General features: G+C 40.8%; 8 protein-coding genes across 13 annotated transcripts; 3 read left to right on the forward strand and 5 right to left on the reverse strand.

The window, feature by feature from the left end:
- The first annotated feature begins 20,740 nt into the window (after positions 1-20,740).
- LOC117402080 (DNA (cytosine-5)-methyltransferase 1) lies at positions 20,741-40,165 on the forward strand. Its single transcript, XM_059007205.1, has 34 exons — positions 20,741-20,922; positions 21,929-21,971; positions 22,769-22,876; positions 23,107-23,350; positions 23,886-23,958; positions 24,814-24,901; positions 25,219-25,259; positions 25,339-25,393; positions 25,593-25,676; positions 26,053-26,162; positions 26,256-26,374; positions 26,763-26,855; positions 26,948-27,099; positions 27,790-27,977; positions 28,473-28,650; positions 28,828-28,925; positions 29,955-30,111; positions 30,859-30,974; positions 31,253-31,454; positions 31,644-31,777; positions 32,226-32,402; positions 32,730-32,954; positions 33,474-33,666; positions 33,974-34,064; positions 34,706-34,831; positions 35,216-35,498; positions 36,042-36,183; positions 36,564-36,730; positions 37,591-37,768; positions 38,246-38,441; positions 38,904-39,067; positions 39,349-39,465; positions 39,604-39,694; positions 39,794-40,165. Exons 1-34 carry the CDS (start codon positions 20,876-20,878, stop codon positions 39,826-39,828), a joined length of 4,515 nt encoding a protein of 1,504 aa, XP_058863188.1. The 5' UTR covers positions 20,741-20,875; the 3' UTR covers positions 39,829-40,165.
- Positions 40,166-42,529: 2,364 nt separating this feature from the next.
- On the reverse strand, positions 42,530-47,162 carry LOC117970877 (eukaryotic translation initiation factor 3 subunit G). 2 transcript variants are annotated; one of them, XM_034918667.2, is made up of 10 exons: positions 47,024-47,162; positions 46,891-46,937; positions 46,458-46,546; positions 46,272-46,331; positions 46,008-46,112; positions 45,080-45,266; positions 44,469-44,576; positions 43,789-43,922; positions 42,748-42,854; positions 42,530-42,623 (listed from the first exon to the last, which is right to left on the reverse strand). In XM_034918667.2, the coding sequence occupies exons 1-10, from the start codon at positions 47,044-47,046 to the stop codon at positions 42,608-42,610; spliced, it is 876 nt and encodes a 291-aa protein (XP_034774558.1). In that variant the 5' UTR covers positions 47,047-47,162; the 3' UTR covers positions 42,530-42,607. The 2 variants fall into 2 exon arrangements, with proteins under 2 accessions (XP_034774558.1, XP_034774557.1); XM_034918666.2 differs by having other exon boundaries at positions 43,789-43,925.
- A 2,017-nt stretch (positions 47,163-49,179) lies between these two features.
- LOC117970874 (P2Y purinoceptor 11-like) lies at positions 49,180-53,018 on the reverse strand. The gene has a single exon (XM_034918661.2). The coding sequence runs from the start codon at positions 51,645-51,647 to the stop codon at positions 50,688-50,690; it is 960 nt and encodes a 319-aa protein (XP_034774552.2). The 5' UTR covers positions 51,648-53,018; the 3' UTR covers positions 49,180-50,687.
- Positions 53,019-54,669: 1,651 nt separating this feature from the next.
- LOC117970871 (P2Y purinoceptor 11-like) lies at positions 54,670-57,472 on the reverse strand. The gene has a single exon (XM_034918657.2). The coding sequence runs from the start codon at positions 56,658-56,660 to the stop codon at positions 55,734-55,736; it is 927 nt and encodes a 308-aa protein (XP_034774548.1). The 5' UTR covers positions 56,661-57,472; the 3' UTR covers positions 54,670-55,733.
- A 6,258-nt stretch (positions 57,473-63,730) lies between these two features.
- LOC117966868 (P2Y purinoceptor 11-like) lies at positions 63,731-66,474 on the reverse strand. The gene has a single exon (XM_059007268.1). The coding sequence runs from the start codon at positions 65,816-65,818 to the stop codon at positions 64,865-64,867; it is 954 nt and encodes a 317-aa protein (XP_058863251.1). The 5' UTR covers positions 65,819-66,474; the 3' UTR covers positions 63,731-64,864.
- A 6,531-nt stretch (positions 66,475-73,005) lies between these two features.
- LOC117966867 (suppressor of SWI4 1 homolog) lies at positions 73,006-88,014 on the reverse strand. The gene is made up of 13 exons (XM_034913674.2): positions 87,750-88,014; positions 86,490-86,660; positions 85,993-86,094; positions 85,542-85,592; positions 84,615-84,785; positions 83,650-83,726; positions 82,405-82,512; positions 81,928-82,051; positions 80,796-80,874; positions 80,222-80,351; positions 79,610-79,779; positions 78,537-78,846; positions 73,006-74,014 (listed from the first exon to the last, which is right to left on the reverse strand). The coding sequence occupies exons 1-13, from the start codon at positions 87,762-87,764 to the stop codon at positions 73,021-73,023; spliced, it is 2,502 nt and encodes an 833-aa protein (XP_034769565.2). The 5' UTR covers positions 87,765-88,014; the 3' UTR covers positions 73,006-73,020.
- Positions 88,015-91,789: 3,775 nt separating this feature from the next.
- Positions 91,790-100,496, forward strand: LOC117401994 (angiopoietin-related protein 2). The gene is made up of 6 exons (XM_034002780.3): positions 91,790-92,379; positions 93,508-94,196; positions 94,748-94,973; positions 97,930-98,123; positions 98,810-99,080; positions 99,895-100,496. Exons 2-6 carry the CDS (start codon positions 93,540-93,542, stop codon positions 100,095-100,097), a joined length of 1,551 nt encoding a protein of 516 aa, XP_033858671.2. The 5' UTR covers positions 91,790-92,379; positions 93,508-93,539; the 3' UTR covers positions 100,098-100,496.
- Positions 100,497-101,299: 803 nt separating this feature from the next.
- Positions 101,300-118,041, forward strand: icam5 (intercellular adhesion molecule 5). Of its 5 annotated transcripts, none has more exons than XM_059007218.1 (12): positions 101,300-101,430; positions 103,326-103,562; positions 105,736-106,036; positions 106,232-106,290; positions 106,564-106,836; positions 107,209-107,523; positions 108,307-108,579; positions 110,607-110,921; positions 111,965-112,237; positions 112,413-112,685; positions 113,740-114,006; positions 114,795-118,041. In XM_059007218.1, the coding sequence occupies exons 1-12, from the start codon at positions 101,370-101,372 to the stop codon at positions 114,983-114,985; spliced, it is 2,838 nt and encodes a 945-aa protein (XP_058863201.1). In that variant the 5' UTR covers positions 101,300-101,369; the 3' UTR covers positions 114,986-118,041. The 5 variants fall into 5 exon arrangements, with proteins under 5 accessions (XP_058863201.1, XP_058863202.1, XP_058863203.1 ...); XM_059007219.1 differs by having other exon boundaries at positions 108,310-108,579; XM_059007220.1 differs by lacking the exon at positions 106,232-106,290 and having other exon boundaries at positions 105,736-106,038.
- The last annotated feature ends 568 nt before the right edge of the window (positions 118,042-118,609 follow it).

Below are 118,609 nucleotides of genomic sequence, written 5' to 3' on the forward strand. Positions count from 1 at the left end.
TATACCAGTTTTGTATAGCACGTGTACCATCGGTACAGTTCAAAGCCACCGTGTTTTCTATATGGTACAAGAAAAAAAGAAAAAAGCAATGCTGGTGCTTTTTTCATGTTTCCCTTTTTTTTTATTAAAACAATCAACGGTACTAAAATATAAAATCGGCATTTGTCATTTCCTATGTTAAAATGATCTGAACAGCACATGCTTTGGAAACAGACAGAAGGGTGCAATGTATTTTTGCACTGCTGTTCTATTCTGTATTACATTGCTTTTCTGTTTCCGTATATCTTTTTACTTCGCTCCTGTTCCAAATGTCTTTACGCTGTTATCCTTGTCCTGTGGTAACAAAACAGCCCAGCGCTTCCCAAAGGAACCTTGGGGGGGAGATCGACACAGAAAACAATAATGGATGAGAGAATAAAGGAATAGAAAGAGTGACTTAGAAAGACCGAACATGCATCTCACAAACCAAGCAAAGAATTTTCAAACCAAATTGCGAACGTTTTTCACTCTCTTAATTGCATTTCTATATATTTTTATACCAAGGTGTTTGCGCTGTTAAAATAGTCCAGTGCTCGATTCAAAACTTACATTCCTTTCACTAAAAACTACAGCTATTAGCATCAGCCTATAGAACGAACTAATTTTGCGTCACAAAGTCGAATGAAACCTGCTGAATAACGTTACGGTAACATATTGAATTACACACCGCTTTGTAGTTTTCCATATGCTTAACGAAAAAACTGACAAATTAAAAAATGTGACATTTCAAAACATGAAATACTACAGTACTGCTATCATGGCTAAATTATGTTTATATAGTTGTGTTTTTTTTTAAAGAATGTCTCACTCCTAACATACATTCTAGGTGCTGCAAAGCAGTTGACCATAGCTGTATAATTGATCTAAACAGTAGCAGATCTTGTATCTTTAAAAGTACATGAGATGGCAGGTTTGGTTCTAGTCTATTACATTTAAAGGGTGTCGGTATTCAGATCAATTGAACAGACCCTTCTTACTTCACTGGCTTCACCATGCATCAAAACAGCTCACAAGTGTCTCAGTTACTGACAAATAAAAGCACACATTTCTGCACGCAGTCTTGGATGCGTGGTACAGATAAAACAGTATGACGAGACTCAGCAATTGGACCAATGGTAGTGCATTGAGAGACAGCATTTCCTGTAGCATCTAGGGCAGCAGCAGCATAGGGGAAACAAATAATCATAATCATCATTTTAATTAAAAAAAAAAACAATTTCCACAAACTCAGTATTAACAGGTATCTTGCACCTGAAAGTAACTAGGGTATTTTTTCATATCAAATGTAATCTGTTACCACATTGCGTTACCTGTCTGAAAAAGGAACCATACAAGTTACAAGTTACTGGAAAAAAGTAATCAGATTACAATAATGAGTTACTTGTAATGCATTGCTCCCCAAAACAGAGTGCTGCTGTAGCCAAGTAATCTAATGCCGATGCATGATATCAGTGCTACGTTCTGAGTGTATTGAGGCATATAATACTACTGTTCACGCTGCAGTGTTGTTTTCGTGCACAAAATATTAAATGATGGACCCTCAGAATAAAAGAGCTGTATTTTTTTTTATTGTATTTTAGTTTGCAAGCAGGGTGAGTGAGTCATGTGCTCCCTTTTAAAAAAACAAAACGAAAAAATAAACACTATGTAAAAATAAAGAATGTAAGTGGTACGAAAAATTGTATTTAAAGTGTTTGTGCGTATTAACGTAATTGTTGTTTTTTTTTTTATTAAATAAATGAAATTCCATTTTGGGAAAAAAAAAATAATGCCTGGGTGATTTATTTATATTTTCTCAAATGTTTTAATTTCTTCCAACAGTTAAAGTTCGTGAATCTTAACAACTTCCTCAAAACTGAACTTTAACGTGTGAAGTGAAATGAAAGCACTCTGCAAATGAAGCTGGTGAAACAATTCTACCAGTCTTACATTGTTCCCTTTCAGGCGTTTCCATTCGCTAAATTGGTGGCGCGTGTGCTGATTGGAAAGAAAGCCAGTTCCACAAATTAGGCAACGTCACAGTCGAAATTGAACAAACCATCCTCACAAGTGGTGTTATTTGGAAGGTAATTATCTATAGTTTTAGAAAATGTGGCTTATTTATGGATTAAGTCAATGGTTTGACACACACACACGAAACTGAATGCAACCATGTGATAATTGACAGTGTCCAGGGGATGTGTTGTAATTATTTTATCGGTGATCTTGAACTGGGAAAGGTTTCTCCTGCTGCTGTGGTGATCTTGTCTTCAGGGATGTGGAAGCATAAGATTAAAAACAGGATAAGATTAAAAACCAGTGTCCCAGGAAAGCGTATTGAAATCCCAGGACACCTTCCTAAAAACGGGGACGATCCCAGGAAAACAGGGACAGGTGGCAACTCGAGACACACATGAATACTGCGCACATGTGGTCTCATCCTCATCAGTGTTGTGGGGCACCAGTACAAAGCAACAGCATTCTAATGGCATGCTTTGCGATTGGTTACAAAAAAAACGCCCTCTGTGTTAAAGTTTATACATTTAAATGCGTTTTAACGCCTGGGAAATTAAACAGAACTTATCATCTTTCGCTGATCCTTATTTATAGTGCCTACAACATGTCTTGCAATGTTGCAATGCCCACTGATCATGCTGAGATGCCAACCTACCCACACATATCCTTTCTCTGGTGATTACACAGCGCGTTCACAATTCTATTTTTTGATGTAAAAATGCTATCTACCAGATACGCAGAAGAAAAGAAGCAAGACCTGATAATACAGCAGATGCTTTGATAACACAACACAAAAAATTCCCATAGTAAAAGCATGGCCAAGTGTAATTAAGCAGAAGAATTGTAAAGCCCAGAGGTATGGTACAGTGGATCAGAAGCCGCAATAGTAAACGATGGTAAATGCATTGTATAACCATGGGAAAACTGCTAAATTAACATGCAAATTCACCTTGACAAACTTGTGTAAGGGCCATAGCCTCAAAGAAAGGTCACATCGTCGAGACGATTTTAAAAACAGCACAAGGTATCATTTTCCCTGGGGCACACAAAAGCACTGTAGAAACCAGCTTGGTTAAGCAGATTGAAAACCAAAATACAATGCTATCCACCGCAGTGACTTGGTACTTTGTTTGTAAACCCCCAACTGAAACTCTGAGGCCACAAAACGTTCACTGCAAACGCTGCAAAGTCACAACAAATTTCCAAGTGCTGAGCCTCTTCTGGTCTGCGAGCTACTCACTGTCACCCACACTTTCAGAGTGCTATTGCGACGTGATTAATCCAGTAATTACAGTATGAGTGAACGCATAACGCAAAACCAAAATGCTGGTAGAATTAAACAAGGGCGGAGTTGATGTTTCTGGTGGAAACAAGTTAAGGGAAGAAATCCACGGGCTGTTTTGTTTTCTTTGTCTGTCTGTCTGTCACCGTGAAGCGTCTGAAACTAGGTTTCACTTTGATATGAGTAACCAGGGTTTTTTGGAACAGAAACAGTTTTGGGAACTGATGTGTAACAAACACATGCTTTTGAAGAAAAAAAAAAGGACCGAAAGTGAACAATTTAGTGCTAACTTTGTAGTAAGGTTGAGATCGGTGTTAGATGATAATATGAGACTTGAATGAGCGTCACGAGTTGAGCACGGCTTTCCGTGCAAAAAAAGCAGACTCAGTTATTTATTTGTTCCCACAATTCTCCCCCTTCCAGTTTGTTAATCGTAATGGTTCAGCTGTTATCCGGAGGTGTGTCAAAGAGCATTTAACATGTTTAAAATGGTAAATGACCCGAGCTGTTTTCATTTAGATCAGGCCTCACAAACAGCAATACTTATAACAATAGTAAGGACTAGATTCTCAAAGCTACTCCAAAACATCGTTCGCACGAGATTTTCAGGCAGTAAAAACACACCCAACAAACACAGCTACCAAATCAGAAATCAAGCGTTTAATTTAGGGGCTTGCGTGCAGTCCAACATTGTTTCAGAATTATTTTACAATTGTAAAAAAAATAATAACGGTAATGGTGGTTTGGAGAATCTAGTGCTAGACTCTGGTCTTCAGAACTCTAGTGAACCACAATGACAAATTGATGACCTGGAACACGGAAACCAGCGTGAACTTCCTTTTTCCTTCCAGGCTGATGAGTTCGAAGAGCCTGGGAATTCACCTGTCTCTAGTTTCCATGGCAACGTGTCATAACAGCAATCAGCGGTGACCGCAGCGGCCTACAAAAAAGAAAGAAAAACAGTCCTGTGTTCTGTTATGACAATCTGGCAAAAAGGGGCCATTGTTCACAAATGTGGTCGTTTGGGAAACGCTGGTTCGTCCAGATGTGAGAGGAAGAGGAAAAGCACTAGCCGGAGGGTGGGAGGGAAGGGGGGGGGGCTACTGTAATTCTGCATTGTTTTTATTTAATCTTTATTTAGGGGAGTCCTGGTGGTGGTGCAATGTACCTAAAGACAGCAAAGCCATCTTGTCAATCTTTTAATATTATTTATTTTATTTAGATGGATCATAATCAGGAAAGTAACAGCACACCATTTGACGTGCAACACCCAACTTTATCCCTTGCTGCCCAGTGCCCAATATATTTGACACTGACAAAATAGGTATCAAGCAGGTATGAGAACATACCCAGGGCTGTGATTGTGCTGCAGGTGAGGATGCTTGACCGCTGCTCCCTTCTGATTGGCTGAAGAATATCACACAGCACTGCCCATTACACTCGTCCCCCTTTTAACCTTGGCGATCTATGAGATCCGGGTCACGGCACCAATGTAACAGGGCGGAGGCTGGGCGTGAACTGGCGAGCGCCTTAACCGCTGTGCAAAAGATCCGGGTTCATCTCTCGTGGTTTTAGAGCTTTTAACCTCCTCTCATCTCACCGACAGGGGACAGGACATAATCTGTAATTTGCTGCCACTGTTGCGAGAAACTCATTTTAACAGAATACTGCTCATTGCAATTTTGATCAATGGTGTGTTGGACCTGTTTAAAAGGGCATGGGAATTGGAATTGGAATTGGAATGGAAAAACAGGAATTGACCTCACCCCTGCCCAACACAGATCCATGACTCCTCTCTTTTGAGAGTTACTGTAGCTTGCCTCTGCCTCACCTCTGTTAGTAGAGGAAAAGACAAAGCAATATATCCTTGATCTTTAAAAAAAATATATCATCTGTTTGAACATATGTAATGAATCTATTTTTATCCCACCTGGCTTTCACACTTACAGACAGCAATCTTGCATCTTCACCTGCAGGACAGTTGCAGCTCATTCTAAAGCAGTAGTGAACAAGAAGATACGGAGCTCAGTAATGGAAGTCTGGCTACCACAGGAAAGAGACCGGAAGGCAACAGCTGTATGTCTGTGAAAATCACAGAGGGACAAGAATGTGTTTATTTAACCGGGAGTTTTACCCATTGAGACCGAGGCCTCATTTACAAGGGGGTCCTGGAAAACAAACAAAAGACACAAAGACAAAAGCAATTACAAAGTACAAACACAGTAAAACACACGTGTGGTTCAAACTTAATCAGCTGCACACAGAGATCAAAGAACAGAATAAACAAGACACGCATCTATAGTGCGGACTGAAGGAGAAGCATTGGCAGGAGGTTCTAAGCAACTCCCAAATGCGTTCTGCGAAACCAGAGAAAGAAAAATGATCAGATTCCATCTTCGTACTATGACAGAAACAATTCCACGTCTGCAGGAGTTTATCTGCAAAAGAGAATTCTCTCCTACGTGTTCCAACCCTTGAAGAAGGGTCCAGCATAAAATAATTTTGTGAGCCTGCTACAGGAGGTCACAATTTGATATCTTTTTTTTCAGTCCACAAAGTGTAAAACTGAAGGGGAATGCGGACCACTGCGTCTTTAAATAAAGTTGTTGTTCAGCTGCAGTAAACCAAGGTCTTTCTTGCTCTCCTCCCCTTCCTCTCAGGCAATAACCAAGCTGGGAATTGAACATAAATTCAGACATGTGTGCCTCTTGGCAACGTTTCAGCTCAAATGGTTCATAGCTGGGGGTTCTGTCCCATTTCTCTGCCTGAAAGCACTGTGGGACGCTCTGCCATGGGAAACTGATTTCATCTCTCCTCACAACATAACAGCACACGCTGGCTTGGGGACAGAGTTTAGACATTTGGGACCTCCCCCATATACAAGTACAGTACGGTAGAAATCAGAGATGCAATTGACAACCAATTTCCTAATATCGAACTTGTAACTTGTAACAATAATCAATACATTGAGAACGCTTTCTTTTTTTTAAAAAAGATAGGAAGTCACTATTTGGCGGACTACAAATAGCAATGCTGCAAGTTTGGTTATGTGTCCCAAAGGCACGTCCCTATTGCACGATACAAAGTAGGAAGGATCACAATTTGTTGATTTTGTGATGAATTTGTAAACCTGCTCATATTTAGGACTGGGTTCTGTTAGGGCTCTGGATTCTTGACCGGAGGGTCGTGGGTTAAATCCCAGGTGGGGGACACTGCTGCTGTACCCTTGAGCAAGGTTCTTTACCTAGATTGCTCCAGTAAAAACCCAACTGTATAAATGGGTAATTGTATGTAAAAAATAATGTGATATCTTGTAACAATTGTAAGTCGCCCTGGATAAGGGCGTCTGCTAAGAAATAAATAATAATAATAATAATAATAATAATAATAATAATAATAATAATAATAATATAACAGTAGCATTCCATGCTGCTGTGTTCAAACAGAAGAAAAAGAAAGGGAAGGTTATTATTCAAACAAAAGAAAAAATGGGGTACAAAATGGGGTACAAAACGTTCTGTTGGCGTATTTTTAAGAAGAGCGGGGTGTATATAGAGGATGACGGTGAAGTGTATTCCGAGCCCGACTCGTTAACGATCCCTGGGAATAATTCTCTCCAGCTTTTCACACCCCAATAAACGCGCTCTGGCAGGGGGGACACCAAGGCATGCTCAGCAGATGTGCCGACTCCACCACCCAAGATGGGACGAAGCCCTTTGAAGCTACAGAGCTGAGACTTCAAGCCTCGCCCTCTCTCCTCTGCCGAGACTGTAATCCAGTGCAAAGTTGGAGATGACATTAATGGACAGCACATGCTCCAAGATGTCTAATTCAAACCTTGCAAGGCACTGGTTAGAGAGGCTAGAAATGAGTATTGGTCTGGTCAGAAATGAGTGGTCTGATCACATCCAAATGCTAACTCATACAATCCACAAACTGAAATCTGACTGTAACTTTTTTTTTTCTACAACCATGCTACCAGTGAATTGATCTGGTCTTATTTCACTGCCATACCTATGGCTGGTAAGATATTCCTAGAAAAAAAAAAGTTGGTAAAAACAAAAACAATACGACAAACAATTAGGCATTCGTGAGAATATTTGAATGCAACAGAGAGGCAATTAAATGTATTTTTAAGCCTTTATTATTTCCCATTTAAGGCAAAAGCTGTAATGCCCATTTTCGGTATACAAGCTACCACCCAGTGAAGAATAAGAAGAGCTAGTGAATGCAAGACTTCTTTGTCGTGTCTGATTTCAGTCCGTCTTTGTTTGAGTGTGTTGCTATGTACCGACACAAATCCATCGTCACCAGCTCTTCTCACTGACTTAAAACAACTAAGAACATTCAGTTCTATAGTGAATTCCTATGAAGCAACAACCGATACTTACAACAGCTGATCCGTATTGTAGATCAACCAAAAACAGACAGATGCAGGAGACACTGCAGATAAGAAGGGGATCTACCTGACTAGTAAAACCAGATCAGGAAAACCAGGATTAGTCAAAACTAAGGCTGAGAAAGCATACCTCAGCCCTGAACTGAATCCAGCATTCAGTCCTGGCCAGTGCTGTAGTCCTAAATCTGAAGCGACCGGAAACGCCACTAAACTTAAACAATGATTATACGCAATGTATTTGTATACTGAACTTCTAGCAACACATATAACAGGTAATGCATTTATCTGATTGTTTTACCAAGTGTCTTTCTCCTCTATCGTTTTCCGAATGCTTAACTTTACTTGGCGTGTCTGTGTGTGTCAGCGGCTTCGTTTGCGTTTGGGTCCGCACAGTTGTAAAGGAGCTTTAAGATAAGGAGGTCTTCTTTCATTGCAGCAAGAGGAATCGGACAGCTGTGCGGGAGATGCGAGTCATGTGACTTGGCTTGTCTTTTCTGCGAGTTCCGGTTCAACTAAACCGCTGCTGCCTATAGAAAACAAGGTTCTGGCACAACTAGATCCTGGGACTATCAATCAATACAGCCAATTGTACATCTGTGTATTATTATTATTATTATTAGTATTATTTATTTATTAGCAGACGCCCTTATCCAGGGCGACTTACAATTGTTACAAGATATCACATTATTTTTTACATACAATTACCCATTTATACAGCTGGGTTTTTACTGGAGCAATCTAGGTAAAGTACCTTGCTCAGTGGTACAGCAGCAGTGTCCCCCACCTGGGGTTGAACCCACGACCCTCCGGTCAAGAGTCCAGCACCCTAACCACTACTCCACACTGCTGCCCCAGTGTAGGATGGAAGAGTCCACTAGAGGCTACACTTAGACATTCAAACTTATTGCAAACGTTTCCTGAAAAACAACTTGAACCCAGGTCTTCTGAGTTAGCCAATTGCGCCACCTAGCCCCAAAGAGAGAGGACGAGGATGATTGGATGGGCGTGGAGTATGAACTGCACCCTCACTTCCCAAGAGAAAGGGCAGGCCTTGCAGTCCAGTGCAGGCTTGAGGCAGGGAGCCTGAGCGAAGATTCACCTCGACACTGCGTGTGTGCTATCTCTTCTCCAGAATGCACATTATAAAAGCTAATCTCACTTCCTAGTGCTGTCAAACCAGTACAAATAAAAAAAGAAACAAGCTTGGAATGGTAGGTTGAAAGTTGTAACTCTCTAATAAAATTGCTTTTTAAAAAATGCATCACTTTGTTCTACTGTTGATGTTAGTCTTGCATTTCACATTTTGTTTCGATGAGGTGGCAGACAGACATTGTTTTCACTTGCACAATCTGTATAAGAAATCTTTTTCACAGCTCATTTGCTCCAGAACCACCTACTGTATTACCTTATACAGCTTTCCAATAGTGAAAACACAGCAAAATGTAATGATGCACAACATGGTGAAGCAGTAGGCAGTGTGGAGTAGTGGTGAGGGCTCTGGACTCTTGACCGGAGGGTCGTGGGTTCAATCCCAGGTGGGGGACACTGCTGCTGTACCCTTGAGCAAGGTACTTTACCTAGATTGCTCCAGTAAAAACCCAACTGTATAAATGGGTAACTGTATGTAAAAATAATGTGTACAAAAATATATAATGTAATTGTATGTAAAAATAACATAATATCTTGTAACAAAGTCACCCTGGATAACGGTTTCTGCTAAGAAATTAATAATTATAATAAAGCATAGGGAAGGGTTGTAAAGCATATTAAACAAAAAAAAACCACACATGGCAAACTATGGTAAATGCACAGTATAACTATGGGAAATTAGTGTGCAAATTTACAACCATAAACTATCCACAAGGATTACAAAAGAGTAGTGAAAATGTCAAGATTTTTTTTTACATTATTATTGATTTCACACTTAAACCAAATCTTCGGAAAGTACAAGATAAAAAAAGATAGGTATTTCTATTAAACAAAATCATTTCTAAAGAGATTTAATGATATGCAACGGTATCGGCAGAGGATGTGGTCAGATATCACAGTTGTGTTGGAGTGGAGGGGTTTTCCACTCTCTCCTGTACTTACAAGGCTACACTCAAAGCACTTTAAAATGCTTTTTTCTTAGTTGTGTCCCCCTGTCCTTTTTACAGTGTTAGCAATCCTCTTCTCAGGGACTGTAAGTCAATGTTAAAGCTGCTTTGCCCATGAGTTCAGGAGCTGATCTTCAGGTTTATCTTCCTGCCATAGACATATGTAATGCAGACTAGATTAGCCAGTGTCTTTATATTATGACAGCATCTGTAAACCTCACAGCTCTCAACTATACTGGACTATATGATATCCAATTGTATCAGTGCTTGCGTCAGCAGTGAACTGCTCCACGCCTTTTTCAACTACTGCTCCTAATTATAACTGTAGCTTGTATTTGATTTAACTCCAGGGCAACTTACAGTTGTTACAAGATATCACATTATTTTTTACATACAATTACCCATTTATACAGTTGGGTTTTTTTACTGGAGCAATCTAGGTAAAGTACCTTGCTCAAGGGTACAGCAGCAGTGTCCCCCCCACCTGGGAATGAACCCACAACCCTCCGGTCAAGAGTCCAGAGCCCTAACCACTACTCCACACTGCTGCCCCATGCTGCCCAGTTATAACTGCTCTGAGTCAAACTCGCCCTTGCTTATACCTTACTGTGTGCTTTATTTTGCTCGTACTTAAATTTGATCTTATTGTTCTTTCATAACTGCTCTGATCTGTATTATGATATTCTGTAAGGTGATATTTTATAATGCGAAACTTTGTACTGTGATATTTTGTACTGTGATATTTTGTAACAATTGTCAGTCGCCCTGGATAAAGGGTGCTTGCTAATAAATAATAATAATAATAATAATAATAATAATAATAATAATTAGGAGCCAAGCCACCAGATGGCGCTGGCTGTTAACGTGTACAAAGGCACTGTGGTTGATCTAGCCTATGTTAGATATATCTATGGCGGGGCACTAGATCTGAAGAGCAGCTCCTGAATGCAGATGCAAATTCAAGCCATTATTTGAATAACTGCAGTAAGTACCACTCTGACAGGTGAAACGCCCTCTCTTGTAAACTGTGTAGTTTGTTGTGATTTATTTTGTGTTAACCTATTCAGTACCGGTACTTGTTCTCAACCACCCTCATATTCTACAGCATAAAATGTGCCTAATTATCCCACCAGCTCCATCAACAGCAGTATTATCTTAAGAATATGTTAGTGTGTTAAATAGATTTCTTTATACATTTAATTATTATTATTTATTTCTTAGCAGACGACTTACAATTGTTACAAGATATCACATTTTATTTTACATACGCTTACGTATACTGCGGTTGATGTAGTTGGCGGGAGAATTACTAAGAAAATGTAATTTCAAGAACAAACTATGACTCATGTGCGTTTTGTCAAGTTTTTTTTTTTCTAAACTAGTTTGTCTTCACATTTTTTTTTCTAACCTCACTTTATAACCAACAATGTGGACATACCATGCACAATTTCCTGTAAGTACAACAACACAGCCATTTCCCAGGAATGCATTCTTTCTCGTAAAAGAGAGAGGGGGGAGAGGAACAAAAAAACAACAAGAATTCTTAAGAAGAAAACAGTATAGATTGGCAAGCCCAGAATGAAAGATGAAGTGAGAGCGATAAGGACCACCATCAACACATAGTTGAGGTTGTTTTCTTTCTTTCTTTCATTCTTTCTTTCTTTCTCCACATTTATGACTAATGACCCCTATCCGAAGCGTCTCTGTTTCCGATGCCCAGAGAGAGATGTTGAGATGGGCCCTCACGTCCACACAGACATGTTTACATTCCTGGTGCGGAGGGAGTCTGGGTTGGGGGGGTAGGCTGAACTACTGTAACCGAACTGTAACCGTTTATTGCCAACTAGACTTTGTTTAGGAGCAAAAGGTTAGCAATCTATCCAATAAAAACTAAACTAAAGCTAAACGCTAATCTACTTTCTCTTATATCCTTTTTAAAAAGCCTCCTTTTAGCACCACAGTATACTATGCCAGTACAGAGATGATATAGGAATCACAAAATAAAAGTCATACACCCAGGGTCCAAACAACATCTCCAGGGCTGGAAATAAGACTACCATTGCATAGCGGGTTGATACTATGAGTTTAATAAGACACACCTGAGCTTGTTACCTATACACTGCTGCTAATCAAGCTCGTTGTAAAACCTGGAGCGGGTGCAACTGCTGTGCAACAGGAGTCTTGTTTCCATCCCTGATCTCCGAGGACAGAATGCAAAACGAATGATTCAGGTGTTACAGCTGGAGGAGTATTTTTTTTTTTCGTTTAAGTCTGAAAACAACAAGGATCTCTCGCATCCCTGACCTGGCTGCTGTTTTAATAAATGTGTCACTGAATTTATTCTTTGTGAGCAGAAGGTAAGTGAACTGAGGAACCCAGCGAGCAGCAGGACTGGATACTGCAAGCTCTCCTCTAGACAGGAGCATACTGGCTGATAACTGACTCTGAGCAGCAGTGCCTGTCTGACAGGCAGGTGTCTCACAGGACCTGTCTGTTCCGCCCTTTATCCTTAGTTATCTATTTCATCGTCTCATTTTTCAGCAGGTCTGGATAATAACACCTACCGTACAAAACCATTGTAAGCTTTTATTTTAACGTTTTTTTTTAAACAACAGCAATATTAAAAAGTGAACAAGTCGAATCAACGTGAGGGGCCCAGCACTGCAGGAAAGTTAACGGCGCCCCCTGCAGGTACGAAGATGCGTTACGGAGAAATGCAGCATCCGCAACTAGTGCCGTGATGACTCGCCTCATTACCTGACTTAAAATACCTTTTCGAGTGGAAATTGTCATTTTAGACTTGGAAATAGACCACGTAGTCTTCATTATAGCGAAAGCTGCTGCCAAGACATTTAAACAAAACTGAAATTCAACGCCAACAAAAAGGTTTCGACTATTAAGTGCTTTTTCAGACGTTGAAGACTGTGCCAGCTGAAATGTTGGCTTTTTAGTGTCTTAGCATTTCTAAATTCAGCAGACGTGTTGAATCGTATGTTTAATAGTTGCGGTTGTCAAGACGCGCTTTTAAAAGCGGCTTTTTTTATTGCTGGTGCATTTTAAAGTTTGTACACCAAGGCAAAGACAAGCAAAACTCTTCCTGTAATGATCGATCGCATGATATGGGCTCTTATAATAACACAGACAACTGTCTACTGCCTTCATCCACGCACGATAGGACACAAAGCAAAGGGTGAATGCAACCGAACACAAAAGCGCGTTCAGAAGCTGTGAACAATGCCTCAGTGCCTGTCAGATCGATAAGGATCTCACGGCAAGCAAATGAGTAAGGGGGACCGGGGGACAAGTGTTGAAATGTGTTTATGGTTTGTTTAATAGGTGTGAATGGTAAGCTTGTTTGTGGGTTTTGAGAGAAACAAGATGTACGCCACTTTTTTTTCTGGTTTTGGCTTCGGACACGTGTGTGAGGGTCATTCAATGGGTAATTTTTTTGTACGTAATGAACCCTAAAATATTAAGTTGTGAAATGCTTTTTTTTTTTTTTTTTTTTTAAAAAAGAAACCGCTTTGTTATTTTTGTGTTTTGTTTTAATGTTCATCACACTTACTATATTTAGTGGAAAGCGGGGCACGGTGAGACGTGGGGGGCACAGTGACTGCCAGCGCTCGAATTTTACACCATAGCTGGCCTCCCTCTGGTGGTAGAAACAGTTACTACAGGCCTTCATTTCAACCATCTTTGCAACCCGAGCGTGACCTTCAAGAGGTAAAAGTTACTTTTTTCTCTTTGAAGCAAATTTATATTATATTGGTGTAAACAGGGAACTACCAGGGCAGCATTTGCTGTCAAGAACTAGTGACAATTACACAACAAAACAATGATTTGATGAGAGAAATCATTGAGCATAAGAACGGCAATTTCAGATTTCAATCTGTACCGAGCATCAAAGAAACGTATCACTTCTATTTGGATACAATTCACTAGATGTGATTGAAAAATGACAAAATCTGTTTTAAAGCAGGTGCAGTGACTTTTTATTTATGTTTTATAGAATTTATTCTTATTCAGAATTCTAAAAGGTATCGACAGTGTCGACCCAGGGGAGTTTTTCGACCTGAAAAAAGAAAAAAGGACCAGGGGTCACAAATGGAGATTAGATAAAGGGGCATTCAGAACAGAAAATAGGAGACACTTTTTTACACAGAGAATTGTGAGGGTCTGGAACCAACTCCCCAGTAATGTTGTTGAAGCTGACACCTTGGGATCCTTCAAGAAGCTGCTTGATGAGATTCTGGGATCAATAAGCTACTAACAACCAAACGAGCAAGATGGGCCAAATGGGGCCTCCTCTTGTTTGTAAACTTTCTTATGTTCTTTATTGTGCTGATACAATTGACATCACGAAGATGCTGCAAAATGATCTATCGATCTCGGGCAGGTGTTGTGACTCTTTGGTCTCCCAGTTAGTGGCCTGTCATTGACAGAGTGTGTCTGGTTATACTGTCTCGCCAGGTTTGAAATCGCTGGCTGTGAGCACCCAAGACGGCGAGCCACAGCACGCTGCCCTAGTCCAGCCTCCAACATGCCGATCGCACGAAGGCGCTGCTCTCTTGACAGACGTGGCATATTGTTTTTTTTTCTGTGATTTTCTTTATTGCTTGCATTTCAACAGCTGAAATCACTCCATATCCAACTGTCTCATTAATTAGGTGTCTCTGTCCACACAAGACGCCAGATGGGAAACGTCTCTTTTGAAGCTGATTTTGGAAACATTAACATTCCCTAAACACAGCATTAGAACAGCAGCACCTCCAGATAGCCCCCCTGCTCCTGTCTCGTCCACTCTGACACAGACAGGAATCAAAACCTCCCTTTGCCCGCCCACCGCTCTGCAAGAGGCATGTCTTGCGGAATTTAGCACCGGCAGATTAATATACAGAGCTGGAAATGCCCCTGTCTTTCTGCCCTAGTCTTAAATATTAATTCATGCCCTTATTGCTTTCTGCAAGTGCAACCGGCAAGCCAGACTTTGGTAATCACCCATGCGCAAACACAGATCTCCGAGGGGCATAAAAATGAGGAATCAAATAATATTGCTCCTGGTTAGTGATGTATCTCTGCATCACATAACCCTGCATCTCCAACGCTGTGGCAGGCGTGTCATGCTTGTGACAAACTCCATGCCCAAACTGCAGGCCCGAACTACAATATATCATTTTGTCATGTTTAGGGTTACAGTGCCACCTGGTGACTAAATAAAGCGGCGCACTTAAGGAAAATAGAGTGGAGTCCGCTTTTCCTCTATGTGCTACATGCTTTATTTCAGCTTAATGGGTCCAATTAATTAATTTAGCGTACAGTTTGAACAAAAACCAAGGACACAGCGGACACACAGCACCAGGATTGGAGACCTCTGGTTTAGGTCAAGGCTGGCCAAATTAACCCCTTCCACTCCTTTATTCCAACCCTGTTCCAAATCGTGTGCTTGAATCGATTAATCCTCCATCCAGACCCTGAAGCAGTTAATTATTTACCTGTTAAACCTGGATTGGACACCCCTGGTTTAGATGAATTGAATAGATTACATGAGGTACGTGCTGAAGGTGTATTTTAAAACGACCGATATTTTAAACGCCCAATCCTACTACAAGAGCGTTTTGTCTGGGGGAGAGAAGAGACAAATCCTATTGCATTTACATTGAAAAAGCTGCGAGACCAACTCGATTCATTTCCAGGTTTTAATTGTTACATCACAATAGAAAGGTGTATGCGCTGTACTTTATCAGCGTAGAGTCGTCGTGCAGGGCAGAGTATGCGGCCGAAATTTAATTACAGCGTTTCCCCGATATGTATCGTTTTATCTTTTCATAATGAATAGACGTTACAGAAAGACATTTCACGGTCTGGCGTTGCTGGGGTGCATGCTCGTCGTTTTCAGAATCGGGGTGACGTTTTTATCTTCAAGTAAGTGATTTTGAGTAATGATGTATCCGTTGTATTATTTAGTATTGACAACATTGTCGATTTGCGAAGTTAGCAATTTGCCATTTTACGTAAAGACAAAACGACCATATGGCTCCGTGTTCAGCTGGACAGTTCAGGCTTTTCAACTCGCAACCCAGTGCATTCTGGTACGTTTGACCTGTCTCAGGTACCATTCTTACCTTTAAGAAAAGCAGGACTACACTTACCAGAATGCATTGGGTTGCGAGTTGAAAAGCCTGAACTGTCCCGCTGAACACTTAGCCATATGGTCACCTTAATTAAGAGACTCGCACCCACGCACTTGTAACAGCCGTTTGGCGAATTATTCTTTTAATTATTTAAGAAACGACAGTAGTATCTAATTGAAGTAGACACCACTGTGTCAGGTGTTGCCGCTGGCTAATGTTATATTCATATTCTAAGCTGGCATGATGGACGTTAGTTCATTTAATGTTGTATTTTCAGACGTTGAAGAAAGAAGTCGCTCCGTAAAGCTACAAGATGCTGGGGTCCATCAGCGCGAGAATGCGTTACGGAACCTCCTTGGTAAAAAAAAAATAAAATAAAAAAAAAATAACGCATTAACTACCAAATTAATTCGTCTTTGAAAAAAAATAACAACACCAGCTGATCCATTATATTTAGACTTAACGTTTGCGATTAACAATATAGTTAAACCTATAACATAACAGTTATAGGTTACAACGTAGCCTTGTACTCAGATGAGGACAATGGCACTTAATGAGTTAATTCACAGATGTTACAACGCCCCCTCCCCCTTTTGTAATATAATAGATGTTTTCTTAATTTTTGTGTTTCAAGGTGCTGGTGAAAACAGCGAGCCCACCCAGCGTGCTAGCGTTGTAAGGAAGGCGGTTGATTCAACGGAGGACCCGTTTCCTGACCTCACCGAAAACCCTCCCCCGAGTCAGAGCGGAAAAGACGGCTTCTCTGAGGGTACAGTGCCCTCTCGGCACAGGCGCTCTCAATCAGCTAGAAGTCTATTTGCAGGAGAGCCCACGTCCCATAACACGGGACCCTAATGCGCTGATCGCGTCTGGCCGTCTGTCTGTCACAATCTACGCGATAACAACCTTGATGTTGCTTCAGTCTCAACCAGACACATAGCCTTCCACTCCTAGCTTTCTAGAGACGTCTTGGATTGCAGTTGGCTGGTATTATCTGGTCAGATCTCGATGTTATAATAATATCGTTAACCTGTGCAGCTCTCTTACACGTTCATACCTTTAAGCAGTCCAAAAGCATGGTATCAACACTGTACACTGTACGCGCCTAAAACCCTACGCTAGGTAATTGCTAAAAGCATTAGCCACCTTTCATGGATCGTATAGTCATCATGAGGGGAAAAACTGAAAATTACTGTGCAGATTTAACAGGGCCATGGCACTAGTCCTTTCCCTGTTTGCCCCTTTCCCCAGGTATTAATAAAGCGAAGCCCTGGCTGTTCGGCATCACCGCATTGCTGTGCATTTTGATGATGACTGGCGCCCATTACTGTGGCGAGTAAGTTACCTAGAATGAGCACCGTTTGTTTGGAAAGTAGTGTCTCTCGCATGCTTTGCTAAGTGTCCGGTGGGCTTGCCTCCAGAGTGTATTTCTCGCGGGCGCTTTGCTGTGTCAGGCATACAGAGTGCTCAAGAAAGCACACTCTCTTAACTTGATTCGGGGTCGCCACCGAATGAATACTTAAACATATTTTCAAAGTGTCCCCTCCAATCAGCTCCTATTGTTTTTGAAAGAGAATAATGTAATTACAGTGAAAAACCCAAACGCCTTGAGAGTGCTTAAGAGGACCTGACATATTTAACTTTAGTAGTTTGGTAATATATATATATATATATATATATATATATATATATATATATATATATATATATATATATACACACACACACACACACACACATATATATATAATGTGTGTGTGTATATATATATATATATATATATATATATATATATATATATATATATATATATATATATATATATATATATATATGTGTGTGTGTATATATATTAATACGTTTTTTTACCTCTTTAAAAAAATAGGAGTTGATTGAAGAAAACGTTTCGAAAATATGGCCCTTGTAACGTGTATAAGCCATTATACGTGTATAACGCATGTATGTTTTTTTCAAAGTTATGGCAAAGCAACTTCTCCAACTCCACAGAGGTCACACAAACTGGAAGTTGCCTCTTCTGTCTTCCCACTGTTGTCAAGTAGCCCGTCCCATAACAGTGATGAAAAACAGACTCCTATTGCACAGCAGTACGATCCATTCCATGTTTTACTGTGGGGATTTTTATATACTGTGCCTTGTCTCAAAGTAAAAACTGGAATGGATCAAACTGCTATGCATTGAGTCTTATTTCAATTTTTTAGTTAATCAAGGTTATACTGCTATGAGATTTTAAGATTGTATACAGTTTGTTAGATTGACTAGGATATAAAAATGACAATACCTCAAAAGTCTCTCTTTCAGATGCAGGCTGAAACTTATAAATGCATTAAACCATTTTTTGTTTTGTTTTTTTTTTTTACAGTAAGGTACTCAACAAAGCCACTGACATGAGGACACAGCTTGTTCACAAATCAGGCGACTTTTAAGAAAGTGTCTACTACAGAGCAAAAGGAAGCGATGTAATAAAAAGCTAAAGGAAACGACGCAGTGTGTTACTGTTCTGTACTGAAGTGTGCTTGTGTATTTACTGTGTTCCTGTGACTGGCTCATGATAGGATGTCTATCTAATCCGTGCACTGAACGCTGGCTTTCTCAGCGATTGCACAACTTGAATGCTATGCATGTATAATCTCCCGGCTCTGATCCAAGAGCTTCTAAACAGTCGCAGACGAAAGTATTTTCACTCTACACTTAATATAAGATAGTTCAAGAAAGCATGTTAAATACAAGCATTTAGCGATCATTAGCCACTGATTAATGTGACAAAGACCAGAACGCACAATTTCTGATGGTTCAACATGCAATCTTTATATATTATTATTTCTGAACAGACACCCTTAGCCAGGGCGACTTACAATTGTTACACGATATCACATTATTTTTACATTCAATTATATTATTATTATTATTTTTTTTACATACAAATACCCATTTATACAGTTGGGTTTTTACTGGAGCAATCTAGGTAAAGTACCTTGCTTAAAGGTACAGCAGCAGTGTCCCCCACCTGGGATTGAACCCACAACCCTCCGGTCAAGAGTCCAGAGCCCTGACCACTACTTCACACTGCTGCCCATTATTATTATTATTTTTTTTTAAAAACTATGTATAATATTTGTCCACTACAAATATATTGGTACCTACTTTAAAAGTAAAAATGAAATAGAACTAATTTAATATATATATATATATATATATATATATATATATATATATATATATATATATATATATATATAAATTGATTGAAAACTATTAGAGAGTAAACTAATTGGCATTTTATTTGAACCTGGCTTTTGTACATTTAACATGTTTTGGTCAGGCGACAATAGAAAACAAGTGTATGTTTGTAAGTGTTGTGTGGCTGCTTCAGATCAAATTGACAGTGCACGGCTAATACAGCTGACGCAGGGAATTCGAATCTACTCCTCAACTTGATTCGACGTGGTCACCCAACACTTATAAACGCACGATAGATACACCCAGTGTTCGTGATATTGTGACAGTCATTTTAACAGCCTCAAAGCTGCTACGGCACCAGTAAATTGAAGAAGAAATAGTAATAATCATAAGAAACGTACCAGTGTTTCACTGAGAAAATGAGGTAACCCGATATTACTAGGAGGCTCGTTTGTTTACCTGGACACAGGAGGAAGGCCATTCGTAGACCACGTACTTTTCCAAATATTTTTTTACAATAAAATTTACACCAACAGCAGTGTCATTATTATTATTATTATTATTATTATTATTATTATTATTATACATTTTTCATTGGGTATGTGCGCTGTCAAAACACCACCACAATTCGTAGTACTTCTTGGCCTTTGCCCCATTTGTGGTTTCAGTCAAATATAATGCAAACACTAACCACCCTATCACCGAGTTTATAACAATAGGACATTTATATCTAATTATTTCCCTTTTATGCGTTCCATAGGGATATATTTTGCATAACATACACTCTGCTCGTTACGCAACATTAAGTAATGCATAATGACCGCCCCCTGGTTTAGTGCGTCAGGGCAAGTACACTAGGACAAATTCATTCTCATATCAGAAGGGTAACATTTAATACCAAATAAATATTATAATAATATAAAATAGTCATACCTTGCAACACTAATATTTTTAACCGTCTTGAAATCTCTATTAAGATGCTAAACCATGTTTTGTTTGAATGACTAACTTGATTGCTTCATTGTTTTTAACCAATACAGACAAAATAGTCCCCTAATATTTAGCAGTTGGCTTCTCCCAAATGTAGGACCGTTTTATTTTTCAATAAGGGGCGTCCATAAAATATAATTTTCGGAATTTACAACATCCGCACCTGCTATGTAAACATAGATATATACTTTTTTACTTTAAATAAATATTACCCGTTTCAAGTTATTTCTATAACTGTATGTATAGTTAAAAAAAAAAAAATCTCACCCCGCTTTTATTTGCATGGTAAAACCCAGGGTAGGTTGTCAGATGTATCCACTTCAAGAGAAAGGGGAGACCGAATAATATATATTTCGATCATTTTAGTAATATTAACATAATATTTGACGCAGGGAATTCGTATCTACTACATAAGCCATGTGCATGTTAATCAGGGTGTCTCAACCTACTCCCTCTATAATATTGCAAATAAATCATTTTTTTATTATTATTTGACACAAGCCTCCCCTCCGTGCTTGATCTGTGGTAAAGTCCGGTGTACCCCGATTTCCGCGCGAAAAGGTGGCCCGCGCGCCGCCGCGTATTGATTCTATAAGAAGCGTCCCATTTTCAACAGGGCAGTTCGCTCTGGTTTGAAAGCGGTCTTGTATTTTAACAGATTTTTTAAAGGTATTTTGCTTTAATTAGCATTTTTTTTTAAATATACATTTTGTATTTTAGATATATTTATTCAATCAATCCTGAAATGCCGGCCAAGACAGCCTTCGCTATCCCAGAAGACGTCAGGAAGAGGTACGTTTCGATCACCTATATTATTATTATGATGTTGTTTTGTTTTTATTTTCGTGTGCTCTTTTTTTTTTTTACCGTTTACAAATAACACGCTAGGCCGTTGTAATGTGACGTTTTAAATGCTCTGCTTTCCAGTTGAATTGCCACTAGACACCAGTCGCTTACTGTACCGTTGTTTTTTTTTTTTTTTTAATTATTTTTTTTTTTTGAGCGGGCTCTGCTGTTATTGCAGGATTTGGCGCCAATTCTCTACTACGACTGTAGTACATATTTGGGGACTGTAAGTTATGACGTGTAGTGGATGCTCAGACTGTGCGTTTAATTTGTAATCAATCCCCCAGTGTCGAGATAGTGTGTGTAAATTAATGTCAAAATGCACGCATACTATGGTGTAATTACATTGTCATTTCCTTACAGTTCTCTAGTAATGCAAACGCAGCATTACGTGAGACACTGATTGTTCGTTCGGTAAAGTTTAACTTATTTTAAGCATCATCCTAATGCTGGTGCTAGCTGTATGTACTGTCTGAGTTTATCTCATCGAGTCGTGTTAATTATTAACTTGTAACGTACTCTATACGCCGATTAGCATTCATCATACCGAGTAACTAGATAATGGACCGGTTATATTTAAAACAAACAAATACAGTATTTGGTGGTGATGACAAAAGACTGCGTCCGAGCTAAACCCGGATTTCGTTGGAAGTTTGTAATGTCATATTTATCCTTGCGTTTTGAGTAAGGGGGTTGCGAGTGTGGGATGTGTGCTTTGCAATGGTAGTTAAATAACTACACACAAGCAGAACAGCCTGACTCCTAAGATCCTCGCAAGTAGGTAACCACTCGCTGTCTTGTGACGTTACTATGATATTTGTTGTAGTATTAAATGCAAAGACGTTTGGTCCTAAGCTAGGCTGTTGGGAGGAAATTCAATTTTGAATTGGTCTGTGTGGCAAAATTCTGCGACCCACTGAACTAGTCTAACTTGGCTTGTTTTTCTTTACAGGCTTCAAGCTTTGGATAAAGATAGCGATGGTCTAGCAGAAAAGGTAGGTTATAGCTATCTCGTGTGTGTATCTATCTATCTATCTATCTCTATCTATCTATCTCTTATCTCTCTGTATTCTTTTTCTTTCTTTCTTTCTTTCAGTATTTTATAACATTTGCCTAACCAAAACTGCAGCCTGGCCCACAGGTCGTTTTGCATGGCTTTCCAGCATGCTTAACTTTACACTAGACCTGTTTATCTGTATCCCATTGATCCAAATTAGATATTGGTTTCCCTACCATGTTAAGACACCCAGCTCGCAAACCTACCTGCCTGCACAGTCCCATCTGTAGAAATGCATGCATGGAAGTCAGTTGCCTTGATTAATCTTGCATAGTAAATCCTGTTTAAGTTGCCAACGAGAGGTGATGGCTTCATTATAGATGGGAGAATGACTTGAATCCATCCACAGCTCTGGCCAAAAGTTTTGCATCACCTAGAATTTTAGGATTGAGACAATTTAAAAAAAATAAATACATGAACATAATTAGGTCTTTTATTTAACGTCATGTAATCAAAGGAACTACAAAAATGATATTGCAGAAGTCTACAGGAAGCCATAATAGTAGGTTTCATGTTAAGTTTTGAAATGTCGCAATTTTCAATTTGTCCGTTTTTGTTGTGTAGGACCAATACAAAGCAGTATGTACTTCAATATGTGGATGTGCTATTATTCAGCGGGTTTAATTTGACTGACAAGAGATTAGTTCGTTCTATAGGGTGATGCTAAGCTGCTTTTTTTTTTTTTATTTTATTTTATTTTTTGGCCATAACTATATACTTGAATATTTCACCTAGGACTGTGTGAAAGAGAAGCTGGGTTTGGTGCATGGCTTTTTACAAGCAGATGCCCAGAATCTGCTCAGCGATCTGGAGACCAAGCTACAGAAGAAGGAGCTTTCAGAGGCAAGTAGTAGCAAAAAAAAAAAATGAAGCTGCTTCAATACAAAGACATCTCTGTACTGCAATCATGAAGAAAGATTATCTCCTGTCACATCAATGGTGCAAGATTCTGCATTCCTAATGGCAGGCACTTGACGCGTCTGCTTTGTTTTTGATGGTGTGGAAACGCAGCGAATCTTTACAAACTCCCTATGCAGTGAGTAAGCATTCCTGTACATGTGCCTCGCTTGCAGGAGGGGTATTTGTCTCAAGTGAAGACGCTGCTCAGCGAGGAGCTGGCGTCCGAGAATGGCAGCTCGGTGCTCAACGGAAAGGCGAATGGCTGCTCTGAGAACTGGGCTGTCGCCAGCGATGAGGACTGCGCCGGGGCGAATGGACAGGAGGACGTGATGGACACCCAGGAGGAGGGAGTCAAGTCTCCCAGCGCTGCCAAGCCTCATGGGGGCAGGAGGAGCAAAACGGGAGGGGATGGGAAAAGTGAGTCCGAGTCTTGCTGCTCCGCGCGTCTGGACTTGCAAATTAAATCTTTTTTATTTTGTTCTCTCCAGGGTTGGGGTCAATTCCTGTGTTTAATCTATTCCCAGTTCCAATTCCCATTCCCTTTTAATCCATTCCAACAATGTTGATCAAAAAATCTTAATGAGCTTCTCGCAACAGTGGCAACAAATTACGTAAATTGAAGTCCCTATTGGTCTCAACTTGGCTTCGATGGAAAGCTGTTAAACAATTGCAAGAATTGGTTAAAATATCAATTCCAATTTCTTTTGAAGGGAAGTGATTTTTAAAAACTGATTAACCCTGGTTGCCCCTGTCCTGCAATGGGCAGCTAGTCTGGTGCTAAATACTGCTTTTGAATTTTTTTTTTTTTTTTTTAATGGTCACCAGAAGTTGGTTTATGACACAAGAGGAGAAATCCTGAGAGTAAACCTTGTGTCTGGTGAAGATCAGTGGGTGAAACCGTGTTGCATTTGTGCATCTTGGTTACATTCTCCTGTTTTTTTGTTTCTTGCAGAGTCTCCAGCTAGCTCAAGGGTCACAAGAAATTCTGGCAAACAGCTGTCAATCTTATCAATGTTTTCTAAAGTGTAAGTACACGGTGTGCTTCATTCTGCAACACATATGAATGCTAGGTTAATTTGTTACCTTTGTAGTGTAGAAATATGTTGGATCAGCCAACTACTGAAGCTTTTATGGAACTGGAGGAGATTTCTTTGCTTTGTGTGTGTATATGTATTATAGTGTTACTTTTTAAATGTGTTTTTTAAAACCAGTTCCCATTCCTTTTAATCAATTCCAACACATCATTGATCAAGATTGCTTGATCTAGGTGTCATTGCTGACTATGACCGAGGGTTCCTAGGGGGTGGTGCACAACTGTCAGAGTACCGCCCGGGTAGGGAGGGATTAGGTCGGCAGGGCAATCCACGGTTCACCGTGAATCCGCGACTCCAGTGGCCGATAGGACGCCTTCAGCAGAGAAGACATTCAGATCTGTGTTGTCCTTCGGCGCTATAGGTCTGGTGGATCCGCAGTGCGAAAAATGACAGATTTGGTAGGAACACGTTTTCGGAGGACGCGTGTTTCAGTCGCCCGGGGGGGAGGGGGGGTTGCACCGGTTAACCGGGATAAAAATAATAATTGGGTATTCCAAATTGGGGAGACCTGGGGGGAAAAAACTGTTTGACTACACATATATATATATATATATATATATATATATATATATATATATATATATATATATATATATATATATAAAAATAACCTCAACCCTGTTTTCTGTAGATTATGACTGTAGTGACTGACTATGGGTCCTCTGCTTCCCAAGCCCCACATTGAAAACTATAAAGCCCCTTTTTATCTACCTGCTGGTAATGCATGTGTTTATGCAATAAAAGCAAATCAGAATGATGCCCAAGTTCTTTCTAACTTGATTGCAGCTCACAGAAGCGCAAATCTGAAGAGGTGAATGGAGAAAGTGAACCAGCCAAGGAAGAGGATGAAGTCTCGGCAAACTCTGAAGAAAAGGTACATCTGGGTGTCTTTTAAAATAAGCATCTAGAAATTGTTCACTTTCCATGCTGCTGTTAATTTATTCTACTATCTGGGGAGGTAGGTGGCGCATGCACTGGAATTATACATGCTACATATACATTTGTAGACTGCTGATGGTCCCAGTTTGATATTGGGCAGCGATAAGATTGCGTTTTGTGCTGAATCTCTGCTTTATGCATACCCATCACGTTTATGCAAGGCTTCACATTCTATGTAGTTTTTTGCTTGTGAATCCATGGGGAGGGGTCATTGCAACAGCTTTTTAGATAACTATTTGTTTTTTCTTCAAGGCACAAGATGAAAAGAGGTTGAAAGTCGAACCTGCCCAAAAGTAAGTGTTGTATGTTTTAACAAAGTTGATTATTCACTATCATGAATGCACTCTGCTTTAACCAGCTTTCTCCTTGCAGATCAGACACTGAGGCAGCCTCTACACAGACGCCAAAAGCCGAACTGCCAGCTAAGGTGAGTGTCCAATACAGAGTTCGTATTGAAGGATACTTTCTGGCATCCTGTTAGTATTTAAACCTGTTGCCTAGATTTATTCTGTAATTCTGCAACCTGAAAACTTGCTAGACTATCCAAATCTGTCCTAGCAACTGACACCTGTGCAATGTTAATTTTCACTTCAGCACTCAAGCATTCTGACTGGTTCTTTTTGCAGACCCCGCCTCCTAAATGCCCAGACTGCCGGCAGTACCTGGATGACACAGACCTCCGGTTTTTCCAGGGTGATCCGGATAACGCTGTACGTGTCGACCACGCCTAGGCCTCGCCTTGTGTTCTAGAACTGCTTTTGGGGTTCTCATTTAAGAAAGAGGTCCCTAATGCACTTGCACCTGTCACACAACATATTGATCATGTGGCTTATTTATTTTTTCCACCAAACTTCCGTCAGACACTGCTAGCTTGTCCACAATCCAGTTGTGCTTTCAATTTTGCCTAACTGCTGCCAAACAAAAGGTGTTGGCTTAGTATAGTGTTCGATCTACACTGTGCACTTTGTATTATACAATTTCACATTCCACACTTACTAGTTTTCTATATACAGTTCAACTCTGTCTACATTCATGTGGAAACTAATTTGCCCTTCATTCTTTTTGATCGCTTCAATTCTGCTACAGCTGGATGAGCCGGAGATGTTGACCAATGAGAGGCTGTCTCTCTTCGATGCAAACGAAGATGGGTTTGAGAGCTACGACGACCTGCCTCAACACAAAATCACAAACTTCAGGTGAGACCATCCTGCTGAGCTACAGCAGCTGCGGTGAACAGCTTTGCTCCCACGTTACCCTGCGCTCACTGATTTTTTTTCTGTGTCTTGCAGCATCTATGACAAGAAAGGCCACCTCTGCCCTTTTGACTCTGGGCTGATTGAAAAGAATGTGGAGCTGTACTTCAGCTGTGTGGTGAAACCAATCTATGATGACAACCCTTGTATGGACGGTGTGTTGGCGCTCTCTCTCTCTCCCGCTCTCTCTCTCTCTCGCGCTCTCGCTCTCTCTCTCTCTGCTTATGCAGGGGGTAACAATGAAACTTTATTAAAGACAACACTGTTTTTCCTTTTAGTTTCTTTTGCAAGTAAGAAACGTCTTTTTTTGATCTGTACTCCAAACACCGAAAACAAATTCAACCAGCTGCTATTTCTGTCGCTAAAATGCAGCCGCGCCTAATCCAAGTGAATCCGATCCATCGAAATCACACCTGTCTACAGGTGGATCATTTTGAAACTAGTGTGACCTTTTTGCGCTGCCAAACAAACTATTTATGCACAGTGGTTTAGAGAATATATCATTACTGCCTTAATTTCTATAAAATTGCCCTCTTTCATCAGGTGGCGTTCCTGCTAAAAAACTTGGGCCCATCAATGCCTGGTGGATCACTGGGTTTGACGGCGGAGAAAAGGCTTTGATTGGCTTCACTACAGGTAAGTAGGCTTGTGTTTTTTAGGGTAATGTCTCCCGAGCAGCTGTCGATGCGTGTGGACGAGTTGCTAATTCTTTGGTGTCCCTCGTTTAGCTTTCGCTGACTACATCCTGATGGACCCTAGCGAGGAGTATGCTCCCATCTTCGCTCTGATGCAGGAGAAGATCTATATGAGTAAGATTGTCGTGCAGTTCCTGCAGAAGAACCCAGAGGTCACCTATGAGGACCTGCTCAACAAAATTGAGGTGATTTAACACTCCACAGAATGGGGGTGCCATCATTGCAAAGCAGTGTGTATGCATCTAGAGCTATGCATCACCTAGAAGCTTAGGATCGAGACAATTAAACTATAAACACGACTTGGATCTTATTTAACATGTAATAAACTACAAAATAATATTGCAAAGTCTACCGGAAGCCATATGTAGTATTTCGTGTTAGATTTCAGTGTCACATTTTTCAGTTTGTGAAACTACAAAGCTCTGTGTAGTTCATAATGCTAACCTAATTCAGCAGGTTTCATTTGACTTTGAAGCAGTTAGTTAATTCTATAGAGGTGTTGCAAAACCTTTGGCCAGAGCTGTAGGCTTCACTCTGAACTTGTACAAACAGTTTAAGCTACTGGAGCCCTGCTATTTGTTGCAACCATGCCCTTAATGACTGAACTGGTTACACCTGCTCTGGGATTAACCTGTTCAATGATCTAACTACTAATATGAAATGTGCCCTCAAGCACTTAACCCTTTCAGTTCTGAATTGTCCAGCTGAATACACTCTATGTACATGAAAGGGATGTTTTTTAACATATTGTGCATGTTTATTCACTACCTCGGACTGGGACCTAATAAAAGGATTAAACTCAGTATTGTGGTCCTGACATTTAGAGTGAACTGCAGCAGTTGCATGCTTAACCTGGTTTTGCGTTTTGGTTTTAGACCACGGTGCCCCCTGCTGGCTTGAACTTCAACAAGTTCACAGAAGACACCCTGCTGCGCCACGCCCAGTTCGTGGTTGAGCAGGTGGAGAGCTACGATGAGGCCGGCGACTCGGACGAGCAGCCCATCATTGTGACTCCCTGCATGAGGGACCTGATCAAACTGGCTGGGGTGACCCTGGGAAAGAGGTAAAACCAGTGGGGTGGATCTGGAAGCATTGCATAGACTTGCAAAGGTGTACTTTTACTGTACTGCAACTGTAGTGGCTGCCTGCTGTTGGCTGTCTTGCTGTCGACCAAATGAATTGATCCCTGCTCTGAAACTAACATGTAATCTGTGTGTTGCAGTAGTGTTAACATTTCTTTGGCTTCCTTTTATGCAGCATGTTACTGTACTGGTAGGTGTAACTATGAAATATCTACCTGTATTGTGAAACTGCTTTATCACCGGTGAAATGAAATCAAATGAAGGCCCATGCTGGTGCCTGCAGTTTCAAGTCAAACACTTGTGTGTGGATGTTTTATATGTAATGCCTGTGGCTTCAGAAACATGAGCATTAGCATGAGCATTTTGACATGAGCATTAAACTAATTCTGTGCATGAACACCACTATCTCATTCACTAAGATGCATCTAGAGCTCCTCCCGAAATGCTTTTCATGGTGTCCCGACTCTTTCCCACAGGCGGGCTACTCGAAGGCAAGCCATCCGGCACCCGACCAAGATCGACAAGGACAAGGGACCCACCAAAGCCACCACCACCAAGCTGGTGTCCCAGATCTTTGATACTTTCTTCTCCGACCAAATCGATCAGGAAGACAAGGAGAACGTCCTGAAGCGAAGACGCTGTGGTGTGTGCGAGGTAAGGACAGGCCTTGGCGTGAAGGAGAGTTTGCAGTACAGCAAGGGGGAAATTCTTGTTCGGCTGGCTGTAATTTTCCCCAAACTGAAAATGACCAACTCCATAAACATTGCAGCGCTCTCTTCTCAATACAAGCTTTTGTTTGGCATTCTCAATGTGGTTATGTTTTCTTTGCAGGTGTGCCAGGCCCCTGATTGTGGGAAATGCAATGCCTGCAAGGATATGATCAAATTCGGAGGCAGTGGACGCCTCAAACAGGCGTGCCAGAAGAGAAGGTAAATCGTTCTTTCAATGTGGTTTGCGGGATGCAACTTGTAACCTGTTGGCTTGCAATAAAGGTTTGTCTCTTTCAGGGTTGGAGTCAGTTCCTGTTGAATTCCCTTTTAATGAATTCCAACACATGGATCAAAGTTGCAGTTGGCAGTATTCTGTTAAAACGAGCTTCTCAGTGACAACACATTACTTCCAGTTGGCTTCATGAAAGCAGTAGAGCAATCGCAAGAAATCCTAATATAAATTTCTTATTTTAGCAACCAATTGTGTGGCTTGTTTTTTTTTTTTTTTTTCAACTGCTTTTTGTTTTGAAGCCACTTTTAATTGACCAACAAATGGTGACTTCAATGGAAGTAATTGTTGCCACTGAAGCTCATTAACAGAATACTGCTTTTTTTTTTTTTTTGTAATTTTGATCAGTGATGTGTTTTGAATTGATATTAACCCTTCGTGGTCCATTTATTCAGCGGGTCAGGTCTAATTAATTTTTATATGCTCAGTTTATTTTAGACGTGCTGTTAAAATATTTCATAGTAAAACAGGTTTAAAAGGCACTGCATATCAACAGGACACTCAGTGCTGCATCTCCAGCCCCGCCCCACCCCTTGTTCGCTATATTTTTCACATACGTCTTAATAGTAGTACATACCGATTTTTTTTTTTTTTAAATCTCCTGATCACTCGTTTTATCACCAAACTCCTCAATAATGCGATCAAAGTCATTATTTTATTACTATAACATCTAAAAAGCTCTGCAAATGATTGATTCTTTGAGCACTGGATGCAGAAGCAGCTATCTTGTTTATGTCCATGTTATCGATGTGGTGTCAGGGCGATCTGTATTCATGAGATGCCCACTTTTTTTTTTCGACTCCTATCTGTCTCACTCGGCCATTGAATGGTTCTCGGCTTTTTCTGGAGAAAAAACGACTAGAGACCTGTCTTTTTTGATGTCTGACAGGGTCCGACATTGGACCGCAAAGGGTTAAGAGCATTGGTATGTACCCCAATCCTGGTCTCTTTGTGCTCAGGTGCCCGAACTTGGCCGTGAAGGAGGCAGAGGAGGATGAGACTGTAGAAGAGGAGGATCTGCTCCCTATTAAGACCACTCCAAAGAAGATGGTTCAAGTCAAGAAGAAGAAGAAACAGAGCAGGGGCAAGATGTCGTGGGTGGGAGAGCCAGTCAAGGTACGAGTTGTGTCAAAGATGCGCTCAGTGCTAGATTCCTGCAACGCTCCATTGAACTCTTTACTCCTGTCGCTGATCCTCGCTCTGCAGATTGCTAATCTTTTACTGCTGTGATGCAGGAATGACTGTTGGCTTGTCAATCTCCACACACGTTTAGAAATGGTGTTTTAATTGTCATTTTATGAAATGGTACAGCAAAAGTTTTGCATTGCCTAGTATTTTAGGGCTGAGAAATATGAACGTAACTTTAGATCTTATTTAACATGTAATGGGACTACAAAATGGTATTGCAAGCATCTACCGGAAGTCATGATAGTATTTCATGTCAGATTTCTTTTCAGTTTAAAATTACAAATCAGAATGTAATTAATGTTTATGTAACATTATTCATGTTCCACATCTTGCGGTTTATTCTGAATTTTACTGAAATTACAGGATTTAACAGGATGTCTGTTTTTACTGATTTATACCTGATAAATGATTTGCTGTCTTGTATTACCACCCAGTTCTGTCAATTCTTTTCTTTGATTTCAAGGCTAATAAGTCTGGCTTGTTTTGTGCTGATGTCATGTAGATACTGTTTCTGTCAGCACAGCGATTGCCCAAACGTTAGCAAAGTACCAGCTAACTTGGGAAAGCAGTATAATTGGCTTGAAATCTCATGTCTTGGCAAACAAGATTCCCTGTGGGAATCGCATCCTAACCACCTCTACCAACTAACGCTTGTGTGTTTTTTGATGCTTTCAGACTGAGGGTAAGAAGGATTACTACATGCAGGTCCGTGTTGATGATGAGGTCTTGGAGGTTGGCGACTGCGTCTCGGTTGGTTCTCATGACCCTTCAGAGCCCATCTTCCTGGCAAGGTTGGTAGTTTTATAGAACATGAATTCTGAATTTTACCAACTGTGGAATCTCGTAGCACCTTGACCAGAACAGTACATTGGATTAAACTGTATTTTGAAAGCTCAGGGTAACGGATTGACTGGGTAGTGCACTTTGTACAGAGTTCTCTCCATGCAGATGTAGCAAGAGCATTGTAGAGCAGGATAGATTGTTGGAGCAACAGTTTAGAGGAATATCCATCGGGTTGGAAATCTGTAATGCTGTAGAATTGCTGTACAATGCGACTTTCCACCTTCAGGATTACTTCCCTATGGGACGATGGCACTGAGAAGATGTTCCATGCTCACTGGTTCTGCCGAGGGACGGACACTGTCCTGGGGGAGTCCTCTGACCCTCTGGAGCTGTTCCTGGTGGACGAGTGTGAGGACATGCAGCTGGCCTACGTCCAGGGCAAAGTCAGAGTCTCCTACAAAGGGCCTTCGGAGAACTGGTTTATGGAGGTATTGTGAAACTGAGCTCTGAAATACAATGCTACAGTATTCCATTGTCAAATTCCAGTCAAGAATTTGATTTGCATGAGCAAGCATGCCGGTGCTTTTTTTTTCAGTTTTGTCCAATTGGAAAGGAACTTCTCCTTAAGCGTTTTGGCTTTTTTTTTTTTTTTTTTTTTTTTTTTAAATCTCTGGCAGGGAGGCTTGATCGATGACAAAGCAGTCGAAGATGATGATGGGAAGAGCTACTTCTATCAGTTCTGGTACGAGTCTGACCATGCCCGGTTTGAGACCCCTCCAACAGTCACCCAGTCGGAGGACTGCAAGTTCACGTGAGTGACACAGGGACAATGCTATTTAAATGCATGCAACAGGCTGGAATCTTGCGGTTATGAACAAGTGAAGAAGCATCTCCAGGAAAGAAAATATTTGGCTTGCAAAATGTTAGTGCAGTATTTAAATAGTGTAGTTTACAGTAAGTGCAAAGTATACTACTGAAGTGAGATGCAACAAGTTAGGATTACAACCAATTATATCTACAGTGACAAAGTAGTGCAAGGATAAGGCTTTGGCTGAGGATCCAGTAACGTGGTGCTTGGGTCGACTGCAGTACATAGTAGGGGGTGGATCAAGAGATCTACAAGTGCAGCTTAAACAGGTGGAGGTGGCAGAAGGCAGCGAGATAAAATTGGGGTGGCAAACCTTGTCCTAAAGCAGAACTGAAATGACTCTTATTGTGCTTAAGAGCATTTTATTTATTTTTTTATTTTTTATTTTTAGGTTTTGTGCCAGCTGCACTCGCCAAGCTGAGATCGAGGAGCGGGACACCCCCAGAGTCTTTGATCCCCTGGATGAAAACAGCTCTAACAAAACCTTGTACGCACTGGCGTGCCTGAGCGGGGAGCAGTACAGAGTCGGGGATGGCGTGTACTTCCTGCCAGAAGCCTTTTCGTTCAGGTAGAGTGCGGAGGGGAGAGGCCAGAAATGGTTGTCTGATCAACCAGTGCTGATTTTAACTTGCGTCTTTTTGCATCAGACCGTAAATTTTGGTGCATGTGTAATTTGCACATCAAACGGTGAGATAGTGAAAGGCCACTGGACAGTAAAAATAGTGCTTGCATGGACTAACTGTCAACTCACAAAATATCAAGGAAGAACTATTGCTTTTAATCCATGCTTTTTTTTTTTAAATATAAAACAAGTGTTTATATTCCTAAATGCTAGTGTGAAGGTTCTTGAATGTGTAGCCACCAGCTGACCTGACTTTCTCTCTTCCCCCTCCAGTGTGAAGTCTGGCAGTCCAGTGAAGCGACCCCAGAGGAAGGAGGATGTGGATGAGGAGCTGTACCCGGAGTATTACAGGAAGTCCTCGGACTACATCAAGGGCAGCAACCTGGACGCTCCCGAGCCGTTCCGCGTGGGCCGCATCAAGGAGATCTTCTGTACCAAGCGCAGCAATGGCAAAGCCAACGAGGCGGACATCAAACTGCGCATTTACAAGTACTACAGGTATGGGACAGGCTGAGGGTGTGGAAACCTGTGCACGGGGCAGGTCTGTAGTGCTAAAGGGATTCCGAACCCTGTGTATTTCAACACAACTGCGTGGCATCCAGCTGCATTTTTAAAGGGAGTGGACAGTTTCTTTTAATGGGGAAAGGGGTTCCATTTGTTTGGGCAGACCTAAAATCTATCAATGTATTTTCATTTGAGTTGCATCTATATCCCCTTTTCGGTCGCAAATTGAAATTAATACTTGTTGCCCTGCCATAACTTGCAGATGTGCATTATAAAATTTACATGGATAGGAAACTTAACACAGTACAATTGTGCAGACAGCGACTGAAGGGGATGTTAAATATACTGTAGGTCTTGTCTAAAGCAGCCTCCTCATTGCATTATAAATTAGATATAGGTAACTTAACATGGTGCAATTGTGTAAACAGTGGCTGAAGAGGGAAATAACTGCTAAATATATATACTAAAGTAGATCTGTTCTAAAGCAACATCTCCCTCTTTCCCCCTGTACAGGCCTGAGAACACTCACAAGGGAGCCAAGGCGAGCTACCACACTGACATTAACATGCTGTACTGGAGCGATGAGGAGGCCACTGTGGACTTCAAGGATGTTCAGGGCCGCTGCACTGTGGAGTACGCAGAGGATCTCATCCAGCCTGTCCAGGAGTACTCTAATGGGGGACCGGACAGGTTTTACTTCCTTGAGGTAACTGCAGTCTGAACTGCACTTGTGATCAAGAGGCTTACTGGCATCTCGTCATGCACAAGGTTAGGCTTGTTTTCCTTGCAGAGATTGAGTCGGTATCGTGGAAGCAGACACACAAGCGCTTAATCCAGAACCTCCTTCAACGCCTACTTGACGTATTTTGGTGTTAATTTGGTAAACGACTCTTCCCCGGTACCCAGTAGGTCTGTCACATTAGCCCTGATCCTGCACTAGGATTTTAAACCCACATGTATCCATACAGTGAATGTGTTTAATTGTGTAACACCTAATGTTTTTGGTTTTGCAGGCATACAATCCCAAGACTAAGAGCTTTGAAGATCCTCCCAACCATGCTCGTAATGCTTTTAACAAAGGCAAGGGGAAAGGGAAAGGCAAGGGTAAGCAGACTGAATCATGCACACGTTTTTTCATTGACCTACTTAAAGGTGCGTCGCCCCCTCCCCTCCCTTAAGACCACAATTTCAGGAAAGCCTATACGTCACACCAGTGTCACTTCTCCCCCCCCCCCCTTTAGGACCCCCTAAAAATACCTAGTAAATAGACTTCTAAAAAGGTTTTTACAATAAGTACTAAAGACTTGACGTGGCACCCAGATCAAGTTTGTGCACAGTAAAGACCGTTTGGTTTCTTTTGAATTGGTAATGCACAAGCCTGCTTTAACCATGGTCAAATGTTTTGCATCACCCTATAGAATGAACTGATTTTGCTAGTGTCAAATGAAACCTGCTGAATAATGTTATGTTAATATCTTGAATTACATTCTGCTTTGTTTTCCATCTGGTTAATGGAAGACTGACAGATTGAAAAAATGTGACATTTCTAACGTGAAATACTGTACTAGTATGGCTTCCGGTAGACTGTGTGTTTGTGTTTTTTGTTTGTTTTTTTTTTAAACGATAGAATTGTCATTTTTCTGATTTTTACATGATCGAAATTATTCACAATCCTGCAATTCTAGGTGATGTTTTATTGGCTACAGCTGAATGATCTATATTTTGCATTGCTTTTCCTTCAACAGGAAAAGGTAAAGGGAAGTCTTCTGCACCAACGGAGCAGGAGTGTCGGGAGTTGAAGCCGCCCAAGCTGCGCACCCTGGACGTGTTCTCTGGCTGTGGGGGGCTGTCGGAGGGCTTTCATCAAGCAGGTACGTCAAAGAAAACAGAACCTACTAGTGCTACCGTCGGGCCCTCAACATGGTCATCTGCAAGGCTGCACAACCAGCCAGCATGTGTGCGGCTTGAATTATTTACAAGAAAACAAAGCAGCTTGGAAAAAGTAATTTCACTTTAGTGCAACAAATATAGTGGTGTCAAATTAAAATGTATGTACTCCCAAGAACTTGGTGCCAAGACTGTACAAATCCAAAGCAGGGAACTGGTTGTGTCAATTGTACCGTCAAGCCAGCCTTAAATGTACTTGATCACTGTATTAAAATGCTTTAATATACAGTACTGTGGTTCTAAGATGACTCCTATTGTAAAGCCCACCCTGTGCAGAATCCGTGACTTCGACTTTGTTTGCCTTCCAGGTATTTCTGAGACTAACTGGGCGATTGAGATGTGGGAGCCTGCAGCCCAAGCATTCCGTCTCAACAACCCAGGCACCACAGTGTTCACGGAGGACTGCAACACCTTGCTGAAGCTGGTCATGTCTGGAGAGGAGACAAACTCGCTGGGGCAGAGGCTGCCTCAGAAGGGGGACGTGGAGATGCTGTGCGGGGGCCCTCCGTGCCAAGGCTTCAGCGGCATGAACAGATTCAACTCCCGAACCTATTCCAAGTTTAAGAACTCCCTGGTGGTGTCTTATCTTAGGTAAGCTTTGTCATCTGCTGTTCAAATAGACCTGTGTGGTCCAGTGGTTAAAGAAAAGGCCTTGTAACCAGGAGGTCCCCGGTTCAAATCAATTGATACATGTTAAGCAATTCCTGTATCTCAATCACAACTGAGAAACGTGTTCATAGTAAAATTGATCTAACTTTACAGGGGGTGGTGTGTGGGGTGTGTTTTTTTTATTTATTTTTTTAGTTGCAGTTAAGTGACACTCTGTCCCAAATCTCTTGGCGTCATTTACAGTGTTCTACATGTCCAAGTTGGTAACATAATAAAACAAATTACTAATGCTAACTAAGATTTACTTATTAGAAACTCCATTTTAATGAAACAGTGTTCCAACAAAGTTTCTTTTGAAACAGTGCTGTGTTTAAAATCATCTGTAGAACTCACAATGTTGTAAACCCACCCCAAGTTTTAAAACTTTTTGTAATACAGGGATTGCTATTAAATAAGTTCAGGAGCAGGCAAACTGCGTGACCAATGTGGAAGCTGTTCTAAACTTGCCTCATCTTTTCCCCCCAGTTACTGTGACTACTACAGGCCCAAATTCTTCCTGCTGGAAAACGTGAGGAACTTCGTCTCCTTCAAGCGCTCCATGGTGCTGAAGCTCACCCTGCGCTGTCTGGTGCAAATGGGCTACCAGTGTACCTTCGGGGTGCTGCAGGTGAGGACTTCACATTGAGCCACTAACCACATTCATTTTGAACCCGGTATGGTTACTGTTTGGTACATTATGAATATAGTAAACCGATATCTGTCTGCTTGTGTGTAACACTCCATGCATGGCATTTTGTGATTTGTTTCCCCATGTGGGGTTTGGTTTTGTAACCTTTTGAATGGGCTTTTTAAACTTGCCAAGCATTTAATGTCCCAGCAATAGTGGTAACTTTTGTAAGTAATAGGATTTGCACTTAATATAAACTACACTGTTTTTTAAATTTGACAAACCTTATTGTCCTGCAACTCTTGTAAGAAGTTGCGTTGGATGGATAAAGGCGTCCTGCCAGAAGTAATGTATTCTCTTTTTTAAAATGTGTTTTTCAGGCTGGTCAGTACGGAGTTGCTCAGACCCGTAGGAGAGCGATCATCCTGGCTGCAGCCCCAGGAGAGACACTGCCCCGATACCCTGAGCCCCTGCATGTGTTTGCACCCCGCGCCTGCTCCCTCAGCGTGGTTGTGGGAGAGAAGAGATACGTCAGCAATGTCACCAGGTATCACGCGCCACCGAGGGGTCTAACTGCTGTACAGCTGTGACCAAAACGTTTTGTAGCATCCTGCTATAGAATGAACTCATTTTGATTCAGTCAAAATGAATCCTGATGAATAATTTTACATTTATTTCTTAGCAGACGCCCTTAGCCAGGGCAACTTACAATTGTTACAAGATATCACATTATTTTTACATACAATTACCCATTTATGCAGTTGGGTTTTTACTGGAGCAATCTAGGTAAAGTACCTTGCTCAAGGGTACAGCAGCAGTGTCCCCCACCTGGGATTGAGCCCACGACCCTCCGGTCGAGTCCAGAGCCCTAACCACAACTCCACACTGCTGTACTCCATACCGCTTTGTAGTTTTCCCATATACCCGCTTTTTCAAAATTTCTCAGTTTAACATAATACTGCACCACTATTATGGCTTCCAGTAGACTTTGCAATATAATTTAAGTTTTGATTTTACAGAAGATCTAAATTTTATTTGTATAGTTTATTTTTCTCAATTCTAAAATTGTAGCTGATGCAAAACTTTTGGCCATAACTGTAAACAAGCATGAGTTTTTTGTACTGGCATTACTCCTCTAAAGTAAACTAGACTGCTGCATAACCAGTGCTGTAATGTTTAGCCTTATTGTCTACGCCCCAATGGCTGTCCCATGGACTTGGTGTAGCTGGTGAAATATTCCAGTATTGCCTGCCACAGTACCTAAATCCATGTAGTAATCCCTGAAGACTGGCCTGACATCTCAGACTGTGCTTTTTTTGTTTTGAGTAGTTTGTTGTAACATGGTGGCTAGGGAGTGTGTTTAGTGGACATCTAGCATCCTACAATAATATAACTTCTGTCTTCCAGGGTGAACTGCGGCCCGTACAGGACCATCACGGTGCGGGACACCATGTCGGACCTCCCCGAGATCCGGAACGGTGCCTCCGCGCTGGAGATCTCCTACAACGGAGAGCCTCAGTCCTGGTTTCAGAGGCAGATCCGAGGATCGCAGTACCAGCCCATCCTGCGGGAGCACATCTGCAAGGTGGGGCTCGGTCTAGTGGGAGCTCTTTAAAAGCAGGGTTCAACTGCAGCAGGTTTTATAAATGAAAACCAGCATTGGTGTGTTTTTTTTTTTTTTTCCTCCTTCTCCAGCTTGGGTAATCCTGCACTTAAGGGGAAGGCATGGTGGTCCAGTGGTGTGTGTTGTGTGTGTTTTTTTTGTTTTTTTTTTTAAAACAAGGGGCTCGATACCAGGAGGTTCCCAGCTTAGCCATGGATTTGCTGTGTGTCATTTAAGATCCTGTGTGCTCTGTCCTTTTTGAGATGTAAAACCTGAGGTCCTATTGGAAGTGGCTCTGCAGCAGCAGTTGATGCATAGTTCACCCCCCTTGGCTTTCTAAATTTCTTCTGATTTTAGATCTGCTAAATACAGCTTTTACATTTCCTTCAAGCTGGCATGCAGTATTCTGGTAAATTGTGTAGACTTTAATTTTTAATAAACATTTCTCCACTATTCCAGGACATGAGCGCTCTGGTAGCGGCGCGAATGAGACACATCCCTCTGGCTCCGGGTTCTGATTGGCGTGACCTGCCCAACATTGAGGTCCGCCTGTCTGACGGCACCATGACCAAGAAACTGCGCTACACCCACCCAGACAAAAAGAACGGCCGCAGCAGCACCGGAGCGCTCCGAGGTGTCTGCACCTGCGCAGGAGGCAAGACCACAAACACTTCAATAGACACCCACCGCTTAGTCCAATCCTAAATGAGAATTCAATGCTTCTGCATATACCCAGGGGGCTTCTGAATAGTCCCCTAACAACAACAGTATAATTAGCTTTTTCATATAGGTGTACACGTGAATAGGTATATTGACTGGTTTGTTTTGTGGGTATAATTGAACCGTTATGACCAGTTCAGCCCCATGCTTTTAAATTTGTATTGTCTTAAGTTTGTATTGTCTTGTATTGTCTTTTTTTGCATCAACCCTAAGATTCGGTCTCCTGTACCATTTTTACCATGCTAGTGCTCAGTTCTACAGCCTTGCTCCTTTCTTATACAGTTAAGCCAGCATGGTTGTGGCTCCCATTTGCCACATAATGGCAGTCCACACACAAGTCCAACTATGGCTAGCCGTACAGCACTCTCCTAATACAGAGGTCTCCTCCTTTGTTCAGGTAAGCCATGTGACCCAGCAGACCGGCAGTTTAATACCCTGATCCCCTGGTGCCTGCCCCACACTGGGAACAGACACAACCACTGGGCCGGTCTGTATGGAAGACTGGAATGGGACGGATTCTTCAGCACAACAGTGACTAACCCTGAGCCTATGGGCAAGCAGGTATGGGCCGCTTCACTTAGCACTTGAACTCATGTAGGACAGCTTTATATAAAGGCAGTTCCTAACCAGACTATGGGTCAATGACAATTGTAAATTGGAATTGCAATTACAATGTATCTTTTGAACCTGCAATTGCCACAATTTAAATAACTGTGCTTTTCCAAGCTTAATTGTTCATAGTTATGTTTTTTTTTCTGTTTTCAACCACTTTTAGTGACCCTGTGTGTTGAAATGTTACATAGTGTGTTTCCTGTATCGGATTTTTGTGTTTCTCCCTGCAGGGTCGTGTGCTTCACCCTGAGCAGCACAGAGTGGTCAGTGTGCGAGAGTGCTCTCGGTCGCAGGGATTCCCAGACACTTACAGGTTCTTCGGGAATGTCCTGGACAAGCACAGACAGGTAAGCGAGTCTGTAATGGACGAAATGACATGCAAAGGACAGTCGTTTTTGACCAAGTGGGAAGACCCGCTTGCGTTGGCTTTGCAGTCTTGATGCATTATTATTATTATTTATTTTTATTTTTTTTCCTTGTTCTAGGTCGGCAATGCAGTACCGCCTCCTCTCTCGAAAGCCATTGGGCTGGAGATCAAAAAGTGCATGATCAAGAAGATGAAAGAGAACCCCACAGGTAAGACTAGAGTCTTTATAGAATTAAACTGCTTTTTGAATGGAGATCTGCAAGACCAGAATAACAGCAGTCTAATTTTTAAAATCTTTGTCCATGCAGAGGATGTGAAACAGAAGTTGGAGACGACAGACTGATTTCTATTTTGGTGACCTGTTTTCCAAATCCTGCCTCCCTCCTCCCTCCTGAGGGACTCCCAGTAACAGCACTAAAAGCCCTCTGATGTAGTGAAACCAACTTCATGCCCCAGTGCAGCGTCTCATGCTGGCTGACATTGACATGGATGTAGTAAAGTGGTTGAGCCATTTTGTAATACCTGTTTTTTTTTTTTGTTCAGAGCCATGCCATTGTAACTCTTTTTAAATGTTTTAATTGTGTTTTGGAAGCCAATCCCATTTTATGCAAGTGGAAACAATTGTATGTAGTTTTTTTTATATGTTGTAATATTTCAAATAAAGCTCTTATTAAATGGAACTTTTTTGCCTCCTGGTCTCTTCTGTTTTTAGAGAAGTGTTTTTATTTATATAATCCTTAATGCAGGCAACACTTACTGGGTGCTTCATGTCCAAAAATGTCCTGTTTCTGCCATACTGAGTGTCGTGTAATATGGAAAGTCCAAATCTCACTCCGCACACGGGAGACAGGAGCATTCAGACAGGACAGCCCGTGGAAACCAGCGGAGTTTCTTTGGCTGGTTTGCACTCTGAATGCCCAACTCGCTGATTTTTATGCTGCATTATTTATTGTTTTCCTACCTGTAGATAGTTGCGAATAACAATTAAGTTTTGGGATTTTTTGTTGTCCATTTTGTGTTAAGGTTTTATTTCAACACGTAATCAATGTGCGACATAAGTGGGCAGAAGTAGTAAAAGTGATACGATGGGTCAAAAGGCGACGAGCTTTTTCGGACACGGGAGAAAAAAAGATGCTCAATCAGTTTGCCTTTACAACCACATTTTCCCCGGCGCAATGAGATGTCAAGGTTTGTAAACTACCTGCAATCGCATCTTTAACTCGTTCTTCAGGTGTATTCTTCCATAACTGAAACATGTAATCAAATATAGATGGGTAAACTAGTGTTTCTGCTAGTTCTCAAAGACATCGGCAGGTTTTGTTACTTCATTGTAACGTTTTTGTTCATCTTTTGCAACGCTTTTGTATAATTGCAACACAATGTAACAATTCTGCAAAAATACCTTGGTTGAAAATTGCAACTTTGTGTATAATTAACTAGCAAATCAGACTAAAACCGCAAGACACGTATCCATTGTATAATCTGCTCGCTCTGCTTAAAAACACAATTCAAAATGTCAAACGAAGGACTGGGACTACTATTGTCATCGATTATTACCAAATGACGTCATAGACGAGATGTGATTTCCTGAGCTAGTTTTAAACTCTGAATTAAAAAAAAGGGTCTAATTTTTGTGTTTTTGATTTAACAACCACTTTTATAACGGATTTAACATATTTCTGATTCCCATGCATCCAATGTTTAAGCTTCTGAAATGTTACCAGTATGCTTTGTATTTTTATACTTCAGTTACTTCAGAGTTGCTACAGCTTCACTGAATTGAAGAGTAAAACACCCAGATTTTCACTCTGTGTGGTTTTTACCGAGTAAATGTTTAACCCCAAAATGTCACTTATTGGCAAAAAGAGAAACCGCGTCCCGTTTCAATAACCCTGTAACAGCAAGTTGCGTATAAAGCTACAAGAAACAAAACCGTGTTTCCCTCTCCTATAAAGCGGGTTTGTTTGTTGCTCTTTCATTAGATTCGAGTTGCTTCCGAAAGATTTTCAGAGTGCTTTTAAAAAGCAGATTAGTTTACTCGCCCGAGCAATTAAACTGTCTGGCGGCAGTGTCGTCATAATCATTTTGGCTTTCTTATCTTCATAATAAACCGCTTGTCTCCTGCACAATCTCAGTGTCTTGTTTATTTATTCAAACAGCAGTACCACACAGCAAAGTTGCTTAAAATGCCTAGACACAAAAACCCCAGAAGAATGTGCCAGTGACCAGAGGGATTTCACTGTGGAAGACAGCGAAGGAAAGAACGGACAACTACACATATTTTGACAGAGAAAAAAAAAACACTCACGCATTTCGGAAAGTAACCGAAAACACAAATTTCATGCAGTATATCAAAAACGAAAGCCCCGGAAAAAAAAACCATTTACATAAAATTCGAAAATAGCTAAAAAATAAGCACCGAAAAATAAATCAATAAAACCCGAAAAACAGGACCCTACCTATAATGAATTAGGAAGCCTAATTCTTGTCCAGTTTTTTAGATAGGGCTAAATAAGTCACAGGTGTAAATACACGTACGCACGCACCGCATGGGTGGTGTCTGTGTACAGAATTTTTTTTGTTCAAAGTTCTTGCAGGGGGACAACTTCTCAAACGTCAGACTGCACACAAAATGTTTGAAAAAACGACATTACAAATTCGTGACAGAAGGGGATATAAAACAGGTGTGATGTAGTCTACTTATATAGAAAAGTCCTGGCACGCCACCTTTTGTACATTTTCCATTTCAATAATACTTAAATACAATAATTCATTTTGTAGTCTGACATCTATAGAAAACATAGTTAAGTACACACAAAGGTGGCGCTCGATAGATCAGACTAGTTATCTTGGTTATGAAGTTCAACAACATCTCTTAGCAGCGTAAGCCAGTCTCTATTGTGCAGAATTAAAATACAGTGTTTAACAAACCAGGAAAGCAGTCCCTAAATCAGTGATTTATATAGCCACGGCACTTGGATCATTAACATATCATTAAAAGGGTTTTACAACTGTGTACCATGAATAAAAAAAAGAGACACACAAGCTTGCAATGTCCTTTATTTATTTGTATTTAATTTTATTGACTACTCTTATCCTTAGATTGGCTGAATTCTTCAGTTCTAGTTGTTGGAAGGTCTGGTAAAAGAGGGAGAAAACATTATTACAATTTGATATTATTAGTTAATACACTTGAAGCCCATGCTTGTTCAGGCACAGTGCACAGAGGGGTATTGATCGACTGAGTGATATAAGCACTTACTTGGCCCATTCAACGTTGAGGATCAAGTGATCGTAGCCGAAGCCCGAAACACCAGCAATGGCTCTAGCAGCGTCTTCACGGCGATGGAAACTGATAAAGGCAAACCCCTGGTAAGGAAACAAAGAAAAAAAAAAAAAAAAAGTGCTTTTAGATACAAATCAAAACGGGTTTCTAAATCTCAACCATCGCTCCAGGCTAGCGCAGAACCAGGGCTCTGACATCACGACCCAAAGTCCAGACCTTCAAGTGCTGTACAGTGCTGGGCAAAAGATTTGCATCATCCTTATAGAATTAAATCATTTTGCTTTGTAAAGTCAAATGAAATCTGCTGAATAATTTTGCGTAAACATATTGAATTGCACACCGCTTTGTAGTTCTCTCTCTATATATAGATATACATATTTTCTATCTATCTATCTATCTAAAATGGATGTATAGTAATTGTTTGGAATTATTTTACTGTTGTCTTGTTATTTTATTGAGTACAGTTTACTCAGGTCTCTCTTTGTATCAGTGCTTCACTATTGAGATGTACCTCTGCTGCCCCTTGTGGGCACCAAGTGAATAAACCAAAACTAAAATTTACAAAACCGGCCGGTTTATACCATGTGTTGTCTCTTTAAACGTCTCTCACCTACATGCACCTCCTTTCCCTCTAGGTCTGTAACATGAGCATCAGTCCGTTTTACTATTTAACACAAACACGCCGCTAGCTTTGCGCTTCTGGGAGGAGGTGCTGCTTTGTGAATAAACAACGTACCTGTCGTTTCTTTTCACCGTTACATCCTGACAACTTTAAAGCCTGTTTAAAATAAAAATCGCTCTTCCTGCAGTGATTTAGAGGACAGATCTCAAACCCCCAGTGCACTGGAGCACACATTTTGAAAAAGAGCTTTGAAACAGACTTTAAAAAGTTGTCAGGATGTTAACAACGAAAATAAAATTACAGGTACTTCATTGAAACAATTGTAGCAATATGTGGGGCCGTAGAATTTTATATTTTTCAGAACCTCGCTGCTTACTCGAAGTGCCCCAACTTACCTTGGACTGGCCAGTGTTCTTGTCCTTGGCCAAGTAAATCCTGGAGATGGATCCGAAGGGGCGGAAGAGCTCCTGCAAGTCCGTCTCACGCGTGTCCTCAGACAGGTTAGTGACACGGATGGTTGCGTTGTCATCAGCTGGGAAGAAAAGAAAGAGGTGACAAGAGAGACAACTAAAGAACTTGGGAGGCTTGTTACCAGGAGGTTCAAATCCCAGCTCAGCCACTGACTCACTGTGTGACCCTGAGCAAGTCACTGAACCTCCTTGTGCTCCGTCCTTCGGGTGAAGTCCTATTGTAACCCTGCAGCAGCATTTGTTCACCCCCTAGTCTCTGTAAGCCGCTTTGGGTAAAAGTGTCTGCTAATAATGAATAGGATCTGCTGCATGGCAACTCACTTTGTAAAGTCGAATGAAACCCGCTGAATAATGTTACGTTAACATAAATTACACACCGCTTTGTAGTTTTCCCCAATTACTTAAACTGAGAAATTGCATACTACTATTATGGCTTCCGGTGGACTTTTGCAATATAATTTTGTAGTTTCTTTGATTATGTTCATATAGTTTTTTTTTTTATTATTATAAATGATGTCTCAATCCTAAAATTCATGGTAATGCAAAACACATGGCCACAGCTGTAGAGCAGCCCCATGTTCAGTCCTATATACAGTGATTGTTACCTCTGCGATTGGGCTGCATGGACTCCCCTCTCCGGGTTGCTCCGTCTCGAAGGCTGGGGGGAACATACTTCCCGGTCTTGCTCTGAGCTGGCTGTGCCGGTTCAGGCTCTGAAACAAACACACACGCTCCAAGGGTTAGCAACTGGCCCTCGTCACTGATGACTTAGTTATATAAATCGATTTATTTATTTGGTTTATCATTTACTCAACAACTGCTGTTCTCTTCCCACCCACCCACCTGGCTTTGTAAACTGCCATTCTTTATTTAAAATCAATATTACTTTTAAATAGAGCTGAAGGAATCAATTACACAGATCAAGCTCTCCACAGGTGGGGGTCACATGACTGGGCTAATTTACCTCCAAGTGAAACAGCAGCTGCTTGGACTGTGTGGAGAACAGCAATCCACGCAGCTGTTTCTTCACTTGCTGTACTCTGAACGGTAAAGTAGCCCGATCAACACGAATGATGGTCAGCACCCCGATTTGTGTCCGAATAATCAATTCATGCAGCCTGGTTTACATTAAAAGCCGACACGTTTTAAAAAGGCACAATCACAGCATTCCAGAAACATCATTTCCAGATAATAAAGAAGGGTACGAGTGAGATACCTGAAGTCTTCTCCTTGTCACCAGTGGTCAGCCCAAGCTGCTCAGCCAGCTCTTTCTGCATGGGCCCCAGCGTATCCTTGTAGGGGCAGCGTGTGGTCCAGTGATCCCCTTTACAGATCCGGCACGACACGATCTTCTGCCCTTTCAGCTTGTTCATGGGGTCCTCCTCTTCTTGGTTATTAAGATCCTATTGAAGACAAAGAGTTAAATCATCATTGCTTTAAAAGCAAGGGTGTCAAAGCGAAGGTGCATTTTTGAAAGCATCAAGTGTAAAAGACCTTGAAACAAATATGAACTGTCGAGTTGAACAAGTAATCAGATCAACGAAGTTAATTGAGAGCTTAAAAACCAGAAGACTCTGCAGCCCTCCAGGACTGGAGTTTAAGTATTTAGGGTGATTTACAGACATCAGTGTAGAGTAGTGGTTAGGGCTCTGGACTCTTGACCGGAGGGTCGTGGGTTCAATCCCAGGTGGGGGGACACTGCTGCTGTACCCATGAGCAAGGTACTTTACCTAGATTGCTCCAGTAAAAACCCAACTGTATAAATGGGTAATTGTATGTAAAAATAATGTGATATCTTGTAACAATTGTAAGTCGCCCTGGATAAGGGCGTCTGCTAAGAAATAAATAACAGTAATAATAATAATAATAATAATAATAATAATTTACTCAAGGATCTTCAACATTGAAAAAGACTCCCAGTTGAAACTTTTGAGGTTGAATTTAACATGCTTCTTTTAGTGTTTCTACATTTAGCTGTAGGAGTGTTTAGCAGTTATAGATGACGGACCTAGGGGGCATTGTCCAGACTATAATATCTTTTGAAATTAGAAAGCCAAGAAGGGCTCCATCTGGTCAGTGCTTGGACCAACAGTGGCAGTAGATATTGGTGTCTGTTTTCTTTATCAAGGACTCATTCAGCTCACCTCTTTGCTTGAAATGAAGGTCATGTAGACATCATCACTCACTGTGGTGGTGGCCACATTGGGGCCAGGAGCATCAAATTCAGATTGCCCAAACTTTTTCCAGTTCTGGGTAAAAAACAAACAAACAAAAAAAAACATACCGTTACATGGTCTGTCTTCACAATACGTACTCAAGACTATTTACTTAAAACACACACACACAACCTACACAAATCGCCTACAGTTTACAAGTGAGATACTTTATCAAACATTTTAAAAGCATACCTTTCTCCTGGCGACCGCTTTGGATGCCTTCCGGGTTTCGATTTTGAATGTTCGGATAATCTGCAACCGAAGCAAACGAGCATTGGTGGGGGGGTTAGTCAATCGGATAACGAGCCCCAATACTGAAGGTATGCATTTTAAATCATTCTCAAAGTGCACATTGTTCCTCGATACGCGCACACCCACCTTAAACCTCTTGCCATCTTCGTCCACCTTGTACTCAATGATAGTTTTGGTGTTTCCTTTAAGAATCTCTTTCGGTGGAGGGAGGGTACCTTAAAAAAAAAAAAGGAGCGAGGCATATCGATAGGAACTTTGAAACCTCTTGGAGCGAATGTTGTATTCTGACAAGCATGACATCATAACAAGTGTACTGCTTTCGTATAAAACGTCCTGAAAAAGTATGTTTTTAATCATTTAAACCTTTTGTGTACTTGCAAAACAAACAAACAAAAACAACATTTTTTTTCCTTCATACATGTACATTTTATAATATTTTCATATCGGTTACAGTGCGCCAGTAACATATTTTGCTATACTTTGTATTTATAATACGTTTATCAATAACACATGTGCGTAAAAATCGGCCTGTTTTGAGAATTTTGCTTTTATTACAAACCTTCATCGCCTTCCTCTTCGACTTGATCGGCCCAGCTGGGCTTGGAACTGTGAAAAAAAAAACAACGTTAAATCAGATATCAGTCAATCGCAACACAAATATAAATATCTGTTTTAATAACTATCTAACTCACTCGTCGTACTCTCCAGACGGCATTTTGCGACCCCGGTCTGCGCGCAGAAAGGAAGATTTCCCCTGAGCAAGAGAAGATCAGTCAATCGCACGATAAGGTGCGGTGCTCTCTTCACAGCGACGCCTGCAGGAGTGGAGTAGCCGTGCGTCCATTTGGTACCTGTAATGTTGAGGTAATATCAACGAAATATTATTAGAGGCGTATAAAAATCAAAACGCGGTTCCTGTGAAGAGAACAGTTCAAAAGTGTCGCCTATATGACCTCTTGATTGCGTTTAATTATAAAATGACAGGGACTTTTATGTAACAAGAACCAGCATTTTAACACTCTCCAGACAGAAACAGACAAGATCTGTACAAAACAAACGATTTTTTTTACCAAAACGCTCCTAATTACCTTGCTCTATTAACTTGAACGTGTAAAACAAAAAAAAATTGTTTTGGAGAAAGTTGGAACCACATCAGTATTGTAATGAATGCGTAATGCGTGTATAGGGTGAAGGCTGCTTAATAGAATCACTGGTTAGCTGAATCAACCGCATACTGTAATGAAAAAAGTTACATCTCCTTAGCTTTAGTGAATATGCACACACCTGCAAAAACAAGTCAAAATGGACAAGACACGGACCTCAGCAGGCTGCAATAAACCCAAACTGACTTCACCTGCCATAGTGCCCTCAAACAACGACAGGAAAAGAGAACGCGCCACACGGGGTTCTGTGAAATTAAATAAACAAATCGGTTGATTAGGGCGGGTTTTGATACTTTTGAACCAGTAAGCCTTCTCTGTTTATTCCTCAGCAATCATAGATGACTTTCTTGTGATGGTTGGCTTTTTGGTGCTTTAAAACAGTTTATCACCAATTTTCAAAACGATTTGCACCCCTGCTTTAATGGTGTGGAAGTGGACGGCTGTGTGTCGCGTGCCTGCCTGTACTAACATCTCCGGTGTGTTGTTTGACTTAACACGTCAATGCAGTCATTTTAATGCATTGCACGGGGAGTGTCAATAACCGGTACTATGCAGCCTCAGGTCAGTATAAAACTCTGTTCAGTCCAGTTAAAATCTACACAGCAGCTGAATGCAGTGTCCCTTTTACAGCTGCAGAAAACAGATGCATGGTTCAGCCGGCACTGTAGCGGGGCTGTGCCGTGTGTGCAGACCCCTGCAAGAGCGGGGTCCAGGGGAAACGCAGAGACGAGGAGGAATTGTGTGCTAGGATGTACAATACTTAAGACGCCGGGGTGCTTTGTAGTGATGTAGTATTCAGATCAAATGAACTGATACGCGCGTGTTATCTGATGATGGGTCTGCTTATGGCTTCAGCTTCCAGGTTTACCGACAACAGTGCAGGTCATGCCATTTGAGAAATGACCACTAGAGGGGGTGTGTGTGCAGCTGTAATTTCTGACTTCTGAAACTGTGATTCTGTATAGAGGTTTTCAACTTACTAACTCACATTTGCAGAGGTGGGACAGTTTCACACAAATTATGCACGATTGTGGGAGAGTGTGGGGATTCACTGAACACACGGGAGTCAGAAAGTTTATTTGATAACGCCTCACAGGCGCCCAAGCTTTATTTAAGGCACAAGGGGGCCCCCTTGTACTGTGAATGAAAACACTAACAATGGTAATTGCGTTTATTATTCGCTGACAGTTCTGAAGCACTGCAAGTGCTAGAAAACAAAAGTAAAATTCAAAACCAAACCATGAAACAAAAAAAGGAAAATAAAACAAAACTACGAACAAAAGGTGCTGCTTCTGCAGCGTCCCGCTGCCGGCCCGAGTTTCCGTGACGCTCTCGGCTCTCTTATTCCCCCACTAGGGCTGTGTGATAAAGCACTACTCCTCTTGTGGCAGCTGTCTTCCACAGCCAGGCTTGCTTGCCTCTTTCTCTCGCTGCAGACACTGGTGTGCTTTGCTTTCTGATTCAGGTTTCCGATCAGAACTCCCGCTGTCGTTCCTCAGAAGCGCAAGACTGAAGGAATAGCAGAGCGTCAGTTTTATTGGTCGCCCCGCCCCCTCAAGACCCGCCTCCCGACCACTCAGAGAGAGAGAGAGAGAGAGAGAGAGAGAGATGCGACACACCCTCACCCAACCTCTCTGTGTCGTAGCCATGTATATGTATATATATATATATATATATATATATATATATATATATATATATATATATATATATATATAGTGTATATATAGTGTATATATATATATATGCTCTGCGAGCACTCTTAAACTCAGGGGAGACGTTTAAGGAGGACTCAGAGATGTTTTGGACTCCTGTAAGTGGATTGTTAGTGCACTGGGCTTGCAATATAGCCAGACAACTTTAATCAATCACACAGGCTCATTCAATTTGAAGTTTTAACCAATCATAGCAGTATTAGTCCTGCTTCGGTTTATTAAATGCTTAATAGTGGAGCAAGTGGTTACAGCCCACTTCAGATCCCAGCTAATAGGCAGTCTGGGTGATCCAATGCTTACAAGTTTAACAGCATTAATACTTCAATATAAATATGATTATCACATGTTTTTTCCTTTAGAGAGAGAGGTGTCTTTTAATATATAACACTGACTCTGTTTGATTATTTCAACCTGGGTTTTAAAATATATTTCCCTCTTAACATCAAAACATTATTTTCAATAGGCGGGCTTTGCTTCATGTATAGATGTGTTTTAACATAATAATACTGAACAAAGTCTGTTAGAAGATACATGGCAAACTTCTAAGTCTATAATTGCAGATCCAGTTATTTCCATTTAAATACAGGCTATAGAAAACAGCTAAATGTAACAGTCTCATTGTTAGCTTTTTAATTCTTAAACTAAGCTTGCCCTCTCTCTCTCTCTGTTTCTAAAAATCCCCTGTTCAAGCAGGTTTCAGACAACTTGTTCTCCTGCCAAGGTTAGTTTGGATTAATATGAAACTCTGCTGTCAGCGCTTTTCCAAATTCACAGCATGGAGTCAGGCTTTAGCCTGATTCAAGAGACGACTCAGACTGGTATCTCTACAGATAAGAGGTCCACATCTCAATTTCAAGCAGCGACCAATTTTATAACATAATGAGGTAGTGAACATTAACTTTGGTTTTCTTGTACTTCTCGTTAGTTAATTTAAAAGTTTATAACAAAGCAGAGAGCCAAGATTCATTTCTCTTATCTATTGGTGTCCAGTTGCCTAGCTCATGCAACACTTTTTTGCTAGTAAAGTATAAGAGTTTATACATAGCCAAGGGTCTTGAATGGGAGATGCAATTGACCAGCAAACCAGCTTTGTCCTTCTTTACTCAGACTTACAATGATATCTATAATAATAATTTCTACTGTTATACTAGAATAAACAGGAATATAGAATCCTACAATATTCTCACAGACTAAAACAGAGTACATTAGAACATTTTATGAACAGTGTGTTTTAACAAAGGAAAACACAAAGTTTGTTCTTCAATGTTTTCATCTTGTTGTTGTTTACACCAACCCTTGCAGCCAAAAGAGCTCAGAGAATGCAGCCCTGTATGTGTGTCCCCGCTGCACACCGTCAAGCTCATTATAAAACTGCAAGCTGAAATCAGGCGTGCAGACACTTCCATTTAAGCGCCTGTGTTGCAGCACAATGCCACCGTTGCCACAGTCCATGTGGTAAGGTGACACGTGCATAACAGTTACAAGTCCACAGCAGTTTTCATCATCACATTTGTACGTGGAGTCTGTTTAATCGCTATAGAGGTGGACAGTCCACAAATAGCCCTCATGCTGTCGAAAACCGATACGTAGAGCAGCGGATGGATGCACATGTTCAAAGTAACCAGTACTTTGCTAACTTGGTAGGCATCATAGATTTTCATGCTGGGGGCGCTGGAGCAGCTATCATCTCTGTTAAACAGGTTAACGTTACGAAGAACGTGGTAGGGGATGAAGGAGACCACGTACAGCACAATGACTGTCAAAATCATCACCCCTATTTTTCTTTTCTCCGCACTTGTAATGTTGTCGTTTTTCCAAACCACCACCAGGATGGCAAAATAGGAAGCGAAAGTAGCCAAAAACGGCAACGCGCACCCGAAGGAGGCCAGGAACAAGCTATAGGGAATATACTCTTTGATTTTATCATGAGTCGCGCTTCCCAGACACTGAGTTTTGTTTCCCTTCTCCTCCGTCATCGAGAAATGGAAGACGGGCGAGCAAATGCCGATCACCAAGAACCACACAGCGAGGCTGACCACCTTCGCGTGTTTGGGTTGCACGTAGCTGCGCATGAAAAACGGATGCACAATCCCCACGTAGCGGTTCAGGCTGATGCAGGTGATGAAAAAGATGCTACCGTATAAATTGCAGGTAAACACGAACCGTTCTATCCGACAGAGCGCGTCGCTGAAGATCCAGTTCTTGTCGTTCGTATAGTAGCCGATTAACAGGGGCAAGGACAGCACGTAGAGGAGGTCGCAAACAGCCAGGTTAAAGACAAAGACGATTCCTGTGTGCCAGTGTCTTCTTTCTCGTGTTAGCATAAGCCATATAGCCAGGCTGTTGCCCAAAAGTGCCACGCAAAACTCCACCCCGAATACCGGAGGCAAAAAGTTTTCTTGAAAAGTAGAATTAATGCTTTTTGTACAGTTTGACATTTTTCATATAAGTAAAATAAGTCAGTAGGAAAAAGTATTTAATTTAATTTAAAACCAACACGTTAAAAAAAACATTTCAAGTTGAGAAAAGTCTTGAAAAACGTTTTCAAGTGCAGCTATTGTTGGATTATTTGGTTATTGAAGCAATGTTACTGTATTTGCATTTCAATATAAACGCAGCGTGTAAGAAAGACAATCATCATACCTCGGAAACGTTTGTTCAGATGTTTAAAACAGTAAAGTCTTTGAAAACGCAACACTTGCTGAAGTACAAACAAACAAAAATCAAACGAACAAACAAAAACAGTTCCCAAAAATCACACACAGGTTTTATTCCGCCTTGATAGAAGGATATGTACGGCAAGCGATCCCAGATCTTTTAGAGAATTCAAAATGAAAAGCAAAATAGTTTTTTTGATGTCCTTTCTTCTTAGTCGGCGGAATTCTGATTCCAATTAACAGGTTTCAATTCCAAAAAAACTCAAACAATCCCAGATTAGAGGTGTGCTTTTCAAAAATACAAAAAAACATTCACAAAACATGCGTTTTGTTACAGTTGAATACGAACAGTAAAATGAATTATTTAGTTACATTCCAAAGCAGCACGTTCTTGTAATAATAGGCATTAAAAAAAATGATAAAATAAAGATAGTCGACCAGGCAGCAAAATTGTATTTGCCTTGTAGGTGAAACAAGAAATGGCGTTGTTGGAAAATAATAATTAAATAATAATAATAAAAAAAAACACTTCCTCATTCAGTTGCAGATCAGATCGGATCAAAAATAATGTGTCTACAAAGTCTGAAACTTTTGTGTTTGTAAATCCAGCGATTCAAGGTCGTATGAGCACCGTAGCTGAAGTTTGGTTGCGTGCAGTCCCCTTTCTTGAGAAGGGAAGGCATGAGTCAGTTGACATGCCCCTGCTTGTAATCGCATTGTGGGGCAAATGGGAGCCACGACTGTGCTGAATTAGAACTGGTTCTGCCGGCTTAAAGGAACGCTACATTCCTGTTTGCATACGCAATGATACTGTTTTAAAAATAGAGAATAGATCATAAGGAGGATATTTTTCAAAACAATTTAAAGCCCGATGCAATACTGTACGTTTTATTGCGGTTCCATGTAAAACGTTACCAGTATACCGAAAAGCACCATACATTTTGTATTTCAGTGTTATTACAGAAGTCATGATAACCCGCTACTGCGCTTACTGTACGCTTACTGTACGTGCTATTTTTATACGTAAAGGGGAGCAGGTGCTAACGCGGTTACAGTTTCTTTTTTTGGTTGACTGTTGCAGAGGCGCTGTCAGTGTATGCCAGGATCGTGTGAAGAGAAACCCTTATCTTGGAAAATCTGCGACGCCAGCATATTTAAAGGACAGGTCAAGATTAAGGATGATAGCAGATCGCTGCGGGCAGGGGAACCACAGACTTGTGGGCGAGATAAGATAAGGCGTGGATGGAGGATTTTAATTTTGTATTTTTTATTCCAAATCCCTTAAATCTCATCGTTCTTTCAAAACACAGTGACACAGATAAGTCAAATAAATCCACAAATTAAGACACCGGAACTGTGTTTGCTAGACAATAATCCTAACCTCTACAGAGGAACATTGAAGCTTTTAACAGATCATATGGGAAAGAATTAGCGCAGAGGAGCCGATTTTGTGTGGTAGCGAATGTTGCTACATTCGTCATCTTATAACACTATCCCAGTGGGCAAAGCTGGTTGCAGTGACGTCGTATTGAGGTCAGATTCCGACGTTGGCCATTGGTCACAATAAGGTTGAATCTTGAAGTTTTTCTGACGTCTAAACCACAACGTTGTATCAGCGTCGCAATCTGAACGTTATAACGACGTCAGAATCATAACGTTGTGATTAGGTCCGAATCTGACCTAAAAAATATTATTATTATTATTATTATTATTATTATTATTATTATTATTATTATTATTATTATTATTATTATTATTATTATTTCGTCATTGATCTGTCGTCTTTTTCCAAGGTAACTTACACGTTTTTTCAAACATTAAAATACAATGTATATTATATACAACATTACACAGTGTAATCTCTATTATTATATATTATTCACTTTGCCACGGGTATGTCACAGGTGCTCGTTTTATTGTGCCAGGGCACTTTAAAATTATACAACCAAAATCTCTCTCTCTCTCTCTCTCTCTCTCTCTCTCTCTCTCTCTCTCTCTCTCTCTCTCTCTCTCTCAAAAAAGTTAAACGCGTAGTAAAAAAATCAAATCAAAAGTCCCAGAGGGTCATGGTAATAACTAGCACGAGCATACCGGTGAACGATAGCCACCTCTTCACCTGTATGACGTCCTGCCGTGCTCTGGCTTTGTCAAGGTGAGGTCTTCACCTTCCAGGTTTACCAACAACAGAGCAGGTCATGTCATGTGAGAAATGACCACTAGAGGGGGTGCGTGCGCAGCTGTAATTCCTGCCTCTTCTGAAAGTGTGATTCTGTATAGAACAGAGCTTCTCAAACTCGGTCCTGGGGACCCCCTGTGACTGCTGGTTTTCATTCCAGCCGAGCTCTCAGTTACTTAACTAGACCCTTAATTGAACTGATAATTTGCTTAATTAGACCCTTTTACTTGTTTTCAGCTCTTGAACAGTTACACAAATTGTCCTTTGAGAAATGCTGTGCGTAAAACAAAAAAGACGCAGGAGAGATTGATGTGAGGTATACTGGGTGTTTTCTCCTTAAAAATAAGTACGAACAAAAAGTAATAACATTGATTTTTGTATTCTGGCCCTGGAATGTAATATCACATGGAAAAGATAATTTCCCTAAACCAGCCATCTCCTTTACACTGTGTTTACTCTGTGTCAAATGATGCTGATATCCGGCAAATCCATCCAGTGTCTGCAATATTTTCATAAAACAGCAACTGAATGGGAGAGCGATTCTATTAACATTCAAGTGAACTGATGACTTTTACAACAAGAAAGTAAAGCTTCAACAAAAAAAGAAGAAAAAAACTGAAATACGTCCGAGATCTACACTATATTTTTTTTTTTTTTTACAATTTTGTGATACATTTTAAATGAATAATAAAAACAGACATATCATACATGTGTGTAGATGTAAAAGCAGCTCCTAGCTCTCTTGTGACAATAAAAGCTGAGCTTCTCCTCTTATGGAGGCTTCTTCTGCATGATTCTCATGTGAAGCAATCTTTATTAAGTTGTGCTGATGGAGTTTCCAGCAGTGGAACACCTGTTTAAATAACCCAGCGTTGATTGTGGCAATTACACAAGATACCTGCATTTGGAGAAGGAACCACTCTCAAAGGAAACAGGTGTGTGAAGCTGAGGAACACAAAGACAGTTTTTCAAGAGCAGTGGCTTGAAACCTGGTTCCAGGACCGGGAGACCTAGTTTGAGGTTGCTGTATTAAACCCCAGGTCTCCCCTGGTGTGCCATGCATTGGCACCGAAACCTGGTCTCCTGAAACCAAGTTCCAAGCCACAAAGTGACTTTGTGTTCCCTCAGCTTTAGTGTGCTTTCAGAGTTTTGCTGTGTGTGTGTTTACGAGTGAAATGTGTGATCAGTTTGGCAAATGCGTTAACAGTATTATTTTAAGCTTTTTAACAAAATAAATTTAAAAAGCTGGTGTTAGCTAAGCATGGCGGTAAACATTTTGTGAATATAACCCTGTGTTTTTTCACATTTTGTTTTTACATATTTCTAAGAATAGACACAAATACCCAGTATAAGAATCCTCTACTGTTAGATGAAGGGCAACATATTTTGAGAAACAAATAATAACAGGACTTGCTTTTTTGTTGTTGTTATATTGCACCCCCTACGAAAGGAAAACAAAAAGTTTGTTCTTCAATGTTTTCATCGCGTTGCTGTTTATACCACCCCTGCAGTCAAAAGAGCTCAGAGAATGCAGTCCTGTATGTGTGTCCCCGCTGCACACCGTCAAGCTCATTATAAAACTGCAAGCTGAAATCAGGCGTGCAGACACTTCCATTTACGCGGCCGTGTTGCAGCTATAAGGTGGCGCGTTCATAACAGCTAGCTAAGAGTCCACTGGAGTTTGCAGCGTCTCATTTGTACCTGTCTGTTGAGTCGCTAGAGGTGGACAGTCCACAAATAGCCCTCATGCTGTCGAAAACCGATACGTAGAGCAGCGGATGGATGCACATGTTCAAAGTAACCAGTACTTTGCTAACTTGGTAGCCATCATAGATTTTCATGCTGGGGGGTCGGGAGCAGCTATCATCTCTATTAAACAGGTTAACGTTACGAAGAACGTGGTAGGGGATGAAGGAGACCACGTACAGTACAATGACTGTGAAAATCATCACCCCTATTTTTCTTTTCTCTGCATTTGTAATGTTATCGTTTTTCCAAACCACCACCAGGATGGCAAAATAGGAAGCGAAAGTAGCCAAAAACGGCAACGCGCATCCGAAGGAGGCCAGGAACAAGCTATAGGGAATGTACTCTGTGATTTTATCATCCGTCGCGCTTCCCAGACACTCCGTTGTGTTTCCCTTCTTCTCCGTCATCGAGAAATGGAAGACGGGCGAGCAAATGCCGATCACCAAGAACCACACCGCGAGGCTGACCATCATGGCGTGCTTGGGTTGCACGTAGCTGCGCATGAAAAACGGGTGCACAATCCCCACGTAGCGGTTCAGGCTGATGCAGGTGATGAAAAAGATGCTCCCGTATAAATTGCAGGTAAACAGGAACCGTTCTATCCGACAGAGCGCGTCGCTGAAGATCCAGTTCTTGTCATTCGTATAGTAGCCGATTAACAGGGGCAAGGACAGCACGTAGAGGAGGTCGCAAACAGCCAGGTTAAAGACAAAGACGATTCCTGTGTGCCAGTGTCTTCTTTCTCGTGTTAGCAAAAGCCATATAGCCAGGCTGTTGCCCAAAAGTGCCACGCAAAACTCCACCCCGAATACCGGAGGCAAAAAGTTTGCTTGAAAAGTAGAATTAATGTTTGTTGTACAGTTTGACATTTTTCATACAAATATATTACAATCTAAAAAGTTCATTTAATTTAAAAGCAAAAAGAAAAATAATAATAAAAAAAACATCATACATCGGAAACGTTTGTTCAAATGTTTAGAAAAGTAAAGTCTTTGAAAACGCAACACTTGCTGAAGTACAGTTACTGCTTAAACAGTTCCCAAAAATCATACAAAGGTTTTATTCCGCGTTGATAGAAGGATATGTACGGCAAGCAATCCCAGATCTTTTAGAGAATTCAAAATGAAAAGTAAGAGATGTGCTTTTCGAAAATGCAAAAAAGAAAAAAAAAACAACAACACATACAAAAATTAAAATGAATTATTTCGTTATATTCCAAAGCAGCCCATTCTTGTAATACTAGGCATTTAACGAAAAATTATAAAAATTATTTAGTTATTTATTAGGAGAAGATTGTGTTTGCCTTGTAGGTGAAACAAGAAATGGCGTTGCTGGTACAGGAGTTGGTATCTTCAAATCGAAAACAGGAAGAAAAAAAAAACTTCCTCATTCAGTTGCAGATCAGCTCGGATTAAAAATAGTGTGTCTACAAAAGTCTGAAACTTTTGTGCTTGTAAATCCAGCGATTCAAAGTCGTAAATTTGGATGCGTGCGGTCCCTTTTCTAGATGAGGAGGGAAGGCGCGAGCGAATTGACATGCCCCTGCTCGTTTATCACCCCCTCCCAGCTCTGACACAATTGCACAACGCCCGACAAAATCTTTGCGTCAGCGCGTATTCCCGATAGGTTTTTGCTTCGCTTTATTTATTTACTCCGCAAAAGCTGCCTTGCTTTGAAAAGCAGGCTGTTCATTGCATACGGATTAGAAAAGCGGTGCTCCATCGAATACCTTGGGGGATGTAAACTGACTGGACTGTCAACGGTGTCTGTTAACGCATGCTACACTGTGGGGGAAATGTAGCAGGCAGACACCGAAACATTGCATTTTTTAAAAATGTTTGCCGGAGACTGCTGTCAGACAACTGGTTTCCTGCTGTCTGCTGGAGCGTTCATAAATAAAGCGAGTCATGCGGAATACACCATAATGCGCAATACGTAGCACATGCCCCTTCGCGTAAACAGACTGTCCCACACGCTGTATAATGTATGTGCAGTTTGTAACGGGGATCGTGTAACGAAGCCAAACCAGTATAGGAGCGTGCACGGCTACAGCGGGGGCAACTCAAGATAAACCACCACCGTGCCGTGCAGTAATCCAACTACGCCAGCTCGATAAAGAAAGAGCACGAACATTATTGTGCCTTATAGTTTAACAGCACAGGTTATTTTAGGAAACAGCAATGCATCAACCACAAGATAGCAGAGCATAAGCAAAGTGGAGTTCAATGCTTTTATTAATAAGATATGCTTTTCACATTTACTCAAACAGAATATATCAAACGGATCCTTTTTTCCAGGGCTTCCTAAGAACAGAGGCATATTAGTTATCAGCTATACAAATTAGACACCATCGTTCACAAGTCAGCATCACAGTTTGTAAAGCACTGAAGGGCACCTAAGCATAAATAAAACCATCCAGAGTTAGTTGCATTGGTGAATTGGAGATGTGGTTGAGGACTTGGTCAACAAAGTGTATTCAAATCAAAATAACTCGGTGCTTCAACTAAACAAAACCACGATTCCTCAATCTCACCTCCAGTAGGGTTCAGATACCGAGCATCGGGCACTTATTGCTATATGAGGATACACACCACCGCCAGTCTACGCTACAGTTCATAAACTTCAAACGCAAAACTCTCGCCCTACCTTCTAATGAAGCTTTATAAAGTATTCAACGACAAACAATTGGACTAATTAATAAATTACAACGCGATGTTCTTACGCACGTTCACACGTGCTTAAAAAAACACATATCAATATAAAATAATCAAAGTGCAATAGAAAAATGACACATCTATAAATTATAAATACAAAATAAAGTATTTAAGAAAGCTTAATCCCGTTACAAATTACCACCCCAGACTATTTTACACAGAAGGTTACACAGAAACAGACACACCCACACGCTCGCGCGCGCGCTTACTGCACATGATATTTTCAAACGGGAAGTGGAACCAGACACCACCTGGAAGTTGGTTACTTATTCCCGGTTCCTTATTTGCGATGTAGTTGCCAAAGCAGCGCGTCCTTTTTCTGTGTGTTTTAAATCACTTACACATCTTGCTCAATTAATATATTGCCACTATTTTAAAAATAATCGCTCCTTCTTAAAAAAAAAAAAAAAGAAAATATTAATAACAAATCTGTATCAGCAGCATTGCGGTACCCTTTATTACCAGCTTGTTTCGCCCCATTTAACCCACCTTAGACGCCTTGCTCACTAAATATCGAGGAGGTTAAGTGATTTGCTTAGGGTCACACAATGAGTCAGTGGGATTTGAATTGGGGATCTCTTCGTTACAAGACCATTTCTTTAACCACTGGACCACACAGCCTCCTATATTATTTTGTTAAACTTTTAGCAGGGGAGTCACAAATTACAAACAGGGTAGAGTACATTCATTTTGATCCCTGAATCTGGATTCTGAAGCTAAGGTCTCTCTTCCCTACACTCTCACTGTATTGGGTGCCTGTGGCTCTGTCAAACATGAATGGAATGCTATCTCAGCCGCAACGGACTTGCAAGGACGTGTCTAGTTTGCAGAAGGGAGAAGTTTATTTGAGATACTGGTGAATATGCGAGCTCTGGGTCCCACGAATGAAGCTATTATTGAGATAAAAATAAAAAGTGGAGTTCTCATTGCTGGGTATTTGCTGTTGTTGCTTGAACAGCTATGGTCAACATCACCTAGAAAATAAACAACATTCCAAATATGCAATGCTAACGATGCAGTGGGGAGATCACTGGGGTATACTGTACCCTGTGAATTAACAATGCCTATGGAGGTATTCCAGTTCAATTGATTTATCCAGGATAAAAAACCATTTCAATTCCAAATCCATTTCCAATTCCTTTTTAAAACCAAAATCCCATTCCCTTTTAATCAATTCCAACACATCATTGATCACAATTGCAATTAGCAGTATTAAAATGAGCTTCTGGCAGTGGCAACAAGACATTACTTCCATTGAAGTCGCTGTTTGTTTGTCAGTTAAATTGACTTCAAATCAAGGTAGGTGAACAAGCTCAGCTATTGCTTATGCCTCTAAAATATCAGTTCCAATTTCTTCAAAAGGAATTGAATAACAGGAATTGACCCCCTTAACCCTGATTGAAATCAAAGATCTCATGCACAGTACACAGAGCCCTATGGGGAGACAGCAGCAGATATCGCCGCAGGCAGTTTTTAGTACATGGTTCAACACTTCATCAGAATTCAGTTGCATCGCATTCTGCAAAGTCTTACATTTGTCAAAGCAGGGGCTGGGAGATTGTGCAGGGCACTTCACATACAGCTGTGGCCAAAAGTTTTGCATCACCTAGAATTTTAGGATTGATTTGTATTTTAGGACAATTAAAATTATATATATATATATATATATATATATATATATATATATATATATATATATATATATATATATATATACATATATATACACACCATTTTTATATTTTATTCAACATCATGTAATTAAAAACAAAACAAAATAATGTTGCAAATGTCTACCAGAAGCCATAATAGAAGTACAGCAGTATTTCATGTTATATTTCGAAATGTCATAGTTTTCTATTTTGGCAGTGTCTCGTTAAGCGTGTGGAAAACTACAAAGCGGTACGCAATTCAATATGCTAACGTAACATTATTCAGCAGGTTTCATGAAGGGAAATTGGTTAATTCTGGGTGATGCAAGACGTTTGGCCATAGCTGTAGGCCTCTCTTCACGGTACGGCATGCTTCCACTGCAGATTCCAGCCCTGGTGTGGGGCATGCTTCCACTGCAGTTTCCAGCCCTGGTGTAGGGCATGCTTCCACTGCAGTTTCCAGCCCTGGTGTACGGCATGCTTCCACTGCAGTTTCCAGCCCTGGTGTAGGGCATGCTTCCACTGCAGTTTCCAGCCCTGGTGTAGGGCATGCTTCCACTGCAGTTTCCAGCCCTGGTGTAGGGCATGCTTCCACTGCAGTTTCCAGCCCTGGTGTAGGGCATGCTTCCACTGCAGTTTCCAGCCCTGATGTAGGGCATGCTTCCACTGCAGTTTCCAGCCCTGGTGTAGGGCATGCTTCCACTGCAGTTTCCAGCCCTGGTGTAGGGCATGCTTCCACTGCAGTTTCCAGCCCTGGTGTAGGGCATGCTTCCACTGCAGTTTCCAGCCCTGGTGTAGGGCATGCTTCCACTGCAGTTTCCAGCCCTGGTGTAGGGCATGCTTCCACTGCAGTTTCCAGCCCTGGTGTAGGGCATGCTTCCACTGCAGTTTCCAGCCCTGGTGTAGGGCATGCTTCCACTGCAGTTTCCAGCCCTGGTGTAGGGCATGCTTCCACTGCAGTTTCCAGCCCTGGTGTAGGGCATGCTTCCACTGCAGTTTCCAGCCCTGGTGTACGGCATGCTTCCACTGCAGTTTCTAGCTCAGGTGTCACATCACTGCTGTTCTCTGAAAGCAGGTGCTTTAACCCCCTCAATTGATGCCCTGTTAGCTTGCTTTATTAACGTGTCTGTGTAAAAAAAAAAAAAAAAACTTGGCTTAGAGAAAGTTGGAACGGCATCAGTATTGTAATGAATGCGTAATGCGTGCATAGGGTGAAGGCTGCTTAATAGAATCACTGGTTAGGTAAAGTACCTTGCTCAAGGGTACAGCAGCAGTGTCCCCCCACCTGGGATTGAACCCACGACCCTCCGGTCAAGAGTTCAGAGCCATAGCCACTACTCCACACTGCTTATTTGGTTTTTTTTTTTTAAAAAAAAAAACAACCCTCCTCTCAATTTACCGTTGTGTCAGACGCTAAAAGGCAGAACATTTGTAGCAAAATACCAACACTAAACCATCTCCGATCTCGCCATCCTCAGGTCATACTCGGCAGAGATCAGTGAAATGCGGCCGGCAGTGTCTGTTGCAGCGCCACCCAGAGGCCATTCACACGAATCTAAGTTACAGGCCTCCAGAGCATTTTTGGGCATATCTGCATGTCAGCGTGAAGTTTTATGAATCTTATTATTATTATTATTATTATTATTATTATTATTATTAAAAAAAAAATGCAGTTTATGTTTTTTAGAAAACAGGCCTTAATGATTTGTTTAATGTTGCGCGTGTGTGTGTTTTCTTTCTTTTTTTGTGCTGGTATTATACAAAGTGAAATACAAGCTACTGTACCTAAATCACATAGTAAAAAGCCAACTCGGAGTTCCGTGACATCTCAAGTGATGTCACTGAACTCCTTCGTGTTTTTTTTACTGTCTGATTGTGTACAGTATCTTGTATTTGATTCTCTATGTTTTGTCCAGAAACCTGATTCAATTTTTTTTCGTGTTTTTTTTATATATTTTTTGAAGTTATTTTAATTCTTTTTTTTTGCGGTAAATAGTGAGACCGTATTTGGGTACCTCATATACCATTACATTACGTTCTGGCGCCAGTAGACATGTTTCATTTGTATTTATTTATTTATTTGTTTATTCATGTGTATTCCTCAGCAATCATAGATGACGATAGTTTCTTATGATTGTAGGCTTTTTAGTGCTTTAAAACAGTTTAGCACCAATTTTCGAAACGATTTGCACCCGTGCTTTAATGGTGTGGAAGTGGACTTCTGTGTGTCGCGTGCGTGCCTGTACAAACATCTCCGGTGTGTTGTTTGACTTAACACGACAATGCAGTCATTTTAATGCATTGCACGGGGATTGTCAATAACCGGTACTATGCAGCACTCAGGTCAGTATAAAACTCTATTCAGTCCAGTTAAAATCATCGGGACACGAGCCCCTCCCAGGTTTACCAACTACAGTGCAGGTCATGCCATTGAGAAATGACCACTAGAGGGTGTGCGTGTGCAGCTGTCATTTCTGACTCTTCTGTATAGAACAGGCGTTTCCGTACGTCACGTGTAGAATATTGAACTGTTTTGCTCCTTTTAATATATGGAGTCATCTATGTGTATAACCCATACAAATAAGCAAAGAACAGAATAACCGTAAGAAACCCTTGAGAGATAAATAATGAAAAAAGTTTGAATATAGCGCGCCTGGTCTGGAACAACAGGTGCGAATAATGTAGAGAGGTGAAGGGAACCTGTATGAACGCTGTGCGGAGGTGCCAGCGTTTTAGAATTAGATGTAATAATCTTATTTTTAGACCCATATATAATAAATAATGTAAATAAACTAAGGTAAACATTTATTTAAAAGGTGAAACTCAACCGCAACAAGCAAATAAAGGGTACATGTGGCCTTACATATCTTTTTTTGCAAACGGATGCACGTCTGTTTCAAGACCTCAGTCTCATTCGCTCTTAAGATAATAGCGATCCCTCGCTTCTCAATATAGCACTACACCAGTGTTTTCCACTTACTAACTCACATTTGCAGAGGTGGGACAGTTTCACAGTACTATGTATGATCATTTCTAAAACCACCTCCCTTGAGAAATACTCTGTTTAAAAGAAAGGATACAGGAGAGATTGATGTGAGCTATGTATTTTAATTATTTCTTAGCAGACGCCCTTATCCAGGGCGACTTACAATTGTTACAAGATATCACATTTTTTACATACAATTACCCATTTATACAGTTGAGTTTTTACTGGAGCAATCTAGGTAAAGTACCTTGCTCAAGGGTACAGCAGCAGTGTCCCCCACCTGGGATTGAACCCACGACCCTCCGGTCAAGAGTCCAGAGCCCTAACCACTACTCCCCTCGTATTTGTATATTGTATGTGTGTTAAACTTCATTTAAAAGGTAATATGGATTTATTTCATCATTGTTCTTGCCCTAGAATGTAATATCACATTTAAAAGATAATTTCCCTAAACCAGCCATCTCCTTTACACTGTGTTTACTCTGTGTCAAATGATGCTGATATCCGGCAAAATCCATCCAGTGTCTGCAGTGCTTTAATAAAACAGCAAATGAACGGGAGAGCGATTCTATTAACATTCAAGCGAACTGATGACTTTTACAACAAGAAAGTAAAGCGTGAACAAAAAAGAAGAAACTGAAATACGTCCGAGATCTACACTATGTTTTATTTATTTTATTTTATTTTTTACAATTTTGTGATACTTTTTAAATGAATAATAAAAAACAGACATATCATACATGTGTGTAGATGTAAAAGCAGCTTCTAGCTCTCTTGTGTCAATAAAAGCTGAGCTTCTCCTCTTATAGAGGCTTCTTCTGCATGATTCTCATGTGAAGCAATCTTTATTAAGTTGTGCTGATGGAGTTTCCAGCAGTGGAACACCTGTTTAAATAATCCAGCGTTGACTGTGGCAATTACACAAGATACCTGCATTTGGAGAAGGAATCACTCTCAAAGGAAACAGGTGTGTGAAGCTGAGGAACACAAAGACAGTTTATCAGGAGCAGTGGCTTGAAACCTGGTTCCAGGAGTCCTAGTCTGAGTTTGCTGTATTAAACCCCAAGTCTCCCCTCATGTGTCGTGCAGTGGCCCGAAACCTGTTCTCCTGAAACCAAGTTCCAAGCCACAAAGTGACTGTGTGTTCCCTCGGCTTCAGGAATGCAATTATGTGTACAGAATTAGAGGGTGGGTTCAAGGTTTTGCTGCAGGTGTGTTTACGAGTGAAATGTGTGATCAGTTTTCAAACGTGTCAGCAGTTGCGATGTTTATCTTGCATGTTTAAAGGGTTTTGCAATTTATGTATTTTTACCCTTTGAGAAAAAATGGAACGCCTTACTTATTCGAAGCTTTTTAACACAACAATTAAAAAAAATAATAATAAAGAAGCTGGTGTTAGGTGAGCATGGTGGTAAATACTTTATGAATATGATCCTGTGTGTTTTTCACATTTGGTTTTTGCATATTTCTAAGAATAGACACACAGATCCAAAGGAAAACACAAAGTTTATTTTCATCTTACTGCTGTTTCCACCACCCCTGCAGTCAAAAGAGCTCAGAGAATGCAGTCCTGTATGTGTGTCCCCGCTGCACACCGTCAAGCTCATTATAAAACTGCAAGCTGAAATCAGGCGTGCAGACACTTCCATTTACGCGCCCGTGTTGCAGTACAATGCCACCGTTGCCACAGTCCATGTGATAAGGTGACACGTGCATAACAGCTAAGAGTCCACTGAAGTTTGCAGCGCCTCGTACCTGGTGTCTGTTGAATCGCTAGAGGTGGACAGTCCACAAATAGCCCTCATGCTGTCGAAAACCGATACGTAGAGTAGAGGATGGATGCACTTGTTGAAAGTAACCAGTACTTTGCTAACTTGGTAGGCATTATAGATTGCCAAGCTGGGGGCGCTGGAGCAGCTATCATCTCTGTTAAACAGGTTAACGTTACGAAGAACGTGGTAGGGGATGAAGGAGACCACGTACAGCACAATGACTGTGAAAATCAATTCCCCTATTTTTATTTTCTCCGCATTTGTAATGTTGTCGTTTTTCCAAACCACCACCAGGATGGCAAAATAGGAAGCGAAAGTAGCCAAAAACGGCAACGCGCACCCGAAGGAGGCCAGGAACAAGCTATAGGGAATGTACTCTGTGATTTTATCATGAGTCGCGCTTCCCAGACACTCCGTTGTGTTTCCCTTCTCCTCCGTCATCGAGAAATGGAAGACGGGCGAGCAAATGCCGATCACCAAGAACCACACCGCGAGGCTGACCATCATGGCGTGTTTGGGTTGCACGTAGCTGCGCATGAAAAACGGGTGCACAATCCCCACGTAGCGGTTCAGGCTGATGCAGGTGATGAAAAAGATGCTCCCGTATAAATTGCAGGTAAACAGGAACCGTTCTATCCGACAGAGCGCGTCGCTGAAGATCCAGTTCTTGTCGTTCGTATAGTAGTAGATTAACAGGGGCAAGGACAGCACGTAGAGGAGGTCGCAAACAGCCAGGTTAAAGACAAAGACGATTCCTGTGTGCCAGTGTCTTCTTTCTCGTGTTAGCAAAAGCCATATAGCCAGGCTGTTGCCCAAAAGTGCCACGCAAAACTCCACCCCGAATACCGGAGGCAAAAAGTTTTCTTGGAAAGTAGAGTCAATGTTTTTTGGACAGTTAGACATTTTTTATATAAGTAAAATAATTTAAATAATTCAGGAGGAAAAAATCACACACAGGTTTTATTCCGCGTTGATAGAAGGATATGTACGGCAAGCAATCCCAGATCTTTTAGAGAATTCAAAATGAAAAGCAAAATAGTTTTTTTTATGTCCTTTCTTCTTAGTCGGAAGAATTCTGATTCCAATTAACAGGTTTCAATTCCAAAAAAACTCAAACAATCCCAGATTAGAGATGTGCTTTTCAAAAATGCAAAAAAACTAAAACCAAATGCAGTACAAAAATGCTTTAGGTTACAGCTGAATACGAACAGTAAAATGCATTCTTTAGTTACATTCCAAAGCAGCCCATTCCTGTAATAATATCAGTAAAGAAAAGTGATTTAGTCCGAGGAGCTGCAAACACCGTATTTGCTTTTAGCAGTGAAACAAGAATTTGCGTTGGTACATTAGCTGTTATCTTCAAATCGAAAACAGGAGACTCGTTAAAAAAAAGAAGTCCTCTTGCAGCTGCAGATCAGATCGGATTAAAAATAGCGGGCCTGCGCAGTCTGAAACTTTTGTGTTTGTAAATCCAGCGATTCACAGCGTGTGTGTGCTGCGCCGCAGTTGAAGTTTGATCTGTGCGGTCCCCTTTCTAAAGGAGGAAAGGTATAGTGCCGCCGCTCTTTTAACACCCCCCTCTTCTGAGACAATTGCGCAAACCCCCGACAAAATCTGAGAGCGCGTTTTCACCAAGATAGGTCCCCCCACCCCCCCGTTCAGCTAATACTCGGAAGCTGTAGCTGTGAGAACGCGCTTTTGTGTTCCACGTTATAACGTTAAAGTGCCATTGTAATGGATTATGGGTTAAATCCACAACTATGCTGAATTATAAAGGTTCCGCTGTTTAAAGGAACGCTATATTCCTGTTTTCCATACTACATGTTCCACAGTGTTTGGATACTGTTGTAAAAATAGATATTTGATCATTTAATTTTAAAAAAAGTCCGACGTCATTTGTGTTGCGGTAGCTGGAGTGTGCTTCTTTTGCAACGTGTCTAAATAAGTGTGTCCTTTATTGTTCAGAGACTTTACTCAGCAAAAGCTACCGAGCTTTGAAAATCAGGCTGATCGTTGCAGAGTTTTAAAAAGCTTTAAGGTTGGGGGGAAGCCTGTGTTCAATCAGTCGAATCTACCACTGGGGATGTAAACTAACTGGACCGTCAACGATGGCTCTGTCTCTGTCCTATAACATGAATGGAATGCCATCTCACCCACAGCTGACTTGCAATGACACGGCGACTAACTACTTTATGAAAGTTTGTAAAAAAAAAATAAAAAACTTTGAAATAAGTCAACAACATAAATTGTCTCCTTTCAAAAAACGTAAATGCTTAGTAAAAAAGGTTCTTGTTAATAAAGCACTAGCACACTGATAAACTCGAATGCTACCCCTTCATGCATTAATCTACTTTGGTTTTGTCAAGATGACTCACAATTGGAATGCGGTGTAAAACGACAGCGTGCCAACGCCTCCCCAAAGTGTGATTCTGTCCTCAGCCTTTTTTTTTTTTTTTTTTTGATTGTGCGGCGAGGTGGAAAGTGTTGGTCAATCGGGCTTCTCGTCTCATGAAGTTCAGCAGCAAACTTTTTCCATCAGCCTTTACAAGATTGAACACACTGAGAAAGACTTCTGTTCATAAACGCTGTCAAAGTTTATTTTCTAATGATGCGGCACAGAGAGAATAATATGTGGGTCAGAATATATTATCACACAAGAATGTCTTGAGTTACTTTTGAGGCGTAATGCATATATTGTGACCCATAATATTATTTTAGATAGTCTATACCTTCTAGTTTCGCTTTGTTTGTGTAAGCTGCTCTCTCTAAGAGAGAGAGAGAGAGAGAGAGAGAGAGAGAGAACATTTATTTTATTGTGGTTTGTATGTAGAGTAATTACTTGAAGTATAGATCCTTTGTATATTTCACACATTTCTGCTGTGTCACTACTAGAAGCCATACTAGTACTAGGATTTCATGTTAGAGTTCAAAATGTCAAATCTTTTCATGAAGTATATGGAAAACTACAAAGCGTTATGTAATTAAATAGGTCATTGTTAACGTAACATTGTCCAGCAGGTTTTATTTGACATAATGAAGGAAAATTGGTTAATTCTGGCTGATGCAACACTTTCGGCCATAGCTGTAGGCCTCTCTTAAGAACATAAGAAAGTTTACAAACAAGGGGAGGCCATTCAGCCCATCTTGCTCGTTTGGTTGTTACTAGCTTATTGATCCCAGAATCTCATCAAGCAGCTTCTTGAAGGATCCCAGGGTGTCAGCTTCAACAACATTACTGGGGAGTTGGTTCCAGACCCTCACAATTCTCTGTGTACAAAAGTGCCTCCTATTTTCTGTTCTAAATGCCCCTTTATCAAATCTCCATTTGTGACCCCTGGTCCTTGTTTCTTTTTTCAGTTCAAAAAAGTCCCCTGGCTCTTCATGCTGTGCAGTATGTTTCCACTGCAGTTTCCAGGTAACATTACTGCTGTTCTCTGAAATCAGGTGCTTTTACTCCCTCAGTGGATTTCCTGTTTAAACCGTCAGCCCCTTGCAGCTACACTTTCCACAGAGCTGCTCAATTATTTGTGGTTTTAGTGAGGTCTGTAAGCCTAGGGTGCTGCCGGTAAATGTATAACTGGAGGCTCGGAGACCTTGCTCGTGGTGGCCTATGCTATGACCCACACGGCTTTGCTGTTGTGCATTTTTCTAAACACATTTAGGTTAATTTTGTATTACATAATTATATTTTTGGCTGTGCGTGAATAAAAATACGATTTATATACAATTGTTTGTCCTGACATGAAACGTTTCTCAAATTAGGCCTTTAAGGTCATTTACAATGTGCATTATTCAACACGCGGGACGAATTTAAACTTCACGCACTCATCACCCTTCTCTTCACCAGTTGGTCTGAACAACATCGCGTGCTGCTGTAGATTTTATTTCCATCTCACGTGTATCGAGAGCCACAACCCTGTGCGCGCACAGGTCACCACAGCTAAGCCACCACAGACCACCAGGGGCAAGGTCTCCGAGCCTGCAATTATACCCATCTCGTAAAATTGAGCGAACTGGTCACTCAGAAAATCTGAGCTGAGACCTTCAACAGCTAGATAACCATCTCACCAGACCGATTCTTTAGAAGCATTTGTAGTTTCTAAAATAAAAAGTAAAACAACGAACAAAAAGTAGCAGCATCGAATCAGAATTTTAATGTGCGGTCTTGTCCTGAGGTCCTGCTAGCTAGATCATGCAAACTAAACAGCACGGATCTTGGAAATAAGACTCCTATTGCATAGCAGTTTCACCCATTCCAGGTTTTACTACAAGCTTGAGTATCTCCAGTGTATAAGTGACAAGCTCAGGTGTGTCGTCTTAAACTCAGAGTAAAACTAGGAATGAATCAAACTGCTGTACAATAGGGGTCTTATTTGCATTTCTGTTTTGCGTGTGGATGCGTGCGTGCGTGCGTGCATGCGTGTGTGCGTGCGTGCGTGCGTTAATGCGTGCACGTAAGAGCGCATTTCAGGACCTAGTTCACTCATAAACAGTACTCCAGCCACTCCTGACCCATAAATCTAAAAAAAAAAAAAAAAACATTTATCTTTGAGAAATTTGGAACCACATCAGTATTGTAATGAATGCGTAATGCGTGTATAGGGTGAAGGATGCTTAATATAATTACTGGTTAGTTGAATCAACCGCATATTGTAATGAAAACGTTACGCACCCTTAGCTTTAGTGAATATGCATACACTCGCAAACACAAGTCAAAATGGACAAGACACGGACCTCAGCAGGCTGCAATAAACCCAAACTGAATTCACTTGTCATTGTGCCCTCAAACAACAACAGGAAAAGAGAATGCACCACACGTGGTTCTGTGAATTGAAATAATCGGTTGTGTATTGTCCAGCAACCTTTCAGCGCCCTCTAGCGGCTACTACATCGAACGTCCATTAAAGCGCTTGATCCGGACCTACTCAACCTGTTTGGAGGCTGCTTGATAATGTCCCATTTAATCGGCAGATCTCAATCAGATCGGGTGCACAACTCTATTCAGTCCAGTTAAAATCTAAACAGTGGCTGAACGCCTTTAGATATTAGTAATGTCCCTTTTAATCAGGACAGCTGCAGAAAACAGATGCATGGTTCAGCTGGCACTCTAGCGGGGCTGTGCCGTGCGTGCAGACCCCTGCAGCAGCGGGGTCCAGGGGAAAGGCAGAGACGAGGAGGAATTGTGTGCTAGGATGTACAATACTTAAGACGCCGGGGTGCTTTGTAGTGATGTAGTATTCAGATCAAATGAACTGATACGCGCGTGTTATCTGATGTTGGGTCTGCTTAGCTTCCAGCGGGTCGTTTCCCAAAAGCTACTTGAACCAAGTGAACTGCAGTCTTTCCCGAACAGCATCTTAACTCCAGCAGCTCTGCTTGAGATCACGAGTGGTCTGAAGTAATCATTTAATTGCATAGCATACTGCTTTAATCATTGTGGATCTAACTTGGTGCAGTCGACGTGCATTTAAATTGAATGAATGAAAAATAATTGATATGATTAGTGCAGTTTGGTTTACTGTTTACTGTGGGTGTGTAAACAAAATTATTTTTTGTAGATTATGCATGCTTTATTGACTATCAGCAACGGTGAGTCCTGGCGCTACTTCACTGGTTATGGGACCGCTGGGTTTGACTGGAACTCTGCAAAAGAAAGAGGGGGTGAGGGGTGCAGGGGCAGAACTTATGAGCATGTTTTATTACACACACACGCACGCACGCACGCACGCACGCACTAGAGAAATCCTGCCTTTCCATCTCTTGGAGGGCCAGTATTTGAGGCGTTCATTTTCTGAGCAATATCTGTCCACTTGCTGATTTTTGTTTGATTTATAACACAGTTTTTTTTGTTTACAAATAAAATCGCCTTATTTCCTTGTATTTCTATTACATTTTTTGTAAATATATATATTTTAAAGATCGTTTTGCACCACATCTTCAAATACTTTTATTCTTTTGGCTTTTTTTTGTTTGTTTTCAAAAGCGAACACATGTTTCAAACGTACCTACGCCCTTACGTGCGAATCAGACACCACCATACGACTCACTTTGAAATCGCTAGTTTCACGTGGGGTTTGGGGAAACGCACGCGAAGATCTATCGAAAGCAGCTGCAGAGTCACCTTCGTCCTCGGACACGAGCCCCGCCCAGGTTTACCAAACAGTGCAGGTCATGCCATTTGAGAACTGACCACTAGAGGGGGTGCGTGTGCAGCTGTAATTTCTGACTTCTGAAACTGTGATTCTGTATAGAGGTTTTTCACTTACTAACTCATATTTACAGAGGTAGGACAGTTTCACACAAACACGTCTGATCATTTCTAAAACCACCTCCCTTGAGAAATGCTCAGGTTAAAAGAAAGGACACAGAAGATGTTTGTTTTTTTAAACTCCCTAAAGTAATATGGATTTATTTAATTATTGTTCTTGCCCTGGAATGTAATATCACATTGAAAAGATAATTTCCCTAAACCAGCCATCTCCTTTACACTGTGTTTACTCTGTGTCAAATGATGCTGATATCCGGCAAAATCCATCCAGTGTCTGCAGTGCTTTAATAAAACAGCAAATGAACGGGAGAGCGATTCTATTAACATTCAAGTGAACTGATGACTTTTACAACAAGGAAGTAAAGTGTGAACAAAAAAGAAGAAACTGAAATACGTCCGAGATCTACACTATATTTAAATGAATAATAAAAACAGACATATCATACATGTGTGTAGATGTAAAAGCAGCTTCTAGCTCTCTTGTGACAATAAAAGCTGAGCTTCTCCTCTTATAGAGGCTTCTTCTGCATGATTCTCATGTGAAGCAATCTTTATTAAGTTGTGCTGATGGAGTTTCCAGCAGTGGAACACCTGGTTAAATAATCCACCGTTGATTGTGGCAATTGCACAAGATACCTGCATTTGGAGAAGGAATCACTCTCAAAGGAAACAGGTGTTCCAGGAGACCTACTTTGAGGCAACATTGCTGTATCAAACCCCAAGTCTCTCCTGGTGTGCCATGCAGTGACCTGAAACCTAGGCCCGAACCAAATCAGAACTTTGACAGCCCGCTAATCACACTTAACAAAACTGTATTTAACAGCGTTTTCTTTTTTATTTTGTAAGTATCTTATTTCTTCTACTCATAAAAAGCAAACGCTATTAAATACAGTTTTGTTAAGTGTGATCAGCGGGTTGTCAAAGTTTTGATTTGGTCCCAGCCCTCGTCTCCTGAAACCAAATTATTTATTTCTTAGCAGACACCCTTATCCAGGGTGACTTACAATTGTTACAAGGTATAACATTATACATTATTTTACACTATACAGATATCACATTATTTTTACATACAATTACCCATTTATACAGTTGAGTTTTTACTGGAGTAATCTAGGTAAAGTACCTTGCTCAAGGGTACAACAGCAGTGTCTCCCACTGGGGATTGAACCCACAACCCTCCAGTCAAGAGTCCAGAGCCCTCACCACTACTCCACACTGCTGCCACAAACTGGTTTCCTGTTCCCTCGGCTTTAGGGTGTGTTCAGAGTTCTGCTGTGTGGTGGTTGTGAGTGAAATGCAAATGTGTGACCAGTTTTACCAGTTGCGATATTTGTCTAACATGTTTAAAATGGAATGCCTTATTTATTTGAAACTTTTTAACAAAAATTAAAAGAAGCTGGTGTTAGGTGAGCATGGTGGTAAATACTTTGTGAATATGACCCTGTGTGTTTTTCATTTTGTTTTTGCATATTTCTAATAGACACAAAGATCCTGTAAAGAATCATCTACTGTTAGATGATGGTGAACATATTTTGAGAAACAAATAATAACAGGACTTGCTTTTTTGTTGTTGTTATATTGCACCCCCTACGAAAGGAAAACACAAAGTTTGTTCTTCAATGTTTTCATCTTGTTGCTGTTTCCACCAACCCTGCAGTCAAAAGAGCTCAGAGAATGCAGTCCTGTATGTGTGTCCGTGCTGCACACCGTCAAGCTCATTATAAAACTGCAAGCTGAAATCAGGCGTGCAGACACTTCCATTTACGCGCCCGTGTTGCAGCTATAAGGTGGCGCGTTCATAACAGCTAGCTAAGAGTCCACTGGAGTTTGCAGCGTCTCATTTGTAGCTGTCTGTTGAGTCGCTAGAGGTGGACAGTCCACAAATAGCCCTCATGCTGTCGAAAACCGATACGTAGAGTAGCGGATGGATGCACATGTTCAAAGTAACCAGTACTTTGCTAACTTGGTAGCCATCATAGATTGTCATGCTGGGGGGTCGGGAGCAGCTATCATCTCTATTAAACAGGTTAACGTTACGAAGAACGTGGTAGGGGATGAAGGAGACCACGTACAGCACAATGACTGTGAAAATCATCACCCCTGCTTTTCTTTTCTCCGCATTTGTAATGTTGTCGTTTTTCCAAACCACCACCAGGATGGCAAAATAGGAAGCGAAAGTAGCCAAAAACGGCAACGCGCACCCGAAGGAGGCCAGGAACAAGCTATAGGGAATGTACTCTGTGATTTTATCATCCGTCGCGCTTCCCAGACACTCCGTTGTGTTTCCCTTCTCCTCCGTCATCGAGAAATGGAAGACGGGCGAGCAAATGCCGATCACCAAGAACCACACCGCGAGGCTGACCATCATGGCGTGCTTGGGTTGCACGTAGCTGCGCATGAAAAACGGATGCACAATCCCCACGTAGCGGTTCAGGCTGATGCAGGTGATGAAAAAGATGCTCCCGTATAAATTGCAGGTAAACAGGAACCGTTCTATCCGACAGAGCGCGTCGCTGAAGATCCAGTTCTTGTCATTCGTATAGTAGCCGATTAACAGGGGCAAGGACAGCACGTAGAGGAGGTCGCAAACAGCCAGGTTAAAGACAAAGACGATTCCTGTGTGCCAGTGTCTTCTTTCTCGTGTTAGCAAAAGCCATATAGCCAGGCTGTTGCCCAAAAGTGCCACGCAAAACTCCACCCCGAATACCGGAGGCAAAAAGTTTTCTTGGAAAGTAGAATTAATGCTTTTTGTACAGTTTGACATTTTTGACATTTTGACAAAAATAATTGTGTAGGAAAAAGTAGTTAATTTAAAACCAAAGCATAAAAAACCCCGTTAAAGTTGAGAAAAGTGTTTTCAAGTGCAGCTATTGTTGGATTATTTGGTTATTGAAGCATTTCCCCAAACGCATAATCAGTGTAACAAAAACAAACAAACAAACAAACAACAAACAAAAACTTACGTTGTTCAAATATTTAAAACAGTAAAGTCTTTGAAAACGCAGCAATAGCTGAGGTACAGTTACTGCTTCGGACAGCATGTAAAAAAAAGGAGACAAAAAACAGTTCCCAAAAATCATACAAAGGTTTTATTCCGCGTTGATAGAAGGATATGCACGGCAAGCAATTCCAGATCTTTTAGAGAATTCAAAATGAAAAATAAAATATTTTTTTTGATGTCCTTTCTTCTTAGTCGGCGGAATTCTGATTCCAATTAACAGGTTTCAATTCCAAAAAAACTCAAACAATCCCAGATTAGAGATGTGCTTTTCAAAAATACAAAAAAACCAAAAAAAATACAAATGAAGTACATAACATGCTTTAAGTTACAGTTGAATACAAACAGTAAAATGCATTCTTTGTTACATTCCAAAGCAGCCCATTCCTGTAATAATAGGCTGTAAAAAAAATTTAAAACAACTTCTGAGGAGCTGCAAACACGTTCTTTGCCTTTAGCAGTGAAACAAGAATTTGCGTTGGTACAGCAGCTGTTATCTTCAAATCGAAAACTTTTTTTTTTTCAACTTCCTGTGGCACATCAGACTGGATTAAAATAGCGGGGCTACGCAGTCTGAAACTTTTGTAAATCCTGCGATTCAAAGTGTGCTGCGCCGCTTCTGAAGTATGGTCGTGTGCGGTCCCCTTTCTATAGGAGGGAAGGTATGAGCAAAGTGCCGCTGCTATTTTAACAACCCCCTCCTCTGACACAATTGCGCAACCCCCGACAAAATCTGAGAGAGCGTTTTCCCCAAGAGAGGTTCCCCCCCGACTCTCCCCTGTTCAAATCGTAGCTATGAGAACGCGCCTTTGTGTTGCACAGTAGACTCTACCATGGGGGGTGTAAACTGACTGGACTGTCAACGGTGTCTGTTAATGTATACTACACTGTGTGTGTGGGGGGGGGGGGGGGGCATTGTATTCATCTGTGTAAATCTTTACTGTTGCGTGCAAGCAGCGTGTTTTTTTGCAAACCATTTTCACACGCACCGACACATAATGGATGCGTTCACAGAGATCATTATGCGCAGATTCTGTGCAGAATCTGACCAATTCATAGAAGATCGTTGGCTAAATTTGTCAGATTCTGCAGAGAATCTGCGCAGAATGATCTCAGTGAACGCACTCAGTATGTTTTGTTTGCATCAATTTTTAGGTAGTCAGCGCCAATAAGGCTCATGGTCCACGCGACAAAGGTTACGCAGACACACACCTAAATTCTGTTTTACTGTGGCAACAGACCCCTGTGCACATGCAAAGCGAAACTAGAAGGTAAGAAACATAATATATATAATAGCATGGTTCAGAATATTTTACCACATAAAAATATTAGTTTTGAGCTGCGCCACGCGTGCATTATGGTTTAAAACTAACTCGAGACACTATTGTGCGGTAATATATTCTGCTCCACACATTATTCTCTCTATACACGCACACACAAAGAAAGATGAGACGATATTTAATTTATTCCGGTATTTCTGTTTTAACAGCATTTACTTGAAGGCTGACGCACGCTGCTCAGCTGTGCCCCGGCTTCCTTTTAGGTTGTGAGATCCGTTGTTTATTTCACACATTTCTGCAGTGTGTGTGTGTTTTTTTTTAGTACGTGGGTCAACACTTCATCACAATTCAGTTGCATCGCATTCTGCAAAGTCTTTCATTTGTCAAAGCAGGGGGTGGGAGATTGTACAGGACACTTCACATACAGCTCTGGCCAGAAGTTTTGCAACACCTAGAAGTTTAGGATTGAGATAATTAAAAAAAACACACGATATAAACATTAATGAGATATTTTATTTGACATCATGCAATCAAAGAAACTACAAAACCATCTCGCAGAAATCTACCGGAAACCATAATAGTAGGACAGTAGTATTTCATGTTAGATTTCAAAATGTCACATTTTTGGCAGTCTTTCGTTAAACATGTGCAAAACTAAAAAGCGGTATGTAATTCTATAGGCTAACGTAACATTATTCAGCAGGTTTCACGAAGCAAAAGTAAATTCTGGCTGATGCAAGACGTTTGGCCATAGCTGTAGGCTTCTCTTCACTGTGTACGGCATGCTTCCACTGCAGTTTCCAGCCCTGGTGTAGGGCATGCTTCCACTGCAGTTTGCAGCCCTGGTGTAGGGCATGCTTCCACTGCAGTTTGCAGCCCTGGTGTAGGGCATGCTTCCACTGCAGTTTGCAGCCCTGGTGTAGGGCATGCTTCCACTGCAGTTTCCAGCCCTGGTGTAGGGCATGCTTCCACTGCAGTTTCCAGCCCTGGTGTAGGGCATGCTTCCACTGCAGTTTCCAGCCCTGGTGTACGGCATGCTTCCACTGCAGTTTCCAGCCCTGGTGTCACATCACTGCTGTTCTCTGAAATCAGGTGCTTTTACCCCGAGTGGAATTCCTGTTTAAACCGTCACCCCCTTTGCAGCTACACTTTCCACAGAGCGGCTCAATCACTCGAGGTTTCAGCGAGGTCTGTACGCCTAGCGTGCGGCAGTAAATCCGCCCAGCTGAGACATTCAACATTTAGACAACCATCTCACCAGACCGATTCGATAGAAGCATTTGTAGTTTATAAAATAATAAAAAAAATTAAAACAAGTAACAAACGTATTGCAGCATCGAATCAGAATTTTAATGTGCGGTCTGCATCTGTATGCGAGTTATTTGTTAGTGTGGAGGGTTGGGTCAATTTCTGTTTTTTCAATTCCAGTTCCTTCGAAGGAGCTTTTAAGAGATGTACTTACTGACAGCGACTTCAATTGAAGCAACGTGTTGCCACTTTGAGAAACTCATTTTAACAGAATACTGCGCTCAAACGCAACTGCTGTTGAAATTGATTACAAGGGAATTGGAAACTGGAATGGAAAAACAGGAATTGACTCCAACCCTGATTAGTGTTGGTGGAAACTATTACAGATCTCTCTGTAAACCTACAGCAGGATCTACAGTATTCCCTCTATTTCACTATCTGACTTTAACCGAATTATCAACATCGTAAAATAACACACAAATAAAATGTACCGGATATTCAAAATTAAAAAGGCTTTTCAAATGCATAACTGAAATGGTGCACGCTGCAAAGTGTATACAGACAAAGTCTTTATACTGGTACCTGGAAATCAAATAGCTTGATTAAAAAAGGCATGTCATTATTTAAAAAAAAAATTAAATAAAATAAAATCTAGTGCACATTTACGACCAATCATTTTTAATTTTCAGAACATTAATTTTTTTTTATACAAGGCACTGGCTTGCATTTATAGGTGGAGGGAGGGAAGGGGGGAAAGACACCATTTAGAAATAAGTTTAGCCACCAAACAAAAACACAAGAGTAACCGACCACAAGGAAAATAAACAGAGTGCAGACACAATGAACATTATCAAATAAACCAATTCTGATTTTATCAACATGTTCTGAACAAGCGGCACATATTTCTAGACATTTTGCTTGAGGTCCTGCTGGATCATGCAAACTAGACAGCACGGATCTTGGAAATAAGACCTATTGCAGAGCAGTTTCACCCGTTCCAGGTTTTACTACGAGCTAGAATAGCCCCAGTGTTTAGGTAACAAGCCCAGGTGTGTCGCCTTAAACTCATGGTAAAACCAGGAGTGGATCAAACTGCTATGCAATAGGTGTATTATTTGCATTCCCGTTGTGTGTGTCAGAGCCAATTTCAGTACCCAGTTCACTCAAACAGGGCTCCAGCCACTCCTGACCCATAATCTACTCTTTTGGATCCACCTGGCATGTGGTGCCAGGACGTTCCTTTATGTTGACATTAAACCGTGCTGCTCTGTTTTGACCAATATAAATTTCAAATACCTGCAGGCTCAAAATGTTCATTTGAATGTAATCTTTGCTGCAGTGGCCTTATCAGATTTTATGCAAAAAGCAGATAGCGATTTGCATCTCAGCTACACAAGAGAAACCCTGTGTGTTATTACTGCAGGTAAAGCTAACATGCCAGATGGAATCAGGCCAGGTTTATGACTTAAAATGTCAGATGAACCACAAGACATGGAGACTTTGCATAATGCAAAACGTAGAGTCACGTTGGAGGCTTGGCGGTCCAGTGGTTAAATAAAGGGGCTTGTGACTCACTGAGTGACTCACTGTGTGTGTGAGCCTGAGCAAGTCACTTAACCTCCTTGTGCTCTGTCCTTTAGAGGAGACGTAAAACCAGGGTCCTATTGTAAGTGATTCTGCAGCAGCAGCAGCAGCAGTTGTTGATGCATACTTCACCTCCTAATCTCTAAGTCACTTTGGATAAAAGCGTCTGCTAAAAGATGAAATAATAATAGTCATCAGAACTGTACATATTTGGCACACACAGGGACAGCACTACAGATTTACTGCCTCCCTTTGCCTCTTTTCTGTTTGAAACCTCTGCTTGCGTTGGGCTTCGCATTGGACTGAGGTTTTCTTTTGAACCCAGGTCGGGGTTTTCCCTTCTGGACCTTGAATTTGGGTCCCATCGTCCGCTCTTTCTTTACTCCGAATTTTCTGTCCTTCATGCCCAGTCGATCTCCCCGCTTTCCAGGCGTCCTGTCCCGCGAGGGGTCCCGATCCATCCTGCTCCCTCTTTCGGAGGAGGGCTTTCTTTTCTTGAAAGGATGGGGAGACTTTCCCGGACCTTTCTTTCGTTTGGATGCAGGGAACATATCTGGGAAGGGGGGGGGGGGGGACAAATTTGAATGAATAAGACTTACAAACTGCAGTCCAGCGAACAAATGTTTCAGCCAGATCCTTACTGGTTTTGTTACATTTAACAGGTTTCAGCAGACTTAGGGGTAAGTTGTAACTGTAGTCGAACCTGGGAACACCTGCGTAAATGTATTTATATTTCCCATATCATTGATCAATTACACATCTTTCAAAGCTTAAATCCCAGTAATGTTGTTGAAGCTGACACCCCGGGATCCTTCAAGAAGCTGCTTGATGAGATTCTGGGATCAATAAGCTACTAACAACCAAACGAGCAAGATGGGCCGAATGGCCTCCTCTCGTTTGTAAACTTTATGTTCTAAATCAGTCCCAGTACCATGTGGTATTTTAAATTTGAGCTAACATTCTTCTCGTATTTTCACCCATTTATTTAAATAACAAAAAACCTTATTCAATATGTTTCTGTATCTGTGATTACTGCTTGGTAGAATAAACAGATAAGCATGTTAGTGTGCAGCCATTTATGTAACTTTTTAGTGTAATTATAACTGCAATTATTGTAGCATAATTGTAAACGAACTGCGATTGAACAGAATAGTAAATTCAGCAAACAATTATGCTTCAATTGTAATTAATTGCCCTGTAAGGTCTGCCATGAAGTGAACCAGGAGGTTCTTTTAAGTAATAAAGGATATGATTGAAATGCGGTCCTGGATTATGGGGGTGTAAATATTTCAGTTTGAACGCCTAAAAGCTCTAACCTTCGTCTGGCTCCTGCCCGACTGCCTGTCTGTAGTACTCTACTTCATCGTCCTCCGAATGGTCAGCTGCAGCCTGGTCCTCCTCCTTCCCAGGATCCTCTGCGTCGCTGTCCCCTTCCTCTCCAGCCTTTGGCGGTAGCTTCTTCTTAATCCCCTCCAGGCTCCTCTTCCTTTAAAAAATACAGACCAGACGCTTCTGAATGAAAAAGCCACGCCCACACAACCAAAGCCACACAATCACAAGTTAACATGTTCTTTCCTGATATTTCAGGTTGTGACTAATGCTTCATGCCCCACTGCACGATAACTAGAACGCAATTACAAAACAAAACCCAGCAGGGTTTTAAAACCAGGATGCATCAGCAAGCGTTTACTTTATAGAGAAATCACATTTCAAATCATACTGTATTACTTTCATCATTTGCATCCACTCCTTTCTGCTCAAGTGGCAGCCATCTCTACAGAGAACGTTGCTGCTGTGCAGAGGGAGTCTTCCTTTAGTCTTGACAGGAGATATAATAAAATCAAAAGGATTCAGGCCCTGCCCCAGGCTCTCCATCCGCGGTCCTAGCTGTGATCTGTGAAACGCAAGGCGCTCGTGGAAACGCTTACTTGTTCTCATCGCGCTGCTCTTTCTTGACCGCGACGTTCCGCTCCTGGTTCAGCTTCCTCTCCGCTTTCAGTTTCAGCTTCTTCTGCTTCCTCGCCAGCATCTCCTGAATCTCTGCCTCCGTCTTCTCAACTGCAGACAGCACAAGAGAGTATTGATTTTTAAAAGCACTTTATTAAAATTGAAATACCACCTCTATTCAACTGCACGAGAAGTCTACTCTCAATAAATATGCACAGATTACAAGTATATAAATCCCCATGGTCACTCACAGCACAGAGACCTTCATCAACACACAGTTCCTCCTGAAAAGTTTCTAGATTATCACTGTCGAAATGCACAGGCACTGGCAGGTAACTATAGTTTTTCAGGGGGGTGTCCCTTCAATATGCTTAAGGCTGGATGCGTCAGAAAGCGTTTACTTTGAGAAATCAGTTTAAAATCAGCAAAACAATACTTTCATCATTTGCATCCACTTAGTATCTGTCCTTAGGGTGTATACTGTAGGGCCAGGAGCCTGAGGCGCCTCTGTTCTACCCCTGGGTTAGGGTTAGGGTCACAGGGAATGATACTCACTGATAGCGTGATAAAGCACGTTCCCTTCACACATGCCTTCGTCTATTTTAATCAGCTGCAGAGTCATGCGCGGGCCGATCTGGAGAGAACAAGGAGGTAGGTTAAGTCAAGGGCAAGAGGGTCAGGTTTTTCAGAGACAAACTTCAGCGCAGTAGTTTTTCACATTGGTCTGTGCTCTTCCATAACTGGAAACCGGCGCTGAATTTAGAAACACCGAAAGAAACCTCAATTCAGTGACAAACGTTTTGACTAGACGTTGAAAAGGACTTGTGAAACGTTTGGTATTTTAAGATTTTTCTAAAATTAGTCCACGCTCCTAAAAAGTGAAAATGAGTTGGTAGAACACAACTATGATAAACAAAGGTTGATACGTGTGAAATATTCATTCGTCTGTCTTTTTAAGGCTGGGTGCATCAGCAAGCGTTTACTTTGAGAAATCACAGTACAGTCATTTCTCTTTGCTTTCATCACTTGCAACCATAGTCCAGGTTTTTGTTTTAAATTACCAGTAGCTTTTGCAATCTAATGATGCAGACAAAGTTTCAGGAGTGGCATTTCATGTGAAATTTGCCAAAAACAGTTGAACTCATGCATCTTAAGTGTGGTCTTTTTAATCTCCGAGATGTCAAGTAGTATAAATATACATGTTGGTTATAAAGTGGCTCAGCCATGTGGATTATTATTAGGCTGTTTGTGTGTGTATAGATAGATACATAGATAGATAGATAGATAGATAGATAGATAGACAGATAGATAGATAGATAGAGATAGATAGATAGATAAACGGTAAAAGTTTGAATCTGGTAAATGTTTTACTGGTAACTGTCAACATTTACCAAGTAAGGTGGAAAATGAACAGAATTAAGAAATATATTGTGTTTCGGACATTTACCAGTTAATCTTATGATTTGATTTACCTAAGGTTATTGGTAAAGGCACTTAGTTATTCTTGAGATTTAAAAAAAATTGGTAAATCTCCGAACTAATGCAGACATTCACTAGTACAGCTTGAGATTTGCCCATATTCAAACTTATCATACACACATAAACAATACATATAAAGCCCTGACTGCTTGTGGTTTGCATGACTGAAGCTCAGACAGAGTGCAGAGAGTTTGCAAGCAGCACAGACCTCTATGAGCCGCACTGCACTCTGCTGTGCCTTCATGTTCCCACGGCCAGCATAGACCTGCGGCAGCTCTGTGGTATTGTGATCCCCGTCCAGCTCTGCCTCGCTCTCAGACAGGTTCGCGCCCCTGGGAAAGGAAATCAATAAAAACATAATTAAAAAAAAGAAGAGGTGATCAAAAAAAGAGCCTTCAAATGCAATGCGAACAGCTCCTTTGCAGTTCTAGTGCAAGGCGTTGCGGTCACACACCTGACTGAGTTTCTCAATAACCCCAAGTACCGGGACTAAATAACCTTCCCCACCTTCATTCAAATCAAAAACCAAACCATGCGATCACTGTGACCTCCTTACAACTCCGCCAGCCCCCACCTACTCTCTACACATGTTGCAAAATAGAAAGCGATCTTTTCATGCACCCCCCTCCATCTCCCAAAATAGAAAGCGATCTTTTCATGCACTCCCCTCCTCCCCCCTCCTTACTTCATGAGCAGTTCGCTGATGTCCTCAAACTTGCTCATGTTGGGAAACTTTTCCTGAAGCAGCTTCTTTATTCCTTTGCTCATCCCCACCGGGACTACCTTCAAGCTACTGCGAGAGGGAGAGAGAGAGGAGAGAGACAGGCAGCCAGTGAGCACACTCCCTTTGCAACATGCAACTGCAAGATACAGCACAGCTCTGGCCAAAAGTTTTGCTTCAACCCTACAGAATGAACTCATTTTGCTTCAAAGTAGTTTGACTACATGTTAAAAGAGCTACATTATCTTCATACAGTATCGTTTTGTATTAACGTCTCAATCCTGAAATTCTAGGTCATGCAAAACCTTTGGCCATAGCTATAAGCATACCATTTTACAACTTGTCTTAGTGATACTCTGTTATGCTTGGCAAGCCACGCAGTGTGTATTGTAGAATTATGCAAACAGATGCATTGTTCAGGGAAATACTATTACGCCCTTGGGTTTTATATTTGAACCCACATGGTTTGATAAACTTTTAATCAAGCAGAGAGTGAGACAAGAGTTGCTGGGATAAAAATAAGAGCAAGTACTCCAATAGTCTGGGCTCCTGCTTAGCTCTATTACTGCTGTCTGGCTCCGTGGCTTGTGTCGTGTTGCACAGTATACCAAATTGCATAACACACCACTGAAGACAGAAAACAGCACCACGCTCTGCATCTGGGTAGCTCTGTATACTTAAAGCGTGAATCTTAGGAGACCAGGTGATGAACACACCAAGTCTCTCTTTTTTTTAAAAAAAAAAAAAAAAAAAAAAAAATTTGCATAGATGCAACAGAAACATCGATGCAAAATACTCTACAGTTGCTTTTTTTGCATGTTTCCTGTTTTGCTAAACTGGCCCAGTCGCTATTTCTGGTTATTTGACAAGCTTGTTTTGCAGCATTTTTACATTTAATGTGCGTGTGTCTGCATGCATATATATTAACAGCTAATGTGGTTTACAGACTGGACATATCAGTGCGTTTACTTTGGAAATATCACTGTGCACTCAGCAAGATCTCTAGTGTCATCATTTATATCCAGTCAACCACAGTGGTTTTATTCTCAAAAGGAAATGTAACCAGCATTGCAATTACGTAATACTTAACCACGCCTTCGCTCTGTAAACGTTGCAGTGTGGTCAAAAGCAACCAACATTTAATAGAGCATGACTTTTACAAAGCTTTCATGAAACATTGCTTACAGTAGTTGTAAAGTATATACTTACTAATGCCTGAAGTCAATCAGTTGGGTCTCGGGGTTATAGTTAATCATGACACACCTCTTAATGGCATTCAGGCTCACCTACAGGGAAAACAATTTAGCAAATCAACGTCACTGCACTACAATTGCTGGCAAACCGGCAATGATGTGAATTTGGCACCACCTGGTGGCTTGAATTGACTATGGCAGAAACACCAAAACTGCACAGAATTCTCTCATTACAGCTATGGCCAAAAGTTTAGCATGACCCAAAATGTTAGGATTGAGACAAAAAAAAAAAAAGAGAACATAATTTAGATATTTTATTTAACATCATGTAATCAAAGAATCTACAAAATTATAAAAAATCGTAAAGGCTACTGGAATAATAGTACAGTATTTCATGTTAGATTTTGAAATGTCATATTTTTCAATTTGTATATGGGAAAACTACAAAGTGGTATGTATTATTATTTATTTCTTAGTAGACACCCTTATCCAGGACAACTTACAATTGTTACAAGATATCACATTATACAGATATCACATTATTATTATTTTTTTTTTTTTTTACATACAATTACCCATTTATATAGTTGGGTTTTTACTGGAGAAATCTAGGTAAAGTACCTTGCTCAAGGGTACAGCAACAGTGTCCCCCACCTGGGATTGAACCCATGACCCTCCGGTCAAGAGTCCACAGCCCTAACCACTACGCCACACTGCTGCCCTATGTAACTCAATATGTAAATGTAACATTATTTAGCAGGCTTCATTCTACTTTATGAAGCAAAATTACTTAATTCTATAGGGTGATGCAAAACATTTGGCCACAGGTGTATATCCTTAATCTTTACACATTTAAACTGCACCAACTGGATTCATCAGAGCGTTTACTTTGAAAATCATTTTGTGATCAACAACAGAGTTAGCGTCATCCCCCGAATCCAGACTAAACCTGCAGTTTTGTGGCCAGGTCCGAATTCTCACCTTGTGCACATTGATGGACGGGAACATGTTCTGGAACATGGTGGCCATCAGCTTCACATGCATCCCCGGCATGCCGAAGTTATTCAGCACCAGCAAGGGGTGATGAGTGAACTGCTGATCGTGCATCCTGTGCCGCTTCAACGAAGAAACCACGTCTTTGATTAACGAGTACTAGAAGAAAAGAAACACAAACACTCAGGGTTAACTTTGATTTGCAACACAGGGCCAGAGCAAAAAGACTCTGATTGCATAGCAGTTTCACCCACTCCAGGTTTGCTTGATCAGCCCCAGTGTGTACAGGTAACAAGCTCAGGTGTGTTATTAAACCAGGAAGGGATCAATCTGCTACACAACGGGAGTCTCGTTTCCACCTCTCCAATAGGGATAATGCCAGGCTTGGGTTGGACAATGTTCGCGTCGACCTTTCTTAATTTCTAAATAACCGCTTGAAGGACACCTACAGCTGTGGCCAAAAGTTTTGCATCACCCTATAGAATGAACTGATTTTGCTTCATAAAGTTGAATGAAACCTGATGAATAATGTTACGTTAACATGTTGAATTACACACCGCTTTGTAGTTTTCCATCTACTGAACAAAAAAAACTGACAATTTAAAAAAGTGACATTTCAAAATCTAACATGAAATACTGTACTAATATTCTGGCTTCCGGTAGACTTTTGCAATATCATTTAGTTTTTGATTACATGTTAAATAAAAGATCTAATTTTTTTTATTAAATATTGCCTCAATCCTAAAATGAAGCAAAACTTTATATTTAAGTTTCTAAATAAGAAAGACCAGTGCAGAGGGTCAAGCGGTCACACCACAGCCGAATCAGACTCCTCCAGGATTGCTCAGTAAGTAACATTTTGTGCATAAAAACTGAAGTGAAAGACTTAGCAACTTGCCTGCCCATCAGACTTACCTGCGAAACTTTAAAATGCAGCGTGGGTCCTCTTGGTAAACGAGCAAGCCTCTACAAGGGGAGAACAAAGACATTAAGTTCAATATTTCCAATAGGAAAAATTATAACATCTCCTGCAGGACATATAGGGTTTTTCCATTGAGCTGAAGACTGCAGATGCTCCTCATTTGACTGCTGACTGCACAGGAGCTGAATTAGCTGACAGCAAATGAACATAAGAAGCCAAAGTTGTTTAGTATAGGCATTTAAATATTTGCTATGGTAGGACAATAAATGTTAAGGGTTAAGCAATGGGAGTCTTATTGCCATCCCTGCTTTAGTGAAAGGCATGTTCCATTCGTTATGGAACAGGAACAGATGCCATTGGAATTCTAAACACATTACCTCTACTGTACCGTTCGGTTTCAATCAAGACTTTTCTTTTAAGATGTAGATAAAAGCAGGCCCTCACCAAGTTAACACTGTTCTCTGTTTTCGTGAAGATTAAGAAGTGAGTCACTCCCAGCGGCCCAGCTACTGCAGCAAAATCTTTCAGCACGTTCTTCTTGCGGACCTAAAAAGAAAAAAATAAATACTGGTGAAATCGATGGTGTGGCAAATGGACCCGGGCGATCCCGAACAGTACCAGCGACCCGACTTTCTGCAGCTGGGATGCATCAGAGCGTTTACTTTGAAGTATCATGGAGAGATCAATTATCATGTCAAGTGTCATCATTTGCATCCTTTCACTGTACTTTATACACTAGGACTGGGAAAAATAGTCCGGTCTAGAATGGTTTACTTCAGGGGTAACTATAGCTGGCCCTTCCACTCCTGGTTTTTGTTCCAACCCTGCTCAGTATTTAATGACAGCTATAAAACCTGGCTGATGCTGCACCTCAAGGACTGGATTTGCCCAGCCCTGTTTTAAACTGTTGGCCCCGTTCTGTTAAGGGTTGCTGTGGCTACCTTGAGAGATTCTGCGGTGTAAGGCTCCATGACTCTCCGCATGTCCACGATCAGCTGGCTCACATTCTTGCCAATTTGTCCCCGGTGAAAGACGAACGAGTGGGGGACAGTTCCGAAATCTTCCTGGGCCAAGTGAATGGCGTTGGCCCGGGACTTCTTCTGGTTCTTAGTCTGGGGGGGGGGGGGGGGGGAGGTAGGAGAAGAGAACAGAAGAAAATAAATCTTGAAATAGATTTCTGAATGGGCTATGCCACTGTAGTTCACTGTATTGAAGAATGTACCTGCACAGCAAGCTTGCAGAGGTTTTTGTGCAAGTCCAAAAGGGTCTTGCCATGTTAATTACACCAAAACAAAACTTGCTATGCAACGGCAGTCATGAATCAGTTCCTTTTTTCATCCTTGAATTCATTTGAAGGAACTGATTAAAAGGGAATTGATTTTATAAAGTAACTGGAAAAGGCCTACTCTGTGTAAAACCATTATAGTAACCCTTTATTATACTGAATCAAACCTAATCCTCTTGAATAATGTATTTATGCAGGTCGATCTTGGGAGCAGAATGCACAGCGGTTAGCCCTGTGTAATAATATCATAACGGACAGATGCATCAGAGCGTTTACTTTGAAGTATCACGGGGGCATCAATATGCGTTTCTAGCGTCATCACTTGCATCCACACACATAATAAATAATACAGTCCCAGACTGAACATACGATCTTCCCTATTTAAATTTGTTTTTATAGCCAGTGAAACACAGCTCTATCGGGCAAATTAGTAAGACATTTGTTGTAGGCGACATTTAAGCAATGTCCCACGTGGCTAGTATTTGCTCATTAATTAATACATGTGACCAACTTTCAAAACTGTATACGCATCATTTGGTCGTTGAATAGAATGATTATAGTGGCGGGTTGAAAATCGGAAGTAATAATAAAACATATGGATCAAACACTACATAAAAATGTTAACAAAATGAGCATACATCGCTTTCATAACACAGGCGGAAAAAACACACGTGCAAAACTGTTCATGCGTGATGAGAAAGAGCCCACAACTCTACCATAGAGCGCAGTTCAGAACGCCATATAGAATAACATATATGACACAACGATTAAAAAACAGGTTCAATAGTCATGTTTTTGTCTTACCGTTAATTAGTGAGCATTAATACCGTATGTTTAAAAAAATGAACGCTGAAGCCTTGTTAAACCACAATACCCTGCGTGCGAAAACTCTTGACAGAAAAAAAACGACACTTACTTTGCTTTTGCCCATGTCGACTGAATATGTCTTCCCGCAACGCAATTATAAGTTAATAATTGTAATTACCACACACACATATATATATTTTAACACAAATAATGTCCTCTCAGTAAAACTAATCTACCACTTCCCCCAAAATTCATCTTCTCTCTTCACATGGTCGACTTCTGCCATGTGCTTCCGTCGTGCCACACTCAATCGTTCCCCCGCCAGGAACACGAGCAAAAGCAGATTAGATCCTACTGAGCAGTCATTAACAATGTGTTCCTTCTTCTTTTTATTATTATTTATTTATTTATTTATTTATTTATTTATTTATTTTAACAACTTTGGTTTATTAGTAGCACGACAAACTAGAGAAAAGTTAGGCGCAAACATTTGCAAATATTATTACACAAATACATTTGTGGTTTAAAAAAATAAATAAATAAAAATCTGTATATGAACCTGTAAGTCTCCATGCATCATACACGTGGTAGGGATCATACGCCAAAAAAAAAAAAACACTCTACAGTGCAGCAAAAAAAGAAAAAAATAAATTCTATGTGTAAATATCAGGACTTTCTTCCTATGCATCGGGACGCGGGACATTTGCTAGGAAATCGGGAGTGTCCCGACCATATAGGGACTGTTGGCATGTATGTACATTGGACAAAGACAGAGATATCATTGACGATACCTAACTGGTCCTGGAAATACATATCCCTATAAAAGTACCATGGTAATCTTGCAGTTTTCACATGCTTTTCACTGGGTTATATGATGCATAGTTAGACTTTTTAAAATATGCTTTAGTATGCCTTTCTATGCTTTACAATGCTTCCCTATGCTTTACCAAGCTTCCACTATGCTCTATTACACTTTGCTATACTTTTCCTATGCAGAAACTATTAACTGCATCAGGGTGCATGTTAATTTCTGCAATGCATGCACTGCAAATTATTTTAATGCCTGGGCTGCAGTGCCCTACAATAGCACTATTATCAAAAAACCTTTATTATTGACAGTCCAGTTTGATTACATTCTCTAAAGCCCCCTCATCCCCTCACCATCCCTCTGTCTTGGAGGCTCTCTGCCAAAGCAAACCCTTATAAAAGTCATTTTGCAGTTTGCCCATGGGTATACTCTGCATTTGCCATAGCTGACCGTGGTTTGCCATGTGTTTTAATGTGCTCTGCCCTGCCTCTCTGGGATTTGCAATGCTTATCTCAGCTTTGCTGTGCTTCCACTGTAGACTCTGCTATGCTTTCGCTGTGGTTAGCTTTTAGAAGGGGGTTCACTGATACATGTAACACGGAACCCCTAAAAGTTAAAAATAGCTCCTAAGTAGTTTCCTGGATGTTCTGTACCACCCTCTGTAAAGCAATGCATTGCTTTTTCAATTAATTTGTTTTTCATGAATGCAGTGACAGTACAAACATCTGTTTCGAGTTGTTGGATGATTGTCATGTATACACTGAGTATCACAAAAATGCTCATTGTTTTTAAGTGTTTGATAAACAGTTTTTTGGCAAAAACAAAACAAAACAAACAAACAAAAAAAAAACATGTTATGTAGCTTTCATGCTAAGACGTTGAACATACGAGAAACGCAACTATTTAACAGAAAACACAAGCCCAGTAACAAAGGGTTACTTGATCATTTATTCACATTGATTTATATAAAGCACATATATCATGTTTGACACTGAAAAGCAGCAATACTTTTTCACTATTAGGGATTGCACATAAACCTGCTAGTTTTGTTATTTTATCGCATTCCCATGTACCAGTCCCACTCATATTTTGTAAAGCCAGTGTCTGTTAAATTGACATTGTTTAGTGTTGTTAGAGAAGGTCCCTGTGTACCAAGGTTTTCACACAGATGTCCGGCCATGCACTGTAAGATTAGATTCAATTTAATGAAAATCAATTCTTACTTAAAAAAAAAAAAAAAAAAAAAATCAGCCCTACATTTTCTTGTTAATGATCTAGAGTGAACATGTCAATTTATTTTGTCGGAGGGAGGCAGCTGGGGGTATAAACGAACTGGAAAGCCAGCCAGGCCCGGTGTCCCATGAAGAAAGGGTGAACTATGGTGGCTAGGAACAAAAGCAGACAGCCGGGTATCATTTTACTATAAAGTTGAACGTGACGGTGCGTTTGGACTCCCACAGACAGGAGATCCTGCTAATATTGTGCCGATGCAATATTGATAAGCTGTGTAGATGTATTTCTTTTTCCCTTTGCACTTATCTTTCTTCTCCCTGAGCCTGGCCGGCAGATCCTCCCCAGTGCCTCAATCTGTTTACTTCCCTTGCCCGGCTTCTCTAAATAAACCAGAGGTCATCGTCTCTCAAATACCAGGCTCTGATTGCAACCAGGCGCAATGACTCTAACCTCCAGGGCTGTGTGTCTCCCTGGATACTGCACCCGACTGTTGGCCATTCCCTTAGATCATTTTCCATGCTAAATACAATTTTGCAGTCAACCCCCTTCCTATGCATTTCAACTTCTCTATCTTTCACCATGCTTTTCATATCCTTTTGCACTTTGAAACAATGCTGCCCAGTGCAGGGATGACAATAAGACTCCTATTGCATAGCATTGTCCTTCGTGGCAGGTTTTAAAATCAGCCTGATTAGCCACAGTAGGTAACAAGCTCAGAGTTGTGGAACAAGGAATGGATCACAGTGCTATGCAAATTGTATTTCCATCCCAAACAGCAAAGCTCTTGCTGTTAGCAAAGGCTAAATCAAAACAAAGTGCTTCATTTTTTTAAAAAAAGTGCATTTTGGATCCCTTGGATTATATTTTTAGTTTGTTTACACTTTTGGATGACCCATGGTTTTGTTTAATAGCAAATAATAATGGTGCAAACTTTGAGCTGATGTAAAAGCTTTGTGAACCTATCAGTTTGATTTAACAACACATAATAAAAAATAAAAGGTAACCACAAACAGGGACCCATTGCAGCATTGCAGAGGGAATATGCAAGGACCAATCAAGAACGTCATTAAAAGAATCTTCAAAGGGAGCCTGGGATTCTTTTCTTTTCATGGCAAGCATGCAGTTTACAATGATTAAAAAAACACATAGCAGAGCAAAGTAAAGCACAGGGAGAGGTACAGACAGACCATGAGTTACAAATGCATCAAATAGAAACAAATGCATCAAAGAGTTGTGTGTTCTGCGTACATATTTTAATAAAAGAAAACCAAAGAAAAAACTGCAAAACCACTGCAGAAAACTCTAGGTTTGGCTGGACTCTATATGATGTGTTCTTGTTTGGTTTAGGTTTTTTTTCCTTCTTTTGGCTTGTTTTCTGTTGGTTTGGTAGAAGGTCGACAACCCACAGCAATTTGTAACTCACAAAAGCCACGCAATTACACCTAATGAGGGTTTGCAGGAGAGAAGCACGCCTTCAAAGACCTTGGCAGCTCAGCCAACTTTTTTCAAAGCAGCTCCAGCCACCTCCAATTACTGAATACCACAGAGGGAAGGAGAGAGAGACAGGCATGCAGCGAGTTAGCCCTTTGTCTGGCTATATCTGTATTTGCTATACCAAATGAGTTGACCATAGTTTAGCCTTCCTCAATGGCTGTTTTAGATGTAGTGATATCAGCTACATCCCCTTCCCTTGCCATCACCATTAACCTGCTACCCTCGCTGCACCTCTCCAGACAGGTGTGCAGCAGTAGGTGGTTATAAATAATCTCCAAAATCTGTTAACAAATCTTGACCACCTTTTTCTGCTCATTTTTTTTTTCCTGAGCCAGGGAGCAGAGAGTGTGACGCGATATCTACATCATCTACACAATGATTAGGAGAGGGGTGAAAACGGTACAAATTCTAAAGTCATAAACAGAAGGCTTAGAAATGTTTAGACTTATAGTGTCAGTTTACAGAACAGAGAGATAAAGAGAACAGGAACGGATAAGCAAAACATGGAAAGAAGATAGGAGGCCAGGGGGGGTTAGGTGGGGGTGGGAGCAGGGGGGTGTACTGTAATTGTGTTTGTTTTTACGATTCACTTGTCAGCAGAAGACCAAAAAAGGGGGAAGGACTGATTGATTCTTAAAACACCAGCACGCCTTTCTCTTATTCTCTTTTCTCCAGAGTTTGTTGCTGTTCCAACTCTTGAAGATCGTGCCTGCTGTGAAATTGGATCTCAATTGGGATCCAGCATCTTGAAGGCAATAAAACGGTTCAGGCAGCTTTTTTGTCTTCAGACAAGAAGACAAGACAAGACAAGACAAGTGTGCGTTTGCATTATAGTACCATGCCATAAACAGCAAGTGCAATTTGTTGTTGGTGCTGTTGCTGCATGGTGGTTCACTTCTTTAGCTATCAGAATATCAGATTGGATCAACTGCATTACAGTGTTACAGTTTCTCATAATCAAGCGCGAGTAATTGCCAGGAATCGCTGCGGGTCTTTCTCCGGATCCCATTATCCTGAGAATGGAGCCCAAGTGGTCATTGACCAGAAGATAAAGGACATCCAGGACTTGATTTGCTGACAGATCTCTGGAGAGTCTCCGAGGGCCCATAGGGATTGCCCTGGAACCTTCGGACAAGGGAAAGCACCTCTGACCACTGACAAAAGTGACCGGACTGGTTGTAGATTTTAATAGAACAGCAAAGAGGTAAGTTTTTAATGCACCTGCAGTGCTAACAAAAATGAGATGAACATTTTAGAAAGTTAATTGAAGGGCTTTTTAACCTCTGTTGCTCCTCGCTTTACTGTGAATTGTGGCCAAGGCCAGTGCATTTATTATTCCTTATCCAAAAGTATTTATTTATTTAGTTAGTGTTAAAGATGCTAATGTATCTCCTAGTGGCTCATCATCAGACAGCTCGTATAGAAAGTTTGATGGTCGTGTTCCGACAGCTTAATCCATTTCAATGGGAGACTAGAGCACACAAAGCAAACTTCATTTCAGAAGAACCAAGTTAGAAAGCCAACCAACCCCACCCTTATAAAAGTTTATCATCACAAATATGAATACTTCCCTAGAACTGACCGTGCTTGATTGTGCTGTTACTGTGATGCAGTGCTGTAAACTTTTCTAAGAGCACTGGCAAGGTTATTCTGGAATAAAACAGTGCCCGCCAAACCTTCAAAGCAGTAAACAGGAAGGTGCCTAGTTGGTTTAATAGTTCTTTACATAAGTGCTTTAGGTTCATTACCAGAGTTTACTGTGTGTGCCTGATTATCACCAGGCAATCTCAACAATGTTTACCTTCTCTTCTTTCAGTAAACATCTCTGCATAGCCATGAAGAAACCAATAAACGAACATGTGGCTTGCACTAGGGCAGATAACTTAACCTCATTAGCAGTCGGAAAACAACAAAAGCCAGTCTGGGTCTATGTTTGCATTGAGACAGCTGTCTCAAATATTCTAGTTTCAAAAGGCTCTGCAACTTCAACTTGGTGGTCCAGTGGTTAAAGAAAAGGGCTTGATACCAGGAGGTCCCTCGGTCCAAATCCCAGCTCAGCCTCTGACTCAGTGCGTGTGACCCTGAACAAGTCACTCAACCTCCTTGTGTTCTGTCCTGCGGATGAGACGTAAAACTGAGATCCTATTGGAAGTGACTCTGCAGCAGCAGCAGTTGTTGATGCATAGTTCACCCCTTAATCTCTGTAATTGGATAAAAGCATCTGCTAAATGACTCAATAATAATAATAATAACAACAATTGGGAAAGTACTGAAAATTATATTATAGCTGAAGAGAAAAGTAAAAACTGTCTGTTGCTGTTTTCTTTTACAGATTTTTAATCCACCTGCAGCCACCCCAGAACAATGGAAAGACAAACAGTAATCGTTGCACTGATCCTTTTTACCTTCTCCAGTGTGGTTTCTCCTGACGGTGGCATCAAAAAAGAGGCTAAGAGCAAGACTGAGCATTACAGGCACCCGCGTTCCCCTGAACCTACAACCCAGTCGACTCAACCCACGGGGAAATGCTCCTACACGTTTATCGTCCCCCAGCAAAAGATCACAGGAGCGATCTGCCTGAGCACCAGAAACCCAGAAGACAGCAGCGCGGTGAATAAAACGGAGCTTGAGGACCTCAGACTGGAGCTGAGCCAGCAACAGAGGCAGATTGAGCACCTCAAGCAGCTGGTGGAAGTGGACGGAAGCCTCCTGAACGAGGTGAAGTTTCTGCGCAAGGAGAGCCGTAACATGAACTCCCGGGTGACCCAGCTCTACACCCAGCTCCTCCACGAGATCATCCAGAAGAAGGACCAGGCGCTGGAGGCCACCCAGCTGGAGAACCGGCTCCTCAACGCCACTGCTCAGGTCCTCAGGGTCTCTGCGAACTACCGGGAGCTGGAGACCAAGTATGAAGCCCTGGCCTCGCTCCTAAACAACCACAGTCTCGCCATCGCTCACCTGGAGAAGCGGTGCCAGCTCGGAGCCAACGCAGTGCCCACGCACGGGACACAGACACAGCAGGTAGGTGCCACCGTGGGCAAGCTGTTTTTATACACGTGCACACGTGTTTCAGGCATTCTCGCTAGCTACCTATGAAATCTTTACCATACATACAGTACTTACCTGGATTTGACCGTGCTTGATTGTGCTTTCCATGCTTGCTCTATCATATAACTATGCTTTACTACACTTTGCTGTGCTTTTACTGTGATGCAGTGATGTAAACTTTTCTAAGGGCACTGGCGGGGTTATTCTGGATTAAAGGGTGCTCACCAAATCTCCAAAGCAGTAAACAGGAAGTTGCCTAGTTGGTTTAATAGTTTTTCACAGAAATGCTTTAAGTTCATTACCAGGGTTTACTGTGTATGGCTGATTATTGCTAGTGCCGAAAACTCGCCTGGGTTCAGCTTGTTCACGTGCCTGCTAATAATACTACATTTGAAAGGTTTACGTTTGTCTTTGTCTTTTTGTGCAACTTCTTGACAAAACTTTGTTCATCTGGCTACTCATAAGACCTTTAAATACCAGACTTCATGCATCATCCTTTCCTTTCCTCGGGCCAACCCCTCCAGAGTTACGTCTTGCCTCCTCAAGTTCAAGTGGTTCCTCTCAGCCCCGTCAGCACCCAGAACCGGAGTCAGAACCAGGGGGAGTCGAGCAATGAGATCCAGAGGGACCAGACAGACAAACAGACCCAGGAGAGCCGCCAGTGGCAGGCCGTTGAACCTCCCCCTGCATCATCGATCAATACTCCCACCGAACACCCATTCTTCAGCTCTGCAGAGACCAAGACTCCAGGTAGGCAGGGAATCAAACTGGGATCACTCTTCAGAAATTTAACCATAGTCAGATTGCACATTCATTTAGTAGTTTTCCATCCTTTTTCCAGGCTTATTTCTATGCGTGCAGAATTTTAGGATTGAGACATAATTAAAAAAAAAAGAAAAACTATATGAACATAATTTTGATCTTTTATTTAACGTCATGTCATCAAAATGATATCGCAAAAGTCAACTGGAAGCCATAATAGTAGTACAGTATTTCATGTTAGATTTTGAAATGTCACATGTCAGTTTTTTTGTTAAGTATATGGAAAACTTCAAAGTGGTGTGTAATTCAATATGTTAACGTAACATTATTCAGCAGGTTTCATTCGACTTTATGAAGCAAAATGAGTTCTATAGGGTGATGCTAAACTTTTGGCCCAATTATTATTATTTTTTTGCAGAAAACAACAGAGTACACTTTTTTTTTACCAATACTAAAATAAATGTAATACAATCTGACAAACGTTGCGACTAGAAGTCCTTCTCAACATCAAAGGCATTGAGAACCGTTGGCCAGTGGGCTTATTAGGTTTCTATTGGTACTTCTAAAAAAAATCTGTTAAGGGTATGTCACAGAACTGGACTTTCCCTTTAAAAATAAAATGCAATATCTTGCCTCTGGAGGTGTGTCTTGCACTCCGAAAAAAAATCGTTGGCAAACACTACCACCCTAAAGGGGAAGTGGCACAACGCTGGGGCTGTTTTTACATCCCTGACCCTGCTTCTCTGAACGTTTGCCCAGCTGTGCAGAACATGATTTACCACTTCTCCACCCTGCAGTCCCAGCCTCACCAAAGCGGTACACCACAGACGATGCCTATAGGGCTTATCTCCAGTCCAGCATGCTTTTCCTGCTAACAGCATATCTTGGAGACATCCATTCTACAGCCAAGAGTAACTGACACAGCCTGTCTTACAGTTTACAAAGGTGCGGGCAAGTCTGCTCCCTACCATTCTTTTCCCATACATTCCATGCATTTACCATCTCTGTGATGGACCACACCTGCCTGTGGTTTACCATCAGTATTCACCAGGCTTTTTGCTGTGGTTCACTTTGCTATACTGCAGTAAGCTTATTATAAAGGAGACCTCAAACCAATTAAACCTCTATCCAGACCCTGAAGTGGTTATCTGTTAAACCTGGAGTGGAACAGCCCTCCAGAGCCGCGATTGGACTCCCCTGGGCTGGAGCTGAAGAAGGAGTTCCACTGGGTTGCTGCTAAAAAGCGTTTGAGAGTGTGACTGTATATTATTGTTATTTGTTAAAAAAAAACCATTTGTTTTATTTTTGTTATAAAACTCCTCAATGGTATCGCTATTTCAACGGATGCCTGATCAGTTTCGCCAAACACTTTTTTTTTTTTTTAAAAGGTTTGCATACCAGCCCGGGTTTTTGATAACAGAGTAGGATCAGAGCCTGGCTGTGATCTGTCATTACACAATGATAAGTGATAGCCAGGGTCCTGCAGGGATATGTGATGGGAAAACACAAACAAACCAGCTGTTCACACAGTGGGAGGAGGAGAGGAGCATTCCAGCAGCAGCACATGTGACATTAATTACTGAGACAAAAAAACATGAAACAAAAGTTGACAAACGTTTCTGGCTAATGCCTTCAGCAGTGGAAACACTGCAGTTAGCTTCCAGGCCAACCCTGGCCCTGGAGAGCCACGGTCCTGCAGGTTTTCTGGGTATCTTTAAATCATCAATGGGTAAACACCTGGGAAAACTGTTAGTGTTGACCAATTAAGAAAATAATTGGTTCAGTTCAGTAACTGAGAACTCGGGTGGAACGAAAACCAGAAGACCCTGCGCCTCTCCAGGATCAGGGTTGGCCACCCCTGCTATATGAAATATATAACCTTCAACTGCAACATCCTACTGTATAAACATGACAGCTGTATGTGATGTGCATATCTTTGACAATGGTTAATGGTTTAGGACCTTTTTTAAAATATATGTATTTTTAGCTCCAATCTGGAACAGTGCTGCCTTCTAATTTGCAGTTTCCGCGTCCCAGCTGAGCTGCACTGTTTTCCAGCAATGTTAATTGCACTGTTCCGAGGGTCTGGGGTGAATCGGAGAGAGGCAGTTGTCAGCGCGGGTTCAGTAAACACAGGAAGTGGGCAGCGACAGGGTAATCTATTTGTTTACAACGGGGTACCCTTAATCACCACCTAATCATTTTAGGTAAACAGCATTCCGTTTTCTCACCCCCTTTTTTTTTTGGAAACTGATCTAGCAGACGTTTTCTTTTTTTTGTGAGGTATAACTTGGCTAAAGACTATGCTTCCCAATAGATGGCAGGCCAGATTAATAGATGTTTCATTTATCATTAACTGTAAGGGTATTCTGAAAAGCCCTTATAAAAGTTTATCAGAACTAAAAGCATAGCAAAGTGCAATATAAAACAGTGAAGGTGTGGTAAAGCATAGGCAAGCAGTGTAGGAGGCTGTGTGGTCCAGTGGTTAAAGAAAAGGGCTTGTAACCAGGAGGTCCCTGGTTCAAATCCCACCTCAGCCACTGACTCATTGTGTGACCCTGAGCAAGTCACTTCACCTCCTTGTGCTCCGTCTTTCGGGTGAGACGTAGTTGTAAGTGACTCTGCAGCTTATGCATAGTTAACACATCATAGTCTCTGTAAGTCGCCTTGGATAAAGGCGTCTGCTAAATAAACTAATAATATTAATAATAATAATAATAACGCCTGGAGAACTATGATAAAGCATATTATAAAACATGGTGAGCTCCGGTAAATGCAAAGCATACCCATGGAAAAAACATGGGGGGGGGGAAACTGCAAAACGACTGCGGTAAACTTTAGTAAGCGGGACATTGCTCTTAAGCAAAAGCTTTCCTATTCACTCCTGTTCCTGTTCTTCAAAGGTTGACACAGCTGTATTATTTGCCCTGTCTGGTTCCGGCAGGGCCGTGGCGGGATTGCAGACACGTCTTGGCGGAGGGTGGCAGCGCCAGCGGGATCTACCTGATCAGGCCACGCAACGTGAACAGGCTCCTGCAGCTGTGGTGTGAGCAGAGCCACGCCGACGGGGGCTGGGCCGTCATTCAGAGGAGGCAGGATGGCTCTGTCAACTTCTTCAGGACCTGGGAGCACTACAAGGTGAGCCTCCCGATTAAAAACACACTCCAACGGTAGAACAGGCAGCGTCGCTAAAAGAAACGTCATCTAAAATTCTGCTCGACAAACGTTTCGTAGAACTTCCTGGCAGACGTTTGTCAAGAGGGGCAGCAGTGTGGAGTAGTGTTTAGGGCTCTGGACTCTTGACCGGAGCGTCGTGGGTACAATCCCAGGTGGGGGACACTGCTGCTGTACCCTCGAGCAAAGTACTTTACCTAGATTCAACTGTATAAAGGAGTAATTATATGTAAAAAATAAAATAATGTGTAAAAAAAAAAAAAAAAAAACATAATGTAATTGTATGTAAAAATATTGTGATATCTTGTAACAATTGTCGCCCTGGATAAGGACGTCTGCTAAGAAATAAATAAATAATAATAATAATAAAAGAGAATGGGTGATATGCAAATGTCCACATTGCAAGAGCCAATCAAATCGTGTGAAAGTCGCCAAACGGCTTCTACATTCACAGCCCTTTAAAAGTCAAGAGTACAGTAACTGCAGACTAGTTTCGCCCTGTTTGGGGCTCATCAGTGTAGTGTAACCATATATATAGAATATGTATTTTCTTTCTACATGGCCAATAAATAAAGCCAATCAGTCTCAAACATAAAGCCACTCCTTTGCCAGTGTTACAATGCCTCCTGACCAGAGTGTGTGTTTTACAGCAAGGCTTCGGGAACATCGACGGGGAGTACTGGCTGGGTCTGGAGAACCTGTACTGGCTTACCACCCAGGAGGACTACAAGCTGCTGGTCCTGATGGAGGACTGGCAGGGGCAGCAGGTGCACGCGGAGTACGACAGCTTCCGCGTGGAGCCAGAGAGCGACTCGTACCGCCTGCGGCTGGGTCACTACCAGGGCGACGCTGGGGACTCGCTGTCCTGGCACAACAACAAGGCCTTCACTACGCTGGATAGAGACCGCGACGCCTACACCGGTACGGATAAACTCGTGCTTTTTATTCCTGTTGACCTTTGATGTTCATTACCCTGTATTGGTAGCACTGGAGAATGTATTTTACTCGTTAATGTTACACAGTAGAGCCCACACATATTTGCCAAAAGTTTTGCATCACCTAGAATTTTAGGATTGGGACATAATTTTAAAAAAAAAACTGTCTGAACATAATCTTTTATTTAACATCATGTAATCAAACTACAAAACGATATTGCAAGTGTCTACTGGAAGTCACAAGAGTAGTACAGTATTTCATGTTAGATATGGAGATGTGTTAAGGATATGGAAAGCTACAAAGCGGTGTGTAATTCAGTAGGTTAAGGTAACATTATTCAGCAGGTTTCATTCCACTTTATGGAGCACAACGTGTTCATTCTACATGGTGATGCTGCAATCTTCCAGTTCTTATTGATTTTGGTATCAATTGTAAGAGTAATGACTAGGCCGCTGCTCTCAGATCTTGAGGTAATCTTGAGTGATTCCTTATTTATTGATTTTGCACCTGCGCTGTTCAAGGCTATATCTTGATGATGGTGCAGTGCACGGTGCGATTGTGCCGTGACTTCATGCCACACAGTGGTGCTGGAACAATTTTTATAGTGGGGGTGCCATTGAACAAAACTGTAACCCCTGTATATGATGGAAGCACAGCACTTCAAGCCGCAACCCCCAGCACCCCTAGTTCCAGCACCCCTGATTCCTCATGACGTTGGTTGTGAATAGGTGTGTTACTCTGAGCTTGCCCAGTCACTGACCGATCCCCAGCCCTCATTCTCCAGTTAACTGTCTTCCAGGTAACTGTGCCCATTACCAGAAGGGGGGCTGGTGGTACCACATGTGTGCCCATTCAAACCTCAACGGGGTGTGGTACAAGGGCGGGCACTACCGGAGCCGCTACCAGGATGGAGTCTACTGGGCGGAGTTTCGCGGAGGCTCTTACTCTCTGAAGAAGGTCACCATGATGATAAAGCCCATACAACACAGAGGACTGGACTGAGCCCTGTGCAAGCCACAGTCCACAGCTTTTCTTTCTTTCCGTAGTCTTTTCTTTGGCGATTTTTTATTATCCTCAGGAAAGTGATTTGTACCTGTGCACCACTTCGCTTGCAGAACCATTTCATAAACTGTTTGCTCCTGGTTACAACAATCCCAAGGCTGGTGGCTGTTTGACCACCACCTCTCTCTCCCCACACGTTACTTTGTTTAAACATTATTAAATAAAATGACACTTCAATGCATTCTGCTACGAGGGCTCTGTGAAAGATGAGCCAGTTTATTATATATCTGCCTAAGGGGTCAAACACATAATTGGACGTGAGAGAGTACTGTTCAAATACTAGCAAAAACGGTGTGATGCATTTGTATGTTTTACACAAATAAAAATGTTTTAAAGTAAGTAGAGTCTTCATGCGTGTGATTTATAATAAGTTAATATGTGGTGTCTTTTCTTGTATAAGACTGAGATGTCATTTCACAATGAGCAGATCATCTTACAGAACTAGACACCCTACACCGATATATTCATTTATACTATACTAGACTTGTTTTTCAGCCAATAGTTACACCTACTTAACTATCAGGGTGGGGGAATAGTTGGCTTTTATTTATATTTGATGCTGCGATATTTCTGTTGAAGATAACAAGCTGTGGTAACTTGCTACCGTATCTGCAGCTCCGATTCATTCTCTCCCGTTCTCACTGACACATTGTTTAAACCCCCAGGCCAGATCAGTAATCCAATTCTTTCATAATTCCACTTTGCGTTTACATGCTATTTCACCGGAGATTGTTTCCCCCATTTCTCTCAGTGATGCCTTGCTGTTCGCAAAACAAAACCCGTCCCATTTCTAGTTTGATATGCCTTTCAATCTTCAGTGGATTGAGCTCTCTCTGACCACCTTGAGTACTGGGAATATAAGCTGGTTAAACAACCAGCTTTTTAAATAATCAGAAATATTGATCTTGGAATGTATTGAATTACATAAATACAATCTGGTACTCCATGGGTATCAAGGGCACGTGTCACTAGCTTTACAACATTAATAACTTTGTTTTAATTTCACATAAAACGGCGCAAACTGAAGACAAGGAGGCTGTTACTTTAGCTGCTGTGCGTGCCACGTTTAACTCTGTACTTCACATTGCAATACTTCCTGTGGTAGGCACCGCCATGTAGGTAGAGCTAGATAGAGAGAAAGAGAGAGAGAGAACACAACACACTTCCTCATCTGCTGCATTCATCTTCAATATACATCAACAGAAACACAAAATGGAATTCGGATCTCTGATGCGAGATATGTTTTTAGGACTCCTGTGTTTCGCAGTCACAGGTAAGTTACTTTTGATGTATCTTAAAGTTCATGTCCTTATTGAATCTACAAAGGCTAGTGCTATTTATAAAATAATTTTTTTTTTTAAAAAATGCAAGTTCCTGAAAGAGTTCTGAGTGCGGTTGTAACGGTCGGTTCTGTAAAAATAGCGCAGTGTGGGTTTACTCTACATTGAGATCTTAACACACAAGACTACAGCTCCATGCTTTTGGTTGCAACACTTTCAAGACTGAGACAGGAACTCGTGCTATCTACTTGCATTCCTGTCTTCAACTGCGCCATTGTATTATCATTTTAAGTGCTGATATTTCCATTCACATCCTGCCAATGAGGATGGTAATATTACTTTGAAAAAGTAATGTACTACCGATTACTGATTACTGACTCCGAAAAGTAATCTGCTACATATTACTGATTACTTTCTTATAGAAGATATTAGTGATTCTTTATTATGTTTCAATGACGGTGTGTATAATTGTACCTCGTTGAGTTTCTTATCTATGTACCTAATTTATTACACGTATAACCAATTGTAGAACAAAGGAATAGAGTTTTACTCTTGATTATTACTGGCCAGCATCTTAATTTGAATTCCAGTAAGGGAGAACAAATAAATCAGACACCTACGGAGAAATGATTTGCACAAAGGCACGCCTGCCTCATGCACATGATGCAACATTTTCCACTGAAGCAACAAAACATAATCTCTGTTACTGGCCACGAAAAGTAATTTGATTACAGTAAAGTATTTACAGTAATATTGTTCTGCCATAAGTTACTTGAAAAAAAGTAATCTGATTACAAGTAACTTGTTATTGTAATGTATTACTTTAACAACCCTGCTTGATAAAGAGCGATTGAGATTATGTAAAGGATTTGAAGGAGCAATCAAGCCATCGCACTGGGAGCTGTGCTTCTCTGAGTTTAAATGTTTCTTTAAAGGCTCAGTCCACCTTTTAAATACTTCTGATGAGTTTCTAAAATAAATAGCATTAAATATAACTTATGTATGCGTTGTTTGGGGTAAAAAAAACAACAAAGGGTGTTATGTGCTAAGAGAGTTGCTACTAAGCTGAGCCGCGCCCTGCTCTTGTGGTTTCATTATGAACAGAACCTTGCAAGCTTTAGAGTTTGACTTATATATTGAAATGCATTTGTGAACCATAAGCAATGTGTTTTATTTATTTAAGTATTTGTTCATGTATTTGTTTTCATTAAGTTTTTTGACCATTGACATACTATTGAAATGTAATTATCATTTGGATAAAATTGTGAATAATATATATGTATATATATCAAAAGAACAAGGTAATGTAGGTGAATAATTGATAAAAAAAAGTGTACTTCCCCAAATGTTATCAATTCTTCACATTTTTGTGTACCTACATGACCTTTTTCTTTTTCATTTTGCACCTTTTGGTACACAGCACTTTGCCTTTTTCAAACACTCCTTCCCCTTGTGTACCATGTGGCCAGGGGTTGATTGACAATAAACCATCCAATCAACACCTGGCCACATTCCACACTTCTCCAATCAAACAATTAAACAATCAAACCATGCCATGCCGCTGTGCAAAGGGTGTTCATTCAACTCCTTCACTAAGATGGCCGCTGGCCACCAAATCTCTCACACTCAGACACACACAAACACACACACAGTAATAACAAGTGTACTGCACTGTGTTTACTTTTCTTTCTACACATCTGAAGAATTACTGCAGTTTTATCACCTTTCAACCCTATATCTATATCTATATAGTATTTTTCTTTTGACTTGATGGGTGCAGAAAATAACACAATGTATTGATTTTTTTATGTTAGTTGGGGAGTAAAACTTCTTTCAGAAAGCATACCCTAGATCGATATGAAATCACCTCACTTTCCTCTCATGTTAGGAGCTGCTTCTGCTGTCTGTGATGTGAATATTGACCACTCCGGAGTTGTGGTGAGATTTGGAGACCCAGTGACTGCCAACTGCTCCACAACACGTGAAGATGTATTGGGGGCTGGGTGGGACTCTTCTGTTAACCCTGTGAATGAACCGGATAGTACAACAGCTTTTTGGAATGCCAGCAGCCTCACTGTTTGGGATGCAAAGCCAAAATGCTTAATAAACTTCAATAATGAAACCGGTAAGTGTGATGTAAACTGGATTCAGTATTGTAATTAAGCAAAGCTTAACCTTAGATCAAACCACATAAATACCAAGCATACTTGAGATGCTTCCAATACCAGATCGTCATAGCTAGTGTCTTATTTGTCCTTCGATAAACAACACTTCCAATGATCGCCAAGGAAAGGATTTCTATCTCGCCTCAATCCGTTACTTCCCTGCTGTGCGCACCAGAGTTCGCCTCCTCCTCCCCAGCCTCCACCTGCTTTTTTTGGTTTCATCTAACGGGGGAGGGCAGCTATCCTGCCCCCCAGCCCATGGCTCCCTACAGCCAGCCTCTCCACTTATCTGCAAGCTAATTTATGGGCAGGGGTACCGCGAAAGGCGGGGCCAGAGAATGTAGTGTGATAATATGTATAATGCAGTAGTGTTGTCTAGTCTGTGTTTTAATAAATAATCTATCACATGAGTTTCCTGACTGAACAGTGAGTGGCTTCTGTAACATTTATTTTACATTTAACAACAAGTTTATTCATTTCAATTGTACCAGGCTAGAATGATAATCTCCATGTCTGGGATAGGATGGAAACAGTTACAGTTGCTCAAAAAGAGACTGTAGAGAACCAAACTATTCTCAAAGAAATGCAAGTCATTGTGATCCCTGTTCACAAAGTTTTAACCCATGGGGCGTCTGAGGAATGCTTTCTAGAAGTCCGCCTTTATGAATAAAATACAGTCCGATGTTCATTAAAACTGTTCTTAATAAAGCTAATGACAGCCTAGAATGATGGTCTATAATAAATATACAACTGTGTTATATTCCTTAAAAAATCAGGCTCTCTTGTTTAGTTCTCTGGACAAAGCAAGGAGCATTAGCAAGGGCAGTCTGAGGCACAGCTGTGGCCAAAATTTCTGCATCACCTAGAATTTAAAGATAGGCTAACTTCACTATAACGAACCCTCCTGGGACCTGGAGAAATGTTCCTTATATCAGGGTGTTCACTGTAATACTGTTTGGCATTTTTCTGTATCAGAATAATGACAAAACGGCAAATTTGAACTGAACATCAATATATAGTACTTTTATGAAGATTCCTTCACATTGATCAACATTTAAAAGGGTATTGTGACAAGGTAATCGTGTCACATGTGTGGGTAACGCATTGCAAGACAGAGGGACATGGGAGTTGATGTTGAAACGCCGGCACATGGGGGGGGGGGGGAATTTAATAAAAATGAAAAAAAGAAACAAACGGGTCATGTGACGCTACCAACGATAAGACACAGAGGACCACATGAGACAAAGGCGGCAAGTCTCAATCGAGCTCCCGTTTGTAATCATTTAATCAAACATAACAACTCTAAAAAGCACACAAAACAAACCCCTTTCAACATATAAATTACACCAACACTGTGGTATGTTTAAGAGAAAACAGTAAAGAAAAGAAAAAGGATAGAATGTACACTTACATGCTGAATACACAAACGACAAGTCCTTTCTCTTGAAAAAAAAAACTATCCAGCGTAGATTGCTCCTCACGCCCGATGCCTGGTTACAGTTTGTGTGAAGATGACTGACCGGCAACGATTGCATTGGTCATGCATGATTCGTACTACAATAACATCTTTGAATTAGCGTTATCTTTGAATTAGTCAACCATGGTCTTTGATTTCACTGAGAGAATAACACACTTGACTGGAGCAAGTTCAGAGTCAGTCAGTACTGAGACCGTTTTATCCGGGTGGATCCTGTACTTGATCATTCTAATAGGGCTAATTTGCATTGAAAAAAAATCGGTTCTTGCTGTTGTGATCGTTAAAAACGGGTGTTTGTTATAAGAATGGTTCGTTATAGTGAAGGTAGCCTCTCTCTCTCTCTCTCTCTCTCTCTCTCTCTCTCTCTCTCTCTCTCTCTCTCTCTCTCTCTCTCTCTCTCTCGCTCGCTCTCTCTCTCTCTCTCTCTCTATAAAAATTGCACATTTTTCAATTTTTGTCAGTATATGGGAAAACTACAAAAGCGTTACGTAATTCAATAGGTTAGCGTAACATTATTCAGCAAGTTTCGTTCAAATTTATGAAGCAAAATGAGTTCATTCTGTAGGGTGATGCGAAACTTTTTGGCCAGAGCTGCACAGTCCTATAGCAGAACACAAAGGTTTAACATTTTAATGTCCATTGCTTTTGTTTTGCAGAGCTTCCAGAATGCATATTCCTCTTCGCTCCGGAGTTTATGAAGATCGATAACGGATCTAATATAAAGTGCCTGGTCCTTGGTGAGGCTTCTGCTCAGTCTCTTGCAGTGCAGTTCTATAAAGGAGATGACCAGATTGCTGGCAGTGATAATGTAACTCATAACGGCACGCAGTTTCCTGTAAATGCTACTATCACTTTTACAAAAAACCATGGAGTGAATTACACTTGCACGGCAGAGCTCGATTTTGGACCAGAAGCACCAATACAAAACACCTCTCCCCCGTACGCAACGTCTACGATTGGTGAGTCTTGGCAACTCTGTATACCTCTGCCATGAAATAGCTGCTCTATCTATAAGACCTAGCAGAAGAAGAAGAAATGACAACAGTTGTTTTTTTTAGAGAATCAGCAACAAATTCAAGCATCAGTTAAAGCTACAGTGTCCCATAGATAGTCATGTTTAGGGTCTACTTCTTCTGGCTATGACATGAGTACTGGACCAGGAGAAGAAAAACTAAATATGTCATCTCTCCCATACACAATGTCTCCAAAGGGTGAGTCTTGACGACTCTGTATACCTGTGCCATGAAATAGATGCGCTAGCTATAAGAAGTAATCGAAGAAGAAGAAATGACAACAGTGGGTTTTTAGAGAATTATTAGACGGTAGAAAAATGTCAAAGAATATCTGTGAGGGTCTGTGTGATGTATTATAATTCGTTTGTCAAGAATACAGTAGTTTTGCATTAATAATACTGGGCCTATGATTGCTTAACAATGTTCCTTGGATGCTACAGTGTAAAATAACTGCTTCTTTTTTTGCTTTAGCGGCTGCTTCTCCTGTCTGTGATGTGAATATTGATCCCTCTAGAGTCGTGGTGAGGTTTGGAGACCCAGTGACTGTCGACTGCTCCACAACACGTGAAGATGTATTGGGGGCTGGCTGGGAGTCTTCTGTTAACCCTGTGAATGAAACGAATAGTAAAATAGCAGTTTGGAATGTCAGCAGCCTCACTGTTTGGGATGCAGAGCCAAAATGCTTTATAAACTGCATGAATGAACCCCGTCAGTGTGTAGAAAAACTGGATTTGGTTATTTACAGTAAGAGACTTTTATAAAATTAATTGACCTTTTCCTACCAGTTTATATGTATATATAGTATATTTAACTATTTCTGTCACATTATCTGAAAAAGGTCATAAATCGAAACATGGTAGCTTATTAATAAAATAGTGAGTTTTCAGTTTATCAATGACTTTTCTTCATTATCTATCTATCTATCTATCTATCTATCTATCTATCTATCTATCTATCTGTCTATCTATCTATCTATAATTATTTTACTTTCCCCTGGTAAGGTAGCAAACCTGTTCTATCACATATGTAGTGTACATTAAAATGCATTTATCTCCGACTCATATTGCTGCACACAGCAAACTTAACTGTGTTTACATTGTTTATGTTCATTTGCAGAGTATCCAGAAAGTGTCTCCCTCATCGCTCCTGAGTTTATGAAGATTGGTGTAGAATCTAATATAACGTGCCAGGTCCTAGATGTGGCTCCTGCCAGATATCTCAGTGTGAAGCTGTATAAGGGAGATGAACAGCTTGTGAATAGAAGCTTTACTCATAACTCAACACGGTTTCCTGTGAATGAAAGCGTCCACTTCCCAGTAACCCCAACCAGAGGAGACAATGGATCGGAGTACACTTGTGTGGCAGAGCTTCAATTGGGACCAGGAGAACCAATAAAAAATGCATCTCTCCCGTTCAGAATGCTTCCAATTGGTAAGTCTTTAGAAACTCTTTCCCTGTTTGTGATATAGTTTCCATGTCCTTCAGGCAAGGGCAATCAGAAACCAATTTCCTAATCAAGTATTGGACAATTGGGTAATAAACTCCATGCAAGAACACTATTATAAAAGAAGCTGGAAGACATACAATGTTTTTCATTAGATTGTGAATTTCTCTTTACACAACAGCTATCATCACAAGGAAAGCATTTGTTAATAGGTAGTTAGCTACGTGAGGAGTAAGGCATCAAGGAGATTCATCAATCAATGAATGTTACAGCGAGGTTGGCAACATAAAAACCAATGGCAATCAATAATCAGTGAATGAGTTGAAACATACCAGCAACAATAATCTCAAAGCAACAAATCAAAGCATCAATTAAAGCTACAGTGTCCCATAGATAGTCATGTTTAGGGTCTACTTCTTCTGGCTATGACATGAGTACTGGACCAGGAGAAGAAAAACTAAATATGTCATCTCTCCCATACACAATGTCTCCAAAGGGTGAGTCTTGACGACTCTGTATACCTGTGCCATGAAATAGATGCTCTAGCTATAAGAAGTAACAGAAGAAGAAGAAATGACAACAGTGGGTTTTTAGAGAATTATTAGACGGTAGAAAAATGTAAAAGAATATCTGTGAGGGTCTGTGTGATGTATTATAATTCGTTTGTCAAGAATACAGTAGTTTTGCATTAATAATACTGAGCCTATGATTGCTTAACAATGTTCCTTGGATGATACAGTGTAAAATAACTGCTTATTTTTTTGCTTTAGCAGCTGCTTCTCCTGTCTGTGATGTGAATATTGACCCCTCTCGAGTCGTGGTGAGATTTGGAGACCCAGTGACTGTCAACTGCTCCACAACACGTGAAGATGTATTGGGGGCTGGCTGGGAGTCTTCTGTTAACCCTGTGAATGAAATGAATAGTAAAATAGCAGTTTGGAATGTCAGCAGCCTCACTGTTTGGGATGCAGAGCCAAAATGCTTTATAAACTACAATAATGAACCCCGTCAGTGTGTAAAAAAACTGGATTTGGTTATTTACAGTAAGTGACTTTTATAACATTAATTTTACCTTTACCATTTAAGTGCAGTTTACATTAAATGGGTTATGTCTATATAGTATACCTAACTATTTCTACCATGCTATCTGAAAAAGGGCATGAATCAAAACATTGTAGCTTATTATTAAAATAGTGAGTTTTCAGTTTATGAATGACTTTTCTCTTTCATTATATATATATATATATATATATATATATATATATATATATATATATATATATATATATATATATATATATAGTGCCTTGAATAAAGTCTTCACACCCTTGAACATTTTTCACATTCTGCTGCCTAAAAAATCCAATTCAGAATGCATTAAAGTAAGAGTTTGTTTCACTGATCTACACAACATCATCTACACTTTCAACTTGAAAGAACAATTATAGAAATATTCAAAAAGTAATTAAAAATTAAAAATCAAAAAGTCTTGATTGCATAAGTCTTCACACTCTTTGTCATAGCAAACCCAAATTAGCTCAGGTACAACAAATTGCCTTAACCAGGCACATAATAAGTTAAACAGAGCCCACCTGTGTCCAATCACAGTAGTTCAATTGATTCGAATACTCCTGGATGAAGAATCAAGCTGTTTCTGTTGTATGAAGTGAATTTGAAGCAAATGACAAAACATGCTGAACAAGGAGCTGCCAAAAGAACTCCGGGATAAAGTTATTGAATGGTACAGATTGGGGGAAGGCTATAAGAAACTTTCAATGTCTTTGAATATCCCGTGGGGCACTGTCAGGTCCATCATTGTTAAGTGGAAACAGTTTGGCACCACCAAGACACTGCCTCGATTAGGCCGTCCCTCCAAAGTCAGTAGCCGTGGCTTAAGGAAACTGCTGAGGGAGGTCACTGTGAGGCCTAAGATTACTTTAAAAGAACTACAGAGGTCTCTGGCTGAGATTGGGGAAAATGTTGACTGTTCAACAATTTCAAGAGTGCTCCACAAACATGGCCTGTATGGGAGGGTGGCAAGAAGGAAGCCACTGCTGAAAAAAAGCCATATGATGTGCCGCATAGCTTTTGCAAAGGAGCACTTATGGGACACTGCATGCATGTGGGAGAAGGTTTTGTGGTCTGATGAGACCAAAGTGTAGCTTTTTTGTCTCAATGCTAAGCGATATGTGTGGCGTAAACCAAACACGGCACATCACCCTGATAACACCATCCCTACAGTAAAGCATGGTGGTGGCAGCATTATGTTTTGGGGATGCTTTGCAGCAGCGGGCACAGGGAGGCTTGTGAAGATCGAGGGAAAGATGGATGGTGTAAAGTACAGGCAGATCCTGGAGGAAAACCTGTTCCAGTCTGCCAGAGACCTGGGACTGGGGAGAAGATTCACCTTTCAGCAGGACAATGATCCTAAGCACAAAGCAACAATGGAGTGGCTCAGCAAGAAGAAAGTGAATGTCCTCGAGTGGCCGAGTCAAAGCCCAGACCTGAATCCTATAGAAAATCTGTGGCAAGACTTGAAGACTGCAGTCCACAGACGATCCCCAGCCAACTTGAAAGAGCTTGAGCTATTCTGCCAAGAAGAATGGGCAAAAACTGCACCATCCCGCTGTGCTAAGTTGGTAGACACTTATCCAAAATGACTCATGGCTGTTATTGCTGAAAAAAGAGCTTGCACCAAGTATTGACTCAAGGGGTGTGAAGACTTATGCAATCAAGGCTTTTTGTTTTTTTTTATTTTTAATTACTTTTTGAATATTTCTATAATTGTTCTTTCACGTTGAAAGTGTAGATGATGTTGTGTAGATCAGTGAAACAAACTCCTACTTGAATGCATTTTGAATTGTATTTTTTAGGCAGCAGAATGTGAAAAATGTTCAAGGGTGTGAAGACTTTTTCAAGGCACTGTATATATAATTATTTTACTTTCACCCGGGGAAGGTAGCAAACCTGGTCCATCACATTAGTGTACATTAAAAGCCATTTATCTCCGACTCATATTGCTGCACACAGCAAACTTAACTGTGTTTACATTGTTTATGTTCATTTGCAGAGTATCCAGAAAGCGTCTCCCTAATCGCTCCTGGCTTTATGAAGATCGGTGTAGAATCTAATATAACGTGCCAGGTCCTAGATGTGGCTCCTATCAGATATCTCAGTGTGAAGCTGTATAAGGGAGATGAACAGCTTGTGAATAGAAGCTTTACTCATAACTCAACACGGTTTCCTGTGAATGAAAGCGTCCCCTTCCCAGTAACACCAACCAGAGCAGACAATGGATTGGAGTACACTTGTGTGGCAGAGCTTCAATTGGAGCTGGGAGAACCAATAAAAAATTCATCTCTCCCGTTCAGAATGCTTCCAATTGGTAAGTCTTTAGAAACTCTTTCCCTGTTTGTGATATAGTTTCCATGTCCTTCAGGCAAGGGCAATCAGAAACCAATTTCCTAATCAAGTATTGGACAATTGGGTAATAAACTCCATGCAAGAACACTATTATAAAAGAGGCTGGAAGACATACAATGTTTTTCATCAGATTGTGAATTTCTCTTTACACAACAGCTATCATCACAAGGAAAGCATTTGTTAATAGGTAGTTAGCTACGTGAGGAGTAAGGCATCAAGGAGATTCATCAATCAATAAATGTTACAGCGAGGCTGGCAACATAAAAACCAATGGCAATCAATAATCAATGAATGAGTTGAAACATACCAGCAACAATAATCTCAAAGCAACAAATCGAAGCATCAATTAAAGCTACAGTGTCCCATAGATAGTCATGTTTAATTTCACAATGAAATATAATTCCTGTGGATTCTGCGTTTTCAGAAAGTAGACCTCGTCACAGTTTATTTTAACATCTCACTTTGTCTGCATTGCACTAAGGTGGTGTCAGCAGTAGAGACAGAAGCCTCCTCCCCATGTGAAACCTTCTTGCCCCTCTGTTGCAAAAACTGATTAGCACCTTTCTGGGACTACCGCAGGTACTGTACCATTAGCAAGTCCAAGACTAGTGCTAATCAAGGTCCGTTACCTAAACAGTCAGTTTGTAAATTAATTGAAAGTTATTAATTGTTGCCATTGATCTAACTAACCCCATTGTCCCCCATTAAAGGCAAGCTCACACAGTGTTCTTGCAGTCTTCTCATTCCCCTGCCAATAACAGTCTGGCCATACCTGGTACAAGACAAAGGTCAGCTATGAACAGCACAGCTCTAACATGGGCCACCCCAGATCTAAAACGACACCAAGGGACAGAACAATGACCGGGTGGTCTTGTTATTCTTTGTGTCTGTTCTGTTTGTGCATGTCATGAAACCTGGGGATTGTACACAGATCTCAAAGGCAATAGTACATTAGCAGTATGGTATATTTTAACCGCATGTTCGGGTCTGTTTCTTGTATTGTAGATTTTGAAGAACAACCAATCCTTAATGTATCAGAAAATGTAGAAGTCAACCAGCCATCTACAGTGAGATGCGAACTTAAAAATGCCTTCCCACCTGAAGAAGTCCAAGTAGAGCTGCTGATAAATAATGAAATTCACACAATCCGCTCCAACATGGATAACGTGTATGTTGAAGAAAGTTTTACTCTGGATTCTGTTGAACCTGCAGTGATTACATGTAATGTGTCCCTCAGATCTTTGTCAAAAAGTGCAAGTAGAAATGTTCAAGGCTACGGTAAGTAAAAACATTGTCCCAGTATGTTTACATCTATATGCTCTGTAAACTATGTAGAGTCAATCTTCATCCTGTATTCTAGCCTGGTATAATTCTGTAGATTTGTCATTGCTAGGGGACTGGATGAAGAGATTCTGAAATAATGTTCTGTACTAACATGTGTGTCTTGTTACAGTGCTACCAGAGCCCACCCTTCACACTGAGGCTGTACTGGTAAATCAAACAGGGATTGTTACATGCAGTGTGGATGGCTCATTCCCAGCAAATGCAACCCAAAGGCTGCTCCTCAACGGTTTAATTGTCAATGAAACTCACAATAGTACACCCGCTCAGTACGAGTTTAAAGCAGAGAAAGAACTCAACGGCAAAATGATTACTTGTGAGACTGAGCTGAAGTTAGCTGCTACATCTGTTAAGAAAAATCAAAGTATCACCTTCAGTGTTTTGTGTAAGTATACAGTATGCCGTTGTGTGTGTGTGAGTGTGTCAGTGTTTGTGTGTGTGTGTTTGTGTGTGTGTGTGTGTGTCTGTCTGTCTGTCTGTATGTGTTGTTCAAGGTTTCCGATGCACTGGTGAAAGTTCTGAGGTTTATAATATCCCCTTCGGTCACGATTTTTTTAAATTATAAAACAGTTGTGTAAAATTAGTTGAGATTGAGAAGTTGCTCTCCCAGAACATGTATGCATCATCAAATAGACCCATAGATATGAAACTTAACAATGTACAATTATACATGCAGTATAATGAAGGGGATATTCAGGGGTCCCTCTATTTCATTCACCAAATAAATGAGGAATGCTTGTATTACTAAAGAACTGATCCTAATAAAGATCGATCTAAATGATGATATGGTCTTTATATGAATCTCTCAAAATAAGCTTTTATAAATAAAAATGGTATTGCATATCTAAGCTGAGGGAAATCCTCCCCCTAAAACTTTGTGGTTAAAGGATAGCAAAGAGTTTAATTCATTCAAAAAACTGACAAGAAGAGATGGAGGAGTCTACCAGCTTAAAGTTATGAACAAATTCGGGTCCGCAGTTGCCACTGTGACAGTTACTGTGGGGTGTAAGTTTAAGCTAATATTCGAAAGTGTATTCCGTAGGCATGCCGTGAGTAAGACTCTTACAGTTGACTGAACGCCACCCTTGAGGGAGTTTCCCCAGTGGAAAGGGTTGAGGAGACGGGACGGTAACAATGTGGCCAGTTCCTGTTCTCAAGATGAGAGTGCTTGTTGGGGCATCCTAAAGCTTAATGTGAAAAACGCTGAAGCATGGTTTTGTAGGGCTGAACGTGATCATTATATTGTGTTAATTGGTGGCACTAATAAGCGTACGCTAAATTTAATTGTGTCATTTCCTTTACAGGTGAAAAAGATATTAACCAGGGAAATGAATCAGTCAAAAGTATTCAGAAAACGTGCACTATACACAGTGTCCCTTCAAAGAGCTAATATGAATGAATTATTACAGCAGGTTTCTTAATGCCGTTCTTTCTTTCAGATGAGCCCAGTGTAATAAACCCTGCAGAAGAAAGTGTGCCTGTTCTGAAAGGGGACAGCGTAGTTTTTAACTGCACTGCTGATGGTATCCCAGCCCCTACATACACGTGGAAACACCCTGAAGCTGATAATGTGAATATCACAACGAAGGACAGTGTGTCTACTGTGACTATCACAGGAGCCTCATCTAGCAATCATGGTGTTTATGAATGTCATGCTTGGAACATACATGGGAATTCCACAAGGAAAGTTACAGTTGAAGTTACAGGTAATGTAAACCATTTAATGCAATTATAGGCTTACTACTTCATCTACCAATCTCCACACATCCATCTGCTACACTACATTACAACACAGCATGTGAACAGGAACAGAATTAACCAGTAGTCATTTTAACATGCAACCATTTGCAATTAAAATTCATCTTTGCCCAAAAGACAAGATTGTTACCATATTTTAGGCTGTATTTCTACAAGCTTAACTGTCTTAACAATAGCTATGCCATGCCAAAAACAAGTATAGGGAACTGATGAAGAACTTCATCCAGAACATGAAGGCAGGTTTTTATTCTGTGTGAGAATTCCAGCAATGACCACTCTCAGAATGAGCATGGGAAATGACATTTACAGGTAATGTCATGGTTACAGTTAATGTTCTAATGTTAAAGTTTACCCCAGTATTTGTGCGTTGCATTTTAGCACAGTGCTTTTGAAGATTTTCCATGCTTTTCCCATGATGCTAATGTACTGCACTTGCTCGTGTCCAGTGGATCTCAAATAAAAGGGTATTAAAAAAAAACAAACAATCGCATTGGTTTTGGTAACAGATCTGTAATCACTGAGTATTTGGCGTAGACGAGCCTCCATTTCTGTGGAGTGGTCTGAACAGTACATGTGCCCTTCAGCTATTGAACAGTATTGCAACGGGTTGGGAAAGTTTGGGAACAGCACAGTTCAAAGGGAAATATTGTATGGTTTAGGAAAGCTATCATCCATGCAACAAACAGATGCATAGAAAAATAGATTTTCTCATGATTTGTGTTGATTTTCGTTACAGGCAACTATACCCTGCTCCTCACCCTAGTTGCAGTAGCAGCGGTTGCTGTTGTTCTTCTGGTGTCCTTTGTGTACAAAAAGAAACGTACAAGTGGAAGATACACATTCCTACCAACAAATCCTTCAAGTGCAAATGGCAGTGTGGCAGAGAACGGCCAGACGGCTGAAGATATACCCTTAACAACAGTATGAACCCACCGAAAAGGACCTGCCTACCATTCGCCCTCAGAAATCCAGCCAAGCACAGTATATAATTAAAGAATTAACTGCAGGTTTTTACCTACATCAAACTTCCAAACATTCTTGTCTTTTGACTTTATGAAGGAGCCGCATTGCTGTCAATGATCCCCAGACCTCTTGCAGTGCTATGCCAAGGCCATGCTGTGGGATGATGTTGCTCTGCTACAGTGAAAGACAGAAGGCATGTGGAGCTTGTCTTTGTTTCTTCATGAAGACAGGAGCCTGTCCTCTTGTTTGCATGCTCAGAGGGATTTATTTATCTTGCAGAGCGACAGGTTTGAACCCAAGCATAAAAGCAATGCCGTGTCTGGAGAAGAGCCCTTGTAAAATTCTGGGAAATTTTAAAGGTTATTAGATTATTATTATTTTTTTTAACTATTGTGATTTATGATTTTTATTCAGCGATATATTTCTACTGCCTTAGCTTCCCTTTAAAGTACTGATATTGTTGCACACACCCAAGTCAGCTCCTCTGTATATAAAACTTTTCAATACTTGCAGTAAATTGTATTATTATTATTATTATTATTGTTATTATTATTATTATTATTATTATTATTATTATTATTATTATTATTATCTTTCCCATTGGCAAAAAGCTCTTGTTGAGGAAAACAGATCGTATTAAAATGGGAACACTTTAGGTATCCGTTATACGTGATTATAAACAATCTATAAATGTGTTATTAATTGTGCTATTAACAATTATAGAATATGAGTAGAAACAATGACTATTATAATACACTTTTGCCATTGTTTTTTTTTGTTTTTTGCTATTGCTTATAGAGGCTGTGTGGTCCAGTGGTTAAAGAAAAGGGTTTGTAACCAGGAGGTCCCCGGTTCAAATCTCACCTCAACCACTGCCTCATTGAGTGACCCTGAGCAAGTCACTTAACCTCCTTGTGCTCCGTCTTTCGGGTGAGACGTAGTTGTAAGTGACTCTGCAGCTGATGCATAGTTCACACACCCTAGTCTCTGTAAGTCACCTTAGATAAAGGCGTCTGCTGAATAAACAAATAATAATAATAACGGATACAGTCTGTCTGCCTGTCCTTTCTGTCTGTCTGTCTGTCTGACTACCTTTATATATCTGTCTCACCAGTTGTATGGGGCTGCTTTGTATTTGCAATACAGTTATTATACACTTTTGCCATTGTGGTTTTTTGTGCTATTGTTTGTAATCACTTATAACTGATACCCAGGAGATCCCAGGTTCAAATCCGACTCAGCCACTGACTCACTGTGTGTGACCCTGAGCAAGTCACTTAACCTCCTTGTGCTCAGTCCTTCGGATGAGACGTAAAACAAACGAGGTCCTATTGGAAGTGACTCTGCAGCAGCAGTTGTTGATGCATAGTTCACCACCTAGTCTCTGCAAATCGCTTTGGATAAAAGTGTCTGCTAAATGACAACTAATTATTATTAATGACAAATAATAATAACAATAACAATAACAATAACAATAACGTGTTCTGGATCCCTGCCCCTTTGTTGTGTACATACATGAAGCAACAGTTTCAAGACAGGATGTGCGAGTTGAAACCACAAGAAGGGCTTAACTGCCTGTAAAGTTCTGTGGTGTAAACTGACAAAGATACAGACACTGTGGCAGCCATATTATTAAGAGAGATTGAGACTCAGCTGGTCTCTTGGTATACCAGTTCACTTTTATTGTGGAACAATGGTGTCTGTTTTAACAATCCACGATCTTAATACCGCCTGCTAAAATGTATAACCCTGATTCTCAAACCTGCTCTGTGTTTGTATTGCATGAAGTAGCGTTAATGGTTAGTGAGTCTACAGCTACAGCCAATAGTTTTGCATCACCTAGAATTTTAGAATTGAGACATTCATTAAAAAAAATTATATGAACGTGATTTAGATATTTTATTTAACAGCATGTAATCAAAGAAACTCCAAAATGATATCGCCAAAGTCTACCGTAATAGTTGTACAGTAGTATTTCATGTTAGATTTAGAAAAGTCACAGTTTTCCATTTGTCAGTTTTTTTTATTAACTATATGGACAACTACAAAGCTGTCTGTAATTCATATATGTTAACATTATTCAGCAGGTTTCATTCGACTCTATGAAGCAAAATTAATTAATTCTGTAGGGTGATGCAAAACCTTTGGCCATAGCTGTAGGCTTTTAGTTACGGACGCACCCTTTTGTGGTTTCATCACACAATGTGAAAATATAACATGTACACGCCACATAAAAATAGACCAAAATAGCTTCTAAACATAGTGAAAGGCGCTTACTTGAGTTTTTTTGGGGGGAGATGTGTCCGATTGCATACACTAACAGTAAACCTCAACTGGATTAATAGAGTTAGAATGGCGCTATTAAGATCGGCCACCGTTTAGATCATTAAAATGGACTCCAGTAAACAAACTAGTAAAATAAGTCTGTATGAAATACAAATGCACAGAATCTGAATTCTCTTTGTTTTGTTCCATTGTGAACACTGTATATTCTGCTGGCTGTTTTTTGAAGGGATTGCAAATGACCTCAGTGTTAATGTCTGTATAACATCAAAGGACTTGACTACTGAGAAAAAAAGGGGTTTAAGGGGTATTTTAAGAAAAACAAACTGTAATTTAATTTTACAATTTTGCTTAATATGCACATCACATTTTTTAGTAAATTCCCATTTTTGATGCCAGTGTACTGCAATTGTTTTAAGGCTGCTGAAATGATATGCCAAAACGCTTTTTATCCTAAATAAATTGTGTGTTGCTATGCCTAAATAGATAAAGTTTTGGGCAATGCCTTCAGTATTGTAACAACTGAAATGCCTTGAGGTCTCCTGATTTGTCAGATTTCTTATAGCTTCTTATAGTTTCATTTAGAAATATATGATGGATTTTTTTTTTTTATTAAGCATGTTGTTTTTTTGTTTGATTTTTAAAAAACTTTTCCAACAAGGATGGCTTTTTAAAAAAAATAAAAATGCTGATAAAAGAAGGTGTTGTTTGCGTGAGTAATTAAAATGACAGGACGTGTGATATGAAACTACCACAGAGGGCACAGCTCTGTTTTGCAGTATTCTCCGTTACCAGCATTACAGAGACGACCAAATGGAAAAGACAAAGAGAACGGTTAAAGCGAATAGGCATAAAATCACAGTATCTTCAGCATCCTCAGTTTGTATGCTTCTCGTGAGGTCCTTATACGCTGATTAGGATTCTGTCTGTCTTTCTCTGTCTGTCTGACTGACTCTTTTGAACTTCTATCATACAGTTCTGGCTAAAGGTTTTGCATCACCCTATAGATTTGACTAATTTTGCTTCATAAAGTCGAAACCTGCTGAATTATGTTACGTTAACATACTGAATTACATGCGTCTTTGTAGTTTTTCCATTTGGACACAGCTATAGACTCCAAGCCTCTTGTATATCAAGTATATCACATTCCCACCCTATACGCATGCCAGCGTCAGTGCCACACTGTCGCTGGAGGTGAAAAGCGCTCAGTGCCTGCTGGCGCTGGTGTGTAACACCTGTAACATGTTAAACCAGCGCTCAGTGCCGCACCGCCGCGGACCAGCAGCCCATTGCAACCTAGCAAGC

The sequence above is a fragment of the Acipenser ruthenus genome, chromosome 34 (genome assembly GCF_902713425.1).
Source record: "Acipenser ruthenus chromosome 34, fAciRut3.2 maternal haplotype, whole genome shotgun sequence".
In the NCBI taxonomy this organism is placed as follows: domain Eukaryota; kingdom Metazoa; phylum Chordata; class Actinopteri; order Acipenseriformes; family Acipenseridae; genus Acipenser; species Acipenser ruthenus.

Excerpts from the sequence above, each read along its gene's own strand:
- icam5 (XM_059007218.1), top strand. The coding sequence starts at position 101,370 with ATGGAATTCGGATCTCTGATGCGAGATATGTTTTTAGGACTCCTGTGT. Across the intron at positions 107,524-108,306 it reads GTTCAGAATGCTTCCAATTG|CAGCTGCTTCTCCTGTCTGT; the intron begins GTAAGTCTTTAG and ends TTTTTGCTTTAG. Across the intron at positions 114,007-114,794 it reads AGTTACAGTTGAAGTTACAG|GCAACTATACCCTGCTCCTC; the intron begins GTAATGTAAACC and ends TTTTCGTTACAG.
- LOC117970874 (XM_034918661.2), bottom strand. The coding sequence starts at position 51,647 with ATGTCAAACTGTACAAAAAGCATTAATTCTACTTTTCAAGAAAACTTT.
- LOC117401994 (XM_034002780.3), top strand. The coding sequence starts at position 93,540 with ATGGAAAGACAAACAGTAATCGTTGCACTGATCCTTTTTACCTTCTCC. Across the intron at positions 94,197-94,747 it reads ACGGGACACAGACACAGCAG|AGTTACGTCTTGCCTCCTCA; the intron begins GTAGGTGCCACC and ends CAACCCCTCCAG. Across the intron at positions 98,124-98,809 it reads GGACCTGGGAGCACTACAAG|CAAGGCTTCGGGAACATCGA; the intron begins GTGAGCCTCCCG and ends TGTGTTTTACAG.
- LOC117970871 (XM_034918657.2), bottom strand. The coding sequence starts at position 56,660 with ATGTCAAACTGTACAACAAACATTAATTCTACTTTTCAAGCAAACTTT.
- LOC117966868 (XM_059007268.1), bottom strand. The coding sequence starts at position 65,818 with ATGTCTAACTGTCCAAAAAACATTGACTCTACTTTCCAAGAAAACTTT.
- LOC117966867 (XM_034913674.2), bottom strand. Across the intron at positions 85,593-85,992 it reads CAGAGAACAGTGTTAACTTG|AGGCTTGCTCGTTTACCAAG; the intron begins GTGAGGGCCTGC and ends CTCCCCTTGTAG. Across the intron at positions 82,052-82,404 it reads ATCAGCGAACTGCTCATGAA|GGGCGCGAACCTGTCTGAGA; the intron begins GTAAGGAGGGGG and ends TTCCTTTCCCAG.
- LOC117402080 (XM_059007205.1), top strand. The coding sequence starts at position 20,876 with ATGCCGGCCAAGACAGCCTTCGCTATCCCAGAAGACGTCAGGAAGAG. Across the intron at positions 26,375-26,762 it reads TGACAACCCTTGTATGGACG|GTGGCGTTCCTGCTAAAAAA; the intron begins GTGTGTTGGCGC and ends CTCTTTCATCAG. Across the intron at positions 34,832-35,215 it reads GGAGGGCTTTCATCAAGCAG|GTATTTCTGAGACTAACTGG; the intron begins GTACGTCAAAGA and ends TTTGCCTTCCAG.
- LOC117970877 (XM_034918666.2), bottom strand. The coding sequence starts at position 47,046 with ATGCCGTCTGGAGAGTACGACGA. Across the intron at positions 46,547-46,890 it reads CGAAGAGGAAGGCGATGAAG|GTACCCTCCCTCCACCGAAA; the intron begins GTTTGTAATAAA and ends TTTTTTTTTAAG. Across the intron at positions 46,332-46,457 it reads AAGATGGCAAGAGGTTTAAG|ATTATCCGAACATTCAAAAT; the intron begins GTGGGTGTGCGC and ends CTTCGGTTGCAG.